The 144179-nt window shown below is 32.3% G+C and overlaps 5 protein-coding genes across 5 annotated transcripts; 1 reads left to right on the forward strand and 4 right to left on the reverse strand.

The window, feature by feature from the left end:
* The first annotated feature begins 5176 nt into the window (after positions 1-5176).
* Positions 5177-28316, forward strand: LOC134711440 (P2Y purinoceptor 4-like). The gene is made up of 2 exons (XM_063572034.1): positions 5177-5420; positions 26689-28316. The coding sequence occupies exon 2, from the start codon at positions 26877-26879 to the stop codon at positions 27990-27992; it is 1116 nt and encodes a 371-aa protein (XP_063428104.1). The 5' UTR covers positions 5177-5420; positions 26689-26876; the 3' UTR covers positions 27993-28316.
* Positions 24593-25324, reverse strand: LOC134705398 (craniofacial development protein 2-like). Its single transcript, XM_063564140.1, has one exon. The coding sequence runs from the start codon at positions 25322-25324 to the stop codon at positions 24593-24595; it is 732 nt and encodes a 243-aa protein (XP_063420210.1).
* Positions 28317-34942: 6626 nt separating the features above from the next.
* LOC134694091 (xylose isomerase-like) lies at positions 34943-67974 on the reverse strand. Its single transcript, XM_063555089.1, has 15 exons — positions 67781-67974; positions 64532-64608; positions 59934-60006; positions 57804-57945; positions 57004-57141; positions 56383-56492; positions 55196-55291; positions 50557-50640; positions 48781-48836; positions 47735-47805; positions 42361-42466; positions 41871-41973; positions 39375-39454; positions 38995-39069; positions 34943-35223 (listed from the first exon to the last, which is right to left on the reverse strand). The coding sequence occupies exons 1-15, from the start codon at positions 67866-67868 to the stop codon at positions 35140-35142; spliced, it is 1383 nt and encodes a 460-aa protein (XP_063411159.1). The 5' UTR covers positions 67869-67974; the 3' UTR covers positions 34943-35139.
* A 4482-nt stretch (positions 67975-72456) lies between these two features.
* LOC134711448 (receptor-type tyrosine-protein phosphatase T-like) lies at positions 72457-90446 on the reverse strand. The gene is made up of 16 exons (XM_063572045.1): positions 90235-90446; positions 89834-89921; positions 87289-87365; positions 84151-84187; positions 83596-83693; positions 82963-83088; positions 82196-82344; positions 78339-78474; positions 77630-77779; positions 76470-76569; positions 76147-76220; positions 75638-75769; positions 74816-74941; positions 73928-74070; positions 73365-73500; positions 72457-72627 (listed from the first exon to the last, which is right to left on the reverse strand). Exons 2-16 carry the CDS (start codon positions 89841-89843, stop codon positions 72553-72555), a joined length of 1569 nt encoding a protein of 522 aa, XP_063428115.1. The 5' UTR covers positions 89844-89921; positions 90235-90446; the 3' UTR covers positions 72457-72552.
* Positions 90447-125592: 35146 nt separating this feature from the next.
* Positions 125593-130732, reverse strand: LOC134711456 (perlucin-like protein). Its single transcript, XM_063572059.1, has 5 exons — positions 130515-130732; positions 130247-130320; positions 129533-129626; positions 127700-127924; positions 125593-125671 (listed from the first exon to the last, which is right to left on the reverse strand). The coding sequence occupies exons 1-5, from the start codon at positions 130540-130542 to the stop codon at positions 125661-125663; spliced, it is 432 nt and encodes a 143-aa protein (XP_063428129.1). The 5' UTR covers positions 130543-130732; the 3' UTR covers positions 125593-125660.
* Between the last annotated feature and the right edge of the window lie 13447 nt (positions 130733-144179).

Raw genomic sequence — 144179 nt, forward strand, 5'->3', positions numbered from 1 at the left:
GTGATGGATAGCAATGCAATGCTCCTTCAAATTTGTAAGTAAATATATATCGCGGTTTTTAAAAACTGTTTTTAACTCAATTCAAACGCAGATAACTAGAAACATTTTTTTTTAGGCGTTTTGAATTTCAACCTCATTGATGCGTAACCTGTTGCAAAACAAAATTTGTGTCCCTATTAAAGATATATTTTGCTAAGTTGTTTATATTATTTCAACAATAAGTCATCGTATGTCTATCAACAATAAGTTAAAACCATACCGCATAGTTAGTTATAAAAGGCCACACAGTGACAACAAACGAAAAAAACTTGATTTTTTTTTACAAAATAATGAATGAAAAACACAAGAACATGATTTAAAGCATCAAACGGCAAACACTAAATTACAGGCTCTTGACTTGGGAAAGGCACGTAAAGAAAAGTGGCGAGGTTTGGCTAGGTTGAAGGCGCTACAAACCTTCCTCTATTCTTGCACTGTGGTGTAGCAGTACAACATAAGAACAAACTAAAAAAATAAGTTGAAAAGGGCTTAATTTGTCAGATCGATACAAAGACTATCCAGGATCTGCAATCAACCCTGAAATTCCCGAATTCAGGAACGTTAATAAGAAAACCCCACATACAACCCATGATATATCGCCATTAATACAAACGAAACATTTGCAATTAGATATTCAGTACACAACAATCATAACTCGATCCCTTGTGATGATTTTACTTATTGTCATATATATCAATTCTGACCGCTTAAAATTCGAAGTTTTTCTTATTTTATAGAACATTCAAAATGTACAGCCATATGTTTTGTATTCCTTTTTGAAAGGGTAAACTTACAATGGACATGATTGTATATGTTTCAATGACAATATTCAGTGATAAATTGATAGTGGAGAGATAAAGCTGATAAACAATGTCATGAATGATTTAGTTTGGTTTAATTACAAATAAAGAGATTTGTCATTTTGATCGTCTTCATTTCAGTAGATTACGCGATAAGACAACTGCGTCAACCGTAGATATGCTAATTCTGACGTAACTAGAACGAACTAATACAATCATAAAATATCAAATACAGAAATATGGAACTACAATGTACATTAAGCTTAGGGATTTGTCTGATTACCGGAATGACGTAATATATTTAACTTGCCATTGTTGTTTTAACACTTCGCAGGTGACATTTTAAGTTATTAATTAGTTTCATATCCTCTGTGTAAAATACAAACTATCATTTTATTCATATAGAGACAATTGTAACTAAATCCCTAGCTTTAATTTCTATGTTAGCATAGGAAAATTATTGAATAATGGAATACTAGATAGATTAATATTTAGTTTACGATTATTTTAATAGTCTGTGTTCACGAAGATAATATACTAATGTACGTTTCTATCATGAACATTATATCTATTCACTCATGAAAATCGATTGATCTTGTTATATATATTTATATGTAACAACGTCGGGCTAAATACCTGCCCTTGTTTCAAATCTCTGAGAATCTAGGAGTTTTGTTAACTAACAAAAACGTTCATGAACTGATAATATTCCTCATTTTGTTTTAAAAAAAAATAGAAATCATTACAGATTCTATCATATAAATAAGGAAATTTATTAAAAAATAAATAATTTCTTTAAATAACATAGTTCTCCACTATGGTGTCCATTCAATTGGACTTTAAATTGGAATCCGCTTGTATTAATCAATATTCAAAGTGATGTAGTCAGACGAGAAATAAAGGCAACAGTAGTTAACCGCTGTTCGAAAGTATGAATCGATTGAGAGAAAAAAAATCCGGGTTATAAACTAAAACTGAGGGAAACACATCAACTATAAGATTTCGGGAAAAAGAACAGAAACACTGAAGTGTAAACAATACAATAGAACATTTAGACATGGTAACAGATATTAAGGGTACCAAGCTTATAATTTAGTACGTAAGACACGTGTCGTCTACATAAAAATCATCAGTGACGTTCAGTTCAAAATAGTAAAGAAAGTCAAACAAGTACAAAGTTGAAGAGCATTGATGACCCAAAACTCCAAAAAAACAGAAACATTTGCTCTTACAAGTTTCGTTAAGCACTACATTAAACTTGTGATACATTGCGTAAATTAAATAATATGCCAAGCATGATCTTCTTAGCATTGTAAATAATTGTTAATAGATTTGGATTTTGCTCAGGTCTTTTTAAATTTGGCAAAGACATTAAAGTTTTAAAGTCTTTAACCACAGACTGTACATAAATGATCACTGGATTTTTTTCTTCTGCAGATGCCATTAATCTTCAAGAAAATTCTGTCCAAAATTTGTAATATTCAATGAGGTTTAACAAAATTACTGATGATCATTACAACATCATCTAAGATTTTATAAATTGTGAACCGCAAAAATACTATGACCATCTATTATTGATAACTAATATGATAATTGAATATATTCTTATATAAAATCTTCTTAAATTCAAAAGATTGTCCCACATCTTATCTCTTGACCATAAAGTAATTTCTGTAACTATTGAACAGTGGTATACTACGATTGCCTTCATTTATAAGGTTTGAAAATATTAAAGGTGACGTACATGTAGACGGAATCTTTGAATATCATGTTCCATCTTTGCAACTTTCGTCGCTGACGACTTAATTAAGTAACAAATCAAAAGGATAAAAACATTTAGTTTTAGAAGTTTATTTTATAGACTGGTTATCAGCAGATTGTTGTGTGTTGCATAATCCAGGCCGTTCCTTTTAGAATTGTGAAAAAGTTTTCATCCTGGGACTTTTTATAGGTTACAGTACGGCATATGTTTGCTAAGTTCGAATATTTGAAGGCGGTCTGATGTGTTTTACATCATTTGGTGGTTTTTTTTGTGGTTATATATCTCATAAGCAATACTACCACACGATATATTAGGATTTATATATCAAAAGAAGAGAGAACAACTACATGTTGGAACAAATGATATCTTCGTGTTTTGTTAAAGAAAGTGAAAATAAATCATGAATAGCATTTAGACTAGATACCTTACATACTAAAGGAAATGTTAAATTGAAAAAGCCATGCAATTGAATCAATTTTCTAAGTATGAAATATGAAAAAACAATCATCTTGTTTTCCTATTTATTTATACATAGTTTTGTTTAATCAAGGCAGAAATATATATAATAATGAGAATTTTGTGCTCTATGACTATAATAAAGATGAAAGTCCAGTATAAAAAGCATTATGATTCAAAAACATAGATTATAGAAAAATCTCATGTTTGGAAAGATACGAGTTTTCTTCTTTACATATTCAAGATATGCAACATTTTAAAAGTGTAATCATTGATTAGAGATATGATGAATACCTAGAATTCTAATAATGTATGAAAGAAGAGGATATAGACTGACAGCCAATGTTATGTATGCAATCTTTTCTTTTTCTAAAACAATCACTGACTTCTGACAGGCAAATCAGAACAAAATTTCACGCGTTGTCGTGCTAAGCATACCTCTCATTTTTATACAAAGTTTCTGGAAACAGAGAGAACACATTTCTGACGGACCCTAAACGCGCTCTAACGTTACACCTCATCACTTTTAATGATAAGGTACAGTACACGTTTAATGTGGTAGCTTTTGGTATAATTTTGCATATAACTTGGGCTCCTTGAATTATATAAAAAAAAAATCGGATATGCAATTCATTTATCGCTTTTTTTTTTTTTTTTTTTTTTAAATATTACTGATTGCATTCTTTCAAAACAGGCGAATATTTGTATAGGAAGAACATGAAATCGACCAAAACATTCAGGATTTTACTTTAAAAACATATTTTCTAAATGTTTTACCTCGTAGATCTTTCTAAACTAATATGATATGAAATAATCATATGGTCGCCAACTCTGTTTTTTTTGTATATTAAAACCAAAGCAATCCGTTACCTTGTAGGTGGGAAACCCGTTAAAAATTTTACGGTATATATATAACTCGATGACGTTGATTTTGACATGCTTTGGTATATGTTAACCGAGTTCACAACTTTGATAGACGTATACCGTAATAACGCAGTCGGTGACCATATTATAATTTTACATCATAGAAAAAATGTATAAAGTTAAAACATCAAAGGACTACTGAAAGAAGAAATTAAAGGACTGCAACAAATTTACTATAAGCTTTGATAAAAAGAATTCAATAGGAAATTATGCATTAATCTATAAACATTCCGTACTCTTTTCTGACACGAGGGAATTACAAACCAGTTAATGAAGATTATCCTAAACTATTTCCGAATGAACTTTTATCCTAAACTATTTCCGAATGAACTTTTTGTTGTTGAATCTTTTTAAGTAAATTCGTCTGATCATTTCATTTATTATTTGGACCCATATGAAGCCAGTATTGTTTTGTTAATAAGCTTATACGTAGGCGACTTAACAAACTGTCCGAACAGATAAGACAGATGATAGGAAAACACAAAAGACATATAACAGGATTTTCTTCTGTTAAGAAACCAATTTCTCCATTAACAATGCTGGTGCAGTTTAAACAGGTACACTCGCGCATTTTTAACAAAGAACTCTAGACTATATCTTATAAAGTTTGACGCCCTATAACAATTTTATCCATCGCGATTACTTTCCATTTAAGTTGGTTTTTCATATATTGATTGATTGTACAGTTTTCTCGATATTGTCATTCTTTAGGTATATTTCTTTTTCATACTTCTTATATCAAATAAAAAAAGAAACAACAACTTTTCGTATTCTTCCTACGCAAGCAAACGTATTACCGCCTTCAGAATGCCTTCATGGTCAAAAACAATTTAAATCACTTTTAACTAATAGACATGCCATTCAATATAACTCGACATTTATGTTTCCATCTTTTAAATTAACTGTATTTTCTCAAAATAGTTGTTGTATTTAAGAGAATGTGCATTTACTTTATTATTCCAAAGTTATAAAAGATAGCAAAAAAATAAAATGAATAAAGACAAAGAAAGTTTAAATAACTTAGCATCCCTTTGCATGTTATTATTACTATAAAAGCAAACTCGACAGAAAGAGAACTTTGTAGCGAATAATGTACGATCGATTATTGATGGATCATTGTTGACAATATCTTGATCAGTTGCTTATTTGTTTACTGTTTAAACAGGTATACATACTATCGTATAGCAAATATGTGCTTGTTGCTATTCAGTGCTCATTTCTCTACTGTACAAACAGGTATAAATACTATCGGAGATCTGTACACATTACTATTCAGTAGAGGCTTTAATATGAGTGACTAATTAATAAAGATTTCTATAAAATTTTCAGACACTTGTTTGTATTAGAGGAATGTACAGCTGATGGTGTGCTATTGTATTCTACAGGTTGGAAGAATATTAAAAGTAATATTCTACGGATTTTGAGCAAAATTATCATGGGTAAGTTGACAAATTATATATGTAGAAAACAGCTGCGTTTTATTTTGTATAATTAAAATGCCTGATTGAATAAAGTGGTTGTACACGAACAAAAAGTTCTTCTCTATGTATTAAAAAGCTAATTTTTGTAAATATACATTTTAGAAATATCCTAGGACACATTCAAAAGTTAAAATAATAAAATTTTCTTTTACGATTATTTAAACCAATAATTATTTTTACTTCATAATAAGACTAGTATTACCAGCATACCAGACATCTCTTTGTTTAATATATGAACATTATTTAATTCGTATAGAGATACATGAGAATCATTATTTTCGTACATGCATAGTCTGAAATTTTGAAGTATATCAAATATATAAAACAATATGTTAATTCATATAATATTTATATATTGTACAGTCTATAGAACTTTTTACAGAAAGTATGTTACAATATCTTTACATCTTTCAAATTAGAATCACAAATGTTTGTTCATTTAATTCTGTGAGACAGACATCATTTAATTCTGTAATACAAATATTCCTCTACAAAGAGGGAAGTCATGTCGGCTTTCGAAGATACTTTTTATTTTGTATTGTCTGACAGTTACTGATGCTTATGTATAATTTAACATTACATATGCCCATTTACATCAAGGTTTACTTTGAAACACCCTTGGTTAAGAAACAACATTGTAAGGAAATATCCACCAAAAATCAACCTGTATGAAATAAAACATAAGCTCTATAATTTCGTATCGAATCTTAAGTTGATGAAAGTGGGTGAAGATAACAAGCGAAAAAAATAATAAAAAAACCCAAAACCCATAGTAAATAGAAAAGAGATAAATGTGTTTTATCACACCCTTAGACTAAACGAATTTCAGAAACAGTTTGTAATGTTAATTCACTTACCTTACACCTATCGCGATGCGAAAGTAAGAAATGAAAACAAGTTTTCCACGGCAAGGTTGAGAAAAATGTTGAAATGGTCAGATATCAGTAAATATATTTTAAAATTTGGTTAAGATTACAACAGACAATGTGCAATTTTATAACACTAGTTGTGTATAACTGCTAGCTGACATGTTCTTAAACTTGCATTTTTTAAAACTTTACACTACGACTTCTGTGACTTTGTAAGTTTTCCTGTTATCAACTACCCATACACTTGTGTATTTAAGTTATTTAGATATAACTGGACCTCTTCTTGTTATAGAGATTTTACTTACGTATTTTTATTCTTGATTGCAACTACTCAAAGACATGTCATTAAGTTGCGTTTTTTTAACATTTCAACCCTATCATATGGTCCGAGACCACCATTGTCGTCCATTGATTTTACAAATTTAGTCCCTAGTGTTGACAGTGGGTTACTTGCCATTAATTTTTATACCCCTTCCAAATTTATTTCTCCATGTTCAATGCCTCAAATCGCAAGTAGGGGGATGAAATTACACTGTAAAAAAATTTGGGTCCAGAATTTTAAAGGAAAGTAGTGATTTGGTCCAGCTGAAAAAGGTTGAAAATGAGCACTTCGGAAGCTGTCAAAAGATTTCAAGACGCCCTAAACATAAAATTGTCCATATTTTGAGTTAGAGGCGATGAAGTTTTCTATAAATTTGATATAATTTGTCCCAAAAGTACACACAACACACTGTAAAAGTTTCTTTGAGAAAGCGCAGGTGGGATTTTTTTTATTTTCATTTATGTTCTAAAAGAAATGCACTACGAATTAATTGTGTTCTCGGACCTATCAAAATCAATGTATATCCAAATGAGCTGATCAGTTTATCATGGTCCCAGCATTAATACCTTCTGCTGTGTGCGTCTAAAAAATCAATTCAGGTGAGGCATACATAGCAGAGATGCTCGCTACGTCGACACAACTATTCTCCCTTTGTCTAGAGTTCATTTGATTCCGATTGCTTTGGCTCTGATTTAAATAGAAAGAGCTAGCTCATAATTAATATACTCTTCTGCTAAACCTACGCAGAGTGAAAATATAATTTTTGTATCAGCAAATTTAGCTAACTTTTATTTTTTGCTACGGTATATACTCATAACTGTGTCGTGTGATATTACTGAGTTAATTGTGTTTCTGAAATGATTGTGTACTCTTCTCTGTATACTCATTAATGATTTCATTTGTCGACAGAAAACGGGGAAACTTTATTTCAACTTTATCATAGCATAGTTACATAAAGCTGTATGATTTTATTCCGTCTACATTTCAAATTTCTATTTTGAGTGAATCATTTCGTACAGCCGCTGTCTGTGAGCTCCAACTGTCAAATGCATACAATTTCAGATTTGCTATTGCTACTTTATATACATTGTATATGGTTCGTCTTTATTTATGATACATGGACGACTTTGATGTACTTGCTATGGTTAAAGTGTAATAGCATATACAATCAAACTATCTCAACATCATTGTTTTTATAAAATAGGGAATGTGTCATAGTTGCCATCATGAGACAACTACTTATCAACTGACATGGGTGCAAGCAACTATCTGCCACCTTCAGTTATTTACAATGCATAAAAGTCATACTTCAATTCGGCTATGAAAGGCCTCGACACGACAAAATGTTAACGAATTCAAAATGATAAAACAGCTAAAAGCTAACTGTCAGTTTGAGCCCCGCTTGCATCTTTATGCAAATGTTCACAGGTTGACAATTTATATCAATTTTAACACTGCAGTTTGTTCAGGAAGTATAAACAAAGATTGTTCTTAAAATCTAAGCACTTTATATTTTGTTGGGCATTTTCAAAAATGGTCGGGTACAGAGAATTATTGAAATTATATCCTTTTCATTTAAATCGTTGGACGGACATGCATACATACGAAAGCATAAATTAAAGAATATAGGGCATCGGTATTTTTGATGTGTGACTCTTATAAACGTATAACAGGAATCAGTTTTATTTATTTGAATGAATTTGTAATTGATCATGATGAAGATACCTTATAGTTTTGATGTGTTATTAAGTAACCAAGTTTTGCATCGTCTGTACTGGGATCTAAATATTGGTAGAATCATAACGTGTAAAGCACAAGTATTCACACCTTCCTTGACTAACTGTTGCATTTGTATCTTAATCGTTCAGAGTGAATGAAGTTTTACTTGAAAAAAAACTACATGATGTCAATGAACTCTTGCTCTGGAAATTTCATCAAACGTATGAATAATGTGATCATCATAAACGCAACATTACGTAATGATTGTAAAAAGTCGTTTTTCGAACATTGTTAATGACATGTAGATTATAACGAATATATGTAAATTTGATTATCATATTAATTTGTGGTAATGAAGAACAGTTTTCAATATTATTAAGATACATGATACCTTCATTTTAAATTTGCAAACTTTGAAAGCACATATTTATTTCTAAATGGTTGGAGGAGAAACGGCAAAAACCAATTTTAAAGTTTTTGGTTTCAACATGCCTAGAATTATAACCTTGACCTTCTGCACGTGAGACAAGCGACCAACTCAGGTGACCATCAAGACGATGGTATCCAGACAGTAAGATATGATGTTTGTACTTTATGAGCCATATGTATAATTCACGAACCTGCCTCAAGACGTTTCGTTGAAAGTCAGTCCTAGAGCTTTTCTCTGAATTTCGATAACGACGTTTTAATGCTAGTTATGTGTTATTATATCTTTAGGGATGTGTCGTGTATATAGCACAATTTCAAATAAATGTTCATTTTAAAGTTATGCTTACAGGTGCTTATTTATTGCGTAAAATAAATACCATTTGATATTTATACAAAGTATAAAACTTCCGATAGAAAAATACAACCGAAAGGTAGATATTTCCTATCAAAAGCAGGTGCATATGTAGACTCAGGTGTTTAATGAAAAGTTGTTGTTTTCCCTCAGTTTAATCTATTTACAAGAAGTTTTTTAGTATGGCGAAACGACAAACATACAGTGCTAGTTAATTGCATAAGAGTTAAATTTTAAGACAACAGAATAACGTTCTAAATATATCACGTGGACAGACTGTGGAAATATAAACTTTGAACTTGATTTTGAAACTGGCTTCGTTCGCTATTCTTTATTTCTATTATTAACTGTTTTCGATTAGTATCTTTAATGTGTTTATTAAGTATTCCTACATATCTACAATGTAGTAATATGAAATTAAATAATATGCGATGGCGTACGTCATTATGATACGCAAAGGCAATTTATTATTCATTTTGCTTTGCCCATTTTGACTTTAATGTCTTGATTGATTAACTTTTAAGCTCAAGACGGTTCCTAGCGTTGAAATAAACTGAAATCCTCAAAGGAACAAATGCTAAAGGTATCAATAAATTGCATATATCACTGGTAAGGTTTTCTAACAAATGATATAATGCATTACCCGATGGAAAAATATGTCATAGTTAGAAACAGAACGACATTAATCTGAGCAACATAGAGCCAATATAAATATTAAAAAAAGTCACAGAGAATCACGAATACCCTTTAAAGAGAACTTCACAATAAAATAATAGTATGAGGTTGAAGTTGGCTATTTTAAAATACGGATTGGCTGCATGAATAATATATTTACCATAACTCTTTAAAATTCATCAATAAAGAATAAATTCAGTCCACTGAAACTAAACTGTTTATGTCTTTGTCATTTGGTCTCTTGCGAAGAGTAGTTTCAATGGCAATCATATCAAATCCTCTTTTTTATAATGTCTTTAACAGTAAAATAAGCATATTTCTCATGGATTTCTCCAAATATAATATATTTAAAAAAAACCAACCCATGAATATATCAGCCATAGCCTGACGTCATCAAAAATGCTTGATACTCTAAAGATTGTATCTTGATACACGTAGTTTCTTACATATCTGATACTGTATACATGTATTCCTTTTATATATACATTGATGCATATTGTTACTTGTATCAATTTTTCGAGAGAAAAAAAAATGCTATCGTTCTCCCTTTGCTCACTTGAGTTTTAAAATATGTATTTGTAACTAAGATCTCGACAATGTACTAATGATCGTCAATGCATTAAGTACATTATCTGTCCCTTTTCGCGAATCAATATTTCATAGAAAATACTTGGACTTACTGTTTTAGTCATTAAAAAGGTCGTCAGAGAGTAATAAAGTCAGAAAACTGTGATAGTTACGAACAAGAGCAATTAAGATGTGACTATTTAAATGGTTAGAATTCAATTAATTTAAGACAATTGTTAAAAAAGAATTCTAACGTGTTCATTCAGATGTTTTACGGAAATTTCCTTCGAATTACGGTTTGGCAGATGGAAACACTCAAACAGTTACCTGTTTTAGTAATGAATGTAATTTAAAAGTTAATTTACCATCATAGATATATTTTATTTACGTATTGTGATTAAAAAAAATATAGATAAGGAATATAAATCGCATATTGTAATTTTTAATGTCACCCTACATGTGTTTATCTCCAATAATTGAAACTCGTCTCCAGGGTAAGAAATAAACGAGAATAAATAACTGAATTTTACATCATAAGGATTATCTCAACAGCAAAAAACTATTCCCCTCCGTACGAATCGTTATTGGTGGACTGCACTAGCAAGAAAGAAAAAGTCACGAGAAGAAATATTGGTTATTATCAGCTAATTTTGTAATTTGTTCCAAATTTTTGTGAATATCATAAAAGTTGCAGCAATGTTTGTTATCATATGTTATAAAGACCTATAGAATCCGTACTTCATTACTTTATTCAGACGATTCTTAGTGTTGACTTAAATAGAAGTAGTTGGTACTCACTGAAAGTCACTTAGAATGAAAATAACAGTTTATAAAATTTAGCACGTCCAAATCGCTTTTAAGGATTAACCATCATCAGGATCGCTCACAAACCAAACAATGATCGTCGGGAATGTATACGAACGTAGAAACATCATAAGATACATTACTAAATGGGAACTAAAAAGAAATGTCAAATAAATATAAGATGAACTTTACATGAGGGAGTTGAATTTGTGAATTATCAACAAAATATTTAGGAGGATATATTACAAATCATGTATCCGGTACAAATATCGGGATTACTAATTACTATAACATATTACAGCTATATCAGTTCCTCATAATTTCAATAACTTAATTAAAAGCGAATATAACAAAACGCGCATTTCATTGGAAAAGCATAAATATGGTTTTCAAAATGATCTGTTTGTTTTCAAAATTCCCAAAGAGATTGCCGTTTTACGTAAAACTTATCTATATGATAAGCAACATAGTTTTTGCTAATATTAATAGATATAAAAACCTATTTTCATAGATACAACACAGACAAAAAAAAAAATACGTTTATGGAAAACACATCTTGTAATTCTGCTCTGTTTATTTTGCATCAAAATGACTGCATCAAAGTGAGTAAAACGACATACGTGATGAAATTAACCCATTTTATTTTTTTGGTTTCACCTCCCTTTTAGGTTTTGATCCTTATAGCAATTAATTAAGTAACAAGAGTATGCCATTCTGTGCACTGATAAGCCGGTGTAATATCTTTTATAATTTCTGTTCAATATTTATTTGACAATGATCTGCACCGGATATGGTTTTAATCTTATCGATTACTTCGTTGATGAACGAAATACAAAAATAAACTAAGACATGTAATATTAGGTTAAAATGTCTGATAAAAAGATTACTAAAAAGCAGATATTGCTCCTTGAAACGCGTTAATAAATGATTATTGTAGGAAAATCATCACGTGCAAATATTTCATTTCCGGACGGACACATTCAAAGCAAGATATTTCATTTCTTGCAATTAATAACATCATGCTTGTTCAAACATTAACTGTATATTAGTGTTTAACCTCTTCATACTATGCAATTGATAATCTATATTTGCTGTTTTTGATGATAACTATAACAGGCCGATACAGTATGGTTAAATGTTATTTCTGCATTATTGGTCGATCAATGTTATCGACCACAAAATGAGCCCCATCCCCAATCAAACTCAGAGGACATAACAATAGTTTGAATGCAAACTGAACGCATACAAGAGAAGAGAACCATTAAGACAATGAAATAAAAAAAAATCAAAGTACACAGACCGTCATAACTGACAAGAGAAGGCTATTTCCCAATAAATACCCAGTGAAAGACATTAACGTATCCTACCGATCCCATAACCTGTTAAGTCAAAGATAGGAGTATAAATAAATAAAAAGGGCAAGTATCTATTAAATGACAAGATCAGTACAATAATAGACGATTATTTAATAAATAAAGACTACCAGTACTTTTTCAAAATCAAAACCAGTGCAGTTGAATACGTGTTTCCAATAGATATAAGGACGGGCATCAATTCAAATGCAAAACAAGTAGAGTCCAATAATTAAATAAGATCCGTAACTATGTCAAGGCAAGACAAGAATCCATGCAAAAAACAAAATGTGTACCTAAAATATGAACACATATCCTCAGAGAAGTTCCGATAACAATTATATTATACTGGAGTGTCTATATTTCAGTATGATTAATTTATTATCCTTCAGATGGAGTATGGGCTCATATCCACTGTATTTATGTAACACAATCAACAGAATTAATTTAACAGGGATAAATCACTCCAGTAGTATAATGTTATACATGACTTTGAATTGTTTGACATTGTCTTATCGGGGCCTTTTATAGCTGACTATGCGGTATGGGCTGTGCTCATTGTTGAAGGCCGTACGGTGACCTATAGTTGTTAATGTTTCTGTCCTTTTGGTCTTTTGTGGATAGTTGTCTCATTGGCAATCATACCACATCTTCTTTTTTATAAGTATTCATATTCATGACTAAAACCATTTAGTATGCTTGTAACGTGTAACCAGGCGTTTATATCCCAAACGTCCGTTCCAGTCAATACTTGGATCCAAGTTGTCCACAAACAATACGGTAATGCTAAAAACTACAACTATCTAAATTATGCACAATCCACAATGAACCAAAATATATACACGGGCTCTTTGCCGATACAAAGTTACAACGAACAATTATATAATATACAAATATAATACAATAAACCAGCCTGTCCTCAAGATGGGACGATGTGTCACTTAGAGACAGTATAGCTGGTACAGCTTGTCCTCCGAATGGGACAGTCTGTCAATACAAAACAGAGAGGTATGATACAACTTGTCCTCCGAGTGGGACAACCTGTCACTATCAGACAGTGCGGGCTGGAACAACTTGTCCTCCGAGTGGGACAACCTGTCACTACCAGACAGTACGGGCTGGTACAGCCTGTCCTCCGAGTGGGACAGTCTGCTATGTCGATCCTGTCAACGTGTACGTCCACTCTGTACCCAGTACGAAGTGTCCTCTGAATATCAAGGCTCTTCTAGCACTTAATATATCCGACGTACACTCAGTTGGAGGATGACAGCTCATCGACAGCCAACTGACAGCCTCGAGTGCCGTTTCTCACTCTCTTATATACCCCAGGGCGAATATACTATTTTACGGATAGGGGTGTTCTCTAACTGTCTCCGATACCGAACATAGAGAGTCCCTTACGATCACCCCTATAACTTTCGACCCTGCCGCTAATTTCCCCGCCAAACGTCTAAATCTGCCTAACTCTTCCTCTAGCGTAAACCATGCATTTATACACCAAGATTCTACTAGATTCATAACCATAACGACCAATAAACATTACATAACCCACGCCTCAATCTACATGCGTCCCGCATGATACATTCAAAATCACTAAATATAATTCAACAAAATTTATACACAATAGGAATTTTACTTATTTACATAATAAGTTATACAGGCTGGTCTCTTACTCTGGTGACGACCACTGTCCTCCTCTAATCTTAATGAGACACGCTTCCTTTTCATTTGGCGTTTTCTCCTAGTACACTGATTGCAACCAGCAACATACATCCTAACGTCGGATTGCAAACCAGGCCAATAGAAGGACTGATGTATTTTCTCTATAGTTTTATGTATACCTAGGTGACCTGCACACTTTGTCTCATGACAGCATTGTAAAACTTGCTTACGCTCAGACATTGGAATTACCGGATGTAATTTCACAACGTTCAGTTCACGGTCCATGTGGCGTCTAACTATTAAATCACGATGGACTTCTAAACAACCAAACTGACTCCATAATGACCTTAGAGAATATCCCTTACTTGATACCTCATTGTACTGTGGCCTTTGACCCTCTGTCAACCACCGCTTAACAAGTTTAAGGTCCGAGTCATTTGACTGTAACTCATTTAAAGTCAAGTTTTTACCCATGTCTGGCATCTGACTTGTAACTAGGTTTACCTGACTTTGTTCTCTCTTAGAACAATCACGGTCCGTCTTTGACTGGGTGTCTGATGTTAACCGACAAGATTTTCTACGAACATCAGTATTTCTAATTTTGGTACCTTGAACACATAGGGGGACCTTAACGTTATCGATGTGTAATACGGTAGCAGACACGTCAATCAGACACTTATTTTTCTTCATGAAGTCTAAACCTAGAATACCATCGACTTGTAGGTCAGTTACAACGGCCTCTAATATAAACTTCTCTTTACCAAAATCAATTTTAAAACTACCTTTACCTCGATGACTTAGATACTTGTCACTGACGGACTTAATCTGTGAACTAGTTTCACTCAAATGTGGCCTACACAAGTCAGACATTAAATCATACACTCTTGAAGAGACCAAAGTGAGTGTAGCCCCAGTATCAACCACAAACGTGGCTGGTACATCTTGAATGTTCAACTCGACAAACATTCCTGCATCCGCTGATGCTGAAACAACAGCGTCTTTGTCATTATTTGGAGACGTAAGTTCATACTTTAGTGTTTTAACCGTACCTTCCGTAATAAAATCATTCTTATTTGTTCCCTTCGTACTTGGTATCTGAATATTATGGAGACAATCTCTCGCGAAATGTCCTATTTCTCCACAATTAAAACAAGGGCCACCCCTTTTCCCTTTACTGTGTGTGTTATCTATCTTCCCCCGTTGGAACTTTCTTTGGGACTTTAAATCTTTAATCTCATTTGTTATGGCCAGTAAATTATTCTCAATCGTCTGCATCCATATCGCCATTTGTCCCATAGAAACAGTCGTGTCGGGACTATCAGGTGTGTCTGTCCGTTCGTCACTAGTAGTCTGTCGTAAATGACCTATACTGTTCAGTGTTTTGCTCTCAGCCGTGTTATACGCTTCAAGCTCAACTGCCAACCGTATAGCATCGTTTAGACCTTTTGGACGTGACTGTTTAATTCTCAGTCTCATTTCGGAGTCTACTAGTGCATCTATAAACTGTTCTTTGGCGAGCGTGTCCCTTAATTCTAACGGAGCAGTCGGGTAGGCCATATTAGACAGTCTTCGAACTGACTGACCTAACGCCGGCAAAGTCTCGCTTGCTTTTTGTCGACATTCCTTAAATTGTACACGATACAGTTCAGTTTGACAAGATGGAGCAAAGCGTTCCTCCAGTGCATATACTAGGTCTGAAAATATTTGTCTCTTTTCCTTTGGTAAATCACCAAGGACTGCTTGAGCCTGTCCAATCAGTGACACGGCCAAGTACAAACCTCTCTGGTGTTCAGACCACATATTAACTAGGCAACACATCTCAAAGTGTGCTAAGTAATCCATCCAAGAAGTACTGCCATCATATTTTGATGGTTTGATTTTAATTTCATTCGAACAAGAGCAAACAGTATGAGCAGTACTTTGATTTTTCGTTAATTCCTGCTTATGATTGAAATATCTAACTTTATCTTTAACAACCATTGGACGTACACCCTGCTCTTTAGGTGTAGATGATATTAAACCTTGTCCATGTTGTATTATGCTTTCACTAAGCGACTGTATTTGCCTACTTATTTCAGCAATCTGATCGTCAATATTTGACATATTTATTGCAGTACAGTGTAATCAAAATAAAACAATTTATATTAAATAATACACTCGTGTTACACTTAAGCCGTGACTTACAACTATGCCTTTCAGTTGATTCACTTTGATTTTTTAAATCAATACTGAAAACACATTAAATAACGATCAATCAATCAAATAATATATTTTGATAGACAACTTGAATCCCACCGCTGCCACCAAATATGTAACGTGTAACCAGGCGTTTATATCCCAAACGTCCGTTCCAGTCAATACTTGGATCCAAGTTGTCCACAAACAATACGGTAATGCTAAAAACTACAACTATCTAAATTATGCACAATCCACAATGAACCAAAATATATACACGGGCTCTTTGCCGATACAAAGTTACAACGAACAATTATATAATATACAAATATAATACAATAAACCAGCCTGTCCTCAAGATGGGACGATGTGTCACTTAGAGACAGTATAGCTGGTACAGCTTGTCCTCCGAATGGGACAGTCTGTCAATACAAAACAGAGAGGTATGATACAACTTGTCCTCCGAGTGGGACAACCTGTCACTATCAGACAGTGCGGGCTGGAACAACTTGTCCTCCGAGTGGGACAACCTGTCACTACCAGACAGTACGGGCTGGTACAGCCTGTCCTCCGAGTGGGACAGTCTGCTATGTCGATCCTGTCAACGTGTACGTCCACTCTGTACCCAGTACGAAGTGTCCTCTGAATATCAAGGCTCTTCTAGCACTTAATATATCCGACGTACACTCAGTTGGAGGATGACAGCTCATCGACAGCCAACTGACAGCCTCGAGTGCCGTTTCTCACTCTCTTATATACCCCAGGGCGAATATACTATTTTACGGATAGGGGTGTTCTCTAACTGTCTCCGATACCGAACATAGAGAGTCCCTTACGATCACCCCTATAACTTTCGACCCTGCCGCTAATTTCCCCGCCAAACGTCTAAATCTGCCTAACTCTTCCTCTAGCGTAAACCATGCATTTATACACCAAGATTCTACTAGATTCATAACCATAACGACCAATAAACATTACATGCTAACCGATGAGCCGAGTCCAAATTTTATGTGCGACATAACGATATTTAACCATCAGCATATGCATATCATTCTGACATCGAACTGACTAATAAATTTAAGTGTCTGTTTTAATAAGAGGCACGGACGCATTTTAAAGTCTTGTTTGATCCCAACTGGATCGAACCCATGACAGTAAGTTCTCGAGGCGATCACGCAATGACGTAACTACCTTTAATAATCGCAATCAAATGAACATATGCATAGTAGTGGTGACAGAAACGGATGTTTTCAATTATTGAAATTGCCATAAATCTGAGAGTGAGACATATTTCACTTCTTGTGATCACACATTTTTATTCTTTAGTCTGTGTGCATCCCCCAATAAATGATAATAAATAAAGGAAGGAAAGAGAAATCATTATAAATGAAATCAATGAAAAAGAGAAAATATATCTGATGAAGACAGATCATTCAAATGAAAAGTAATCGAAAGGTTTTGAGTTCAAACAAGTGGTTATCGATTTGATGAATTAGTTTCCCACAATCTGATAACTACGTACGTTGTCATACTTATATTCAATAGACATTGGCGAGACATCTGGTATGACAATTTGACTACAGACGATATTGAAAGAGAAATAAGAATTCCAGAACGCTTCGTTATGAGAACAGTTAGCAAGACGTATCGCATCCTCGCTAGCCAAGGCTTTCGATCCACTCCGTTACAGAGAACGGGAATGGATTGTAACCCTTGGCTAGCAAAGATGGATGTCTTAGTTTTCTCATGATATTTGTTGTAATCTACATATACTCCTACAAACTTTTAAATAAGTTATCAATTTTAAAACTATAACAATGCGTCTTTACAAACAAAATAGTTTAGTAAATTATTTCAAGTGGTTCGTGTGCTCGTTTTGACTACTCTTGGTTAAACCTTTGTTCCTACAAAATTATAGCTTTATTTCTATTAATCCTTTCTAGATATCTTAAATAGAAAAAGCAAACAAAAGCTTTAGTTTTACGTCAAAGCGATTAATAACTTGACGTGCAATGCAATCGTAGGATTACTTGTCTTGAGTAACAATCTGTTTTACGTAAGGAAGTTTGTTATTATTCATTAAAGTTTACCATATGTGGTTAGTAATGACATGAATCATTCCTTATTACAGAAAAAAATCTTCAATTAAACATTTAAGTCTGATTATGAACTACTAGTATTTGTGCATTATGAATTTAGTTATTGATATTTATGCAGAATTCTATTTGAGATGTAGCATAACGCAGTTTCGGTCAATCGGAAATACGATAGCGTCGCATTTGGAACACGACATGCCCATCCTTCCACAGTACCTAAGATCACCTCGTGTTTCGTTTGGTTTGTGTTGCAAAGTTTTAAGATTGGTTTAAACTGTTCGGTTTCAGGATGGGTTTGTGTTGCTCAGTTTAAGGTTGGGTTTAAATGCCCGGTTTTGCACGAACAGTTGATACAAATCACGTCCAACTCACAATTGATGTTCAAATGTCTTGCTGTAATGTTAAATTGATAACCTTCACAATATGCAAATGATGTTTAAGTTCACAGGGATCGTTTATAAATTTACGAGCTTTTTAAACAACAGAACTATAAAAATAAGGCTGTGATATCCTGTTAGTAATAATGTGTCTACTTCTTTCTTTAACTGAGGGGAGCAAGTGCAATTCACATCGTGGTCCGTTGACAGATAATTACTTCAATAAGTGTTTTTTAATATAACGTGAAATACAAAGATTGTTCAGGCTTATTGGAATAGGGATATTAGGGAAGGATCATCTCATCAATTTAATGGCCTTCCCTCGTAATTACTAAATAACTATCTAGACAAAAAGAACAAGAATTATGTCAAGACGAGTGGGTTTATCTTAGTAAAAGTAAGGGTATTTATTGTACAGTTTTCGTATACAAAAACAAAGTACCAATAACAAAACTTTTAAAGTATCTATGTAGATAAACAAACAGTCAACATGTAGATAAGATTTCAATATTTTTTTTCAAAGATGCATGAAACTAATGACTTGTATCACTTGATCGTCATTGTTTGGATTTCTAATCTACTAGTTTTTTTTCTAATAACTTCAAAAGTCAGGATCAGCGTCAACTTTAGTTGATTTTGTATCTTACTGTTTTGTCATAAGATTTTTTGTTGTTGATAGTCTCGGCTAAATTTAATAACATTGTTTTTTCAGACTCAGGCCAAGGCTTATCAGAACTCTGATTATTATATAGGCTACAGGCCGTACTTTAACCTATAATGGTTTAATTTTTAAATTGTTATTTGGATGGAGAGTTGTCTCATTGGCACTCACACCACATCTTCCTATATCTATATACAATCTATTGTTGAAAATCATACTCTGAACTCTCGATGTCTGTAAAGTGTTTGTGTCGTCAGGTTGCTGTCTCATTGACATATACCCGTCTTCTATAATGCATATTGTATCAATATTCTAATGAAACGTTATGATTTAAAGCATTACCAATAGACAAAAATGAAAAGATAAAAAATACTATCTGATTTCTTTTTGGTGTAAAATAATAATAAAGGTCCTATGGTCATATATATTTTTTGTAAATTATAATTAGTTCAGTGGTTATAATTTATTTACGATTCAATTAAAACTTTATTGTTCTCGTGAGCAAGATAAAAAATAGTATATGCTGTCATAGGCCAATCTCTTAAGGACTATCAAATGATGTTGTCAAAGGAAATCAATCCAGTAAAGACAGTCTTACTAAATTTATCCCTCATTAATTGAACATAATCTTATACCGAATGTTCAATCACAACCTATAGATCACTGTTTATTTGAGAACCATTATTATAATAGGAATATTGCTTGTCATTCTTATCAACCGATGGCCAAAAGACGGATACAAATAAACAGCGAGGTTACGAATTTAGTTGTGTGTTTTATGACGGGACAACAATAATCATGGATCATGGATCATCAGAAACAAACTGGCCACACTTCTTGACAAAATTCTTAAAACGATTCAATTATGCAATTTGGATGTAAAATAAACGACATTCTATAGATATAAAGTAAAATTACTCCAAATTCAAAACAGAAAATCCACAACAAATGGCAAAATCAAAAGTGCAAACGCATCAAATAATACATTCTTAATAATTTTTAGGATGTGCTTTAGTTCTGATCAAGTTAAATTGGTAAAAAATGCAAGAGGTTGTCCTCAGTTCAGTATCTTTTACTTTCCTTTTATTTTTCCGTTTGTTAACAATTGGTCAAATACTTTTGGTGTCTGGCTAGTTATGACAAAGCTTTATTTTTAGCTTGTTAAGTTGGATACCTTTCTAGTGTTATGAATTTCTATAGTGTCTCGTTTAAAATTGTACACGTTTCTTATGTTTGCTATTGTAACAAAAAACAGCAGTGTTCTTTTTTTTTTTATCGATATGTTTATATAAAAATCAGTACATTCTGGACAGTAAATAGAAATTAAATACTGTACAAAATAAACGTCTGCAAAATAACCCAATCAAACTATATCGGATAAACAGCAATGATATCAGATGAAATAATAAGGTCAAGTGATGAACTGATCTGAAACAATAAGCTTTTCATGCTAATACTGCAGTATAATTCTAATGAGGTAAACCCTTAATCTGACATGATGAGACACAAGGAGACAAGCAATCACCACAGTACACCGATCAATGACCAAAATCAACGAATCATTAAAACAACATGACATCCTAGAAAAACTGTCGGATTATTTTCTCCTCATTATTACTATAGCTGTATATTGTAATTATTGAAGTTCTATTTTACGCTTTTTTCTTTGTTTCAAGAAATCGTCTAGCTGTTTCCGGGTTGAATTAAAACTATTAACGATAGTAATCTCTAACAAAAAAGGTAAATACCTGAAAGCTTATTACTACCGAGAAAATAATGAACAAATGATGAAATTTCCATCGCGTTCGAGTGCATTTGTGTCATTTGTTACTTCAATTAAATATTTTCTTTTCAATTTACTTGATGACTTAAATGCAGCCATGGATCTTTAATAAGAATGAAAACTGCTTAATAACGGAAATAAGTATAAGCAGACCTGAGATAGGTATTTTACCTGATACCTACCATTTTGTAATGTAAATACTGATATGTTAAAGTATTAAGAAATATAGCAGTGTTCTATGAATAAAGGTAACTGTAGTATACCGCTATTCAAAATTCATAAATTCGAAGGAAAAAAAAACCAAATCCAGATTACAAAATAAAGAAACACATCAAATATAAGAAGAGAATTACGCCACTAAAATGTAACACCCACAGAAACAAATATAATTCGATGACCATTTTCCTGACCTTGTACAGGATAGTTAAAGAAAAATGATGCGTCGAACCTGGTATTTGTGGGTAGCCAAACCTCCCGCTTTGATGACAATGTTAAATATAACATGAAAATGACAACATTACATGACAGGACTACAATACAAATAAATCAGAAAAACATATAAGACAGAGAAACACACGCATAATAGCTATCAAAAGGTACCAGGTTTATAATTTAATACGCTGGATGCGCGTCTTGTCTACACACGTCAAGACTAACTAGTGACGTTCAGATACAAAAAGTTCGAAAGCCAAAACACAAGTTGAAGAGCAATGAGGACCAAAAGTTCCAATATAGTTGTGCCCGTTCGCTGTCATTTTCCCCCCTTGTACACGACTCACATTCTGGTAGTTGTGCAGAATCATCACTGAACTCAAACATGTTTTAAAGTTAAAGAGGTGAATCAATTTGTGACGCAGACTTTGATAACTGTAGGTCTTCGACCGATTGGGCCCTATACATAATTAGAGATAAAAGGTTAACACAAATTACGAAGGCATTTGACAGGACAATAGATCACACACAAAAATAAAGAGATGAATTAAATTTTTACTTACTTACTTACTTAATCCTCTTCGTGCTTTGATGCACATAAGGCCGACACTAGCTCTCTCCATAACACTCTGTCTTGTGCTTTCTTCTCTACTTCTCGCCAAGACATCCCAACCTCCTTCATCTCGCTTTCCACTGTTCTTCTCCATGTTTCTTTAGGTCTCCCCCTTTTCCTCTTACCAGTTGGAGTCCACCTCAGTGACACTTTAGCGATGTTTGCTGGTTCCTTTCTTAGGACATGGCCTATCCATTTCCATCTTCTTGTTTTTATTTCGTCCCTTATGTCTCTTTGTGCTGTCAGTTTGAATAGTTCCTGGTTGGATATTTTGTTTGGCCAAAAGATTTTGCATATTCTTGTTAAGCAGGTATTGTGGAATGCGGCCAGTTTGTTGAAGTCAGTTTGTATAATTCTCCAACATTCTGATCCATAAAGCAGTACAGATTTGACATTGCTGTTGTATATTTTGAGTTTTGTGTTTCTTGCAAGGGATGACGATTTCCAGATTGGCCTGAGTAGACAAAAGGATGTTCTAGCCTTACTCAGTCTTGCTTTGATGTCTTTGGTGGTCCCATTATCACTGCTTATTACACTGCCTAGGTATGTAAAGTCTTCTATTTCCTCGATGTTTACGGCTCCAATCTTTATTGGGATTTTATTTGATTGGTCGTTGACAGACATGACTTTCGTTTTCTCTATGTTTATTTTGAGCCCCAGTTTGTTTGACATAGTGTTCAGTTTTGATGTTTTCTTTTGCATTTGTACTCTGTTGCTGGATAGTAAGCAAATGTCATCTGCAAAGTCTAAATCTTCAAGAAAGGAGTTGAGTGTCCATCTTATCCCAGTGTTTCCATTTCCTAAGGTTGATCTCATACACCAATCAACAACTATTAAGAAGAGAAGTGGAGAGATTACGCATCCTTGTCTGACGCCTGTATCCACCGAGAACCAATCAGAAAGCTGTCCATTGTGTAATACACTACATTCATACTTGTCGTAGAATATCTTTATCAGCTTGATTATTTTCGGTGGTACTCCATATGCTCTTAGTATGTCCCAAATATATTCTCTTATAACACTATCAAATGCTCTTTGGAAGTCAATGAAGTTTAGAACTATTTTGTTCTGCCACTCTATGGATTGTTCTATGATGTTTCGGAGGGTAAATAGATGGTCTATGCAGCCTCTGTTATTTCTAAAACCTGCCTGTTCTTCACGCAGCTTACTGTTAATGGAATCAGTTATTCTATTCTTGATGACTCTAAGGAATACTTTACTAGGAATTGAAAGTAGTGATATTCCTCGCCAGTTGTTGCAGAGTTTCAGATCTCCTTTCTTTTGCAGTTTTATAATGATTCCTTTGTCCCATTCAGTTGGTATTTCTTCATCTATCCATATGCTCGTAAATAGATAATGAAGTATCTCACTTGTTGATTGTATGTCTGATTTTAGTAGTTCTGCACTGATGTTATCTATGCCTGGTGCTTTACCATTTTTCAGTTGTCTTATTGCCTTTTGGATCTCATCTTTGCATACAGCTTCTGTGTCTATTTCAAGTGCATCTCCAAACGGTTGAATGTCTGGTATATCATTGTTGGTTTCCGCCCTATTTAGGATAGTTTTAAAGTGTTCTGCCCAACGATCTAACTTTTCCTTGTCTGTAGTTAGTAGCTTCCCCTCTTTGGATAGTACTGGTGCATCATTATTCCTGGACTTTCCACAGAGCTGTCTGGTGATTTTATAAACTACACTGAGCTCTCCACGCTTTGACGCTTCTTCAGCTTCATTTGCAAGTTCTTCCACATAGTTTCTCCTATCATTCTTTGCCCCTTTTTTTAACTTCTTTGTCTTTATCTCTATAATCTGATTGCAATTTGGTTTTCAATCTGTTAGATTTAGATGCATTAAGTTTCATTTTTATGGCTTTCCTTTCCTTGATGTTTTCCCAAGTCTTGTCTGACAGCCACTGTTTTCTTTTTCTGTTCTTTAACCCCAATACTTTCTCAGCTGTTTTAGTATAAATGTCCTTGATGTTATCCCAAATTTCAGTTATGTTTTCACCCATGTTTTCATTATTGTCATCAATTTCACGGAGTACTTGGTATCTGTTTTTTATTTCAGTATTAAATTTTTGTCTTATTTTGTTGTCCTTCAGTCTCTGCAGATCAAATGTTTTCCTGCTCAGCTCGTTTATCTTCGGAGCTTTCTTGAGTTTCAATTTAATTTTGCCAATCACCAGGAAGTGGTCACTTCCACAGTCTGCCCCTCTTTTTACAGATACATCATTCAGTGAGTGCCGCTATCTGCCATTTATCATTAGATGGTCAATTTGATTTTTGTCTCTCCTGTTTGGCGATGTCCATGTAAGTTTATGTATCTCTTTGTGCTGGAACAGTGTACCACCAATAACCAGATCATTTAGTCCACAAAATTCAATCAGCAGGTTTCCGTTTTCATTACAAGTTCCACATCCGTTGTTACCCATTATTCTCTCCACTCCGATATTGTCATTACCTACTTTGGCATTTAAGTCTCCATTAACCAGTACAACATCATGGGCATGTACTCCTTCCATTACACTTCTGAGCTTTTCATAGAAGTCGGTTTTAGTTTCAATGTCTGCTTCATTAGTTGGTGCATAGCATTGACTCAGAGTAAGTTTAACATATTTTGAGTGGAATCTAGCTGTTATTATTCTCTCATCTATAGGTTTCCATTCTATAAGAGCTTTACTTGCTTGCTTATTCATTATGATGGCTACACCTTCTCTATGGATATTATCTTTTCTCCCAGAGTAAACTATCTTCTGTCCATTTGTTGTTATAACTGACCCATAACCTGTCCACCTGCATTCACTTATGCCCAGTATATCGATGTTATAGTTCAACATTTCTTTTTCAATTTGCGCAGTTTTTCCTACTTCGTACATGGTGCGGACATTCCATCCACCCACTCTAAGTAGGGATTTTGGCCTCAGAAGTCCATTTCTCGTGTTATTAGCTTCATCTCTGCTTTCACTAATAACAGTCATTCCATCAATAGTCTGATGAATGTCTCCTTGAGTACCGGTGAAGTTATTTTGATTTACTAGTGTGGTTTCCGTAGCGTAGGTTTTTTTTTACATGATAGGGGTGCTGGCCCTATGCATAACTCTCCTCCCTTTCTCATCCGTGCTTGAGACCGGCAATGGCGGAGGACCTGTGGCTTTTCTGTAGGGGATTCCATCCCTTAGACGATTGCTGTTGCTAACGAGTTCCATCTACCTGGATTTTCTGTCTGGATTTACTTCCATAGCCTTTGATTCAAAAATCAAATCACAAGGCAGTGATGCTATTTAACTCATAGCTGGGGCAAGGTTAATGAGTGCTAGGGCATGTCCACACGCCGGTGGGCCTACACACTGCATTTCTAGGGCCCTTGCTGCTCCGAGATCCTCTACAGATAATGCCTAGGTCATGTACCTAGTTACCGTGTGCTGTCGCGGGGAGGCACTGTAGAAGTCTTGAACAGTGTAGAGGCTTTGTACTGGCAGGAGAGATTTACGCACTCGACTCTCTTTTCACCCACAAGTGAGTTAGCCAGCGGCAATGTTTGAGTATTAAACCCCCACTGCACTAGACGCATACACAATCCCTGTGGCAGAGCCACCAACACACAATTAAATTTTGAGGTACAAATTTATTACTATGAATAAAACCGATCCCCCCTTAAAATAGACAGACTTTCAAAGACAATTCACAATAAATCAACAAATGATCCACATCTCCTGTAGAACATGTAGACGTAAACCTGTAAATCATCCAGAGTCTATAGAAAGTGTGAATAAAAAAACCCAGAGAGTTTAATGACTTTAAAAAAAATGACATAAAAACGACTAATATGTGATAAGAGGCAGCCACTGACGAGACTTCTTACTTGAGACCAAACGTAATTTAGTGATGGAATATAATTCGATTGAACATCATGCATAGTAATGATAAAAATATTCGTACTTTTGCAAGACAAAAAAATAAATAAAATAAAACAAACAAAGCAAAGCAATAAAACCAATCCTGAAGCTTTGTTTAAAAGTAATACAAGTTGATAATTTTTATACACTAAAGATTCAGTTTCTCCAAATTGTTTTAATCCAACTTTTTGCATCCAATCCTCTCTTTTATCACCGAATTTGGATGTGTGTATTACATCCGGGTCATCATCCGTCTGTTTCAATGATGAACTACCTAGTTTCTATGGATGAACACATTGCTACAAAGATAAATGGCAATGTGATAAAAAGATTCTGGTCATCAAAGTCTGTGCTTCTAATTATTCCTGTCTATTAAGAAGAATAGTGAATATCTTGATGAGTCTGACCTAAAACCATTCATCATGTTTTATCTTCTTTTTTTTCAGAGAGAACGTTCTTCTGAGAGTTTCTACTTAGAAGAAAAAGCCAATTAAACAAGTACGATGGTTGCACAAAATCTCTGATGAGAATAATATATAAGTGAACTATTAAAGAGGAAAACAGTTATATTGAATTCTATGCGACGATCTCTTCACTCAAAATACTGTGACAATTAAGTCGTATATACACTACAATGCATTACGAGGATTTAGTTGTACTGCAAAACAGCAGTCATAGTTCAGATTTATACAGCAGTGTAAGTGATACCAACCTCACATGTGAATATGGGTATTTTTCCCGTGACGTCAGCATACTTTGGGAAGTTGTTCTAAGTCCGATTGTCACATTGATGACAGTTTGTACCAATCTATTTGTGATATGTATATTTACCAGTAAAGTCCTACGGTCGCCAACAACAATCATTTTGATTGGTTTAGCTGTATCGGACTCGATGTCGTCACTATTTGCTAACGTTTTACATCCGTATTTTTACTTTACAAGTGATAATGTCAATAAAGTACTTCCATATCCTTTATGCTCGGTATATATGCTGCTTCAGAACCTGGGAGTTTCCTTTCATACAGTGTCCGTATATCTGACCGCATTTCTAGGCATACAAAAGTTTAGCATTGTGGCTTTTCCTTTCCGGTCTAGGAGAATTTTTACAAAAACAATGTCGTACTGGGCTACAGTTATTATATACATAGTTGGATTTGCAATATTCTCTCCGAATTATGTAGTCTTCGAGTTTTCCCGCGCCGCAGATGTCGATTCATCGAGCTGTAAAGACTATACAAAAGACCCAGACTACTGCTTGTTTCGCCATGCCTCTTGGTTGAGCGGTGGAACATTGAAACATTATCATATGTACTATTATATGACAAGATGTATTGTTATCCAGATTATACCATGTTTTGTTATAACATTTTCTACTATATATTTAGTTCGAAGTTTAGTAAGTAATAAAGTGTCTATGGCAACAGCAGAACAACATCGGCGGAAGCGTCGGTTGACAATAATGATAACATTAATTGTTGGAATATTCCTAATTGTCGAGTTACCTGGGGCCATATTTTTCGCCTTCGACTTTCACAGATTTCTGACCGACCAGATTGTTATTCCGGAGGATATTGATCATTTATCCGTCCGTATTCACAACTTCCTGTTGTGTCTTGGTTATGCCTGTAATTTTTGGATATATTTTGCCTTAAGTGATCAGTTCAGGACACAGATAAGGAAAAGTCTACGACGTTTACATATAACAAAGACAACAAATACGACAAGAGTTATAGTAACAAGATCGTATTAAATTTATGACACTGGAAGCAAACATAGTTACGTGTATGCCACTAATGAAAAGCCATGCTTTATCGTCAAACCTTAAACTACATTTGAAATGGAAAATTTACTTTATGTTGTCAAACAATAAGGGTTGTAAGGACGTCAATAAAGGCCAACTTTAAGAAAATAAAACATCTTCACTATCTGAGCTTTAGCTTATAATAACGAACAGCATTTACTTTTGTAGATACAGACATAACTTTTACTTAGATTAAACTACGTCATTTAGACTTTGTTGGCTTAGGGTCCTATCATGCAATATGGGATACGTGGTTGCATGGGTGTTTCATAATGACAATACATTGGCAATCATACATGTTTTTAATATAACTGAACAGTAGTCCTTGCCCTCCCCCAATAAAAATAAGAAAAGCTATATTCCAACGAAACAAAACCAATAGAAAACAACTAAAATACCAACTCATATGTTTATATAGCAACTTCTTTTACAAAAAAAACATTAAACCCAAACTGAAAGAAAGAAATGTTACAAAGAAACATTTTTACTAATATGCTTTTTTACTAAATAGACAAATACGTAAATTTCTTAGACCTTATGATAGGAATTTACTCATTCAAAAAATCGAAAAAATAAGAGCTTTTAGAACAAATTTTTATATAAACTATTGATTATTATGATCCATTTTTGGTACAGACCGACGAAACACTATAATACGTCGATGTTAGACATGTTTTTAATTGGCCAACCCCTTTACCCATGACAGCAGTGTAACTGCACAACATAAAAACAAACTTTAAATAATTTGGAAAGGTCTCATCAGATTTCACGAAAGACTAAAACAACTAAGAAACAAAAGACAGGCGACACAAAGCACCAACCTAAGAAATGTATTACTTTCAGATACTAAACAAATACAATAAAAAGTCAAAAAATAATGTTTTCCCGGACTAAAATATCAATAACATGTGGAACACTGACAGGGAGCACACCGCACCAAACTCAGAATACTCTCATATACTCAAACAAGTTAAAAGTCAACAACAACATATTAAAACACAATAAATCATGTTTTCCGAAACTAAAATATCAATAACATGTAGAACACTGACAGGGAGCACACAGCACCAAACTCAGAATACTCTCATATACTCAAACAAGTTAAAAGTCAACAACAACATATTAAAACACAATAAATCATGTTTTCCGAAACTAAAATATCAATAACATGTAGAACACTGACAGGGAGCACACAGCACCAAACTCAGAATACTCTCATATACTCAAACAAATTAAAAGTCAACAACAACATATTAAAACACAATAAATCATGTTTTCCGAAACTAAAATATCAATAACATGTAGAACACTGACAGGGGGCACACAGCACCAAACTCAGAATACTCTCATATACTCAAACAAGTTAAAAGTCAACAACAACATATGAAACATACAATAAACAATGTTTTCACAAACTAAAATATCAATTAATACATTGACCTGGACGAGACACATTAAGCCTATGGCGGGTTTAAAATGTTTGTGGGTGCTAATTTATTAACGACAGAAAGGTCTTGAATCCTAGAGAGCCTGATTTGCTTACTACAGTGTCAGTGAAAAAATTACCAGGAAGACTTCGTGACAATGATTCTGGTCGAATTTGAGTTGAATATGAACAGGATTCTGAAAGGGGAAATGGAAATAGTTTGTCTATATTATTTTAATACTAAAAAAAACTTTCGAGATAAACATATGTTTCTAAATTCAAACGTTATTTGATACAACAGGAAATAAGTTTTAAAACCTCATTCAGAAGAAATCAAAGTGATGTTCGTTCTACCCGGTGTAACCAGCAGTCAGATGTCAACACGAGACGTATGTTACGTATGCACGAGTTCTGACGTAGCTACAAACTATCAATAAGTCCTTATCCACGATACTGTTACAGTTTCCTTGCGCTAGAGCTATCTTTGTATACCCTTCTAAAGTCGATTTATAAAAACAATAATATTTTTAATATGAATATTAGGTGACATTTTGTGATTTGCCTCAAGTTTTGTATTCACTGCATGACAGCAATAAAGTCTAATGATAGACTAGTTATTATAAATTTATCAAATATATTTTTGAATATCATTATGGAAGTACTGAAGTTGATTTTGAGTGAATGTTAAAACGGAAGTTATCACTAGGGCCGATTAAATACTCATGTCAGTGAGGAGACATATGTTCGTAAATTTTATTCGAGTTTTGTGAAGCGATGTGTACAGGATAAAAACCTATTTACAAATTGGATAACTGTGTCAAATGTTCCACCATGTCAATGCCTTTTTTTACTTTTTGAACTTTCGTTTTGTTTTCAAAAATATATTTATGGATTCAAACCAATTAGTTGTTTCTGAGTGATCGAACAGTTTGACGCTTACTTGAGAGGAACAATCATATAAGATATTAAACAACACGAGCGCTAACAGCCCTTTGTTTATTTTTTCTATGCATAAATAAGTTTGCATCAATTGCTTACAATCACTAATGTTGCAAAGAATAAACTTAGATTGATAGTGCAAGCTCACTGATGCTATAACACAAACAGACAATTGTGATGGAGGACGTATTGTACTTTTCACTTCTGCAAAATAACAGCATTATCTATAGGTCGTAAATATTGATGCTGTGTTAACAGTGAGAAAAACAAACTCGTTATACAAAATCATCACCGTGTACCCTTTATATAAATTGCAGATTCCTAAAGTCAGATAAAAATTTCGTTTATTAATTTATATAACACCTCAACATACAATCCATCGTGTGATACGGAAAGAAAACAAATATATATTGACAAAACTCAATTATCGTATTATTTATAAATTATGCACGTTTTTGTTCCCTCAGACCATTAAACTAATGTGTTTTGAACAACCACCAGTGCTCTATTATATATAAATATTCACTTATAATTAGTAGAAGGGAAAATTGTCTTTTTATCGTATATCAACATGAAAACAATTAACAAGGAATTCAACGAATGATAAGCCATAGATATTTAAAACATAAAAAGAGCACTGCTTAGTGGTACCAATTGATCAAAATTTGTTAATGGAATCTTCCTGGATTTCAGGGGGGGGCAAGAAGTTCAGTGAAAGACCATTTTCATTGTAACACCTATACAAACCAGAACATATTTTAGTAGAAGCTACTTGAATTTCAATAACCAACAGTTTCAAACGAAAGATGATTTTTGCTGTATAACAACAATAATTGTTTGAGTAGAAACTACAAGAATGTTCGAGGAACTAATGTGTCAGTGAGTAGATGATATTGGATGTGATGTCTATCGATCAGAACTTTTTTGATTACTAAAAAATCAAAATTTTGGAATGAAAGCTACCTATAATTCAGACGAGCAATAGTTGCTGAAAAAGACCATTTTGTGAATAATTAATAAACCAGATATTTTTAAAGTAGACGCTATATTAATTTCAGATTAACTAAAGTTTTAGAAGGAGGATGATCTTGTGGTAGCTAATAACCAGACCTTTTGAATGAAAATTATATGATTTTTTAGAGCGACAGAATAAAAAATAAAAAGACTTTTTAACTCAAGTGTATCCATTACATTTCATTAAATAAATTTGACTATTTTTTTATAAGATCACCACAATGAAATAGAAAGAAGGGCATTGTATATTTTTATGGTATAACCTCAGGTATTGACCATATTATTTTTGATTTGTTTTATTTCTTATTTGTTTCATGTCTGCAGCAGTATTGATACATGTGTGTGCCTACTGTGATGACTTAATCTTATAAAGTTTTGCATTACTCAATAGCAACACGACTTAACCAGATCTTATATTATCGCTCTACTTAATGATTTTCATACCGTATATTGACCTGTAATTGCCTTGTCTGTTTTTTGTGTGTTGCTACTTTGTGGTATCAGTAAACATTTTGATTAGGAAATCTAAACAAACTGAACAATTGCATCAGACACAATGATAAAACAATGTGTTGATGCCAGATAATCCCACATGATAACCATGCTTAAAAATAAATGTGAATACTGCAAATTCTTTAAACATAAGATAAAGCTCTATCAGATTTAGTTACCTTGAAAATAAATATTTAGATAATAAATCTAGTACACTCTTTTGTTCTGTTTACAAACTGTCTTGTCTGAACGTTCAAAGTTGTCTTACATAAAGATCTGGCATACTGTCGTGTAGATCTCTGATATAGTAGGCGAATTAATGATAAGATTTGCTTATTTTTCATCTTTGGAATCTATCAAACAGAGTTTTTCTGACCTATGAAATGTCCATAATTGGATGGATCTTATTCTCGATTTTATGTACATATTTATAAATCTAAAGGCAATTACATATCAGTAATGCTAAGTTAAACATGTTCTTTATCTAAAATCAGTAGAAAGCTCGCGCAATATTCCAGGATACATGGTATGAACGAAAAGTGTGAAGATGCCAAAGGGTAATCAGGAACTTGAAACAAATGCAACACGAACTCCTATTAACCTGGAGGTAAGTGACGTGTTCTGTTGCTGTTTGTATGAATCAAATTATGCAAAATATATTTTAAAAAGTCACCAATGCCGGTATGCACATACACACCAAAGAAAAATGCAAACTGCTTGAACTAACGACAATTTTCAGCACGATGTATCAATATTAAATTGTCCCTGTCTTTTCACTAAAATAGCAATTTATGAATTTGGATAAAGTTGGACAATAATATCACAGCCTGGTAGCATGACGTATGCCGTTTGGATTTCTTTTTTTTGTCATGCTGGAGCCTTTAATAGTGTACCACACTTATGGGTTTTATTCAGTGTTTATGTGTCCGTTTCTGTGTGTGTTGCATTTCGGTGTTGTGTCGTTGTTCTCCTCTTATATTTAATGCGTTTCCCTCGGTTTTAGTTTGTTACCCCGATTTTGTTTTTTGTCCATGGATTTATGAGTTTTGAACAGCGGTATACTACTGTTGCCTTTATTTATGTGTCCCAGACAAATATAACCTTAACCGCGTATTTACGCGTTTCCACTACATAAAGACTCATCAGTGACGCTCATATAAAAAAGTTGTAAAGCCAAACAAATACAAAGTTGAAGAGCATTGGAATCCGAAATTCCAAAAAAATATGCCAAATACGGCATAGGTAGTCTACTCCTAGGATAAGAATATCCTTAGTTTTTTAAAAAAATCAAAGTTTTGTAAACAGGAAATTTATAATGATAGATATAGGAAGATTTGGTGTGAGTGCCAATGAGACAACTCTCCATCCAAATAACAATTCCAAAAAAAGTAAACCATTAAAGGTCAATGTACGGACTTCAACACGGAGCCTTGGCTCACACCGACCAACAAGCTATAAAGGGCCCCAAAATTACTAGTGTAAAACCATTCAAACGGGAAAACCAACGGTCTAATCTATATAAAAAAACGAGAAACGAGAAACACGTATAAATTACATCAACAAACGACAACTACTGCTCATTAGATTCCTGACTTAGGACAGGTGAAAACATTTGCATAATGACCACATAATTAATATTCATGTCAACACTGGTATTGACGACACGATGGGTACCACATGGAATGAACATTAATTGCTTACTCTTCCAGAAACTTCAGTTGAGGTCATATAGTTTTAATTGATTTCGCGCTGCTCGATCTGTGTTTTTGTTGTTTGTCTTTTTGTCGGTTTTATTTCTTTGTATTGGCGTTTTGCTTTAATTGGACGCTTGCCTGGTTATTGACTTCTTACCCTTCTCATTTAGGTATTGCCAATTTACTGCCTCTAATGTATCGCCTGTGATTTGAAATTTTAAAAGGCAACACTTAAACATGTCAACTATGGAACGTTTCCAAATTCAATGAACCATGACTGAGGGAACGGGTTAAACTTATGTCATTGAACACGAGACATGTCAAATCTCTTTTGATAACTTATTATCAAATATAATTAAATTACAATGCGCTTAATCTGACCTCAAAATGAACTTCCAAATATACACTTTGCAATAGACAGTCATAATTGAAATGTAATTTGACATTGCAAATATACTTGAGTGTCAAATATTATTAACCTACCATTATTGGTTCGCCTTAAGCTGACACACAGTAATGTCTAAACAAAACTGATACAGTTACCAAATCATGGACGTATGATATCAAATTGATATCATATCTTTTTTTTGGTGTGTGATATTAAATAATGGCAGCAGTAGTATACCGCTATTCGAAATTCAAAAATCGATAGCGAAAAAACAAATCCGGGTTACAAACTAAAACTGAGGGAAACGTATCAAATATAGGAGAACAATGAAACAACAGAAATACAACATTAAAATATAACACACACAGAAACGAACTACAATATAACAATTTTCCTGACTTGATACAGGGTATTTCAAAAACAAATTGTGGGTTAAACTCAGTTGTGTATATAAATAAACCTTTGGATAAAGTAAACGAATAATTAAAATCGGGATCCGTAGATTGAAAAAAAGCAAGTAAGCCGAATATTTAAGAACTGGAGCAGTAGGTGTGGTGTTTTTTATTTACCAAAGCGATACATACCACTCGACCAACTGGTTCTCGATTCACAATGCATACTGTTTACTCGTATTTTCATTGGAGTTTTAGAATTTAAGCGTACCCACAGCTGGTGCTGTTTACAAGAACATTTAACCCATTTTTATTTTTATTTCTTGATTTTAGTCATTTAAGACATTAAAATCCGATATAAAATGAGTAAATCATAACACTGACCTAAAATTGTAATGACAAACGTCATTTTGAGTAGATACTAATGTAGATTGGTTTTACTGCCAGACAAATAAGAGGAAATTAAAAAGAATCTCAGATAAAGAACACAATGAATTTTGATTTACTTGGCATAAATGACTAAATTGTCCATTTTCAAAAATAAATGAAACCTCTGAACTGCAATATAATTCATTAAACACTATACATCGAATGGGAACATATTAAGTAACTACAAAACCGATATAATGAATTTTACATTTTGATAAAAATAATCCTATAATGAATAATATACTACAGAATTAAGTACTAGTATCTAAATCAATCTCTACTTCAGATATCTACAAACATCGGCTAAATTAAACAATTATCTTCACATGTAAGAATTGAGCATTGATTCATAATGTTCTTGTCGGCCTGATGCAACTTCTGGTTCTCCTTTCTTCATTATATATTCCTAAATAGAAAACAATATAAAGTTGTTATAAAAATAATACACTAAACAGTCATGTTTGAAAGTCACAAATTAAACAGCAGCGTTATCTATTATGATACATAGTTTTTTTATAATAATTTACAATGAAAACAAACGCCTTAAACGGCGGCTATTTTATTGCACATAAGTATATTTACTGTAGTAATACAAGCATTAAACATACACCTATAATGTTCACCTCATTAAAAAAGGGATTAAATCATATTTTACTGTGGTATAAATGTTATTTATCAAAGAGGTTAGGATATTTTACCATCGAAACATACATTTTATCAAAAGGAGTTAATTAAATTATATCGCTTAAAAGAAATTGTCCTAATATAGCATAAGTAAGCATATTACTTAGAAGTCAAGATAATACATTTTGTTTCAACCGTATTGTTCTAGTGATTCATAAAACTGGATAAGTGTGTTAATTAATCCAGGAAACACAATTATAGGTATTTCCTATATATTTCCCCTGAGTGATAACTTTCTGACCTTGCAGGTTGCTGCCTTTACAAACATTGTTGTAATTAGCAAATGGAAACCAATGACCGACTTTAAAAGAGGGACGAAAGATACCAAAGGCACAGTCAAACTCATAAATCTAAAACAAACTGACAACGTCATGTCTAAAAATGAAAAAGACGAACAGACAAACAACAGTACACATGACACAACATAGAAAACTAAAGAATACACAACATAGAAAACTAAAGAATACACAACACGAACCCCATCAAAAACTAGGGGTGATCTCAGGTGCTCCGGCAGGGTAAGCAGATTCTGCTCCACATGTGGCACCCGTCGTGTTGCGTATGTGATAACAAATCCGGTAAATAGTCTAATTCGGTAGGTCACATTCATGAAAGGGAAGGGGATTGTAGTTACGACGTAAGGAATATATCCGATATAATTTGTGAAACGGTTATTCCATAACGGTCAACCAACTCGTGATGGCGTCCGTAAAATTTACGAAGGGATGATTTCAACTTCACCATTTGGCACTCTTGGTTTAATAGCTTCCTTGTGAGCAGCAACTGTCATTTCCAAGAAGCAATACGTATAATAAAACATAGTAAATTCAGTAAGAAAAAAATATATAAACATACAAATCGTGTGCATAATTCAATTTTGTATACAATTAATTATAAATAATGGTAGCTTGTATAATGGCGGCATTATAACATAAAACTAAGTAGTACAAAAGGATTAGGCGATATGACATAACTGTTTATTTGTCTACTTTATTTCATTTTGTAAAGTCTGCCTCATTAGACGAGATCAAAGAATAATTGAATATGTCATAAATTGTTTGAGTAACAACAAACGGTATCAATTTTACTGCCCCAGATGCATATTTCGACATGTAATGTCTTTTCAGGGATGCCAGAGGCCATAAATATTTGAAACTCCAAAATCATTTGAACTCCAAAATCATATACAAATGGCGAACAGCTGATTAAACAAAATGATTACAACTTCCGCATAGTGGCCATGATCTAGAAATTTTATGCTTTTCTTTACTTCGAGGTAATATTGAATTCATATTGATGCCTAGAATTGATGCAAATATTTTGTAAAACGTTGAATTAGATATCAAATTATCGGGATATATTCAAAAAACATTTGTGTCACTTTCTTGGTAATAAAAATTGAAACAACAATGACAAAATAACCTGTCATCAAATCTTGAATTGCAACATCTGAGAAGCAACGCATACATATCTAAAGCCTCGGTCACACCATACCGGATAGCTCGAACGGACGCCTAACGGATAACTATTTTCAATCTGTTCATGTCCATTCGTTTCCGTTAGACTTCCGTCCATATCCGTTGCATGTTCGTTAAGCGTACGTTTTATCCGTCGACGTCCGTTCTGTCCGGTGAAAATTTTTTAGCATGTTCAAAACTTTGAACGGACGTCCAACGGATTAAATGTCCGTTAAAAGTCCGTTAGTCGTCCGTTTTGTACGGTACTCGTCCGTTTCGTTTCCGTTTTCTATCCGTTACGTGTCCGTTATACATCCGTTGGAGGTCTGGAAGATAAATTCACCAACGGACTTCTACCGGACGTTTAAGGATAAAACGGATGTTGAACGGATGAGAAACGGACTTCTACCTGACGTATAACGGATCAAACGGATGATGAACGGATCTGAAACGGATAAATGCCAATTGAAAATTTCGAGTCATAAATGCCAATTATTGGTATGTCAGATTTCTTAATGTTCATGAATTCTTATTATTCATAATCAATCTTAGAGTATAGGCACGTCTTCACAATCAGGCAGTTCTTAGTCAGGCCAGACACTGCCCTTTGGCGTAATTTTAAAGAACAATCCAAAACCAGTTACACCGAAAAAATTTGAATATCTATGCGATTTGACTTTTCCGTATATCTTGTTCATCCGTTTATCCGGTACGCGTTCGTTATGTGTCCGTTTTATGCGGTACTCGTCCGTTGGATGTACGTTCTAAATCCGTTCTGTCCGGTACGTGTCCGTTTCTCGTACGTTGCATATCCGATGTGTGTCCATTATGCATCCGTAAGACGTCCGTTTTATTCGGTCAGTACATCAACGGACTCCCAACGGATAACATTTTTGTCAATGGACAACTTTTATTTTCATCCGTTAGTCGTCCGTTCGTGCTAACCGGTAAGTTGTGACCGATGCTTAACATTTTAACCGACGGTTGCGACTTTTGGAGCAGGATCGGTATACACTTTTAGAGCGTCTTTGGTGTCTCACAATTTTTCGATGGTTATAATTTTCAGCAGCAGTGCTAACTGATGTTTGTCTTTTTTTTTTATCGTTTTCCTTAAGTGTCATGGCGTCGTCTAGGATTCGGGAGTGTATTAAGTATCTCCTGGATCGTTGTTTTAAAAGTTACACTAGTAAAATGATGGATACAAAGTGCTGGCACATTATAATGATATATGACGTTTGACGTTTTTCAACAGTTACTTATTCAAAGGCTAGACAACTCAAATTATTAGGTCAGTCAACACTTGTGACAATAATATAAAAAAAAATTGAAATTTTAATGTAGTATTCGAAAAATTCACCTATCAAAACAATGACATAAATTAAGTGTGAATCATATATATATATAGTTAACATATCTCGATAGCCTACTTGAAAAACAAGGGTAATCACAAAGTGTAGTATGAAATATTTGGCTATGGAAAAATGATAAAGTTATATGTTTGAATTAAAAAATATCAAGCACCGATAATTATCTTGCACTTAGGCTTATGCATTGTACTTTACCTATAATTTACAAGACTAAAGAGATAGCTATCAAAATTGTAGCTATCACTCTTAAATTGATGTTTGTAAATTTATTAGTAAACAAAAACATATTTTACACTTTTATAAAAGTTGAAGTTACTTTCTTAGACGACATTATTAAAGTGTTGCAAATGAGTTGTCCTAAACAAAATTTGATTTCACATTACATGGCATATCAGCGATACTAAAAACAATTATCAAACGGGCGAATTATGTAGCAATCATTACTTAATTTTTACAAATTTCTTTTATCATTAACAATCATATGTTCAACAGTGTTGGAATACTATAGATCCAAATTCTACCATCCAAGGCCGAGAAACATCGCGCTATATGAAAGTTTTAATATCTATATTGTGCGAATAGTTTATGGTGATATATTCTATCCGTTCTATTTCCCCTGATATGAAATTAACCACGTTACTCTATATCCAATAAACATATCTTAATTACCTCTAATTCTTCGAACGAAGTTTGAACTTTATTAATTTTCTGTCCAACACCTGTGTCATAGCTACTGTATCTTTCCTGCAACATAAATTGAGGAGGAGTATTACTTTTCTAATACTAATACTAATAAGTCATATTATACTAAATATAACACATGAATTGTGGATAAATCGGAAATAATTGAACACAAGTAGAAAGGAATAGTACATAACTTTTTATAGCGTATCATATACATAGTTAAGAAAATAAATCATTCGTAGGGTTAAGGCAGTTCATAGTTGTAGGAATGATGGTCTAACTTCGATATAAATTGTATTTCTTATATCATAAAAGGAATATGTTTCCTATCCGTTTGAGGATAAATGATTAAAATAAACGATTACCTTGACTTGTTTAGGGATCACTCCGTCAGTTAAGATTTTAGCAGCTATGTCCAGTCCCCTTGCAAATGTATCCATCGCACCTTCAATGAAGTAATAATATAATTTTCTTTTATTTAAATGACAGCTTAAAAGTAAAAGCCCAGTTCACTATATAATTAAAGACACACAAGAACAGCTGAATCTGAGAATTTTCGGGAAGAAGAGTCAAATATGAATTAAAATCGCGAGTTATTCACAAGTATAACCAAGGAATACAATGAACAATCAGCAAAATTAATTCATAAAGTTTAATTGCAATCAGATATCTTTTGCAACCAAAACAAATGTAGTTTTTAGTGTGCGCACAAGGACAAAAAGCATTAGTAAAAATTCAACATTTATTGTCTTTTTTTAAAACAATTTGAATGAAATTTGTTACAAATAATGTTTTCAACTCAAAATTAATTATGCTTATCTGAAATGAAAGTGCAACACTCTATACTTAGTTATCAAACACCAAACATGGTTTTGGTTTTCCTAAACAATTTAGATTTATAAATGATTGAAGATGAACATAATGTTATATGAATTAGATGCGGTTTAAATTCTTTTTCTGTATTATCCACCATCAGGATAAAAGAAGATGTTAAAAAGATGGCAATAAAAGATTATAATTTGTAATACATCATCATGATCAGAAGCAAAACCACAAAACCACAAACAATAAGACAATACACAGTAAATACAGGAATCTAAAGATTGAGCAAACACGATTACCCTCCTATAAAAGTTTATTTAAAGTGTTCTACAATGTTGAAATATACTGATATGTACAATCCATAGTTATGGCTGATAATGGTTAAAATATCTAGGTGTCAGAAAAATACGACATGGATTGGTGTATTCTAGAATAGATTGTATTGAAAATCAAAATTTGTCTTTGATTAATATTTTCTATTCTAATAAAGCAGTTTATCAAAAAGACATGCTTTAATTGAACCATTATTATAAGACATATTGTATGTAACATACATGTAAATGTACTTAAATGTTTAACCTGCAAGAAGGAATGAAATACTAAACAAAAAAATGGAATATTCGAACATTGACAATGACATCATTTTCGCTAATTAAGAAAACAGATTGGTGACAATGGCACCAACAGTTGATCGCCAAGAACAAACTACTAGATCGATAACTTGCAACAATTATACATTACTAAACTAGCACATATACCTGAATAAGATAAACCTCAGGCAATGTTTACATGGAATCTTCCAAGTGCTATACATTGTAATTCCGTGAAAAGTACGCAATATAGTACCAGACAATAATTATACAGTAGTATATAATTCACCATATATACAGTACACATTTAAAACAAAAATATATTCAATACATAAAAGTACAACTATAAAAAGCCACTGATTGGCAAGACATACAAAAAGTAAATGTCTAATTCAAACATGCAAAGCATGGCTGGATGACGTAACGACGTCAAATGCAGTAATAAAGCTGGTTTTAGATAATAAGTGTTAAATGAAAACAGTCTGTCTCAATCATGGAACGTCAACTCTGATCGCATTTCCATTAAACACAGAGACGAGACACATTTTTCAAGTCTAATTTAGAATAATAGAACGGAATTTGTCAACCAGGCAATGAAATGATCTCAGTGGTTAAAAGGCCATACACAATTCATTTGATAATTGGGTAACATGATATGACGGAGTCAGGCAATCAACATTCTACCTCAAAGACAAAAGTGTGAAATTGATCTGTCAATTCAATGTCGTTTTCGCAGTATGATTTACATTTGGACAGAATTGACAAATTACCTCACAGAGTTTACCATTGGCACTTTACTCGTACAATAAAAATAGTTTACATTAAGATATGGTTTCACTTATAGCCTTGAGATTTATAAAAATGTACCATTGCAATAATGATATGGGTTTGTTTTATGCTTGTTGAAAAACTTCTAGAAAAAATACTCGAATTGTTGTTTGATTGTTATAGCGCTAGCAGTTTCAACACAACTGATTTTAACAATTACTAGGTTTATGAGATATAAAATGAAGGTGAGAGTTCCATTTAAGGGGAGGCTGTTATTCTCTGGGACTAACAGTCCAACACCAGCCATTAGTAAAGAGGCTAGTAATTCAGTATGGAGATTCACTGACCTTATCGTTTTTTATTTAGTCCGTATTCATTTAAGATTTGTGAAATTTGTAGTTGTAAAACACTATGAAAAGGTGTTCTCGTATCAGTTTGATCACGTTTAAGGAACACTTCTGGCTTTGAATCTATTTCTTTTAAAAATTGTTCCTTACACGTTCTTTGTTACTCATTACAGTTACTTGCACTGTGTATTTCATGTAATAAGTCTATATAGTTGATAATACAGCAACTACTACTTTATCGCTACCTAAGTGTTTATAGAACAAAAAATAGAAATGAAAAATAAAGTGAGTAGAATAAATAGGAATGCTGATTTTCTTATCATATATTCCATACCTATATGCGAAATAAACATGTCTTTTAAGTCCGTAGATTCTCGTCGAACTTTACAATCAAAGTTCAAACCTCCAGGCTGTATGCCATTCTGTTCCAATACTGTCTGGAATAGAGAGACAATTAACATGTTAACCTTATCAATATTCATATATTGGTCATGTTTAGAAAATGATAACAGACTGTAAAGACAGTCGATACGCACTTGTCAGATTCTTTACAAAAGTGCATATTTAAATCTGACCACATGTCTTCCGACACGTTTATATTCCATAACATCTTGCATTCATAAATATTAGAAGAATAGGAATGTTTGCATCTCATTTTGTAAATGATTCACAGTAGATAAATATATTCATTACAATTATACTATACCATGTAGTTATTAATATATGTGTTTGGATTCATCTGTCATGTTTGATATAAATAGGAAAATATAGACTATATATGCACACATTTTTCTTTATCATCTTCACTAGGAACTAAATCTTACCTTCATCACCATCGTAGCATTTTTAGTATCCATTGGGAACTGATCTGTATCCCATCCTAAATCAGGAGAACCTGTATTAGAATCTATTGAACCTAACATTCCAAACCTGAAATGTATAAAAAAAAGGTTTCGAATCTATTGAACCTAGCATTTCAAACTTATAATGATTTAAAAAGGAGTTTTAAATGTTTTCATTACTTGATCCGTATTCATGTAGGATTCTCAGTTTTATATGTTATGTAATTTGAAAGAAAAATAAACGAGAAACGTGTTCATGGGACTCAGATAAAGCCCCTACTTGCATATAACATCATAAAGAGACATAACTCAAAAACGATGCACGTGTCTCTAACCGAATTCGTTCTTTATCGGAGCTTTGTGGTAATACGCATTGTATACAGTCGGAAACCAGGTTGAAATAGAACAAAAGAATCGAAGCTCTCTATTAGAGAAGGCGATAAATGTTTACTGTATTGTTTACTATAGTGACATTTTTTTTTAAAGTTAATAGAAACAAACAAAACTGCAATTTTCTTCTCAATTACGAGGTATTTTTTTTCAAAAACACCATTTGCATAAGTTTTCAATTTATCTAGTACATAGTTAAGCAGAACAACTAGATATCAAGTCGACGACATGGGTATCTTTCAAGTTGGATGACAAAAATGCATAACCTCCGATTTTTTTGAAAAAATTACCACGGACGGAAAAGATATCAATCTATTAGTTCAGTAATTTTCGTGTCTGCCCTTCCATTATGTGACTGAAGAAAAAATTCCAAAAATAGGTAATAATTGTATCGAAAAGAGAAAATCGAGTGAACCTTTTTATGTTAGGGCGTGTTTGAGTTGAGTATTTTGTCTTGATATCGTTCAAAGTAAGAATATTTCATACATCGTCTCGCTTCAGATTCTCTCATCGTTATATATTAAAGCTACAGGTTGACTTTATAACACAAAAACATAACAGTACTAAAAGATGAAATATAAGGGTCAAGTGAAATACCTATCTAATGAGTCACAAAAACAGGGAAGGTGTGTCCGAATAGCTATTTTTTTACTGAAAGTACTTGACGACAGTCTTACAAGTTGGATGATGAAAATGCATATCTTCGAAAAATTATAATTTTTTGTGTGTGATAACTTGGGTTTATAGTCTTCAACCACTAAAAAAATCTAGTCTGCCCTTCCACGAAATATTTAATTAGATTTTTTTTAAATGTTTATGATTTTTCGAAAATTCTACCTGACAACCGATCAGATAATAGTTTTAAGTTGAATCAATGCAGACAAGATCATTAACTGATGCTCATTAGCTAGTTGATACATTTGTCTTTTAAAATATAACTGACATATAAGGATCGTATTGGTGCAATGTGGATAAATTTATCGGTTTCCAAGAGCAAAATTGGTAGCGCGTCATCGCTACAATGGTTTCCATTTTTACGATTGTGAAAATGAACTGGCGTAATTGGGAGATAGTTTTGACGAAGTAGGATCCTGACTGTATATAAGTTTCATAACATTTTATTAGGGCAAACTTAAAGTAGAGAACGGAAACGAAAAATTCAGCAATTGTAAAAGTGACGCCACACAACTTAGAAGCATTGTGTATTAGATTCATAATATTTGGTAAATGAAAACTTAAATTAGAGAACCTCCACGAGAACAAACAATTCTGAACTTTTTCCATTTATAAAGAGACATAACCTTAGAAAGTTAAAAGTAAAGACAGGAAAATTCCCTGTTTTTTGTGGTTATAAGCTTAACGTTTCCTAACATTTTCTAGAGGCATACAAAAGTTAGAGATCGGAAAACAATTTCAGGAAGTACAGCAGTCTAAGAGTAAAATGCCTATTCCTCTACGGACATAAAAAGCCTATTCCTCTACGGACATAAAAAGCCGTATAACATGATTTCATGTCTATTGGAAACATTGGACGAAAGATATCAGAGGGACAGTCAAACTCATAAATCAAAAATAAACTGACAACGTTATGGCTAAAAATGAAAAGGACGAACAGACAAACAATAGAACACATGACACAACATAGAAAACACGAACCCCACCAAAAACTAGGGGTGATCTCAGGTGCTCCGGAAGGGTAAGCAGATAACTAATTTTACCAAAAACGTTCGAAGCCATATAACAATCTCGTTTTATTCAGACACTTAACAAAACAGAAGAACACAACCGTGGAAAATGCAATGAAGGATGTACGTAAACTCATCATAGATGCATTTTTACACAATTGGAAAATTTATGGACTAAAAACAAATGTATCCTATCAGTCATGCAAATTCCGAAGAATGTCTATTTTGTTGAATTTTCCTTTGAGTGCAGTATTTTTAGGATTTTACTTTCTATATTGGTGGTACCCTAAAGTGACTGATGATCTGCAAGTAGATGTATCGACCACATATTACTAAATCATGATATATAAGTTGCTGTGCAATTCAACAGAATGTCAATTGGTTTAAACGATGCAAGTGTTAAATTTGATTAAAGACTATAAAATACATATAAGCTTATATTATATATGTAACAACAACACTATTGTCCGAAACATAAATTAAGCAAATATCATAATTATGTAACTCAATTTAAAAATATTTAACTACCTTCTGTAAGACAATCCTTAACCTTGAAAATTGCTTGTAAAATACCTACTATAAGGATAATGTTGGTTGATAGATAGCTTCATGTTTTAAATGATATCTATAAGTCAATGATTCTACTATATTGTGTAAAATAACTAACAGAATCGTGAAATGATTTTAAAAGCATTTGCCAATGTACAGTTTACATGCAACAGATTTATGGGACAACCAATTTAACAAAATAAAGTTAATGCATTGCCATGTATGTTCGATAAACCAATTTTACTATTCAATCGTCTCTTGTCATAAACAAAACTCTTTACTATTTAGATCTTAAAAAAGTTTTAATTAAAATTGATAGCAATGCATTTTACGATAACAAAAACATAAGAAATTATATTTAGCTACATAAATTGGCACTGACGCTTTCTACATTTTATATTTTATTAGTAAATGCAATTTGAAACGCAAAAATTAAGAATTTATATCGAATACAGTGAAAGTGTCATTTACAAAACAACTGTACAAACTCTCCATTAAAGGTGCATTGTACGGTTAATGAATGTCTATTTCTGTAGATGAACACTAAGTTTTAAGTTTCATGCTAGTTTGATACAATTAAAAAAACTTAAAAGTTTATGTTTTAATCAATAATACTGATATTTATACAAGACATATGCATATGATCATTAACCTTCCATTCAAAGAACAGAATATATGTGACGGAGTTGAATTCATCCACATCCTCCTTAAAATTTATACAAGAGAATCTACCACCATTTATTTAATAGGACAATCAGTGACAATTTTTCAATAAAAAGGGTACGACAATAGATTTTTGCTAAGTAGGATATAATTTTTAAAAAAGTATCTTAAGAATATCATGGATTTTGAATATTCGTGATATGATACAGTTAATCTTTTTACCTCTCGTTTCCTATATCTCAGATGGTTGTTTTCTATTCGTCTGATTAGGGCTTTTAATTTTGACCTTTGTTAAAGGACAGAACAGATTTTCCGTTTTGAATTGTCCTTGGAGTTTGGTATTTAATAATATTATTACTATTTATGTTTTTTTCTGTAAACATTTGAATTCCCGAAACATCTTGTATTCAACAAGCAAGAATAATTGTATGCCGGTCATTTGAAAGTCTTTGGAATTTCAAATTTCGTATGTATTCGATGCTTATTTTAAGAAAGATTTGTGTTGTGCAAAAACTCAAGTTTCCTATAATCGCATCGTTTCTGTAATTTGATTCATGACTAGACGACGATACTGTATTCCTGTCATGTAATGTTATCATTTTAATGTTATATTTAACATTTCCATAGAAGCGGGAGGTTTTGCACAGGTTCAACCCACAATTTTTGTTTTCTTAAAATGTCCTGTACAAAGTCAGGAAAATGGCCATTGTTATATTATAGTTAGTTTCTAGGTCTGTGACATTTTAATGTTTGTTTTCTGTCGGTTCGTAGTTCTCCTCTTAAATTTGATGTAATTCACTCAGTTTTAGTTTGCACACCGGATTTTTTTTCTCAATCGATTTATGAATTTCGAACAGCGGTATACTACTGTTGCCTTTAATTTGGACCTTTCTCTGATTATGACACAATTCCATTTTCCGTAGATATTGATTTCTGAGAATATTAGAAGGTTTGTTATTATTTGATTTTGAAGCAGCATGTTGACTTTTGCATTATATGCGAGCGTCTTGATTTCGAACTGAGATTCATAAAAATCATTTTAATAACTGTACACGTCTAAATCATTTCACTTGCTTGCCATGATGAACAATAGAACAAAACCATATTGTCGTTAAGTATTTAAATTGTTTCAATTGTCCATTTTCATACACGAAAAGTAATTCAAAAACTAGATTGATATATGATCTACATTTCAATTCCTTTTTGTGACGAATTTTCATGTCGATTTTTAGAATTGAATTTGATTGTATATTTATGTCATGTATAGTAGTTTCATAGCAACTTCTCGCAGTATGAGTCTTCAAAACTTCGCCTGCTTCTCAAATAGAATATATATGTGTAAAGAAAATTAGCATGTTTCTTTATGTAGAGTTTTATTGGTTTGAGGAACGCTTCGTAATGGTTCTTTTTAGAATATCGCTTGGAAATAGAACAAAAATAAAAAGGTTTTAAAATGCTTTATATCAGACACAAAATATACCAAGGGAACATTTAAATCTCATAAGTCAAGAGAAAGTCACGTGGAGAAAGTGACAACCCTATTGTAAAGGGAGATAAAAGTACGACAAGATGAACAAGAACACAAACACACTTCATAGAAAACAAAAAAGAACTAACGCCAATTCACGCAAATCTGATCCAAAAGTGACCCCAACGTCGTATTTATGGATGTATCTTATACGGAAGGACTTTTTACTTCTTTTTTATTTTATGGACTGGGTTGTGATGTAGAAATTGTATCAAGTAACATTTGTAAACAGTATATTGTGCTTTACCTAAATGTCTGATTGAATTACTAACGTGAAGTAATACATCGATGTGCATAACGAATAGTTTTCAAGCTAAAGATTTTGTTTCCGCTTTATTTGAATCAGTTCTATATTCCTCGTAATTTTAAAGGTGTGCTCTGTTATTCTGTTATATAACTTTTTTAACCAATCTTGCCAATGGATGCATTTGAAAAAAAAAATCAAACAACAACAGAGACACTAATATGCAGATACCCGGAAATTAGATTAAAATAAAATGGTAAGAATTAATAGGATGTGTGAAATAATTATAAATCTTACGCTGATGACATCACTATGTCATGTTCGTAACAGTGTCCAGCTAGGGTCGTGTGATTAGGTTCTATGTTTAGCTGAAATAATATTAAAAAAAAAATACAATCCAATCAAATGAAATATGAAAAATCAACAGGAGTTAATAGAAATGTTTTGTTGGTCATAATATTGAAATCAATCACACTTGACACTTAGTTTTCTAACCTCTGTTATATCCACTAATTTTTACATGGATTAAACATTCTAGACCATATTTCAATATAAGCCAGATACTGATAACTGTTGATTACTGGATCACTGAAATCAATAGATTAATTAATATTGTAAATACAATCCAGTAAACTGTAATTTACCAATTCTCTGATAATTCTCTTATCAATCATATGCATTAACCATGTGGAAATTATTGGCTTTCTGCGTTTTTCTCGGTCAGTTTGAAATTGTAATTTGTCTTAAATAAACCTATCACCAGGACTGATTTTAATCAAAACAGTTTAAAATTGAAATTTGCCTTACTTGTTGCGTATACAAGAAATTGTATATTCAAATATACAATTTCTTGGTCTAAAATATATCTTTTTATAAACATGTCTATCTGCTCAAATAGCTAAAATTTAATACAAGAGTACAAATGTTTTATATTTAATAGAAATGCTTTGACATCACTGATGAAAACCAGTCTGATTGGTAAATTTAATCAAAAATTGTTTGTTAACTGATAATGTTAGGATATTCATATCTTTGCTCAAGTTAAAGAATCAAAACAGCATAATTATCTTGTATGTTTTTTATACTTTCAATTGGAACTGACATTATACAATGACTGTAAAGTTTATATGATTGATGCTGTCTGAAGGTAGGCATTGATACTACACTAATGTTCTATACATGTAAAAAAACAGCCACTGAAAGACTTGATATTTTTGTTTCATTTGATGGACACATGACTGAATTAAAACAGTAGACAATTAACAATTAGATGATGATTTGAAACGATCGTGTACAAATTTGCAATGCATTTTTGAAAGAAGAAAAAACATCATTATCCTTACTTTGTAGTCATTTTCTAATCCAAAATGTTTCAGGAACCCAATAACTGTCATGGCATCTGTAATAAAAACATTCAACGTTTAAATGATATCTCATGGCATCTCAACTTAATTTTTTTCTGTAAGTTATCAAATAAGAGTAGAGGTTCCTGTAAATATATGTAAATATATGTATATATCTTTGAAAGAATGATTAATTGTGTTGCCTTCATCTAAATTTTCTCGTTTTTTTTATATAGATTAGACCGTTGGTTTCCCGTTTGAATGTTTTAACACTAGTAATTTTGGGGCCCTTTATAGCGTGTTGAAGGCCGTACTTTAACCTACAAATGTATAATGGTTTACTTTTTAAATTGTTATTTGGATGGAGAGTTGTCTCATTGGCACTCACACCACATCTTCCTATATCTAGTATCTAAAAATAAATAAAAATGCTCTAGAAATGTTGAAGGGTTAAATAATTTTTTACCTGAACCCAGTTTAGGTATCTTTATCATGTATTTATTGTTTGTCTACTTTTAACATGAACACAGTTTGGGTATCTTTATCATATATTTATTGTTTGTCTACTTTTAACATGAACTCAGTTTGGGTATCTTTATCATATATTTATTGTTTGTCTACTTTTAACATGAACCCTGTTTGGGTATCTTTATCATATATTTATTGTTTGTCTACTTTTAACATGAACCCAGTTTTGGTATCTTTATCAAATATTTATTGTTTGTCTATTTTTAACATGAACACAGTTTGGGTATCTTTATCATATAATTATTGTTTGTCTACTTTTAACATGAACTCAGTTTGGGTATCTTTATCATATATCTATTGTTTGTGTACTTTTAACATGAACCCTGTTTGGGTATCTTTATCATATATTTATTGTTTGTCTACTTTTAACATGAACCCAGTTTTGGTATCTTTATCATATATTTATTGTTTGTCTACTTTTAACATGAACCCAGTTTAGGTATCTTTATCATGTATTTATTGTTTGTCTACTTTTAACATGAACCCAGTTTTGGTATCTTTATCATATATTTATTGTTTGTCTACTTTTAACATGAACCCAGTTTATGTATCTTTATCATATATTTATTGTTTGTCTACTTTTAACATGAACCCAGTTTAGGTATCTTTATCATATATTTATTGTTTGTCTACTTTTAACATGAACCTAGTTTTGGTATCTTTATCATATATTTATTGTTTGTCTACTTTTAACATGAACCCAGTTTTGGTATCTTTATCATGTATTTATTGTTTGTCTACTTTTAACATGAACTCAGTTTGGGTATCTTTATCATATATTTATTGTTTGTCTACTTTTAACATATGTTGTACAAGAAAAATCGAAATAGTTCCGAATATTTGTTTAACAATGTAAAAAGTATTTTATTACTTTGAAAAGATCTTTTTTGTTTTAAAAGTAACATTTAACACTTTTAGGAATTTTGGTCCTCAATGCTCTTCAACTTTGTACTATATTTGGCCTTTTTTTTTTTTTTTTTTTTTAACTTTTGTGGATTCGAGCGTCACTGATGAGTCTTTTCTAGACGAAACGCGCGTCTAGCGGTATTTATGATGAGTTTATTTACAAGTTACCGTATTGTGTTTAATATCCTGGATTCACAATGTTTCGTATTGTTCCTGTGAAGGTTGCAGCACATGTTTTTTTATTATGTTTTATTTTATCTTTTTTACAATAAATATATTTTGAAGTTATAGCATCGTCATATTATTAAATAGATTTTTTAAAATTGTGTTTCCAGTTCTTACCATAATCATACTGATGTTTTGATGGTTCTTTTGGTTTAGGCTCTATCAATAAAGGTCCAGTAAAACCAATCTTCTTTTTGTAGGCTGAAAATAGCAAGATAATTTGTAGACAAGTATATTTATTAATTTCCAATTGAACCATAATGTTAAATTAGGTATAACAGCTCAACGCATGTAAATATGGACAGAATGTTTAATATAACCGAAAGTTTACTACGGTTTGGTTGACATTTAATAACAATACTAGTTTACCTAAAAAACGACCCAATGATTAAGTTTAAAAGACAATTATCTATCTATAATTGAAGGGAACAAATATCAACATTAATATGAACTTTGCTAATGCTATTACAACTCTATACCATGTATCATTGACACATCATTAGTGTTTTTAGCAACTCGACCTGATAACAGACGTTAGAAATTATTGACGCCGCAACCTGGTTTAGACCCGACATCCTAGGAAATTTTACTTTTGTGTCTATGGGTTTTCCGCCAATAAGATCGGTTAAAAAAAGTCTTTCCTTGCAATGTTTTAAAAAATATTTAACAATAATTCATAAAAAAAGCTCTTCAAAGTGATGAGAATATATCATGTCAATCAGATACAAAGCTTGACGAACCCTGACATGACTTTAATAATACTATATAGCAGATCTGTTTCACTACCAAATGATATAAGAAGTTTACATCATCCACGAAAGGAGTTGTAGAGATAAGGTGCACTTAAATCTTATATATTATATATTATATAAGATAAAATCAATTTCAATTTATCACATGGCTGTATAATATCTATTAAATGAAATTAAATAGCTAACCCAATGTACATAATGGTGATCTGAAAAACATATTTGTTTATGCCTTATAGAATCAAGACTAATGACCTAATCAAAAGTGATCAAATTGTTACCGAATACAGAATACAGTTTCCCAATATTAGAGTATTATACATATTATGCTGTAACATTCCCACGCTACTATTGCTCAATCTTCAGATTTCTGTGTATTATATTTTATGGAATATTGCTTTGTCTTTTCCATTTTTGTCTGTAAATAAAAGTGAGTTTCTTCGTCTTATGGTTCCAACCCTGATAGGTATCTTGTTACTTAGACCATCAGCAAAAATCATTATAGCATGCTATCTCACAATGCAGTTTTAAAGGAGTTTGATGTTGGTTGTCTTTTATACTGCTCAATAGTTTTGATAACGCAAGTATCTCTGTATATATTGTGCAACAACACACTTTTCTACATTGGTTAGAGGTATAGGGGGAGGGTTGAGATCTCACAAACATGTTTAACCCCGCCGCATTTTTGCGCCTGTCCCAAGTTAGGAGCTTCTGGCCTTTGTTAGTCTTGCATTATTTTAATTTTAGTTTCTTGTGTACAATTTGGAAATTAGTATGGCGTTCATTATCACTGAACTAGTATATATTTGTTTAGGGGCCAGCTGAAGGACGCCTCCGGATGCGGGAATTTCTCGCTACATTGAAAACCTGTAGTTGACCTTCTGCTATTGTGTTTTTTTATTTGGTCGGGTTGTTGTCTCTTTGACACATGCTCCATTTCTATTCTCAATTTTAAGGTTAAATTCTTCTAGTCTGATGCCAAAGCATCCATTATTTTTATACCCGACGCCAATAGGCCAACTCCAGGTTACCTAATAATTATTGTCTTAATTCAGAGATCTTACTAATATATTTGGTATTTTAGTTTAAAATTCAGACATGGCAATAAAAACAATTGCTTCTTAATTCGTGATTTAGAGATCGTGTACGTTTTTGGTATACGTCTATATCAATTTTGTAGATGTTGACAAACAATTTTTTTAAACCTATAATGGAGGTATATATCCTTGCAAACAAAGCTGCGTATTATAGTCTGCTTGTCATATTCATAGAAATGCAGGAAACTTACCGAGGCTTTTAATAGTTTAGTACAGAGACTGTTATACAGTTTACGTATGTTTTGTAAGCATACTTTTGTTTGCTTCAGAATAATTAAAAGTGCTTGAAAACAAATTTCCGATGACATTTATTCGATGATAAAAATTGCCGTTGATTGCGTTACTGTCATTTATTACATTTTACGACTTCATGTTGAATCGGATAAATAAGATTCGCTATATTTTCTGTCATTTAGAACTTGACTTCTTTTATGAAAGAAAAATAAGACATCTTTATTCGTACATTTGTACGGGTGATAACCTTTTTGGATTAAAGAAATGCGGTTAGTTTTACACATAAAGTTTTGTATGATTTCAAGGTTGAATTCTCGCATATGGATTGCCATAATAGAATAAACTTTCATCAAGAAGATGGTCATAATAAAACAATTATTTCAAATTTTCTAATTTGGTAACCAGTATGTAATTCAAATTCTTTTGACTTTTACTTTATCAATATTTAGATACTGATTTATGACGTTATGAATAAAGTGATTCCCAATCGCAATATTTAGTATGTTACACAAATACCAATATAGCGTACGGCTATCAGCTGATACCTGGAACGTATTACCCCGAGAGCCAAGATACGTTAAACATAAAATATTATCCTTTAAAACATTGTGATGGCATTTTTAATGAACATTCGACATTTGGTTTATAAAAACTACCACTGAAGAGTCTTATGCATGAAAAAAAACATTGGTTCCAACAAGTTCGTTTCACAAATCGTTGCAAGTGGATTTCGACGGAATTTCCAACTTTAATTAAATGTAATGCTTTTCATTTGTGACCAATGTTTTGTTTTATTTTTTATTGCTGGTAGTACTTTAGAGTTCTATTTATATGATACGTCCTCTTTCAACTCGTCACATGAATTATAATTATCCCAAGGCTAATGAAAAACATTGGGTCTTTTATTCTCAATTGAATTAACAATAAAGTGATTTAATTGACCAGTCAAGGTTTGAGAGCATACGAAAGCTTAGAGTTATTGGTTTGTTTTGTTTCGAATTTAATTAAAACAGAAGCAGGGTATAGTTTAGGTTGTGCTCAAACTATGGACTGGTTCCCAGTGTACTTTAAAAGGATAAAGTATTATTGACGTAAACCAATATAACAGTTTAATTCACTTCACAATGCAGAATTACTATCTAGCCTAAAAGGGTTAAAATAAAATCGGTCGTGTGAGATTAAATGGAGTAATGTCCATTACGAGATTCCAATCAACATTAATTTTAAGTACGTAAAAGTCCAGTTAGTTTTAAGTTGATATAATTGTTCTGACATATTGCATTCATTCTATAGCACGTCAGCACTAGATAAACTAAAAACACTAAAAAATAATTGAGGATAGAATTATAATATCCTACATAGATTCTACTGACTTCATACAGAAGAGATGTGCTAGTTGGAGAAGTCACAGGATCTGATTAAGGGAAATTACCTTTCGAAACTACAGGTGCAGGTAGTAGTAAGAACTAATGCACTTAAAACGAAAGTATTTAATTGGGGAACAAAGTAATGACATTAAACTTGGATTGAAGTTTATTCTTTGCTCTCTTTCTTTTTATATATAACTTTATTATCTTGTTGAAAATAAATTGAGCACGCATGTGCCAGTTATTGATCATCTTTATTCAGATGGACGACAGAAAAATATTTTTTTGGAAACTCCCTTTTCCAGGGGTAACATCCTTAGCCGTAAAATGTAATGTTCGAAACACGAATTTAAATTTATCATTAAAATTAGAAAGATAATAGTATATAGAACATATGTACGAAGGTTTAAGTTGATTGGACTTCAACTTCATCAACAAAAGAGGGACGAAAGATACTAAAGGGACAGTCAAACTCATAAATCTAAAACAAACTGACAACGACATGGCTAAAAATGAAAAAAAGACAAACAGACAAACAATAGTAAACATGACACAACATAAAAAAACAAAGAATAAACAACACAAATCCCACCAAAAACTAGGGGTGATCTCAGGTGCTCCAGAAGGGTAAGTAGATCCTGCTCCACATGTGGCACCTGTCGTGTTGCTTAATATGTGATATCAAATCCGGTAAATAGTCTTATTTGGTAAGTCACATTCATGAAAGGGAACTGTCTTGACAAAAACTTTAACTTGAAGCGTGACAGACGGACGACCGGACAGGCGGACGAACGAATTGACGAACGGAAGAACGAACGCCCAGATCGAAAAACATAATGACCCTAGGAGGGGCATATAAATTATAAGCAATTTCAAGATATATTAAAACTTTGGCTTAAAAAAACAAAATATAGCTTATATAAACCCTCAATGATACTGATTTTCAATTTGTTGACAAGGGTAGTTCTTAAACCCGGACCAAACGTCTGAACCAAACCATTCTATTAATAAAATTTCTTCAAACACAAAAAACTGACAACATTTTTGAAACTGCGAAGAACTACGTACCTTTTTAGATAGATTACTCTTGAATACTGTAACTTTACATATTGTTGATCATTAGCTTCAACGTTACTGCAGAAACTCAATCTTAAAATTTTACATATATATGAAACAAATAATCCTTTTGACTATCGGCTATAATTCAAAGGATAGCAGTGAAGTTGTTAAGTATACACATGATACATGAAGAGAAATATTAGTTATTATATCTATAAGGACAGCATGAACTAGTCGATAAATAACTTACCGGCCGCCATCTTGAAAAAAGAGGCCATATTTGTCATTTCAGTAAGAACGTTGGTATTCAATAAGGTATGGTATCCTTCTCGGCCTCCCCAGAACACTGAAGGTACAAAATATATGAACTGAATAACGCAAATGGCATATGAAATAATCAATCAAGCGTATATTCAGCTTATATTGAAATAGTTTAGAGGTAAGTAATTTATTTGAGATTTAAATGAGATATTGTCTTCTGATATCGTATGAGAAAGATGATAGATACCAAAGGGATATTCAACCTTATGAGTCTGCTAAAACAACTTCAGATATTGTTAAAAAATCAAATACGAGCATTGTATAATTTATTAACTGTTAGAAAAGTATTCTAATTACTGTATTTTAACTTGGTTATCTTATTTTTGTCAAGTCTCCACTCCATCCACAGCGACTAATAATTTTAGCATGTCTGTTCCAACATGATTACAAAATATATGAGACATACATGTACAACCGCAATATTTGTATAAGTTGCAAAGTAAAAAAGAATGGTGAAACATGTATATCCTTCATATATAACATTAGGCCGATAGGCTTTACAAAAAGTCAATAGCAGAATTTGGCTGTCTCTGTTAAATTTATTCTCGGTATGTTTAGCCAGATTGTTCGATTTTAGATCGTCTTATAGGGTAAAGACACTTTTATGTCTAAATTATATTTTATAGAGGTTTATATATGTATACAAACATTATGAGTACCCCGCCACGTCCACTTTTATTTTTTGTCTATCTGATGAGTTTTTCAACTGATTTTTATAGTTCGTTCTTATGTCGTACTGTTATACCACTGTCCCAGGTTAGGGGGAGGGTTGGGATCCCGCTAACATGTTTAACCTCGCCACATTATTTATGTATGTGCCTGTCCCTGTCAGGAGCCTGTAATTCAGTGGTTGTCGTTTGTTTATGTGTTACATATTTGTTTTTCGTTCATTTTTTTACTTAAATAAGGCCGTTAGTTTTCTCGCTTGAATTGCTTTACATTGTCTTATCGGGGCCTTTTATAGCTGACTATATGCGGTATGGGCTTTGCTCATTGTTGAAGGCCGTACGGTGACCTATAATTGTTAAAGTTTGTGTCATTTTGGTCTTTTGTGGATAGTTGTCTCATTGGCAATCATACCACATCTTCTTTTTTATAATATCTGCTGAAATTTACCAAAATTTTCAGCTCCAAGTTTCTTGGCTACTTCCAGTCCTTTCTTGACCTGCGCGGCTGCATACGCTAAGATATCAGCATTTGGATTACTTCCGGCACCATTCATATACCTTAAACATACACGATGCATATTGTTATAACTAAAGAAAGCAAATGTTGTCATTTCGGGACCTTTAATAGCTGACTATGCGGTATGGGCTTTGCTCATTGTTGAAGGCCATATGGTGACCTATAGTTGTTAATTTCTGTGTCATGTTGGTCTCTTGTGGAGAGTTGTCTCATTGACAATCATCTTCTTTCTTATATATGATACAATTGCTAAATCAAATACTTCCTGAAGAACAGAAATTCAAACATATCGCGTTGTAAAAAATACGATTTTGTAGAAATTTCTATGGTTACATGAGTGCAGCATGCTGCAATCAATTATATTGGAATATTATTATATTGTTTGCATATTTCTTTAAAATGTTACGCAAATACTATTTTTTTTATGTTTGCAAGGAGGACTTTAAAATCTAGACATTATCAACCATATTTGCATGATACTTAATGCTTCACACAAAGGAGATTTACAATTTCATCATGTAAAAAACTTATTATTGTAAAAATTCAACAAACCTGCTGTGTGCAAACAAATTACAAGTGGCCCATAATAACTTGACACCTGTCTTTTTCTGCAGTTCAAGAGCTAGGTCTGTAATTTCATCTACATTTTTATTCGATTCTGCTAGAGTGGCTCCCTCAGGGGCTACATCTCTGGAATTAAATTGTAATATGGTTATATAAGGTACAGTGGCAATGGCATATGTTTAATTAAGGAATCTAAAATTTTATATAAATGCACTAGAGATACAGTTTGTTGTACACTTTGCTATATTGAGGACAGATGATTAGAATTACCAAATTCAAATAAAATGATTTACCCTAAATGTACTGATAATGTATAAGACAACCTTACTGTTTAACCAAGGATTTGTATAGTAAGACAAATCCTTGATATAACGTATTCCAAAACTTAACCTAAATATGTCATAACCACATGTCCATACAATAATTATTTATTTAAGAAGCAGAAACGAATTGACTGTTTTTGCTATAAAAACGGAACTTGTTATAATTGAATCTTTACTACACAAGGATTTTGATAAACCCAGCACTGTTATTTTTCTAATGAAATACATGACTTTGATTTGGAGTTGTTGTGCTCTTTCAAAACGTTTAGTTGGTGATTTTTAAAACATGCATTAATTATCTCAAATCCTACGTGTAATACTATAGGGTGATTGTTCAACTTACAAAAATGTATGCTTTGTGGTAGAGTAATCAATTATTACAAATGTACGTAAAAAAAACATATGTCAACAGTGTTATTTTTGTAATTTACAGCAGTGAAAATGTACTATAACATAGCAATTTACCTGTCATGAAAAGTGTAATACTTCACTCCAAGTTTTGTAAAGAACTCAAAAGCTGCCCTTAGTCTACGTTTGGCGTTTGCCATAGAGTCTGAACCATCATCCCAGGGACGGAACAAGGTAGGGAAACCAAAAGGATCAGCACCTGCATAAGAATTAAAAAGTAAACGCATGAAATTATATTTAAGGAACGCAATCAATGAATATATATGCGCTTTATACCAATCATCATCATTTAGTCGAAAATGGTTAGATACTAATAAAAAAAGTATGTGTTAAGTTAAGTTGGTCCCTTGTGGAGAGTTGTCTCATTGACAATCATACCACATCTTCTCTTTATATTTGATTTTAAAGTTGACTAATTTAAAATATTATTATAACAACTGCATGAACACGATAATGTAACGAATTACGGTATTTGGTGGTACATGTATGTGTGATGTTTACTCTTTAATATTCTATATTATGTTCTGTGTCCAGTTGTTTTTCTTTTTAATCCATGGCGATGTCAGTTTGTATTCTATGTTGTGTTTTGTGTCAAGATGTTTTTCTTTTTAATCCATGGCGATGTCAGTTTGTATTCTATGTTGTGTTCTGTGTCCAGTTGTTTTTTTCTTTTTAATCCATGGCGATGTCAGTTTGTATTCTATGTTGTGTTCTGTGTCCAGTTGTTTTTCTTTTTAATCCATGGCGATGTCAGTTTGTATTCCATGTTGTGTTCTGTGTCCAGTTGTTTTTCTTTTTAATCCATGGCGATGTCAGTTTGTATTCTATGTTGTGTTTTGTGTCAAGTTGTTTTTCTTTTTAATCCATGGCGATGTCAGTTTGTATTCTATGTTGTGTTCTGTGTCCAGTTGTTTTTCTTTTTAATCCATGGCGATGTCAGTTTGTATTCTATGTTGTGTTCTGTGTCCAGTTGTTTTTCTTTTTAATCCATGGCGATGTCAGTTTGTATTCTATGTTGTGTTCTGTGTCAAGTTGTTTTTTCTTTTTAATCCAAGGCGATGTCAGTTTGTATTCTATGTTGTGTTCTGTGTCCAGTTGTTTTTCTTTTTAATCCATGGCGATGTCAGTTTGTATTCTATGTTGTGTTTTGTGTCAAGTTGTTTTTCTTTTTAATCCATGGCGATGTCAGTTTGTATTCTATGTTGTGTTCTGTGTCAAGTTTTTTTTTCCTTTTTAATCCATGGCGATGTCAGTTTGTATTCTATGTTGTGTTCTGTGTCCAGTTGTTTTTTTCTTTTTAATCCATGGCGATGTCAGTTTGTATTCTATGTTGTGTTTTTTTCTTTTTAATCCATGGCGATGTCAGTTTGTATTTTATGTTGTGTTTTGTGTCAAGTTGTTTTTCTTTTTAATCCATGGCGATGTCAGTTTGTATTCTATGTTGTGTTCTGTGTACAATTGTTTTTCTTTTTAATCCATGGCGATGTCAGTTTGTATTCTATGTTGTGTTTTGTGTCAAGTTGTTTTTCTTTTTAATCCATGGCGATGTCAGTTTGTATTCTATGTTGTGTTCTGTGTCAAGTTGTTTTTTCTTTTTAATCCATGGCGATGTCAGTTTGTATTCTATGTTGTGTTTTGTGTCAAGTTGTTTTTCTTTTTAATCCAAGGCGATGTCAGTTTGTATTCTATGTTGTGTTCTGTGTACAATTGTTTTTCTTTTTAATCCATGGCGATGTCAGTTTGTATTTTATGTTGTGTTTTGTGTCAAGTTGTTTTTCTTTTTAATCCATGGCGATGTCAGTTTGTATTCTATGTTGTGTTCTGTGTACAATTGTTTTTCTTTTTAATCCATGGCGATGTCAGTTTGTATTCTATGTTGTGTTCTGTGTACAATTGTTTTTCTTTTTAATCCATGGCGATGTCAGTTTGTATTCTATGTTGTGTTCTGTGTCCAGTTGTTTTTCTTTTTAATCCATGGCGATGTCAGTTTGTATTCTATGTTGTGTTCTGTGTACAATTGTTTTTCTTTTTAATCCATGGCGATGTCAGTTTGTATTCGACGTACGAGTTTAATATTCCTTTTGGTATCTTTCGCCTCCTTTTTACATTTTTTGTCTTGTGAATAAAATATTAGGTTTGTTTTATCCGCTCCTTAAACTGTCGAAGAAAAACATAATATATATTTACCTGTTCCTCTAAACGTATGCCAGAAACACACAGAGAATCTAAGCCACTCTTCCATTGTTTTTCCCATAACAACCTACATATTGAAGAGGAAACTGAGTAAAGCACTATATACATTTGTTTCTCTTCCATAAACACAAAAATAAAGAACGTGTACGTATTTTAGAAACTAGAAACTGTCATTCTAAATACTTTTAATCTATTAAAGCCACACTACTTTAATGCTGCGTACACACATAATTCGAATTCGAATAGTTGTTATTCGCATTGGAAACGTTTTGCGTCCAAACGTAAATTCTAATTCGATTTGCAATGCGCGTCAAATTCGCTTAAAATTCTAATTCGTAATAACAAAGACGCCTTTCTCATGCGAACTGAATAATGCGATTTAGACAATTCGAATTAAAAAAGAAGAGTGTGTGAATGCGATTAGCGACTTCGATTCGCATTCGATTCGAATTCAATACGAATTAAATGTTCGTGTGAACGAAGCAATAGTTACCTAGTGTTAGCAATTGTAAATTTCTTTTTTAACTATAGTATGAGGGAACGACCATTTCTTTTTTTAAATTATAAAGTATTGTGTTTGTTCCAGGCAAGCATCAAATCATTTATTTTTGTTGTTGCGAGAAGCGCAAACACGTTTTTAAAACTTAGCATTAAAGTAAATGGCAAAACCTTTTAATTAGATTATTTCCCCTTCACCTTGATCAAAATATTCATTTCTTCAAAGTTCGGAATACTTTTTTAAAGACAAAAGCCGCAAATAAACCCACGCCCTCAAAACTTCTTCAGTAAATATAGGAATACAAATGTATAATTAAAAAAAAAATGTGTCTGTAGCACACGGATGAAACCCCTCCCCCCAAACCACGCACAATCATTTTCTATTTTCAGTGGACCATGTAATTGGGGAAAACATATCACAGGAAACATGTTTTAAGTTAATTGGGCTTCAACTTTCTCAAAAACAACATTGAACAAACACTTTAACCCGAAGTAGACAGACAGACGAACGGATGAACGAACGGATGCATCAACCAAAAAACATAATGCCCCTAAGTGGGACATTAAAAAAAAAACGTAACCGGACATTTTTAGTGGTCATTCACTGATATAACTATTCTTGATTAGACGATTTTTGTCTGTGCCTTTAAGCCACATACAAGTAAAAGGTACGTGGTAGTGCTTTGTCGTTTACCATTTAAATTCAAGGCCGTAGGGCACGTCCAATTAAAGTGAGGCAATTCGCCGAGCCGAGCAAGGCGAAAAATTTTTGGGCTTTTTTTTAGGGTGGTTCGGGTGCCTGAAACGGGAGAAGCTTTTTCCAGCATTACCATCTATAATAAAAAATAAAAATATATAACAGACATTTCGGTTTTTTAGTATTAACTAGTCTAGTAAGTAACAAATCAAGTTTCAATATTAAAGTTAATCTCTGCTTGTCAACTAAAACTTTCCGATTCTCCTGTGTCAGACCTGAACTATCGAAAAGCTTCAACACACGTTCTTATGTATATATATATATATATATATATATATATACAACTCGTCTAAACATCAACCCAACAATGTTAGATCTGTAAATTTGCTTTCGCAAATTTTTGGTTTTTCCCTCGCCGGGATTCGAACCCATGCTACTGTGATATCGTGACACCAAATCGCCTGCACTGCAGCCGTCCCGCTAGACCACACGAGCACCTGGGCTCTCAAAAAAAGAGCTTTCGGTGGCCATATGTTACCTTTCCACGTCAGTTTTAATCTAGCGGCGTACTACAGTACATGATATATAAGGCATGAAGATGTTATTGTTACAGATCAGCTATATATATATAAACGCCTAAAAAAGTGTACACAACAACTCCAAATACAAAAAAAGATAACTATAAATGTAATTATTTATAAATATTTCGGATAACAGATATCCTTCGTCAGTCAGATTCTGATGTGAAATGAATCATCTTTGAGTCTCGTTAGATTAAACTTTTACTAAATCTTGAATTTTATACAATAAAAAAAGTCAAACCGAACATCAGTAAAGACGCTTGCACCATTCTAAAAAAATATAACCTATGTCATGTTAACATTTTTTTAGAATGGTGCAAGCGTCTTTACTGATGTTCGGTTTGACTTTTTTTATTGTATAAAATTCAAGATTTAGTAAAAGTTTAATCTAACGAGACTCAAAGATGATTCATTTCACATCAGAATCTGACTGACGAAGGATATCTGTTATCCGAAATATTTATAAATAATTACATTTATAGTTACCTTTTTTTGTATTTGGAGTTGTTGTGTACACTTTTTTAGGCGTTTATATAATTTATTTATTGTGTACATGTATCGTTACTCGTAACGATCCAGCGCCCTCGTGGGGAAAATCGTTGACTACTATACAGACGTTTTATATATATATATATATATATATATATATATAAACGAGTCTAAATTGAAAACTACGTTCAAACCTATGACTGCGTTGGATAAAAACCGCAATTTTTATACGTGTGCATGTCAAACAAATTTCGTTGTAGAAGGGTCTAAAAACAGCACAAACAACATTTTCCAAAAGACCAAAAGAGTGAAAAAGTATATTTAAACAAAACGCATTTGACTAACAGGTCGAACAACTGATGTTCTTTAACCCTGCTGACTGCCATTGACGATTGCCAAATAAAATTGATCACAAGATGTAACAAACTGGATCTCAATATAAATTTAATACGTCACAGAAAAAAAAAAAGTTGTTAACTTGTGGACAGGATGTTGTGCCACAAACATTCGGTGTCAATATATATATATATATATATATTTATGTCCAACAGCAAGTTATAAGCTTCTAAAAGACGAGCATCAATCAGAATATATTTATTATACATAATCATTAAGCATAAGAATAGGTACCGAGAAAAATAGACCAACATTGTTACTTAACCGGATTTTTGACGTTCTAATGTCACAAGTGATCACAAGTTATCTGTAAACATTCCGCTGGAAGAACTACCTGGACACATTATTCTGCTGGAAGACCTATACCTGGACACATTATTCTATCAACTTTTAAGTCATTGGCTTGACATATCGGAGTTCAAACCAACGACCTACCCCACTAGAACCAATGGAACACGCTTGCATACAACCAGACAATGCTGATCATTAACAGAAAAAGAAACACGAAAAAAAATATTTTCAAACAATACCAAAAATATATTTCATACTTTTATTAAAGATAAATAAAAATCAAAAATTGTCTTATATATATAAATACATTAAAGACTTCCATAGAAAAGGCGCTTCATGATTTTGTTTATATTAATTATGAAAAATTATTATATTTTTGGCCAATGAATTATTTAAGGGTAAAGACTAATAACTTTAGCGTTTTCGATTTAAAAAGAAACCAAGGAAAGTAATAAGCCAGCATACTTATAGGGGGGTGTTTATACTGATGAGTTACCTTTTTCATATTTTTTCTCTTTAAAGAACCCAGCTTCAACCAGTTTTGTAACGATACTAAGATTTGTTTCATTTTCTTTATTTTTATTTGTAATCGGAACACTGATTTTTTTTTACCGTCATCGCTATGGTAAAAGCTGGAATCGCTGCTGCAGATTGAACATATTGTATGTAGTAGTGTGCTGGTAGATAATTTGAAATGCGAAACTCGCATATTGATAATGTAAAATATATGATTAAAAAAAATGACACTTTAAAAGTTTGGTCGTCTTTTTAAAAGTGAGGCATTTGCCTCATTTGCCTCCATTACGCTACGGCCCTGAAATTTAGTTTTAGGTATGTCTTGCATGTAAAGTTTTTTTTTATTATTGACACGGTCGCTAAATGCAATGGGGAACGTCAGTTTACAGAAAACTAACTAGTCTACACCACTGTCTAATGTTAGGGGGAGGGTTGGGATCCCTCTAACATGTGTAACCGTAGGCCGCCACATTATGTATGTATGTGCCTGTCCCAAGTCAGGAGCCTGTAATTCTGCGGTTGTCGTTTGTTGATGAGTTGTATATTTGTTTCTCGTTCAATTTTTGTTAGTTTACTCATTTAAATTGCTTTTAATTTGTCATTTCGGGGCTTCTCATAGCTGACTAAGCGGTATGTTGTTGGTAATTTCTTTGTCATTTGGTCTCTTGTGGAGAGTTGTCTCATTGGCAATCATACCACATCTTCTTTATAATATATAGTATTTAGATAATTGATATTATTCCAAAACGTGACGTATTTATAGTTAAACACCATCTTCGCCCAAAGAAAGTAGCTCCTTCTTTTCGTCTTTTTGTAACTTCGTTTACGTCTGTTGACGTGCTTTGATGATAATTATAAAAAAGATGTGGTTTGATTGTTTATTTCATTTAGTACTTTGTGTTTCATTAGTGAATAAATTCATAATGAAGTTATTATGTATTCTCCTATCGCGTCCTTGGGTTGTGAGAAGATTTGTAGCAGTTGGTCTAAGCCTATATTTCCCTCAAAACTCTTTGTTATATAGTAATTTTAAGTTTCAATTCCGAACATTACAGACATTGTTGTTCACTTGGAAGATTTTACACGACCAGGAATAAGAAGAGTAACTCAAACATATTAAATACCTTTTTAGCATCATAATGTTTGTAGACAAGAGAATTATCAACTGCAGCATCCTTATTCAAGGATATCTTTGGAATACCTACAAAAATAACCAGAAATAAAAAAACAAACAAATAGTATTCAATCATCAAACTAAATTCCCTCCCAGGAAGTAAAATAACTAAATTATTTTCCATAAAGTAATGAATTTAATTTTGTTTCTCAGCGCTTCCTTTAGTGAGCTGGTTTTATAACTAGCTTAATCACACTTCAACCGCAGTGTCACACGTACTGGTAGACACATATGTTTTTATACCAAAGACTTAAGTTTCTATTCAAAAGACATTCCACTTTTATTTTTGTCTATCATATGAGTTAAGCCTTTTTCAACTGATTTTTATAGTTCGTTTCTTATGTTGTACTATTATACCACTGTCCCAGTTAGGGGGAGGGTTGGGATCCCGCTAACATGTTTAACCCCGCCACATAATTGATGTGTGTGCCTGTCCTAAGTCAGGAGCCTGTAATTCAGTGGTTGCAGTTTGTTTATGTGTTACATATTTGTTTTTCTTTCACTTTTTTACCTAAAATAAGGCCGTTAGTTTTCTCGTTTGAATTGTTTTACATTGTCTTATTGGGGCCCTTTTTAGCTGACTATGCGGTATGGGCTTTGCTCATTGTTGAAGGCCGTACGGTGACCTATAGTTGTTAATGTTTGTGTCATTTTGGTCTTTTGTGGATAGTTGTCTCATTGGCAATCATACCATATCTTCTTTTTTATACCGTAAATGTACACTGTAATACCCTTAATAGATACTTTTAGGATAAACTAATATTCTCATACTTTGTTACTTAATGTTCTTTGTATGAAAAAATCTGGAACAGAGAGTCGTCTGTAGTTGTTCTTGAAAAAACATCCAGTTTAAAAAATTGAAGTAAATGAAAGCTTCATTTGCATTTTTTATTGTTCGTAGTATTAAAGATCATTAAACTATGTTACAACATTTTACATCAATTTCATGATTTGTTTTTACTGGTGTAATCTTGATTTAGATAACCACGAATATGCTCCACTTTTCCTAGCAACAATCCCTTCTTCCTTTCCAATAAAATGACATAGTGCAACTCTTTCCAGAATTTTACACGCAATGAGTAACACGGCGGGAGCCATTAAAAGATTTGTTGCTTAAATGCTAAGTTTTTATTTTATCTGATTTCTGCCGATTTTTTAACCATGATGTCCATCTTAATTTGACATTTGGTTTTGCATAGTCTGCTTTGTATTTTCTCTCCCTCCTCATGTAAAATACAAGTTTTTCATTTCAGCGTCACTTACGGAAGTTATCATTTTTGAAAGTATGTCATCATATTGAATCGATTAACAATTTCGTGCTGACGTTCCATAATAGCATTTATGTGTAATAATACATTTAGATTGGTTTGAAGAGGATACTTGTCTGATTGATGAGGTTTTACTGTCAACTATAAAACAACAATAAAAACGCTTTTCCTTTAATTGATCTATTTATATTGTTGAGCTATTGTTGACTCCTCGGATCTTAAGAAATTTATGTTGTATCTTCATCTTTGTTCATAAAGTGATACTTTATTCCAAACTAGCACTACATTTGTACACGCTGTGTCTTGTTATTACGCTTAACAACGAACAATAAGCAAATAACTGCAAAATGCGGTAAATCGGTTGCCATTTTTCGTGCTTTGCAATTTGATGCCCGTAGATCAATCGTTGATAAATTGTTGGTAAACGTCCGATGGCAAATATTTTATGTACATTCATGACTAAAACAAACTGATACATTTTCAAGTAGGTTCTACAAGGAAGTACGATCAGGACAATGTAGGGAGTATGACTGTCAAAGTAAAAACAATTTGGAAACGAATAGCACTTTATTCTTGCATTAAGCCAAACCTAAATAGAGATGCTGTCAAAATTTTTTGATGTGTAGAAAGTTCTATCTTAATACGAAGTATTGGATTTATCTCTTCATTCTTACAGATACTGACTTCTTAGTTCTACCTCAATAGATATAGGAAGATGTGGTGTGAGTGCCAATGAGACAACTCTCCATCCAAATAACAATTTAAAAATTAAACCATTATAGGTTAAAGTACGGCCTTCAACACGGAGCCTTGGCTCACACCGAACAACAAGCTATAAAGGGCCCCAAAATTACTAGTGTAAAACCATTCAAACGGGAAAACCAACGGTCTAATCTATATAAACAAAACGAGAAACGAGAAACACGTATATATTACATAAACAAACGACAACTACTGTACATCAGATTCCTGACTTAGGACAGGTGCAAACATTTGCAGCGGGATTAAACGTTTTAATGGGCCCAAACCTTCTCCCTTTTTCTGAAACAATAGCATAACATCACAACATATAAAAACATACGATAAAATATCAATTAGCAGACTTAACTCAATCAAAAAACGTATGATTACACAAAGAACGAATAAATTTGATCTGCGATATCTGAATACAAATGCACAGTTAATTAAATATTAGAGACAAACAGTCATGACCAAAAGGCTATCAAACAAATTCAAACACACTGAGAAATATTTAACCAATCAATGTTCACTTTAGAAAAAAAGCATTTTTAAAAGACGCACATTCAAGTAGTATTAGATGGGGAGTCGTTCAGATGACTATAGAACTATTTTTGAAAACGTTAATTTGTATAAGTTAAGAGTTAGCTGCTCTTAGACAGTGTCTAAAACAATGTGCAGTTAGAAATCATATGTAATGTATACACAGCGGTTCTTAAACATCAACATGCCAAAAAAATGCCTCCGGTGAAAGTTTGCAAACATCCCATGCATAGAGCAATGTACACGGATGATTAATATTGAGATGGTCATGATAATGAAATACCTGTTTTGTTTCGAGCGTCACCGATACGAGGTGTCTTTTGCATTCGAAACGCACATCCGGCGTAACAATTTTAAGCCTTGTATTAATATCTATCATGAATTTATTGACTGTTGAAGATCTTTCAAAAATGATATGTTAACACATTTTATGTTTATGGTGTCAATATCTTTCAAAGTCTAGAATACGTGATTAATCATTTCTATCTGGTTAGAAGCTTACATTAGCATTTGCCTTGAATGAGGTATTTGCTTATAACTTATGTATATTATATCGATTACATGTACTTTACAGCAAATTGCATTTTACGTATATCAATGAATTTGAAAGAGCTTCCACGGTTAGACTGGTTAATCATGCAGACACATACCTGCAAAGAATTCTGCATCTGGAGCGTCGTATTTAGCGACGTCTGGCTTGGAACTGTCGCTACTGGATGTTGGAGCAAAGGAAGACATCTTGCTATACGTGTGTATACACTTTAAGTGAATTTGCTTATCACAGATTTACCAAACTTCTCTGTTATCAGATACTTGACTATCTTTGTTTATCTTATGTATAACGTTCAAATGTAAATGCATTTAACGGTGAGAAGTTTTAATCATGTTATCATGTACATGATGTATGCTGTCCTAATTATTGACTTCTGATTTTATATAAAACTGTAGGCTAAAATATTCTACTTTTAGTACACTAACGTTGAAAGTATTTCAAATATCTTTTATTTTTTTCTCATTTTATATTTTCATGTTTTAGAAATATTAACTACTAGTATCATTGATTAACCATGGAATTTAATGTAATTATTTATTACAGCATTTTGTCTGATGAAAAGATGTTGAAAGTTTTCTTGCTGGCAAATCGGTTTGTTTTAGTATCTTTTGTTTGCTTGCAATATATATTTATTCGACATATTTCTTCTTCAAAACAAACTAGCACGGAAGAACCGAGAAGCTTTCCAAAATCATAACCTCTATTTTTTTTAATCGAGACTTTATGATGTTTACAAATATTCTTCTAACAATTTGTTTCAACAGGTTTTTTTTTTCATTTACGGAAAAACATCTCAAGCTAGTTACTAAGAAATTTAATAGGAAAACAGGAAATTATAAAATAAACTGACTTACCACTAGCGCGAATTCGTGGAACATTTGGCGAGAAAGAAAAAAACAACAGTTAACGACTTGATGAAAAATTATTGGAAAGACTATTACATGAAATAAAACGTGAGTTCATTATGCCCGCGTCACACTGTCCCGAATTTTACGCCGATGGCAACACGATTATGGAAATTTTCAAAATCGGGACTGGTCGTATTCATATCGGGCTATTCGTAGTGCCATCTTTAACCATCGTAGAACCATCGGCGATTTTTTTCTAGCCTTCGGGGACAACTTCGGGAAGGGTTCTGAATTTTTTCACATGTTAAAAAATCCCCGAAGGTGCGTCCGTTGTTGAGGGTTCGTATTGAGTTCGAATCACCATCCTCACCGTCATGTCACCGGGAATGCATCTTTGAACATCGTATTGCATTCGTGTTTCCATCGTTTCCATCGGGCAGTTTTGACATTACGATGTTAACACGAATGAATCACGAAGCTACCCGAAGGTCTTACGATTGCAACACGACTACGTGAAGACCTCGTGATCCCGTCGTGTTGCCATCGAATAAAAGTACGAAGGCGACAAGATGGAACTACGACGGCAATGAATCCAGCTAAATGTAAGTTAATTTTCGCACTAAAATACATTTGACGTGCCATGAGCGTTATAGCACTTGTCTGGTCGGTCTAATACGACAGTTAAGAAAGACGTTCACAAAACATGGAGCTCATAGCATATGATTCTATGAGATCAAGAAAGGCGATAGCGTTGTTTTTATTAATTCAAAAGGAACAAGAAGGGCAGCTATTACAGGCTCAGGATTTACTTTTACAGGTCAAATATTATTTTTTGTCAATTTTTCATATCAAGTAACATAATGAAAATCCTAAACCCGCCTCGTATACCAACAGTGCAGGTACACGTATATAGGGAAACCAACTTTTTCTTCACTATTCTGATTTTTTTATGTATCGTCTGAGTTGTTGTCACACGAATGTTTAAACCATAACCATTTTGTTTTTATATGTCATATTTTGCTGCATTTGTTGCTTTCTCCATATCCTTCCTTTTGTCTATCTTATCATGATTTTCTCCTTGAAAGAGCTCTTTTTGAATAAAATTGATCATGGACCCATTATCTTACTTTTAAGATAGATCAGTAAACATGGGCATAATTATGGGTGATTATTCAGACTAGTCCACACATTTTACAGTTCAAACAAGGCAATGCCGAGCGTGGCATCCCATCGTATGTAACATATTGGGGACAAATATGGACACTATGTTTGTATATGACACATGTAGAAAATGGTAAATTGAATATGCATATTTGATACATAAACTATTTGTTTAGAAATCAACCAAAACATTTAGTAATACCTTTGATATTGTCTTTTGAACCAGCAGGTAAAAAATTGAGCAACCAATTTTCTGTGTATTATGCTGTTTCAAGGAGAAAAAACAAGTCCATCTGCATGACCTTGACCTTTGGCCTTGAACGTAAAAAATGTCAGATCATTACAAGGAGGAACAATATACCAAAATATGGTGAAATATTTTGAAGCATATTGGTTTTAGAGTGTCCACTAGGGGATATTGTCTTGTATTACAATTTGCCACTGTGACCTTGACCTTTGAACTTTAAAGTCAATAGCGCTCAAGATATTCTTAACGAGTAACACCATACGAAGTTTTGAGCATTTTGGTTCTTGAGTGTCCATAACAATTTTATCTTCACGCAACTTACATGGAGTAGGCGATGGGGATAATAAACTAGTTTTTATAAGAAATAGACAAAAAGATCGATTTCCCGTCATGCATGGCAGATTGTACAGAAACGATATGTTGTCGAAATTCTGTTCGTATCATGAAAAGGTTCAAAACAGGTAAAACGCATTCCAAACATCGTATGGCCATCGAGCAATCATCGTAATCTATCGTGTAGCCTTCGTAATCCATCGTGTAGATTTCGTGATCCATCGTGTAGGCATCGGCTGAGATATGAAGCTTAAATACCCGTCTTCGGTTAACCTTCGTATGTCCATCTTTTGCTATCGTATATAATTTCGGCACCATCGTATAGACTTCGTTATTCATCGTACTTGCTTCGGTCACTTTTTGGTATTTTAACGAGATCGGGACCAACTTCGCACGAACCTACAATTTTCGCATTCGGGTGTCCATCTTATATCAGAATCGGGACAGTGTGACGCGGGCATAACAATTTGCACGTTTAAAAAATAACGTTTACTTATACAGCTATTCCAGGTAAGAAATAAAATAAGCAAACCAACATAGGTATGGCAATTTTTGATTTTTAAGAAAAAAAAATGGAAAAAAGATCGTTACAAATTCTTTATTGACTTTGAGATATATTGATGATGTCTTTTCATTCGATAACCCACATCTCAGTCGGTGCTTGCTTGGCGTACACCCCAGTGCACTTTTTAAAACAATTTGACTGAAAGTCGAAAGCCTGCTAGCTGCTTCATATCTGCATTGTTTTCTTGATTTTTACATTTACGGACCAACTAGGATCTAAGAGAATGATTTTAGATTCTTCTTCGTCAACGTCATCAGTTACCTGTTTACGCTGTCTTATCGTTGTGATGTTTTAATTTAATATTTGTCTACATTAAGCGTGCGGAAGTTCATATAAACGATATTCATTTAGTACATGAAAATTTAACAGACGGAAAACCCTGCTCCTTTCGGGGAATGCGTAATATCGACTATAATCGGAACAACTAAATTTTTTACGGTCACTATAACAAAATCAGTGAATCAAATAATATGTTTGTATTTTAATTAAAAAGAGACACGCATTTGCTGTGATTCATCTTTAGATACCAAAAAATAGTCGGTTGAGATAAATACATATTCTAGTATGACGTCCATTATCACTGAACTAGTATACATATTTTTTTAGGGGCCAGCTGAAGGACGCCTCCGTGTGCGGAAGTTTCTCGCTACATTGAAGACCCATTGGTGGCCTTCGGTTGTTGTCTACTCTATGGTCAGGTTATTGTCGCTTTGACACATTCCCCATTTCCATTCTCAATTTTATTTGTCCCCTCCTCTGACATTTTGACTAAGTGTGGATAATCAGGACTAGTAATGTATGCAGTTTGATATTTGTTTCTTTATTCTGCATTGGATAGGTTTTGGGGAATGTTGAGATCACACAAAACATGTTTAACTCCGCCTCATTTTGCGCCTGTTCTAAATCAGGAGCCTCTGGCCTTTGTTAGTCTTATATGTTTTAAATTTTAGAAGATTCATATGTTTTGGAGTTTGGTGTTGCATCCATTTTCACTGAACTAGTACACGAATTTGTTTAGAGGCCAGCTGAGGACCACGTCCGCGTGTAGGATTTTCTCGTGGCGTTGAAGACCCTTAGATTGGTGGCCTTCCTCTGTTATCTGCACTTTGGTTGGGTTGTTGTCTCTTTGAGATCTTCCTCATTTCCATTCTCAATTTTATATTGCAGAAAATTGTTTTCTTTTGTTTTTAAAAAAAATCTTTTCTGTATATTCTAAGCGAATTGTCTTGATTTCAACTAATTTTATATGCAATTACCTCTGAATAAGTGTTTGATTGTTAAGGGTTGATACAATTAAAGAAATATCGCACATTTTCCAATTTTAGAAAGCGTTACTTGCTGTTCAAAGATATTAAAGTCCAGCCAACAAACATATCAATATGTTCGTAAGCCGTACTATAGAGTTTGAAAGTATCGTATACTGCTGTCATGTTTGTTTATTTACAAAATACAAGTACACATGTACACGATAACAACGTTTTACTTATCTAAATATATTCTCGAAAATTGCGTCATATAATTGATGTAAATAAGATAATACAAAAAAAATATAAATAAGGTATTCATATACTATTGCAGACTTCTTCGCGTTAGTCAACAAGTCAATATTTGCAAACTGTATTTATCTGTAACCGTAGCTTAAAGTCGCTTCTCAAATTGAAGACAACGTTTTCAGATCTATTAAAAAACCAACGGACATTCATAGAGGAAACGATTCACTGGAAATTAGAATACGTTTCAAAATCTTGTAGATATTCAATTACAGCTTCATATATAAACTGGAATTGTTCCTGAAAAAAAATATTCAACAAATTTACAACTACAAATTAATAAATAAATTTTATACAACTTTAGTACATAAAAATTGATAAAAGAAAATTTTGTTATTGGAAACAACCAGGGTTTAATTAATGACACCGACTCTCTGATTTGTATAATATAGATGGTACTTGGAACATGTATGTTGAACTTTCAAACCAGTTTCATAATGTATTTAGAAAAAAATAACATTTTCAACCATTGTATTTTTTTAAAATGCCAATATTTAAGTGTTTATTTGTTCTCAATTGTAAGAAATACAGTGTGGCTTTCAGATCTTAAATTGCCTTTATAAAACATTTAAAATTTTTAAAAACGTTGCGTTATTCATATCATGCAAGTTTATGTTGAATTCCCAAAGGTAGCAACTGTGTTTAAAGTATAGATATACGCCTTTCAACAGTTGCATTCCCGAGGTAACTACAGTGTTTAGCGTTTATTCTTGTTTGTGCACAAACCTGTCAGTCGTGAGATCCCCTAATTTCCTAGTGGTGACCAAATTGTATACTTTTGTAATTAGGTTTGATGTCTTTTTCAAACTTTATTTATTTTATAATGTACACCACATTGATGACATGCACCATGTACTACAGGCTCTGTTATACACATTGATTCGAGGACAGAGGATGTATGTGCTTAGGTAAGGAATTCAACGTTTCAGTTGCATTTATTTTAAGTACTACAATTTTAAAGTTTAAATATATCGTACATAATTTGGTATAATCTGTGGCCTCATGTTTCTCATTTGTTTAATGATGTGTTGTATGTCGACATCTTGTTCTATTCTCAGTCGTTCTATAACAGTCGCCAACACACAGTACAGCCCACTCTTGTCACAACCATTTCTAATCGTATAAAATTAGAATAAAACTTATGATGATATCAAAAGTATGGTATTTTACGTACAAAAAAGAAAACAGAAATAATACTTGTTATGTTGTTCGTAAATAGAAAAAAAAAACACATTCAGTTGTCTTGAGATGTTGAGTGAAATAACTTAAAGGATATAATAAAAGTATAAAGCAATTCTGATTAAAAGTTGCAGTTGATTAAATTTGCCAAAAAAACCTATTTTTCACAAAAATCTTTCTTTAAATTAGAGGTCTATAGAGTAAGAGATGTTGATACAGTAAACTCACTCTGAGACACCTTACAAAGCAGTTATAGCTATAGTGAACATTTGATAAAAAAAAATACAGGAAAAACAATGTCCTTAATTAGTTTCCTAGTGTATTAAAACAAAGCATAACCTTATTTGTTAATAACACATACAGGCAATGGACAAGTACTGGTCCGCTATTATTACAGTCATTTTCGACAACGTCAATGAAGCTGAAAATATCACTAGAGTCCTTGGGAACAACATCGTTGTCACTCCAAAATTTGGCTTGGAAAATCTTGAGATTTCTTTGGTCCTTCAAAAGTATTCATTTACCTTTTATACTGTACCATGTGCACGTAAATAATATCAATTAATAAAAATAAAATCATGTGTTTGAAATCGCCATAATACCAATATTAAGTACCTTCGTTTGATGTGTGTGAACATTTGATTTTGCCATTTGATTAGGGAATTTCAGTTTTGAAATTTACCCATAGTTCAGTATTTTTGTGATTCTACTTTTTTCCAATATTATTCCTTACAAAGCTCATTTTATCAAAATTGCTACATTATAGTCAATTGAAATATAACACAGTGTTCATATATCATGAGAATGCAATACCTCTCAAAAAGATTTAAAAGGGTTTCAGTTTACGTTTACAGAGAAAAATTAGATCAACATGTGGTATGTGACTATTTTTTTTTTTTTATTAAAAAAGAAATGGATTTGATTTAAAGTCGAGGGAAAAAACCCATCAAAACACATATTCCCATTTAAGACAATGTGATAACATTTCCAGGAACTTCAAGAATTCAGATTTAGATTCAATATTTATATAAATTGATAAGTATATTAATTTTCCCCAGAAGTCCCAATTTCTGTAATTTTAATGGATATAAATAGCACATTTGACTATTCTACTGCATTGAGATTTGATTGCAGTTAAAATTAGTAGAATTTAATAGAATAAAATTGTCTTTCTTTGTTGAAGTGTCAGGAATCCATAGATACTATAACTGATTTCGGATAACTCTGATGAATATCTGGATACACTAACCTTATTATTATACCCAATCTTCAGTTTAAGGAGTTGATAAAGCCGACTGGTCTCTATGTTTGTTTGTTCAATGATAAACGGACCTGATGTTACTGATAATTCCCCTGTTTCCGGCCAGTAAACATCCTGCAGTAGAAAATAATCTCTTTTATCAATGAAACCTTTTTTCACTTTTGATATAGGTACATTGTCTACGATTTAAATAGATGAGGAGAAAAGAAGATTCGAAGCACTTTCTCTTTCTCTAAAATCTATTACCCGACATGTGTTATTACTCTTATACAAAGAAAATAATAGCAATCCATTTAAATTTTAAGAATTTCACTGCTTCTGAAAAGGCAGATAACGCAAAGGAAATAAAATAGTAGTATGACATTTGTAATAAGATCGCAAAAAGCAGGACGTATAAAATTAGGAAAAATTTTCGTTCACCAATGATACTGATGTCACGATAAAAATGTTTAAGTTGAACGTGAATTTAAAACCTAAAACTTGACAATTTATTTAATCGGGATGTTCACATGCAGGAGTATAAATAGTTATCTACTTTCATAGCCGTTAATACTTGCATTTTAACCCCCTTATCCGAAGTACACTCTGATACGAAGGTAGATGACAAATTCATATCCGGTCTTATTCTTAATCGGGCGGTTTCTTTTGAGCAGTTCGGATACAAAGAGAAAAGTAAAAACAACGTTTTTTTCAGTATTTAAAAAAGTTTGATTGCAATTGCAATGTTTGATCACTGTTTATTATGTTTATAACAATTATGATAAAGTTAAAGATGCACATTTTTCTATAAACTATAATATTTAAACTGACCTTGCTATCGTAGCTTTGATTCAGCATAACAATAGATGATATGTTATAGTCATACACCAATCTCCACAGATCTACCTTGGTATCCTCGAGTGGCATCTGTGTCACAATGAACGCTTTACTGTTTTTATACCCCTGGGTTTAAAAAAAACAAATTTTAAGTACACATTTTGCAACATTTATATCTTACATGTCTTATTTGTTAAAAAAAATCCGGCCACATTATCATGATTAGCAGCAGGAAGGAATGGTATATTGATTTGTCGGATTTTCAGGCTCCTGTGTTTTAATTATGTTATAATATGTTTGACTTCTTAATGTTTTTTCTTTAAAATTTTCTATTCTTAATAATAAAGGCAAGTAATTAAATGGTTTAAGATTTAAGTTAAATTTGATCGTATATTTTCTCTAAGTGTAACACAAATACACCTTTTGCATGGTATGTACATATTCACCGTTTTCTTTGACATGGTTTCCAAAAAATATTTAAAAGACAATCAAAATAAACTTACAGGTAAGAAAACAGCGTTAATGTAATCATTATGTCCATCAACAGCAGTAGATAGAAGTGGTATTTCAGATCCAACTATAATGGAGAAAAAACATTTGATTGAACTTAGTTTTTCAAACAACCCAAAAGGTTCCACAAAAAAATAGAAAGGATATCAAAACAAAAATGAAATCATAGAAAAGAGGGACAAAATAAAGAAAAAAATCCGCGCCGATGAAATGCAAATGCAAAACGCTAATTATTGTATTTTTTTTCACATTAGTTGATGCCAATTTAGATTTCCTTTTTTCATCTTATCTTGAACGATTCAGATCATATACATACCTGGCATTATATTGCTGTATCTATTTTTCGTTTTATTTTCTAAGGATTTGCCCTTATCAAACTCTTCTTCTTCGTGCCTTCGAGAAATTTTGTTCATTGCCTAAAATAAAGACCAAATATGGACATTATAATGATAATTATAATTCACTAGCCATAGCTATAGGAAGATGTGGTGTGAGTGCCAATGAGACAACTCTTCATCCAAGTAACAATTTAAAAAGTAAACCATTATAGGTTAAAGTACGGCCTTCAACACGGAGCCTTGGCTCACACCGAACAACAAGCTATAAAGGGCCCCAAAATTACTAGTGTAAAACCATTCAAACGGGAAAACCAACGGTCTAATCTATATCAACAAATGTTTGCATGGACCCATGTTTGCATTGATATAACATGATCCCCATTTGAAGAATGTTCTGTGAAAGTTAGATGAAGGACAGCAACAATAGATATTCAGTAGCTTTTGATTATTCCATGTTGGTGTAGTTGTTTTGTGTAACATGATATAGCATTTCTTTTCAATTACTATCTAAAAGCAGATTTGTATAATTCAATAATGCGAATTATCATATTCATAAGAAAAATCATTTAGGTTAATTTGAAGGAAACTTTCCAATGAACATTATCATCAATTCCGACAGCCGAAAATTGTTAACGTTATAGCAATGCAAGACCAAATCAGGTGAATATAAACTTTAAAATGCATACGATAAACAGTACGAATCAAAAGTTAACTATTATAGTCTTTTTGTTTCAAGGTCTTTATAGCTGAATATACGGTATGGACTTTGCTCATTGTTAAAGGCTTTACTGTGATCTATAGTTATTAATTTCTGTGTCATTTTGGTCTCTTGTGGAGAGTTGTCTCATTGGCAATCATACCGCATCTTCTTTTTTTATATTAACGTCTGAAATCATTTGAACACGATAATGATGTTTGCTATCGCTATTCAGGCAAAAGAATTTCAAAACGGAATGTGCATAAACCGCATGTAACGTCAGACGATGTAATCGCGACATTTCAGAGGGGAATATAAAGATTTGTTTAATGAAACGCAGGCTAGTTTCAACCAGTCGAATATTGATTAAACTAAATATATGTATTAACAGTGGAATAGAATAATAAACACAGTCAACGATAAATTGAAAAAAGAATCTACCTCATATTGGACACGTAATTTTACTTTCTTTTTAATGCTATCAAATTCTAACAGTTTGTTGTAGTCTTCCTGAAAATCCTTAGACGGTATTCCTGCATTTGGGCACATAAGTGCCTCTAAAACTGCATCATGGAGAAAAACATACTGCCGCTGAAAAAAAATATCCGCATATGTTGTTACATTTTTCGAATCGAATTAAATCATTTATTTTTTATTTTTCTCTTTTCAGAACAAAAAGAAGCTACATCATCACAATCATGCAACATATATAAATACACCAAATTTGATATATAAAATGAAATGAAAAAAATAAATGAATATTAATGACTTTAACTAAATTGTCAAGATGACTTTTAACTCATTTATCCACTTTATGTTCGCCTATCTGTTTATTTGATTAAATGTTTAGATTGTGACAATGTCAATTCACGGAAAAACCTGTAGCACCAGTTGTACGTATACTACTGAGATATCTTCTGGTATAAATCTATGAAATATCATTTGAAATGCTTTTAAATGATAATGAGCATAGTGCATGGTTGAATTTAAACACGTAAATGTTTAAACCTAGATCACAATGCATAAGTTCAAATAGACTTAATTATTAATGTAATGAATTTAAATTAAAAATATGAATTGTTGCCTCAACAACTAACTTATTATATAAACTGTGATATTGATATTAAGGCATGCATTACAATATTCATACTTGTGTCTGCACCATATTAACCCTCTGACATCGCAAACCTTCGACACACCCAAACACGTCCACATAGTCGACTTCTTTTGCCTGAATAACCACATAATCTAAACCAATAAATGTTCCTGTCCGTCCTATACCTGCACTGTTAATGAATAACAAAAGAGAAATCAAGACATGCAGTTATGGGCAGTTTAATGATTGATATGATAATATGCAGAAAACATGCGTATTTTGGAGCGGGAAGCTGTAAGCTTTTCTGATGTTGACCATACAAATGATAGGAGATCCTCTGGAATTTTCTCATTTGTTAACCCGTGTCTGTAGTGACGTCTTTGTATCAGTTTACATACATGTAATGTATTTATGATTGTCAGGTATTCGGATAAGGATTTTCTTATCCCAGGCATAGATTACCTAAGCCGTATTTGGCACAACTTTTTGGAATTTTGGATCCTCAATGCTCTTCAACTTTGTACTTGTTTGGCTTTATAAATATTTTGATATGAGCGTCACTGATGAGTCTTATGTAGACGAAACGCGCGTCTGGCGTACTAAATTATAATCCTGGTACCTTTGATAACTATATATTCGTCGGTTTTCGTTTTAAGAAAGACAAATCCAATCTAAATTATTTCTCAAATATTAGTTCCATATAAAGAATTGTTTGAAGGTTTGGGTTAATAGGAAATTGAACATAAAACATAAATATATATATATGGTATTATTGTTCTCAAAGCTTGTCGATTAAACGAAAGAAAACAAAGTTCTTTGAAAATCTCATCAGAAATATTAAGTTCGCCATGCATACACACCAGTGACGCTCAAATTAAAAAAAATATATATGGCATGAACAACTTCTAACAGAGATACTCATTAGATAGCATTAATTTCTAAAACATTGAACACTACAACAGACAACCTACGGAAAAAAATCAAGTCTGAAGATGTACAAACAAATAATCAGCAACAACAAATAAACATCATTCGGAAATCCTGGCTGGGTACTGACACATAGTTTCGTGTGTTAATACTAGTTTTGATTGAGCACAAAACTCTGACTTTACCTAGCTAGACCATATGACGTTAGAGTTAACAACACAATAAAAATCCGGCATATTTCAAGTACAAACAGTGTAACCACCAACTTAAAGAAGGATTTAAAGACACACAAATGTTAATCATGCTATAAATGATCCCGCTACTACAAGATGAGAGATAAGGTAGTTCAACATAAACCCTTGCGTAAAAAAACTGATTATTCGTTTCACCTTTTTTGTCATATTCAGGTAAATTAAATCATTTTTCTTTTATTATATTGCCTCCCAGCAAAAGAGTTCACATTCTACAAGAATATTACTACAATTACATTTTCAAAGCTTTCTTACGTAAGTAACATTTCATTGCTGTGATAATTAAAAGCCATTCAATATATTTATGATGAGCAACTTGACTATTTGTAAATTTTATAAATCATTTACAATTCTTGATATAATCTTGCTGAATTGTGTATATTTTCCAACTTGAGTTTGATTCATACTTACCTACAATGAACAACCATAGGACCCGTACATGACACTTCTGTATTGTTGACTTACCTACAATGAACAACCATAGGACCCGAACATGACACTTCTGTATTGTTGACTTACCTACAATGAACAACCATAGGACCCGTACATGACACTTCTGAATTGTTGACTTACCTACAATGAACAACCATAGGACCAGTACAAGACACTTCTGTATTGTTGACTTACCTACAATGAACAACCATAGGACCAGTACAAGACACTTCTGTATTGTTGACTTACCTACAATGAACAACCATAGGACCAGTACATGACACTTCTGTATTGTTGACTTACCTACAATGAACAACCATAGGACCCGTACATGACACTTCTGTATTGTTGACTTACCTACAATGAACAACCATAGGACCAGTACATGCCACTTCTGTATTGTTGACTTACCTACAATGAACAACCATAGGACCCGTACATGACACTTCTGTATTGTTGACTTACCTACAATGAACAACCATAGGACCCGTACATGACACTTCTGTATTGTTGACTTACCTACAATGAACAACCATAGGACCAGTACATGCTACTTCTGTATTGTTGACTTACCTACAATGAACAACCATAGGACCCGTACATGACACTTCTGTATTGTTGACTTACCTACAATGAACAACCATAGGACCCGTACATGACACTTCTGTATTGTTGACTTACCTACAATGAACAACCATAGGACCCGTACATGACACTTCTGTATTGTTGACTTACCTACAATGAACAACCATAGGACCAGTACAAGACACTTCTGTATTGTTGACTTACCTACAATGAACAACCATAGGACCAGTACATGACACTTCTGTATTGTTGACTTACCTACAATGAACAACCATAGGACCAGTACATGACACTTCTGTATTGTTGACTTACCTACAATGAACAACCATAGGACCCGTACATGACACTTCTGTATTGTTGATTTACCTACAATGAACAACCATAGGACCCGTACATGCTACTTCTGTATTGTTGACTTACCTACAATGAACAACCATAGGACCAGTACATGACACTTCTGTATTGTTGACTTACCTACAATGAACAACCATGGGACCAGTACATGACACTTCTGTGTTGTTGACTTACCTACAATGAACAACCATAGGACCAGTACAAGACACTTCTGTATTGTTGACTTACCTACAATGAACAACCATAGGACCAGTACATGACACTTCTGTATTGTTGACTTACCTACAATGAACAACCATAGGACCAGTACATGACACTTCTGTATTGTTGACTTACCTACAATGAACAACCATAGGACCAGTACATGACACTTCTGTATTGTTGACTTACCTACAATGAACAACCATAGGACCAGTACAAGACACTTCTGTATTGTTGACTTACCTACAATGAACAACCATAGGACCCGTACATGACACTTCTGTATTGTTGACTTACCTACAATGAACAACCATAGGACCAGTACATGACACTTCTGTATTGTTGACTTACCTACAATGAACAACCATAGGACCCGTACATGACACTTCTGTATTGTTGACTTACCTACAATGAACAACCATAGGACCCGTACATGACACTTCTGTATTGTTGACTTACCTACAATGAACAACCATAGGACCAGTACATGACACTTCTGTATTGTTGACTTACCTACAATGAACAACCATAGGACCAGTACATGACACTTCTGTATTGTTGACTTACCTACAATGAACAACCATAGGACCAGTACATGCTACTTCTGTATTGTTGACTTACCTACAATGAACAACCATAGGACCCGTACATGACACTTCTGTATTGTTGACTTACCTACAATGAACAACCATAGGACCAGTACATGACACTTCTGTATTGTTGACTTACCTACAATGAACAACCATAGGACCCGTACATGACACTTCTGTATTGTTGACTTACCTACAATGAACAACCATAGGACCAGTACATGACACTTCTGTTTTGTTGACTTACCTACAATGAACAACCATAGGACCAGTGCATGACACTTCTGTATTGTTGACTTACCTACAATGAACAACCATAGGACCAGTACATGCTACTTCTGTGTTGTTGACTTACCTACAATGAACAACCATAGGACCAGTACATGACACTTCTGTATTGTTGACTTACCTACAATGAACAACCATAGGACCAGTGCATGACACTTCTGTATTGTTGACTTACCTACAATGAACAACCATAGGACCCGTACATGACACTTCTGTTTTGTTGACTTACCTACAATGAACAACCATAGGACCAGTGCATGACACTTCTGTATTGTTGACTTACCTACAATGAACAACCATAGGACCCGTACATGACACTTCTGTGTTGTTGACTTTGTGTCTAAAGTGAACTAACGATGACGAGTATTTTGGAACATTTTTATCTGGCCATACAGTAAAATGGAATTGTTTTACCACCTTGCTTTCACTTCCCTAAAATCGTTATATAAAGTGTATACGTGCACGTATGATGATATATTTGGTCTACAAATGACACAAGACTATTTTCATTGTACTTGCATCAGTTCTGTGGTACTAGTATAGGTACTTATCTTATTCTTAAATACATAATGTATGTGCCTCATAATGGTTTGCTATGATGTATAGGTTGTGCTTGAAGGTCGTACGATGACCTATAGTTGCTAACGTCTGTGTTATTTTGTATTTAGTGAAAATTTGTCTCCTTAGCAACCCTACCATATCATGTTATGATATAAATATCATAGACATAGAGTATTGCATAGATTTCACAGATGCTAGAGAGCTACTGACAGCCAATCGAATTTTTAGAAGTAAACTTTTTTTTCAGAAAATGCATAAAAAACCTTTTTCGGATACAAGTATACCAAACATATACTTTCGGAAAATTATCAACGATTTTGAATGATTGAAAATAGACTTCTTCTGAGTGTCTAATGGTTAACTCGTTACATATAATTTAAAATAACGCATCAATAATTTATCAATCTTTAGATTATTTTAAAGAATATAGTTGAATAGGAAAAACATTATCCATGTACCTATGATAATATAAAAACAAAATTTTCCTACCTTTTGCATCTTTATAATTCTAACGACAAAGTCAGAGTAAATCTCTTCTTTAATCAAGAAGATATCAATGGCTCCATATGCTAGTTTGTGACTTTCTTCTTCTGGCCAATATTGTATACATTTGTGCTGTAAATAGATTTTTAAGTCTTTGATTTGACTCTGAAACATACTATTAATTGCTCAACTCTGATATATATTATTTTACATATTTATCATATGACATGTCTTTTTGGTACCTTTTTGTTATTGATATGACCTTTCAATGGTTTTAGTTCTGCAGCAAGAAGCAAACAAAAGTGTAATACAGATATACGTTGTACATGGATTTACGTAAATTGGATTTAAATTTTAAAGATTGTAATTTCAATGTTCATAAATGATCCGCTGACATTTTTGTGTAATAATCAATATAGTTTGTATTTCTTCTGACCACTTTCTCCACAATAGTTATCATGTAGTTTGATTGTAAATATGTCGTATTTGTTATTCTTACAGTTTTATACATCAATTTAATTCAGTTTACCTATGCCAGATATGTTTGTGCATGTTTCATTTATTTTTTCGCTATTTAAATCACTTGTGCAAGGTTTGTTTTGTCGAATAGTATATTTATTTTAAACAGTTGAAATTTACCTTGCCTTCCTCGAAAACATTTGTCAGCATAACAATTTTACCACAATCACACTGCCAAACCATTCTCCAGAAGTCATTGACGGTATGGTCCAGTGGTCCTTAGTATAACATAAAGAATAAATACAAATGTTTAAAAATTAACTTCATATATAGTTAACATCTAGAAATGCGTTTCTTTTTGATTCTATATTAACCAATGTTCCAACGTATTGTATATGCTATTCAAAGTCAAATTGAATTTGTATGAAAAAATATCAAAATTTTACAAGAAATATCATAAGTGCAACACTTTAATACTATGAAACGCATGCATCAAAAAGTGTTAAAACTTTATTACTGTTAAAAACATCGAAGCAAAGTGTAAAAAAAAAACCAATAGAAAGCCGTAGTTTTATCAAGAAGTCGTTATATAATTCCTTTTTTTACGTTTTATGAGAATAGAACAACACTTGTTTCATGGAAATTCCTTAGAATAAACATATAGAAACACAAATCTTTTTAAAAGGCAAAAAAAATATGTTAACTAGTTCTCATGCTTTATCTTAATATCCCTACCTTGTGAAGCTATATACTTTCTGACTTGTCCATAACCCTGTAAAATGTGTGCTTGTTATACATTAACGTTTACTTAGTTTTATGTTCTTAGATACTACAGAAGTAATCGATAATACATTTTTCATATAACATAATTATATCCTTAAATACATTTTTTACTTGTAAGATAAAAGTATATAGTTGCGGAAAAAATCTATTCTGTTATAAACTAAACATATCTATAACTGAACAACGCCACTCCTAAAAAGCGGAAAATTCGCAGTTACCGTTAGACTAAATATATTTATAATTGAATAACACGACCCCTAAAAAAAATTAAACGATAAAAAAAAAACCTAAGGCAAACAATACAAAAATTCCCCAAAACAAAAACAAGACTTAGGGTGAGCATATTCGGCTCTTTATATGGACATGTGCATACTCGAACTAAAATAAGATACCTGGTTACAGGCGGACAACATTTTTGGAACACACAATTCTAGGATTTTTGCACTTTGTTAGAAGGATATTATTGTGAAGATGGAAACAAGTTTTGATTGACGAAACCATGTGTCACGTGCGACTATAAGACGTTATTGTTCGAAACGGTTAATATGCAATTGCCATTTTTCATTCATCCCCCCCCCCCCCCCCCCCCCAAAAAAAAACCCCATCCTGCTTGCGTTTTTATTATATGTAAAACTTTCCACCATTTTTCAATATTTCAAAGAAAATCTAATTAGTTATTAAAGGTACCAGAATTATAAATTATACACCAGACGCGCGTTTCTTCTATAAGACTCACCAGTGACGCTCATATTTATATATTTAAAAAGCCAAACAATTACTAAGTTGAAGAGCATTGAGGATTCAAAATTCCAAAAAGTTGTACCAAATACGGCTAAGGTAATCTTTGCCTGGGATAAGAACATCCTTAGTTTTTCGAAAAATACAAAGTTTTGTGAACAGAAAATTTATTAAAATGACCACATTATTTATATTCGAAGTGTTGACTACTGGGCTGGTGATACCCTCCGGGACGAAACGTCCACCAACAGTGGCATCGACCCAATGGTGTAAATAGTTATCAAAGGTACCAGGATGATTATTTATACGCCATTCGCGCGTTTCGTCTCAGTAATTTGGAATTACTTGATTAAAAAAAATCTTACCAAAGAAATAAGTTAAAAGTATTGTAGAGACTTTTGACCATAGCAAAGTATAGAGCGTTTTAGAATAGAAATAATATTAAAGTTTTTTTTCGAGTATTTAAGGATTTGTAATCTGTAATTTGCATCTTTGATATCGTATTATAAGCTATCGTATCAAAACGTTTTTCTAAACTGGAGGCTCTTAAGAGCTTGTGTTGCTCACCTTGGTCTATGTGCATTAAACAAAGGACACAGATGGCTTCATGACAACATTTTACTGAACGTTCTTGCTACTTACAATTATCTCTATCTATAATGAACTTTGCCCATTAGTAACAGAGGAAAGTATTTTGTAAATATTTACAAAAATTTACCAAATTAATGAAAATTGTTAAAAATTGACATTGAAGGGCAAAAACTCCTGAAGGGGTCAACTGATTATTGTGGTCATGTGACTTATTTGTAGATCTTACTTTGCTGAACATTATTGCTGTTTACAGTTGATCTCTATCTATAACAGTATTCAAGATAATAACCAAAAACGACAAAAATTACCAATTGGGGAACCCAACAACCGGTTGTCCAATTCATCTGAAAATTTCAGGGCGGATAGATATTAACTTGATTAACAATTTTACCCCACGTCAGATTTTCTCTAAATACTTTTGTTTTAGAGTTATAAGCCAAAATGTTCATTTTACCCCTATGTTCTATATTTAGCCATGGCAGCCATTTTGATTGGTTGGCTGGGTCACCGGACACGTTTTTGAAACTAGATACCTCAATGAAGATTGTGGCCAAGTTTGGTAAAAATATGCCCAGTAGTTTCAGAGGAAAAGATTTTTGTAAAAGTTAACGACGAAGGACGAAGTGTATTCCTTTGTTGCATTACTTATTGGGAAAACACATGTTCCTTCAGTAATGACACTTTTTTGTTGAAAATCGTCGCTTTTTAAGCAATATAATTAAAGGAACACATAAAGAACTAAAAAAAAGTAGAAAAAGAAATCTTTTCAAAATCGGCGTTCAACTATATCAACAAGGAAGGATATGAAATACCACGACCTAAAAATAAACCTCGCAAAGACAAACTACTGTCAACATTGTACACAGTAACTACAAAACAGCATAACACATACACATATATAATAGAGGATATCAGATGTCATAGGAAAGATAGTCACAGTCAAACTGGTGGCACCTATCGTATAATTGCTAATAACATTTCAGTATATTTCGTTTGAAAGTCAAAAGGAGGCTTTGACAAATAAAAATTATACATGGTTATAAATAACAGTAATATTTTATTTGATTGTCAAATCATAATGGCTTAAACTGCTTATAAGCCAACATTTTCAATGCAGCTTCTTTGAAAGCGGCAGCTTAAATGTAAAAAAAAATTCATACGTAGGTACTGTTGAGTGTAGCTTCATATTGAAAGGAACGCTGATGTCTTTCAGTTCTTCTTTCATAAAATTTAGTTTCCACTGGTTCTCGGTGTGGGATTTTTGCTACGATACAAAGTATACCTATATTTTGGTTGTACCTGTTTGTTGTAGTCTTTAATGATGTGATACATGCGATGATAATAATAATTAAACGGACATAATGACTGGACATCATTTTAAAATTATCTGAACAGATCGTGACGTAAAAGTATGTTTCCGTCTCTTTTCATTCGTTTGACAAACATCCGTTGGTATAGATATGCTACTGAACAGATCGCAAAGAAAAGATATGTAATGTTTTAATGCTATCTTTTTGCAAACAGATGCATATTTCTTGAACACATCATTATGTCTATAAATTTTAATGTTCAACAGAGCATTGTAGAAATAATTATACATAACTGCATACACATATGAGTATTGCATATGATAATTAAAAAATAAATAATTGGCATGGTACATTGCATAACTGTATTTTCAAAAAGTCAGATTTATAAATGAAAACTTGATTGATTTTCGGTTTTAAAAAAATATATGAAGGTATAGGACATACAACTCACATGTATGAACGAGGCGTTGATATAATCAGAAAATGGGGATCCTTCAAGTACATCAATGACTACACGTGTTTCGTCATCTAAAGTGAAACAAAGAAACTGTTGGTATTATTTATGTACATAAAACATCAATCAGTTGATGTAGTAACGTCTATATATTACAGTATAAACCACCATTCATCTCTAAATATACTAAAGAAGATATGGTATGATTGCCAAATAGGGATAACTCTTAACCAGAAAGCAAATGACACAGAAATTAGCAATTATAGGTAACCATACGGTCTTCCACAATGAATTAAACCCATATTGCATAGTCAGTTGTAACACTCCCGAAACGAACTTGAGAATCTAATGAGCATGTGTCGCTCTCCTTGGTATGTGGGAGTTTCAAACAGAGCACACTTTGCAACATTGTAGACGAGAATAGACCATGAAAAAATCTATAATTTTGATCTTGTATTATAGATTCTTTAGTTTAGTTTCTTTGGCTTATTAATAGACTTGCTGATCATTTCTGTGATATAAAGTGTATTTTCATCTTTCATAATGAGGCATAATAGAAAAAAAATGTTTCTCTCTAAATATCATAGTTTTCATTATAAACGGCAAAAACGTAAAAGAAGTTATCGTAACAAATGGCATTTATGGGCAATAACTCACATAAGAATTTGTCTAAAAGTTTTGACATATATTTGGACAATTGCCGAATTGGTAGAGTGCATTACTCTGAAGTATTTTTTCCTTTCATATTTTCTTTATTTTTAACGGTTAAAAAAATACTTTCAGTGATGTTAGACCTGTTGGTTGGTAGGCAGTGTTATCTGACAGTTTTAGCTAAACAACTAAATGATGAGAGTGGCCAGGTTTGATTACATAATTTCCAGAAGTTTCAGAGGAGAAGGTTTTTGTAAAAGATCATAAAAATGTACAAAAATTGTGAAAACTCAACTTCGAAGGACAATAATTACTACAGGATTAATTCACCTTTTTGGTCATGTTGACTTATTTGTAGGTCTTGATTTTGCTGAAGAATTTTAATGTTTACAGTTTATCTCTATCTATTATAATATTCAAGATAATTACCCCAAAATGCTTTAAATGCTTTACTTTTAGAAATATAAGCCAAAAAATGCATGTTCTATTTTGAGCCTTGTGACCATCTTGGTTGATAGGCGGGGTCATCTGATACATTTTTTAAACTAAAAACCCTAAAGATGATTTAGCCCAAGTTTAGTTTCATTAGGCCCAGTAGTTTTAGAGGATAAGACATTTCTAAAAGTTAACGGACGACGAACGACTACGACCATCGACGGTCAATGGACGACGGAGGCCAAGTGATGAGAAAATCTCAAATGGCCCTTTTTGACCCGGTGAGTTAAAAATATAAAGTTTTTCAAAAGAGAAAACTAACGGCCTAAATTTATAGTATGAACAGAAACATGAACAAAAAAAAATGTCCAACAGCAGCAAACGACTACCACTGAAGTACAGGCTCTTGACTTTGGACAGGTAAATATAAGGCAGTTTCAGATACGCTATCAACAATCGACGGATAAGATAAACGGGAAAGTGAACGTTTTTATCTGTACCATAGACATTCCTTAACGATGAGCTGAACGATGATATCGATCCTAAAATATCAATAAAATCATTTCAAATTTACCACAAAGATCTCATGGTCTGAACTCCCTCAGACAAAGTTGGCTTTAGAAGAATTAGTATTTTTTATATACAGCTCTTCAACGATTTTCGGTACTTATACATCTTCGGATTTCAAATGTTTGGCTTTTAGCGTTCCTGATAAAGGTAAATCCAAAAAAAGAGCTTCAGACGCAATAAATTATTAAACGTGTTGTTTCCATTTTTTACATGACTGGGTCGATATCTCTGCTGGTGGGCTATCAGTCCCTTAGGGTATCATCAGCCCAGTAGTCAGTGCCTCGGTACTGACATGATTTAACAATCTTCACTTAAATTGTCCGTTTATAAATTTGGAAATTATTATAAAACTAAGGTTTCAACTCCCTCAGGCAAAGTTGGTTATAGAGGAATTTGGCTATTTAATTTAGGTATTTTTGACATATAGCTCTTCAACGATTTTCGGTACTTATAATTCTTCGGAATTTCAAAGTTTGGCTTTGAGCGTTCCTGATGAAGGTAAATCCAGAAAAGCGCTTCGGACGCAATAAACTATTAAATGTGTTGTTTCCATTTTTTTAATGTATGTTGTTAAGAACAACCCAAGACTACTGTTGAAATATCGTACTGTTAATTGCTTTTATGCGTGCATTTATAATTGCGAATTTGTCATTTTAGACTTAAATGCGATTAGATTTTTTTCAATTTTGAGAAAATGCTATTTAATTCAAATGAAATATTTCAAAATGCGAGTTTATATTTTTGCGTTTGTCACACACTTTTCGCTATAACAAATTCCTCGCAATAATTAACAGTACTTATAATAGTGTAATATACTGATTTTTTTCAGGTGATATTAGGAAGATGCTTAAACATGTCCATTTCATATTAGAAAGCTGGTACTTACATGCATACATGTTTTTGTATTTATTTTTTAATTTATTTCCAGGCTTCAGAGCTGAATGCGTTGGTTTCTGTAGACCAGTCTTTAATTTCTGAAAAAAATATTTTGAACAATGATTTAAAAATGGTTCAATCATGGTATCTTTGATGAGTTTAATCTAGTCAAAATAAAAAAAAAAGTTTTACGAACTTATTTTGTTAAATAAGAACGAATTCATACATTTAAGTAATCAATTATTTAGGGAATGTAATTTTTAAACACGAACTCAAGCTGGCAGAAAATATATAACTGAAAGTGTTAATGCTTATTAAACTATAAATATGTATTAAACGACTTGTCAGCTCAATTTCTACTGAAATGATCTGTTACATTTGAAACTTGTTACTATTCAATAAATTACTGACTGCAAATTCCAATTCGAGCTTTCCTCCTACTTCTCGTCCCTTTTCAACGTAATCATAAAATTCTTTCTTAAGAACAGCACTTCTAGGGATCTGTTTATCTAGGGTAAAGCTGTAATACCCCTCTCCTTCTTCTTCATTGCTGTAATGTTCATCTACTTCTACTTTGTTATAATAAGTGTTGTCATTATTTACTGATAAAATGATACCTCTGTCGTTTTTTTCTGGAATTTTCGTCAAATCTAAATTGCAATTTATTACAAATAATATTTTATAAATAACAGTTGAATATACAATAAAATACCACCATACTAGACTACATTTTAACCAAATATATAATAAAAAAAACTACCGAACACTAACAGTAATTCTAAAACGTAATATGATACTGCTAGTCGGATTATTTGATTTACATTGTCAAAATGTTCAATTGACACTTGACACACGTTTTAATATTTATCATATCTTTGACTATTTCACGCTTTTAAAACAACATTGGCGAGGGTGTATCAATGCTTATAAAAAAAAATCAAATTGATAATTTTAACAAATGTCTCTTTCTTTATGCAATCAAACTAAACCGAAGGTATTGAGCCCTAAGTTTTCCTAGGTGTTCTTGTTTTTTAGTCTTTAGTTCTCTATGGTGTTTTTTGTTTTTCGTAGTTTTTGTGTCGTTTTGCCATGCCATCGTCAGTTTGATTTCGACTATGAGCTTAAATGTCCCTTTGGTATCTATCGCACTTTCCTCTTCGACAGAAAATGAAAGATTTTAACTTCTAAAATTGAGTACAAAATACATCATCTAAAAGCAAATATACACAAAGGCGTAAGGTTTATTGCCAATATGAAAAATGAAAGTGTGAGTCTTTGTGATAAATATCAAGTTAAGTAAAATACTGTCCTGCTGATTAACTTTCAAAGAGAAAATAATGTGTTCGTTTTGTTTTACCGTTTACTTCTTTACACCTCTTTCATCAGATGTTTCATGCAACACAGTTATGATGATGATCCCTTCTAAGGGTAGATACAGTTTTTTTTTATAATTGCAAAAAGAACGTTATATTAGTAGTTACCTCCTTTTATTGCTGCTTCTTCAGAAACGGTTGATTCAAATGGAGTTTCCTTATAAATTGTGCTCTTTTGAGGTCTATGTTTGAGTGTTCTTCTAGAAGAAAAACGACCATTTTATATATGAGGTATCATGTAACATTCTTATATTATACAACAAATCAAATCAAATGAATGACAGACAGAGAATAAACGAACTGTCCACAAACCCGTGATTGAAGTCATGTCTTTCGGAAGGGTTTGTAATGTTAAAACTTCTTGTTTCCACCAAGAAAAAACACAGTAATTTGACAGATATAAAGTGTTTAGAGAGATATATTTTATGAAGTGATTTTGTTTTCGTTGTTGTCGATTGTTTGCATACATTCAGTTTTAAGATTATTTCAATGCGTTTATAAATTTGTCGTAGATAGTTTTCTGCAGTATCATGTAAAATTTATTTGACTCTTCCGTTTTAGATAAAACTGCATTAAAGTCTTCAACATATTAATAACATTTTCTGGTAGTTGATGATGGTCAATGCAAATTACCTGTAATAGGAGCGTTATACCATACACTGTCCGCCACCAGCGATATACTAGTAATAACATTCAATAATACTATAGTATATTTGTTGTGTTCAATACACTTTTTTCAGTTTAACCTCTCTCAACAAATGATTCTAATATGACGTCCTTATTACGCTTTGTAAACAAAGCCGTGTTCTAATGAGCACAAAAAATATGTTTGACACATGCGCACGGACTTACTGTTTATATTAACGTTAGTTCCATCGTTATCCTTTTAAATATTTATATTTAAGCAGCTTACATAAACTTTTATTATATATATTTATCAAACAACATATATTTGCACTGCTCGTAGTTTTTAAACTTATCAAATACGAAATGTATTATACAGACTCCTCGGGGAGAACACGGGAACAGCCAAACATTCTTACTGTAATTTCGTACGCTTCGACCTATAAATATATTGTATTTGTCATCGCTAACGCTCAGTGTAAATTTCGAGAAATATAATGCCTACCCATGTTGAAATGAGCATAGAGCATGACATGTAGGAATTATTTTAAATCGTATATATAAAAAGAAGATGTGGTATGATTTCTAATGAGACAACTCACTACAAGAGATCAAAATGACGCAGATATTAACAACTATAGGTCAGCGTACGGCCTTCAACAATGAGCAAAGCCCATACCGCATAGTCAGCTTTAAAAGGCCCCGAAATGACAATGTAAAATAATTCAACCGAGAAAACTGACGGCCTTATTTATGCATCTCCATATGAAGTAATTAACCCTAACCTATCAAATACAAATCTTACAGTTACAGACCAGTATTCAGATATCTTATTTCAACTACTCATGTCAAGCTTGCTCAAATCATTACAGATAATTTTTCTAATAATAATAAATTGGTATATTTCTTGTCAACACAATGATGAAGTTAAAGAAAAAGCATATTAGTTTTAAATCCTAGATATATCTTATATTTGACTGTACCTTGTTTTCTATAGATTCAGAACAACAAATTTCGGGCAGATCAGATAGAAAATTCAATATAGTAGTACATCTTGCTTTGTTATCGAACAGTCCTTTTCTATGTTTGTTCGATCTTATTCAAGCAGCAGTTCAGTGTTTCTGTAATTCGTTGTGTGTCTCTTATTACTTATAGTTGATGTTTAACCTTCGGTTTTTGTTTGTGACCAAAGTGAAATCAATTTATGACTTCTAAACAGCGGTATACTACTATTAGCTTTATCAAACAAAATATACCCGGTATTCTACGAATAGCTGTAGGTTTGTCAATAGTTTTGGTATCAAATGATGAGAACTTTGAGACGATGATCATTGTAGAACCTTTATGAAAGTTGCTTTTGAATAATAAAAATGTATATACAATAAAACGCAACCAAGTTAACCTACATGTCCTTTACGTTGGCTTAGATAGGGAAAATGTTCCAATATTTAGTTAAATCGTACCTTCGTTTGACCAGAAAAACAATAAATACCACAATTAGTATAATTGCTATTGCAGATCCGACACCAGCACCAACCGCAGCAGCAGGAAACACATTAGAAGCGGGGACTACATAAAAAGAACAATCTTATATATTACAAATAATAACTTCATACATAATATGTTGTGTTTTAATTTATGTAAAAGGTAAAATAATTTTTTTATTGAACTCCGAGGAAAACTTTTTAGCATTTACATTCCGAAAACATATAAGGTAAAATTTCACCCGCCGTTTGTGTGTGCCTTATTCGAGGCATGGACGTCTTTTGGTAATATCATAATGCTTTGTCCTTTAAAGGAATATGGTGCTAATAGGCATTTAACAGAGCTTTTTCAACACTTGTTGCCATTTATCTGCTTACACATTGCAAAGCGATATCTTTCTACTGCATAATACCTTTAGATGTGTTTTTTTATATTTTGTTTTTTTGCTTTCTTGTCACATCACCGAAATATTAATTCAACTTATACATTATTTATTTGTATTCATTGGTAATTTTAAACTTATGCTTGGCTTTAGATTGCATATCAAATTACTTTTATTTTCACTCAAATTACTTACCTATACATATAGGTTGAACACTACTCCATTTTCCAACTGGATGTGAGTTGTTAGCCAAACAAGTTAGTGTAGTATTTCCTGATAATATGTATCCTGATCTACATTTGAAAATAGCAACATCATGAAGATGATATTTCGTCAGCTTTGTAGAGAGCTCGATATTCTCTATTATATTAAAGTCAGGACAAGGAACAGCTTAAAAGAAAACAAGATATAATTTTAGAAAACAAGGACACTTAAATCAAATGATTCTACAATTTATTTCTTCAGACAAACAAATTAATGCGCTTCCCTCGGCCTTAGATTTAACCAGGATTGGTTTCCTTTTAACTGATTTGTGACTTTGAACGGCGGTATACTACTGTTGCATTTACCTACTATCTCCTTATTTGGGAGAGCCACATCCATATATCGAAAATAAACTAATAACACCTGACTAAAAATGAAAGAAGATAAACAGACAAACAATAGAAAACATTACACAATGTTCTGAATTATGTTCAATAACATCACAAAACAATGAACACTTTGCATCGGTCAAATTAAGAAATGATGCTGGTAAACTTATCAATCCTTTAAATAAACATTTTCTAAAAGTTACCATTTCAACACTGATATTAGATCATTGACTATTGTTTTTATTGGCTATAATTTCATTAGAACTTGATACGACTGTCATACAATTGATAGGTTATGCTAGCTTTAAACCAGGTTTAATTCACCATTTATTTCTACATAAGGGAATGCCTGTTCCAAGTATTTTTGTGATTTTACTTTTTTTGTATCATACGCAATGACATTAAAATTTATTATTTGAAATTATTGTAAAAATGAATTAGGACTAAAATGGTATCACAGTACACGTCAGAAAACTTAAGACCGATAGAATATTTTTTCAGAATTTGTTTATTATCTCGTTCTATATGTTTATGACAAGTCTCATGTAACCTTGTCATTGGTTAGGTTTTTTAGATGAAAATACGTCTGGCGTATCAAATTATAAGCTTGGTATATTTTTTGGAATTATTTTACCATACCTTGACAGACTGGTCGGTTAGCATTCCACTTGTTCATTTTGACACACTTTAATAGCTTAGATTCTCCAATAAAGCCATGTTTACAAGAAATGTTTACTGCAACTCCATAGGAAAACTTTTCTAGTTTCGTATACGCGATTTCATTAGCAGAAAGATTAATGGAACTTTTGCTGCATTCAATATCTAAAGAGAAATATTTGACTATAATTTTAATTTCCTTTTTGTTTTGTTGTATGCTGAGTATAACATATATTATAAACATGAATTCAAGTGCTTATTTCTTATTTTCATTGTTTCCAGTCACAATATATAAAAATAAACTAAAATTAGACTGTAGATTTATAGATTATCGTTGATCATCTCAACGAAATTGATCTTTTCGCTTGAGCAATTACGGCGAAAGCAAGAAAAGCAATCAAGTTTTGATGACCAATGATAATCTGTTTATCGCTATTTTACCTATGACGAAGTTGTCAATTTCATGTCAATTTCAACAATGCCACATGCCTCCTTAGTTTCTAGCGATAATTTTCCATCTCAAGCGAGTACCATGATATGAGAAATTATCACAAAAAAAGATTAGAGGAAATGCACAAAATAGAGATAATGTACTTTAATCAATTTTATTGGGTACGTCGTCGGTGGAATCGTCGATGTGATGATATGTTTTCAGTTTTATTTATAAACCACCTCTCACTACTTCAAAACCACTGATTAAGACGAGTACATTCACTTCCTAAGTGAACCCATTCTTCTAAATATTGACAAGCTACTACATATTTTCGAACCGATAAATCTGCTTTGAGCGTTTCTGATGAGCCACCTCTCACTACTTCAAAACCACTGATTAAGACGAGTACATTCACTTTCTAAATGAACACATTCTTCTAAATATTGACAAGATACTACTTATTTTCGAACCGATATATCTGCTTTGAGCGTTTCTGATGAGCCACCTCTCACTACTTCAAAACCACTGATTAAGACGAGTACATTCACTTTCTAAGTGAACACATTCTTCTAAATATTGACAAGATACTACTTATTTTCGAACCGATATATCTGCTTTGAGCGTTCCTGATGAGGGTAAATCTTGAAAAGCGCTTCGGACGCATGGAATGTATAACTCTTGTTTTCATTTATTCTAAACATATGTCAATATAATCCTGCCAATAAAATAGTACAATAAGATTTAAATGAGACACAAATAAGCTAGTAGAGGAGACAAATGACAAGAGCTCAGAAATATAACTATTACTGCAACGCTTAATGTGACGGATTACGCTTGTCTTTGAGAGCTCAAACTTTTTCTTGTGTAACTGCATGGCACTAGAAAAAGATATAATTTTTTTTTAAAAACGGCTTCAAGATAAATCTTATTTTTTGTTAATTGAGTGATACAACGAAGAATATAACGAAGTTTATGTTGTTACCTTGAAGTGGGAGGTTTGGCTTGCCACAAAACTAGTTCAACCTACTATTTTTCTTTAAAAAATCACATGTCCCAAGTCAGGAAAATGGCCATTGTTAAATTATAGTTCGTTTCTGTGTGTATTACATTTTAACGTTGTGTTTCTATCGTTTGTTTCTTCTTATATTTGAGTGTGAATTTGCATTGCTATCAGACACTTTTCTATCCCTAATTCATGCATTTATTTTTGATGTTGTATATTTGTTATTCTCATCGGATTACGTCTTTTGCTCTTAGTTCATTTCTATGTATGTTACATTGAAATGCTGTGTCGTTGTTTTCCTCTTATATTTAAATCGTTTCCCTCAGTTAAAGTTTGTAACCCGGATTTTTTTTTTCTCTATCGATTTATGAGATTCGAATAGCGGTATACTTGTGTTCCCTTTATTTAGCCATAACTATCCTCCATGCATGTTTTGGCCAAAACAACTTTCAGTTTAGGCCAAAAACAATACAATTGCTAATCATTCTCTGCAATTCAAATAAGATTTCAACAATATTCCCATTATCCCAAAGACAAAACAATCCATATAAACCAAGACAAACAAAAAGATATAAACCAATAAACCAAAAAGACACTTGGGCATTATCGTCTGTTTTCAATCCATAAAAACCAAGACAAACAAAAAGAAATAAACCGTTAAACCAAAAAGACAATAGGGAATTATCGTCTGTTTTGAACAAAGACAACAGTCTACATTAGATTAATGCATAATAAGAAAGGTATTCTTTACCCTTCTTATTACGCAATAACTCTTTCTAATGAAACAACAAATCGCGAAAAACATCAAGACTGTTGAAAAAGAACACACTGTTTTCAACATTTGCGGAACAAGTATGTTTTAATTTAGAATAGCCCCGATAACAGTAAAAAAGTAAATCAAACTGTTTATATTTCTCATTATTTTTCATCAAGACAGCAATTTATAATAAATGAAAAATAGCTAACAGTAAATACGTGATCAGTTCATATAAAAGGCATAAAATGATCCATAATCTCTGTTTATTTGACTTACATTGACATAAAGATTGGTTATTGTTCCATTTTCCTCCGGTATGACTGTCATTGACTATACAGAGTAATGAGTCTGGGCCTGATAATGAATAACCAACGTCACAACTAAACGTAACTGTGTCATTGATATGGTATCCAGTTCCAATTGTCGGTGTTAACTGACCAGATGAATTTATATGTAGATCTGGGCATGTAAAAACTGAAAACAGAACGCAGAGTGTATTTGGGGTGTTCGACTGCTGTTTTATAAAATGTACTGTCTTTCATTGTATGTATGTCAGTGAGAAAAATGAACACTATTTTCGTTGAATTTGCTTTACTTGAAAGACAGATTAATCCGGCCAAAGAACGATCTCAAAGACGTATTCTTCCAAAGCAATGCAATAATTTTCTATGGTAATGATGACTTTCCAACGAAAGTTGTGTCTTTTGTACAATTGTTGTCTCTTTTGTTTAAGCCATGGCATTGTCTGTTTATTTTCCATCTATGAGTTTGACTGTCCCTCTAGTAGCTTCGTCTTTCTTTCAAAACTATTTGTGCAATCATATTGTAACGACCTTTCTCTGAGGTAAAATGTTATTTATAGTTGTATTTTACAAAAATGATTTTATAATCAAACAAATGTGTTTATAAATTAACGATAAATTTAACAAAAAAATAAAAGTAATGAAATCTGCCTAACAAATTGGAAATTAAAAAAAAAACATTACATGTTGCACAATTTCTTCCTGTCCAAGGAACTTTACAACCAGCTGTTCGATTGTTACATTCCCCAGTAGTAATGTCACAACCATCAACAACACAGTGGCATTCACTCTGGCAATTCTCTCCATAAAAGCCGGGTTGACATACTGTAAAACAATGATATGAAAAGTTACAGATAACGAAGTATATACTGTACGATTGTATGTACGTGTAATCAATTGTCTAGATTAAGTAAATAGCAATAACTATTCTAAACATGTAAATCTGACTTAAATGGTTGTCTTTATATTTAAAATATTTTAAAAATGCGTAAAACTATATTGTCAAATTACTACTTAGATATGTTTGATCAGCTGACCAACACAATGTATCGTTTTTACATATTAGACATATTTTTAAAAATCGTACACCATGTTATTGTGCTTTCCGGTCAAGTAGAAAAATCTTGAATAGAAAACATATGTTGATGTTCATTTTGTTTCAGCTAAACTTCATCTCATATCGTTACTCCATACATACTTGCTATTCATATGATGAAAATATAATCTTTCAATCATTTTTTTTGTGACCTATTCTGACATCGGATTCAATCTTTTTTAAACCTAATTTTACTGTGCGTATTGCTGTATGTTTGTTTTTCTGCATTAACTAGAAGGGGGGTTGAGTTCTCACAAAACATTGAGTTTAATTTAGTTTTTTTCAACCAAAGTGTACTGTAATATTCAACGTAAATGCATAATATAATATCTTCAGAGTAGGTGACCATTAGTATGCGGCGACCAGCTCTTGCTACTAATCGTCGGTGTATTGTCACAAAATTTCCATGTTATACAAATATATAAAAAAAAAATGTGAACTTGTCTCCGCAAGGATTGTCTCTCATGTAAAAGCTTTTAAAAATAATCAATAATGATTTGTGAACAGGTGTGTTAAATAGTGCGAGAGTTAACCACATTTATATTTACTTTTATTTCGTTTTCAGCTTATATCTTAAATGAACATGCATGTATATTCTGATTCTTAAAAAGCGTTATTTTCAGTTGTGTAATCTTCAGCGTTGATACTTAGTTTAAGTACGTGGTTTGGATCACAAAATTCAAGTCAGAATTAGGCACATCAAATTTACTTTCATTTTTTATATACTGTTATTCTCGTTTTTTGATGGCGCATCGTTCCCCTATGCATCAATATCTAATCGAAATATGAACTAAATAATGTCATATCATTTTGATAGTGATACTGGAGAAAGAGACTTATTTTATTTAAATGTAAGTTTATCAGACACATTTGTGATGACAATCTAAATATCATGCATAATGTCAATTGATCCATTGGTTTCATAGTATTATATTTGGTCTATAATTATACATACTACATTTCCTAGCATTACATACATAAGTTATAGATATTTCATATCTTTTGGACAGTTTTGTGGTGTTTCGTAAATTATACCATAGCTTTTGTTGCTATGGTATAATTTACGAAACACCACAAAACTGTCCAAAAAATATGAAATATCTGTTTTAACCTATTTCATTCTTCGCTGTTAAAAATTGTGTATTTCACATATTTTTGTTTGTTTACATCGAAATTACTTTAATAAGAATCTGTAAAATAACCCATTTCGGACCTTTCACTTAAGGATCCGCCTACTTTTTAAAACTAGCACGGGCTTCAGAAACGGCGGGTATTCAGTTTGAAAAGATTTTTCGACAGCGGTGGATGCATCTTTACATTGGTGATGAAAAAAACTGTTAAAGATGTTCTGGATAAGGACACAAGAACTTTCTAGTACAGATTTCTGATATTTTGGAAGATTGCTGCAATCCGCCCAAACTTACATACAATTGAATTGCAAAGGGTAGGTTTTTTAATTTTATTATTTATTTTCAAAATGCTCGAAATGTTTTAATTTTTTTATATTAACTAATGATGTTAAGGAAATTAATTTCACAAGAATCTGTCTGAGAGTTTGTATGAATTATTCCACTTTTAACTTTAAACTAAAAGTCCATGAGGTATAGGGTAGGAGTAGGAGGGGTCCTGATTCCGCAATCCCGGGTTTAAAAACACGAAATCACGTAATGCCGGGTTTTAAAACACGAAAATCGAAGAAAAAAAATAAATTTCCGGAACCCGAAAGAGTCAATTTCGAAATCCCGAGCTTAAAACACCCGATCCCGGAGTCCCATCCTCTCTTGCCAATAGCGTACATTAATTAAATAGGATTTCAAAATGTTCTCGATAAAATTCATTGACATGGGACGATATAATTAAAAAAAAAAGAAGTCGCTCATTTAGAGCTCGGAAGTATATCTAACATATATAAATTCCTGTTTAGTTAAACTTGACAAACGCTGTCTAATTTTAAAGGCCAACATAGAGTAGCCTCATTAAAAGTCTAGATGTCAGCAGTGTTTGATAAAAGAAATCAATCTGCAATTTTTTAGATAATAAAAGAGGTAAATGTATTATTTTTTCGATTTTCAGTTGTATTTCAACGAGCCAAGGTTGTATGCAAATTTTTAGCAAAATCTGCGACATAGCCCTTTTACTGTTCCTTGACCTTAAAGTGGGGGAGGGGGTAAAGCAAGCAAACTTTTGGAAGTACTAATTAAAAGATTATTTGTTCATAATATTTAAAGTTCTTCAAAAGGAGCGTGCTGTGCTCCCTGTCGCCTCCATCTCCAAAAAACTTGCCTTGCCAAAAAACGGTTAGATGTGATTCATGTAAATGTAGCTGTACTATGGAACCTATAGAAAGTTTGCCATTTAATAACCGAAAATCAACATATTTTTAAACCTTTTTTGTTTGTTCTGGGAGCGAATCTTGATTCATTTAAAATATAGGACAACAGAGTTGGTGTATGTGGGTTCGATTCCCACCCTAAGCAATCATTTATTTCAGCTGGTGCAAAGCGGGCAGTTTAGCTTAGTGGCCCCACACTAACTTTGTTGTTTCTATCAAAAAATTCAGGCGGCCGCGGCCAGGTCTCGACATTTTTTTTCTTTTGAATTCCTTATACACCAAACCATGGTATAATTGTGAAAATTATACCATGGATAGCTATGGTATAATTTTCGGTTATTGGGATTTATACTCGGGTTGCACTTCCATAGGTTACATTGTACAGCTATAGGTTAACATATAATTATTGAAGTATGGATTTGATAAATTATATATTAGTGTTCTCATTTATAAGTAGCATATTGTTTTATAATATTAGATTTATATTATGACGATAATTATATGATAGTAATATATCAACAAAAACATACCACACAGTGGAATGGCGCACATTTCGTATTTAGGACTGCCACTTTTCGTATAACACCATGGGTAATCAAGAAGATCAAATGAAGGGTTACGACAAAAGTTTTCTTCCAATGTATGGTAAACAGAATACGCAGCGTTTATCCATCGTTGACATTGAAAATTAGATTTAGTTATGTTAACTGTTCCGTTGTAAGTCGTATCTCTTATCTTCAATACACAGTCAGTAGCTGAAAAACAAATCTATAACTGAACATGTGGGAAATGTTTGCATGATTCCAATACTAAACAGTTGGTAGGTAAACATTGAAATTCAGTTTCCAAAAAAAAAACAAAAAAACCTACAAAATCTGTTGTATTTGCATATGTCTATAATATAAAGTTCGTACTTTTAAACGAAATAACAGCTTGACAGAAGTAGCTGAAATTATCAAATATCCCTTTTTAAATATATAAACAATAAAACAAATGCATACAACATCTCCAAATGTTAGTTTAAAATATCAAAGTGATTATTAAACTGATGTTAAACTCTTCTTTAAAAATCTTCAATTGGCAATAGCTTTTTATCTGTTGTTAATTCGGACTTGTTTATAACTAGTTTCACAGTGTATTTTTTTATTCCACATTGGATAGAGGTGTAGGGGAGGGTTGATATATCACAAAACACGTTTATCTTTTTTTATATTATTATTGCCATGTTTCGGCTTTGTGGTGCCCATTTCGAAGAACTAGTATACATCATTTGTTTGACCGTCTCAGTCTTAGTTTCCTCCAGTTGCTGGATTTTTCCTTTCTGCGTCACAGACTCATTGGTGGCATTGTGCGACTTCTGTGAAAGAGACAACAACCAGACTGTTTTATGGGTCGGGTTGTTGTCTCTTTCACACATTTCCCGTTTCTATTCTCTATCTATTAAAATTAATATATGAGTACAACTCTATATTATTAAATCATTTTAACTAGATTGAAAATAATGATAAAATGAAATTAGAAAAAAAACCACAACAAAGTCAGAAATATTGGTAAAACGTAAATACTAAATATGCTGAGATATTTAATGCCATCGCAATAAGGTGTCCTTGAGTGACATTTCGGTAATTCATTTGTCGGTTTACATATTCATGAGTGAAACACTAAAACGTTTAAGAAAAACGACAAAGGAGTAGGTCCGGTAAGGACTGATTTTGGCCTCAAATTTCAGGTTCATCTCACAAAAGATTTTGACAACTTTTTAAAGACTTAAGTGTTTATTTCATTTGAATCAACTAGTGTATGTGAAAGATTTGAACTGATTTAGTCACTAAAAACGATCCGATTCAAACTCAAATATGACAAATCAACCAAATATGCCGAATAATGTCATTTTTCGGATGGTTTTTGTCGAAAATGAAAGTGGCCGCATCCGGGTTTATCCTCAACCTTTATATATGTTATGTATTATCATAAAATACAACTTCCATTTCAATATTAAGGATGAACACGAATGTGGCCACTTTCGTTTTACACGAAAACCGTCTACAATTTAACTAAAATGCTAGAATTTTGAAGAATTTAGTAATTTAGCATGACTCTAAGGTGCCAGTACCCGTTATGTGTTCATTGTATAGTCAAAAATAGCCCACATTTATGTAGCAGAAGCACTCTACTGTTCAATAAATAACTAAAAGTTTAAATTAAAATTTTTATCAATTTTGTAAAACTGCTATATTTTGAGGCCAAAAAGGGCTTTTACTGGACCTACTCCTTTAAGATAAAGCGACAGTAGTTTACCAATGTTGAAATTCCGTAAATCATCTAAGGAGACACAAAAAAAAACAAAAAAAACATAAAAAAAAAAATTTTGAACGAAATAAAATTAGCTACCAAAGTTTTTTTTTCATATCCCTAAATTTAAAATATGTGAGTAAACCTAAAAAGAAATGTAATTTTTACTGAATATCGTTTAAAAACAAATTTAAATGAAACATACTATACTCTTATATCGCAATTGGTATCATATGATTCAGATATATTAATTCCATTTATTTAACTATTATTTTAGGGGTGGGGGAGGGGGCACTATATTTATAATAGAACTTTAGATAAAGATCATACGTCTTGTTATAAATGATACTGCTATTATGTTTGTGCTTACTGTAATTACAACTATGACCAGTCCAACCCTTCATACAGCCAGGTTTATAACAAACGCCTGTTATGTTGTCACATTCTCCATGCTGACAATGACAAGCTCTGTTACAGTTTTGTCCAAATCTGTGTGGCGAACATTCTGTGAAGGAGAGGTAAAATAGAAATTAGTAATCATTCTACACTATTCCAGTTCATACAAATTATATAGGTAAAGATCTTTACGCTTTTTCGTGTGGATATTCATGAGTTATAAACTTGGTTTGTTTCCTCATTTTGAAAGAAGGTGAGATGGGTAGACAGTGGTGTCCAACTCCCTCTTCTCTCCCACTTCCCTCTCCGTAACTTCCGGATAAAAATCGGTGAATAAGATTTTCGTAGAAGACCTCTTTTTATACCCTCCTCTTCTCCCAGCTACCACCAACTGACTACCTCTTCCATCCGTACTAATTACAGCTTCCTGTCCCTCATTTTGAAAGTTCTTTACCCCTATCGTCCATCCCTCATTTAAACAACAATTGAACGTATCTAATGTTGTAATAAGGTGACGGTTAATTACAAAACAAATGGTGTTTTTTTTTATGTCAAGTAACAAAATGAATCTATACGTTTATCATAGAAAAGCAACTACACCGTTTATTTTCTCGTCAAACGATTTAATACTGCAAATCAAAATACGTTACTTCAACCGTCTAAGATTCTCAGTTATCTATATAGAAGCACAGTCTTATTAATAACAGAGGTATACTATTTTGTCTATGATTCTCGAGTTATTTTGCACGTGTGAAGTGTGATATTCATCTATGATTCATCAGCATATATAACGTTTTATTAGCAGTGATATATATTTCACTATACTTTATTTCGCTGTGAAAAACTGTCCATGAAAATATTTCTTAATCAAATTATTTCAAAATTAAAATAAGTAAACGTGAAGCATTGACATTTTAGATTTATAACTGAAATTAATATGTTATGTTGTATTGTTGGTATTATATTCTATATATCAAACAAAATATATTAAAAAAAAACTAGTTTAAGATTTGCAATGATACATTATAAATGGTAAATAGATTAAAGAATTGCCTGACAAATATTCCATTTTACTAAATGATACTGGATTAAAATAAGTTTTCAATAATACGGGTGGAGGGGATGGGCTTGTAATAACAGACACTACGTATATTGGCCTGTATTTTATAGATCTCAATCTTGTGTATAGTCCTCAACCACAGATCGGGGATGGAACATGAAATGATACACCTGCTAAGCATCTCATTCCCCCTGATTTGGAGTTGGTCACGTTCAATGTTATTGACAAGGAGCCTTTTCAGAAGGTCATATGTAAAACCGGGACATATAAAGGCCAGTAATGAATTTATAAGAATAGTTGTAACGCTTAAGAAGAGAACAAACATTTAGCATAATAGTCGAACTAGGTCATCAGTTTGCAAATTTAAAATAAATATGATATTTTGCCTTTAATTGTTATCATAGAAACTCTGTATATTGGACTGTATATGTTTTAAAATATAGTACTCACATTAATAATAAAATTGAGAGTGGAAATGGGGAATTTGCCAAAGAGACAACAACCCGACCATAGAGCAGACAACAACAGAAGGTCACCAACAGGTCTTCAATGAAACGAGAAATTCACGGATTTGATCGAAGCGTAATAATTTTTAAGAGTCATAAACAACTTACATTTTGGTAGTGTCGATTTTGAACAAATAAAATACCCTCAAAAGTAGAAAATAAATAGGAAAAATGTAGAGAAAGTGAAAACAAATTGAAACAGAAAACGTCGATATCATCAGATTTGTATCTATTTAGATTACTGTTTAATATGAAATTAATATTTATATGAATTATTTCAGTAAAACATTTGCAAAAGGCAACATGTTCCTCGACATTTCATAAAATTAAATATGTAAACAAACAAGATTTTTTTCATGATTCGAATGACTAAACAACTTTCTTTGAAAATGTAATTTCTGTGTCCCCAGAACACGGATGCCCCATTCGCACTATCATTTTATATGGTAATTGGACCGTGAAAATGAGGTAAAACCTCTAATTTGGCATTCGAAATAGAAAGATCATGTCATAGGGAACATGTGTTCTAAGTTTCAAGTTGATCGGACGTCAACTGCATCAAAAACTACCTTGACCTAAAACTTTAACCTTACCTCGACCAAACACTTAAACCTGAATTGAGACAGACTGACTAACGGACGAACAGATAAACGAACGAACGGGCGGACGGACCAGAAAACATAACGCCTATAAATGGGCGTTTGACATTTGCGCCGATTTTGAAATTTTTCATTCTTTCATTTGCGCCGATTTTATTTTTTCATTTGCGCCGATATTATATTTTTTCCTTAATTGGATTTACAGGTAAGTTACAGGTAAGTTTATACTTTTACATTGGCTGAGCAGAGAGTATAAAAACAAATCAAGTGACATTGCAATTGGTAAATGGCTATTCCAATGTTCCGGGTTACCATTCCTTTCCCTAAATGAAATCGATGACTGCTTCACGTTTGACATTGCCTGACATTCTGCTCCTTCTGATGACAAATGTCATACATTCTAAGACACCATACAAGTACACATTCGGCATAACGGTCAACCAATTACCGATGGCGTCCATAAAATTAATGAAGGGATGAATTCAACTTCACCATTTGGAACTCTTAGTTTTATAGCTTCCTTGTGTCTCGGAGAAAATGCGATCTCTAGAAATGCCCCCACCAGTACGTATGCCAGACAAAGAAAAGGTGGCCTTCGTTATCGACAATTACGTCAAATATAGAAGAGACGAAATCATAAGAAAGGAATATATTAGATGTGTTGCCTATACATACTCGGAAATAATAGATTTATGATTTGAATATATTCCGTTTTTATGGATTTGAAAGCTGTACATTTTTTTTAATTCGTCATTTTAGTATAAACAAAGTGCTTTTATCTTCTTGATTTTAAGCAGGAGACAACAGTTATATACATGTTATGATTGACAAAGTGTATTATAAAATATGTACAACTGGCTAACGGAATAGGTCTTTAATGATAAATGGAAATAACATTACTGGGATGGAGAGGTGTCTCATTGGCACACATACCACATCTTCTTATATCATTTCACCAGTAACTTACCTGTTATTTACCTGTAAACAAATCGGCGAAAATGGAAAAAAAATCGGCGCAAATGAACAAAAAATCGGCGCAAATGAAATGCAGATCTGCGCAAATGAAATGCAGATCTGCGCAAATGCAAAACGCCGCTATAAATGGGGCATAAAAAAGTAAGGAAGTCCATTTAGGACCTTCCAAATATATTCACGAATCCGTTATAACCAATTATACAATTCGTTATAGCAAATTTAATTCCGTTATGACAAATTCAAATTTAAAAAAAAAATGATAACGAATTTTATTCGTAATTACAAAATCTGCTTTAAGTTAACAATTTCCACCCATTCGTTATCACAAATTTAATCTGTTAAATCAAATTACACAATTCATGATAACGATTTAAATTCGTGATTTTGAATTCAAATTATATTTTTGGTCGCAGCCAAAAATAAACAATAATTAAGCAAATATTGTCAAACGTTATACGGACGAACGACACTTTATATAACTGAATGGCGGGACGTTTGCGATTTTTTAATAGGCCACGGGCGCTTACATTATTGAAACAGCTAAGAACATCAAACTTTCCCTATCATGCTTGAGCTAGATAAAAACGACAACGTTCCAAGAGGATCGATGGGGAAATTCATTACTTACCGTGACTATTTCATAAAAGTACAGTAGGTGCTTTAAAATAAAGTTTCGGTCTTCACAAATTGAAACAAGCTAAGATAAACCATGATGATACAGTTCTTCGTACTTTTTATGCAACAGAATAACCACAAGAAGTGTTTCCAATTTTAATCCACTCTAAGAAGCTGAATCAATTTTGATGAAAAATCAACAAAATTCAATGTTTTCAAAGACAAAATGAACGGTTTAAAGGGCAAACATATGTGATTTTACTGTACTATCTGACACACCAAAGTTTCAGTTTCAATATAATCATTATATATTTGACTGTGACCATTATAGGTACAAAACTTGTTTTGTTTAATGAATTTCATAGACTTGTGTTGTGCCTTTCTGTTTTCTCATACAGTGCTGCATATTTGATTTATCTTATTGCACAGTATAAAAAAGAAAAGTTGAATCGTTTTGACAGATATGATTTTTTATTCGCATTTGTTTCCACGGTTTGAAAATATTACAGATTTTGAAGTAGAATAAACATGTTTTACTTTCACGATCCTATACCAGATCTAGCATCATTCGATTAAATCTTTGACCACCGTTAGGTATTCTTTCACGATATTTTTTCTCAATAGACTGAATGGCAACCGTGATCATGATAAGTAACAGAGACTGTGTTTTCGGGTGTAAAAGTAGGGGTTCATAGAAACCCCACTCATCACACCCTGTGGTAAAAATCTATTGTTATTCTTAGCAATAATTTATAGATTTATTCAAGTTACACTTGTTTCAAAAGTAGAAACTGCGAAATTATAATAACAAAACTGGAGTGTAATTATAAAAAAGTAGATGTGGTATAATTGCTAATGGGAACTCTTCACAAGAGACAAAAAGAAACAAAAGTTAACAACTATAGGTCACCGCTATGCTTAGTTAGACTACGGCATGGATTTTTCAACTGTACGTACCATTAGTGACCTCTGCTTAAAAGACTCTGTATTTGCCAATTATAGAAAATCGTTAAAAAAATGGAGTTACATTTGATTACAGTTGTCGCATCTTTTTTATTTTTATTTACTATGTAATAGGGGATTATATCATTTATCATTAACGACAAAAAGCTGGTTAACAGATATTTTGTTGTTGTTTTAAATTTTGCAGTTAATGTACGATCAAAATGTTATTATTTTAGGAACGCTTTTTTAATGTAATCGGTTGATCATTACTCTTACCATTGCAACTTGGTCCTGTCCATTTTTCTTCACATCCTGAAATTTTACAATGACCAGTTATATCATCACAGCCTGGTTGTTTGCAGTGACAACTTTGCTCACATTTGTTACCAAATCTACTAGGCTTACAAACTGAAAACAAAATAACTTTAAACTGAACATCTTGGATTTACATTTATATTTCTTTTCCAAACCATACAACATTTTAACCAGTATATTTTTAATCTTTAGATCTTTAAAAATAATTCATCTCAACTTTTCCAAATCGAGTTTTCTGTTTTATTTCGCATACGTTCTCTATAATATCCAGTGAACAACTTTTAAAACTATTTTGCTTCTTAAGAAAATATTAAGACTATTAGCAAACATATCTTGCTTGAATATATTAAGTCAAGATTGGACACTGATTTTCAAACCAATAATGTTCACTTTACATATATTTTAAATCAATTTTCATCGTTTTGCATAGTGTTTTGACTAAAACAATAAACTGAAAGGGGTAACTCCACCGTATGCTACGTAAAATATTTGAATCAGCAGCTATGAGAACATGTGTGTCTGAATATCTAAAAGTGCAGAAAGAAAAAGTTAACTACGTTAGTTTAATCATCAGGAAAAAATGCACGGGAATAATCGTCTTTTTTGTATGTTGTTTGTTATGAAAAACAAATATTTATTACTCCTTCTGACAAAAATAGATAAATAGAAAGTTACTCGAAGACAGCACGGACAATATTTAGATGGTATGGTGTACATCGTATAGTGTATGTCGTTCTCGGTTGCTTGTCATATTTGGAAATTGCATGTTTTAATTGCCGAAAGACAGAAGAAACTACGTAAAATGACAATGATACATACATTAACAAAGGACTTCCCGCATTTACTGGTATGCCAGCCCCAGACATCAATTTAACTGATCAAAAGATGATGTCATCTTCATAAAAAAATCAAGAGCAATCCCTCCCGTTAGTGGTTTATTATCCTACCATCCTTAATTTACGAGAAGAACAAAAGCCGTGTCATGCAAAACAACGTATTTTATTTAGTTTTAGTTCTTGTAATTGCATCGGGGGTAAATATAGCACTTACCACAAGTAGGAACGTTGCATAGTCCATATGTGTAGACTTTATATTTAGTATCAGTATAACACCAAGGTTGTTTAAAGTGATTTTTTTCAGGTGTATCCAACCGCGGATTTCTACAGTAGTTATGGTCTTGAAAATATGGTGTGTACATAGAGTGAAATTTTTTCCAGTTTATGCAAGCCTCTCCTTTAACTGTTGTGTTGACTGTTCCATTGTAAGCTTCTCCTTTGTCAAAATGAAAATAGCAAGTAACATCTACAAATATAAAAAGGGTAGAAACACAATGAAGAATACGGGAACTAGCTATATTTATATTTGTAACAATTCCATCTGCATGCATAATATATCATGTACTATAATTACGACGCTAGCTAAAAAATGACGAGGAAAGGTAACATCCGGCCACCGAAAGCTTTGTCAAAGTGAAGTCAAGGTGGTCAAGTGGTCTAGCGCGCTGGATACAGTACAGGCGATTTGGTGTCACGATATCTAAAGTTCGAATTCCGGCGAGTGAAGAACAAATAATTTGCGAAAGCATATTTCAAATCTTACACTGTTATGTTGATTTTTAGACGGGTTGTATATATATATATGTATTTTCTGTGAAAGTGGCCAATGTGTTAACGCCATCTTTCAGCTCGCTAGTTGGGGTAAGACAAGGGGACGTTCTAAGTCTAAACTTATTTAAGCTTTTCATTAACGATCTACCTCCAAGATTTGAGCCAAGTCCAGATGCTGTTGATACCAATGGGCGTAAAATTGATTTTCTTATGTACGCCGATGACATCAAATTTGTATTATAAAACACTAAAAAGGGTCTTCAAAACCGACTTGATATACTGCATACTTCATATTGAATTGATTGGTGTCTAAATGTAAATTTGTCAAGAACAAAAGTTGTAATTTTCAACAAGCCTGTGAAATATTTGAAGGAATCTCTATATTCAAATAAAGAGACTAAAGAATGTGTTAATAGATATATTAACGTTAATATAAATATTTAGGGATAGTCTTTACTTATAGTGGTCTTTTTCAACAAGGCAATGAAGAGCTAATAGAAATCCTTAAAGGCAAAATTAAAATTACAAAAATTCATGTCAGTATGTAATCCAAGTATTGATACTACAATTCATTTTATATATGACCACACAATAAAACCAATTTTATTATAGTGTAGTGAAACTTGGGGTTCATTTAAGGGGCGCACTACGTTTGCGCGCATTTGGGGATTACAATGTTTTACGTTTGCGCGATTTCATTTTAGAGGTAAACTCATGTAAAAATATAATTTTAAAGCAAATCATAATTAGATAATAAATTTTCATTCAGTCACTGTCCAAAATGTTTTGAACAGCTTTACACTTTTCATATATTTTAAGATTCATCATAACAAATGAACAAATATGGTCGTATTTTCACCTCAAAAACTACTCTGTGTACAGACTTCAATGTACCTGTGCTGTTTGGAAAGTTTTAATGCCTAGCATCCACTAGATATATAAAAATTAAATGCATTTTGTGTTTAAGAAAGATAAAATCTTTGTTGGTATTTGATGGGCATTTTTTTCCTTTCTTCACCTGAATTACTTTGATACTGTCCACTCACTGACTCAGATAAACTCTTTAACTCACCTATAGTTGTGAAGATACCTGGTGTCCATGTCAATTAAGGAAAATGAAAACTTTACAAACCAGTTTTTTACCTGAGGGAGCGTTTCATAGTTGTACCACAACTTAGTCAGTTTTCACACCTTATGCATGAAGGAAAAAAATGTCCATCAAAATCCAAAAGAGATTTTATCTTTCTGAAACACAAAATGCATTTAACTTTATTATAATAATCTAGCGGATGCTAGGCATTAAAACTTTTCCAACTTTACAGGTAAGTCTGTACTCATAGTAAATTTTGGCATGTAAATACAGCCATATTTGTCCGTTTGTTTTGATGAACCTTAAATTGGGACATTATTTAAAACCACTAGTATTTGCTCTCTTACCATCCAAATCAGAGTAAATTTACACTGTTTTGTTCAACATGATATCTTCGTTGTGTACAGACAGAAACATTATAGTTGTGTTATTAAAATTATTTCAATGATCCTACCGTAAATGTTTTGACCAGCTAGACCAGAAACTTCTTTGTTAAAGAAAAATAAATAAAGCAACAGAAACATAGTCCGACATTAAATAACAAGGAAGTCTATATCCGCTAAAATAAGAGCTGTTATCTATGTTTGGATTACGACGAAAGTCATATAGATATACATTTTTGAGTTGTAAAGCAATTGTACCCTTATCACATCAAAGAAAAATATCAAAGATTTGTAATTTATCAGATATTCACACCAGAATACCTACACGAATGACGAAAACAGTTTTTGAAAGAAAAATCCCTAATAATCGTAAATTTATCATTTATTTTAGAATTATATGCTCTCTAAAATGTGTGTCCTAAATTTTTGCCGACTTTCTCTAAATTGAATTGAACTTATAAACCATAAACATGATTAACATTTCTAATTGTTTATCACACAGATAACATTCAGTTTAATTTTTTGTTGTTATTTAAATTGTCATTAGTTTCATAAGTAGTCAAATGTACGGAAGCGTATAATTAGCGCCACATATTTTTGTTTTAAATTTTTTTCCTATCTTTGCGAAATATGCAAACATTTGCGTAACAACGCAAACCTGTGCGTAATAACGCAAATATTTGCTTTATACCTCAAACATATGTTTTATCTTATTTCTTACTTAAGATTCAAAGGAAACAGCACTTATTAATGGAGGAGGCTGTATATATTAAAATATATCACATTTGTAGTCATTGCAAAGTAAAAAGCTTAAATAATTAGAACATATCATTGACTAATAATGATCAGAATAATATAAGAAGATGTGGCATGAGTGCCAATAAGAAAACTCTTCATCTAAGTCACTACTCGTAAAAGTAAATCATCATAGGCCAAAGTACAATATTCAACACGGAGCATTGGCTCACATCGAACAGCAAACTATAGAGCCCCCCAAAACGATATCCATGTTACTACTAGTACATATATGACATAGAAAATTGAGTAAATTGATGTTATAACGAAGAAAAAAACCCTGCTGATATAGCTATTTTAACCAAATATAAATATACTTCCAAAGTACTGTAAGCTCTCGTTTGAGTACTGCGTAAAGTTGGTTAGATTCAAACAAGTTACCCTTTGGCAATAAAAGTATAGAATGAATATGTTTTATTGATACAATGATGTTCCCTCCATTCAAATTGCTACCAAATTATCTTCAAAATACTTGTTAAGTTTTGTATTATTTTTAATTTTAGTTTCTTTGTACAATTTGGAGTTTAGTATGGCGTTCATTATCACTGGACTAGTATATATTTGTTTAAGGACCAGCTGAAGGACGCCTCCGGGTGCGGGAATTTCTCGCTACATTGAAGACCTGATGGTGACCTTCTGCTGTTGTCTTTTCTATTGTCGGGTTGTTGTCTTTTAGACACCTTCCCCATTTCCATTCTCAATTTTATTCACTATATTGAAATGAACATTCCGTGACTTTCTATCAAAGAATCTTAGTCATATTGTGAATCGTAAAAACGATCTCTTGCATCAAAATTAAAAGAAAATGTTTCCTTATTAATAATTCATTTAAAAGCAGGAAGATTATGTTATCTATTTGACTTAGAAGTTTCACAATTGTATGACTTTAATTTTAATCTTTCAATTTAAATATGCCTATATACTATACGAGACTATGCGGTATTGGTTTTGCTCATTGTTGAAGGTGGTACGGTGACCTAAAGTTGTTAATTTCTGTGTTATTTTTGGTCTCTTGCGGAGAGTTGTCTCATTGGCAATCATACCACATCTTCTTTTATATATGTATCTATGATCTTGTTAAATTATATTTTATTTTTCTGATGCACAAATCAGTCTTAATTTATGTTTAAAAGCACTTCAAGTATTCTATTATTCCTATGCATATTTATCATGATGATTTGGCCTTTTATGTATGTTTCTTTTTTTTTTAATCTACTAGTAAACCACAACCGAAATGAATGACAGACGTGTATATGCAAAACTTAATGAATTATAATTAAAATCAAGATGTTTGCGTTATTTCGCAAAGGAACCTGTTATTATTAAATATTCGAAAGAAACCAACAGAAGTAAATTTAGGAATTCGATATACCAGATAAAAGATAGTCCAAATTCATTGAAATTACTCGTAATATTTCCAACGACTTCAGATTACCTTTATTATACAAATGTAGACAAATTGTAAGACAATGGTGCTTTGATTTTTATTTTTGGGTCAATAACTCATTGTTCATTGTTGCTCTTTAAAAAAATGATTGGGAAAATATTGTTTCTGACTGATATTTACCTCTTTGTCTTAATACCAATGCTTTTCTACCTCATGAGGGGAGTACCTTAGCTGCATTTGGCAAAACTATTAGGGAGTTTTAGTCCTAAATGCTAAACTATGTAGTTTTTTGGCCTTTGTTTTTTTATTCAGGTGTCACTGATATGTCGTCTGTAGACACGATTTCAAACCTGATACATGTATCTATGATGAATTTAATTAAAACCACTGGGTCGATGGCACTGCCGGTGGAGTTTTAATTTCCCATTGTATCACCAGTCGAGTAGTCAGCACTTTTGTGTTGACATGAATTATCATAGATCTGAACATCATTATAAATTAAATGTTAACAAAACTTTGTATCTTTTAAATAATAAGGCTTAACTACCCCAGAATTACCTTATTTATATTTGGCAAAAGTTTTAGGAATATTTTGGTCCTCAATTCTCTTCAACTTTGTACTTTAATAGACTTAACCTTTTAAAGTTTTTTTAATCCAGCAATATTGATGAGTCTTTTGTTGACTGATGTATTTTCGACATATTTTCTGTTATGTTTATGCAATTGTCAATATCATGGAATTTGATGCGACTGTCATACAAGGGAGAGGTTTAGCTAGCTATAAAACAAGGTTCAATCCACCATTTTCTACATAAGAAAATGCATGTACCAAGTCAGGTTTATGACAGTTGCTGTCCATTACTTTTATATTTGTTTTGAATTTTCCTCGGAGCTCAGTATTTTTGTGTTTTTCCTTCTTTTGTAGACAAACAGACCCCACCTCTGTCTGGAACAAATTCAAAATTTCAATCCTGGTATCAATGATGAGTTTATTTGTAGGTTAAAACTTTTATTTTATGGAAGAACACTAAAATATGTCAAATGTATAAATTTCTTTTAATTCTAAGTTCCTTGGTAAAAATATCAATAAAGTTTTAACTTTTTAATTAATATACATATTAGTGGCAAATGCCCAATAGACCTGCAGACCCGGCATGTTAAGCCACATCAATAGCACCCCTGACGAATAGTTCTATGTAGCTTCCTCAAAAAGGTTTCTGTCCAGGTTCTAATCAGGCATTGTTGTCATGGCTCATGACACCTATATTAGTCCAGTCAATCTAGCATAAATTTGACCCTTATCTTGAAGTAATTGCAACCGGTGCTTTGCTTTTGCGCCAATTGGCATTTCATTTGCGCCAAAAAAGCTTTCATTTGCACCACAAACCATATTTCATTTGCGCCCAAAAAAACTTTCATTTGGGCCATTATTACAGGTAAATACTGGTAAATACAGGTAAATAAATTGACCTATAATGGTTTACTTTTTAAAATTGTTATTTGGATGGAAAGTTGTCTCATTGGCACTAGGTATAATTCTTAACTTTAGTGACTCTGTTTAGTATAAGAATGAATATGAACTAACTCAATTATCCAGGGGATACTGTAGTGACACACCCTTTACTTAAGAGCAATGAATATTTAATTTGTCAGTTAGATTTTACCTGAAATACCTGTAAAATGGCGCAAATGAAGTTTTTACTTTTTTGGCGCAAATGAAATATAACCTTGTAGCACATGAAAGATACGATTTTTTAAAAATTGGCACAAATGCAATGCGCCGATTGCAACAGAAGATTTTTAAGTTTTAATCTTAAGCATTATACTCTAAATATACACAGAAAAAAGTCAAACAAAATTCAACTTCGGGAAAACTAAAAACATGATTTTAAAATTCCTATGGAGAAGTGCATTTAAATGGAAGATAACTCTGCAAAAAAAAAGGCAGACACATCAATAAAAATTAATACAAAATTATAACTTTTATGCTTCTATTAACAGAATATATTGTTTCTTGATATTATAACAAACAACTGTTAATTTGGTGTTTTCATATCTTTTATCAAGCTACAACATAGATTTCATAATTCATTAGTTGACCATTTATTAGATGTATCAGCATTTCCAGGTAAGAATCTCAAATTAAATTAAACTAAATTAAATAATTAAACTTTTATGTTTTTTTGTTACCGAAGTTTCTAGTATTGAATACCGCAGCTGGCTAAGTTATTTCAAACAAACTTAGCTTGTGTAATGTAAACGGCTGTATATGCTTCTTAAAAAGGATGGAATACTCGTTCTTATACATGTATCATGGAATCTTACATTCTGACAAATATATCATTCGAACAAGATATATTAAGATTTTTTTTTAAATATGCAGTTAGTTATTAAATCTGTCAATAGATTATTGCAATCAAATTCCAGAACTTTTGAACTATCCAGACGGATTTTGGTGTAAAAAGTAAAAACACAGAAATACTAAACTCCGAGGAAAGTTCAAAAAGGAAAATCCAAAATCAAAAGGCAAAATCAAAAGTCCAAACACATCAAACGAATGGATAGCAACTGTCATATTCCTGATTTGGAACAGGCATTTTCTAATGTAGAAAATGGTGGATTGAACCTGGTTTTATAGCTAGCTAAACCTCTCACTTGTTTGACAGTCGCATCAAATTCCATTACATTGTCAACGATGCATGAACAAAACAAACATACTCAAAGAGTAAAAATGTCAAAAATAGGGGTACAGCAGTCAATATTGTGTTATCACCTTAATATCACTATAAAGACAACAAATGTAACGAAGAAGCACAAAAAGGCACACATCAAATTTAATATAAGAAAGTAAGACAAAGTAAACAGCTTATGTGCATATGTCAACGAGACAGCAATAAAACAATACAAAACAACTAATGTCGTCCAGAGTAAAACGTATTGTCTTCAACAATATACCGGTAAAATGTTGTCCGTTTCATATATAAATTATTTATTTCTCTATTGGTGCATGAAATACATAATGTGTTGATTAATATTCATTAATACTTGTTTTGCACAAAATGTAGACACTAAACATTTTTAACGTTCTTTTGCTACTTTTATTTATTTGCTGTTGTATCCAACTATTTTTTGAGGAATCACCAATCTTCGCTAAATATCCACCAATTTCTATACATCTTCTCTACAAAATTAATATACTTTGAAAAATGCGAATTTTTAGTTTTCTGATACATTTCAAATGATAAATAAAAGCATTTGATGAAATATACTTTCAGTAATGATCGTATGCCCCAGCGAAACAGACTGGTTTTTTTTTTATGCTAGAAATAAAAACATAAAAAAAATCTAGATTCACCTCTGCTTCAGTCTATATAACACTGTCATCTCCAATATAATAACAGTGATTGTTGTACTTTATCGACATATAGCTCTTCAACGATTTTCGGTACTTAGACATCTTCGGATTTCAAATGTTTGGCTTTGAGCGTTCCTGATGAAGGTAAATCCAGAAAAGCGCTTCGGACGCAATAAATTTTAAAACGTGTTGTTTTCCATTTTTTTATCCACTGTCTCCCCGAATAAAATGATAAAAAATATATCACAAACATACAACAGTAAAAAAAAATTGACAAGCATTTCAATGTCAAGTGTTTAAATGAAACTTTAGTAAACACACTCATCACAGATAACAGGATTGAAATAGGCGCCAAACGCGCTTTTCTTCTACAAACAGTAAAATAGTAAATAGTAAAATGCTATAGGTTGGAAAGAGAAAGACTAACATAAGTTACATGCAAGACATACCTAAATCGAAATATAAATGATAAACGACAAAGCACTACCACGTGCCTTTTACTTGTATGTGGCTTAACGCCCCACTTAGGGGCATTATGTTTTTCGGTCGATGCGTCCGTTCGTTCATCCGTTCGTCAGTCTGTCCACTTCGGGTTAAAGTGTTTGGTCAATAGATATAGGAAGATGTGGTGTTAGTGCTAATGAGACAACTCTTCTTCCAAATAACAATTTAAAAAGTAAACCATTATAGTTTAAAGTACGGCCATTATAGGTTAAAGTGACTATTATGAAGGTATTATCTTTTCGTTCTCTTAATGTAAACATTAAATAATCTTCTATAAAAAAAAAGGGGACGAAAGATACCAAAGGGACAGTCAAACTCATAAATCTAAAACAAAGTGACAACGCCATGGCTAAAAACGAAAAAGACAAACAGAAAAACAATAGTACTCATGACACAACATAGAAAACTAAAGAATATACAACACGAACCCCACCAAAAACTAGGGCTGATCTCAGGTGCTCCGGAAGGGTAAGCAGATCCTGCTCCATATGTAGCACCCGTCGTGTTGCTTATGTGATTACACATGTGACACCCGTCGTGTTGCTAATGTGATGTATAAATTAGCTGTCTCATTTGCAAAAAGTTACAAAACAGAAAAAACCCCACCACGTTTGAAATCCTCTTCCATCGATGTCGTCATATCTTTGTCTAATGTCTGTATTGTTGAGTTGAAAGAAGTTTCTTGGCTTTACGTGAAATCTTTAAGACTTTTTACTGCTTCTCTGGCTTTGTCAAAATCTTTCTTTGATTTGAACGTTAGACACGGTAACAAACAAACAGTCCTACATACCACACAGATCACAAAGCAGGCGAACCTTAAGTTAGAAGTCATTCTTTAAAAATTAAAAAGAAAATGGTACATTAAGTATGAATAAAAACAAAACAAAATAGTGGACCGATTGATAAAGCAATAACATCAGGATCAGCAACAAAACACCTCAAACATTATAATTATCATTCGCATACCACACATATCACAAAGAAGGTAAACATTAAATCAGAGATCATTCTGTAAAAAGTAAAATAAAGATTTTTGTATTGTATTTATTGAAATACAACAGCTAAAATCTTATCTGGGCCTTTTATAGCTGACTATGCGGTGTGGGCTTTGCTCATTGTTGAAGGCCGTACGGTGACCTATAGTTGTAAATGTTGTGTCATTTTGGTCTTTTGTGGATAGTTGTCTCATTGGCAATCATACCACATCTTCTTTTTTATAAGTAATAAAACCATTACAAAACAACCTGAATTTTACAATTTTATTCGAATATTAAACGAGATATATTCTTTACTCACTTTTATTCCATGCAACAAAATCAAATGATAAAGTTATGTAAACCTCTTCCCTATCAACATCGAGGACTAAGATAACATAAGGATGAACATCTGTTTTTATTATAATGTTGCTATAATGATATTTTCTGATTTTTACGCTGTGTCGGAAATCAATATTACCTACAAAATTCATAAGTCCGACTGTTTTGTTTCAAAGAGGGTTATTGTCGTTAAATCTTCTCATTCGCAAATCTTTATTACAAGTCATATCAAAATGAAAGTATTGATGACTGATGCATTCAGCTTAAGAACGTTGCTTACCAGGTTCACAAAATTAACGAAGACACATGGTAGTACAACAAATCACAGCAACAATAAACATTCAACTTCTCCGAAATAGAGATAAAAACAAAGGAAACAACAAACAGTCTAGATAGTGAAGTACAGCTTGACTTGTAGTGATATGTTTTTTGGTTAATTGAACGATGCTTGCAGCAAAATTTTACCTATAAAAAGAAAGACTGAAAATTCATGTAACAATTTGATGAATTTGGATAAAAGAGCCTGATTACTTTGGCTTGAATCCCTATGTGGTTATGTTTAAAAGGATATGTTGTAAAAATAAACCACAAAAATACTGCACTCCGAGGAAGTCAGCAACAAAATGACTCAACTATCATAACCACTAGAACACACCCGTGATATCGCGGGTCCGTGACTGAATTAAAGTATATAACAATGCGTAAGCCTTATTTTAGTATTGGTATTATCATCTGATAAAGTCATACCGATTATAAGATACACATTTTTCTCTGCTTTCAAGATATTTCTGTTTTAACCCGTCGACCTGGAACTTGTGAATTATTGGTATTTATTAATTATTTGGAAATCAAAAGGTCCTGGAATGGAGTATTTTTTAATCAACAGCATTGTAAATAAAGTGGAATTCTTGTATTCGCTGTTTACGTCATGCCCGCTAACAAATTGAAAACTGTACCTATACGCTTTATTTTTAAGTTCAGATTTTTCGTATTCGTATTGTTATCTTAGAAAGTCGTACTGATTAAAATACTACAATAGGGAACAATTTGACAATGATTGAATTTAGGAGTGTCAACCCTGTGATTATGACCCGTTTGCCTTATACATCTTTTGGTGGTGCGCCTGTCAAATGCCGAACGTACAGATAAGGTAATAGGTAACAGCCAGGTGAATATACTATTGGTATCGGTATCGGATTCGACCCGGAACTTGTTATTTATTGGCAATTGTAATTATGTGGAAAACAAAAGGGTCTGGCGTGGTGTAATTTTTAATCTACGCCATTGCCCTATATTTGTTATATATAAAGTTGAATTCTTTGATTTGTCGTTTTTACCCGATGACGGCTGACAAATTGGACCTCGTAATTTTAGTATTATAGATATAACAGAGGTTAAATAACAATAGATTTGTATTTATACAACAACAACAACAATAACAACAACAACAACAACAACACATATATACCATACGATAACTACTTACAAGATCACATAAACAACATGTGGTGGCGTAAATAAGTATATAATGTGTAGGATATTTTAGCCTAAGGGACTCTAGTATATAAGAACAATTATTATGTGATCAGTCTTTAATGGTTACCAATAGTTTTTTTTGTCTCTGGTAGAAAGGTGTCTCATCGGCATTTATGCCAGTCTTGGGCAATGCAAATATGTGAAAGATTATATTTTCAATCAGTTAATATTGGATGCTAAAAAATGTATTACAACAAAATGCATTGAGTGTGTAGGTAAAGTTATTTTTTTTGGCTAGCTTGCTTGTTAGCTGAACTTTGAAGTCATTATAAGGTTAACTATACTACCCTCCTTTTGTAGTTTAGTCCTACACACAGATTTGATAAGAAAAAATGGTTATCTGTCGGACTATACTGAGCCAAAAATCATAGCAACATTCAATTTCAATAAAACAAAATGGAATTATGACATGTCAGAAGCCACATGCATGTTTATCACTCATTTCATGAGAATTTTCTATGTATGAAGCACGGGAGGGTCAAAATACGGAAATGAGTAAAGCGTTATTAAAAATCTTTTCTCAGCCATGCCATAAGTGTACCAATGAAGGATTAGTAGACACAACAACAGCTTCCCTTCGTCTATTCACTACTTTTGTGGCCGGAAAAAAAAATTGTCACGTGTTGACGTAAAGCGAAGGTAGCGCTCCTCCCTTGACAAACGTTTTTTGGTCTACGAGATATCGACCTATCCTGTGCAATTGCAATTTGTAGATATCTGTTTGTTAGTCTCTAAACTGTTGCCTTATGCACATTAAATCGAGCCATGATGTCAACAACACTCATTCCGGCCTCAACCATTCGAAGAGGTTTCTGGCGATCATTTTCGGGGAGGCCTGGTTGACGCCCATGCAATTTTTTCAAGAGTGTATGTGTTTTTCTTACCAATGGTGAGTTTCTGAACGTTATTGAAAAAGAAATTTTTAATATCGTTTTAAAAGTACAGGTACAGAAGGTATAAGATCAAATACACATGCAAAGCTGAAATGGCGCGAAATCAACCACAAATAAAAAAGTTCGACTGTTTTAAATTACAGGTAAAACTAAGGATAATATCAATGATGTTTAAATAAAAATTTTCATGAAAAAACAAAATAAATAATTAAAAAAAATTGTTGCAAAACTTTTTTGGCTCAGTATAGTTTACCCTTATAGGAGGGTAGTATACCAAACCTAATAATGACTTCACGGGTTAGCTAGCGAGCAAGTTAACCAAAGATACTACCTTTACCTACGCACTCAAGGCATTTAACTGCAATGTGATACTAAATAAGTGTAAGCGATGAGTTATATGGACTGCCTACATAGAGGATGTAGGAAAATTTTAATATAAAATGTAAAGCCGAGAGAAGTTTCAAAATTAAATAAGTTTCTTAATTTAAAACTTTTTCTTACCTCTAATGTTGTCAATCTTTAGAAAAGATCCCAGAAAATTGCCACTGAATTTTAGAAACCCTTTTTGTGACAACTTTATACATATTAGGTCAAAGTTTTGAAGTAAAAGACTTTATATAGGCTTGTTCTTTCTTTTGAGAAAGAGGAAGAGGATAACTTTCAAAGAAAGGAGGATGTAGCAATAACAGAAAGTTAAAGTAGATAAACACTTTAAAACTAAAACTAAAACCCCCTACATGTTTTTTTTTTTTATATTTCGCGGTATAAGAACCGACATTGTTACTTTAAGGTGGTATGGGAGTCTAAAATAAAAATGATAGAATTTGTTCATACTTTGCCAAAAACGTAGTATCTATTGATATATGTTGAAAAATATAATAAAAATGATAGGTCACCGCACATTTTTTCGAGCTAAAGGACGAGACAAAATGACAAATTTTGTATGGATTATACAGGAAAAAACACCATTTTGTGATTAGAAACTAAACAAAATGATAGAATTCTTAAATACTTAAGGAAAAGATAGCTTTCAGACAATGCTTTGAGAATATCAAAAGAAAAGATAGGGTCACCGTACGTTTTTTCCGGCTAAAATACAAAATAGGAAAATTCCAAACAGAATCTTTCAGAAAATGCACTTTTTTTTTTAGAGTTACCTCCCCTTAAAATGGCAAATTTAAAAAAACAAAAACAAACAACCAAAAATAATCAACATTTGCAAAAATATTTATATTTATAAGTTATATTCTTATAAATTAGTTCTTTAAATGAAAATTTACATTAAATATCGGCATTCCTGCATCAAATTTTGCTAACTTGATAGAAAATATGGACCTTTGGTTCTCTGTTTTTTCCAATACAAGATGGAGGAAGACACCCATACCACCTTAATTATCTATTTTGTTTGAAACGTTCATTTATCTTTCTATGAAATCTTTATGAACATTGAAGTGCAATGATACTACGTGGGCACTTCAAATAAGTTTTTAGTTTCAGTTTCATCCGCCTCACGTGTTTTGTGTTTATAATGGGTTTTGAAAAGAGTAAAAATAATAGAAATATTTTTAATTCTTTATATGTTATACAGTGTGAACTATAATCTTCTGCAACTGTTTGCCTCAATACTTTTATATTTCTTTTGAATGTTAATCATTACTTGTTACAGTCTGGCTTTCATTTGACAAAATTTAACTTGTGGAACTTTGAACTTTTATGCCAAGTACGAATAACATGTCTAAGCGAGCGTTTTTGATAAATTAGAGCAAATATTCTCAGTATGTCGGAAATTAAAACATTTTTATACAGTTAATTTATTATAGTACTATTGTTTGTCTGTTTGTCCTTTTCATTTTTAGCCATGATGTTTTCAGTTTATTCTCGAAACATGCATAGGAAAAAAACATATAGTTCCTTACATTTTCTACATTAATTTCATAAAAAAAAAGCAATTTGACAATGTAATAAAAAGTATAACTAATCGCCGTATTTGAATATAAAGAAAAAGACAACTTGTGACTGAACGCCGCTATGGATTAAACTCGTGCGCACGAGTTTAATCCATGCGTCGTTCGGTCACGCGTTGTCTTATTTTTTGATATTCAAATACGGCGATTAGTTATACTATTATAATTTCAGTTGACGTGATAAAAAAAATGTATTGAAATTTATTAGGACAATATCAGCCAATCAAATTGCAAGAAATTAGTAGAAGAACTTTAAGATATTTTCTATTGAATTTGCAGGCTTATCTACAATGAATGTTTAGTTTGGTGTTCACCACCCTACTAGCATTTTAAAATTGCGCTTTTATTAATTGTATACAGTGTTTTTTTTAAATAGGAGAAATAGGAGATATATTTAATCAGATCTTTTCCTTATTAGTAGAAGCTAAAATAACAAAAAACTCCGAACTCAGAGGAATCTTTCAAGCGGACAGTCAATTAACAAATGATTAAATTGAATGCACAAACATATCAAACGAATGGTAGACAACCGTTATATTTCTGACATTTTACTGGCATTTTGTTATGCAGAAAATGTTGGATAAATTTGGCTTTATTGCTAGCTTAGCCTCTTAATTGGACGACAGTCAAATAAAATCATATTTAAGGAATGACTGTAATATTTTTTTTGTCTATGACGAAATAACATAAAAAAATTGATGCACACTAAATAACGCGCGTAGCGGGTTATTTAACAGTGTGCACCACATTTTTTTTAATGTTATTTCGAATAGACAGAAAAAATATTACAGTCATTTCTTATAATTTAATTCTAAATTCCATTTTAAACCGTAGAAAAACATGAAAAAACGGTGATGACGTCATGGTCACATGACTAAATAATGTCTATGGGCTAATAACAAAATAACGTCAGCCAATCAGAAGAAGCGTTACTTCCAAAATTAAATTATCATATTACATTGACAACACTTTACCATTTAAATTCCTATACAATTTCTCAGAGAAATGTTTTTTTTTTGTTTCTCAGCCATATATTGCTTTCCAAAAGACCTGTTGGACAAATCATTGTCACTCTGAGTAAATATGTTAAAGCTATACACATAAATCCTGCCTTTTCATGAATATACTCATATACAAATATTAACGTTTTATGTTAGCCTCCAAATAATTCCAAACAAATACATTTCATTCTCAAAATTTGACAAATTAAATCATTATAAGAAAAATACCAAAATAGATTTATGTGGACATAAACGGTTCAAATGTGTGACATAAATATATGTTTTCTTTCAATGTATCCTTTCTTTTCAAATGTGATTCTATAACTAGGTATAAGGCAGCATAACAAACATTTTGCAATATGTACAAAGACAACGTTGTCTGGCATAGTTCTTGATAAATACTTGACAACACGAAACTGAAAACACTAAACCTGTCTTGGAAAACATGAAACAATAAATAAACTGTACTAGGATCACTAACATAAGTACAGGAATTGACACAACCAATAGTGAATACATGCTTATGTTCCAAATATCATGTTTATTTTTTTCTCCAAAATTCTAAAACAAAGCAAAGTTCAGAAGGAAAGTGAACTGACTATGACTGAAACTAGTTTGTTCAGAGCAAACATTACTTAAAAAAATGCAACAAACATAAAAATGAAAGTCTTGTATTGAATGTTACAAAAAAAAAAACGTGACAGTTTGTTATAATTCATTAAAGTCGATAAAATGTCTTGTTCTTGAAAAAAATGGCATACCATACAGTGGTGCCTTAAAAGGTGACATTTACTTTCGTTCACCTACAATCGTTCCATTCCTTACGTTACTTATTTCTGTTTTGAATGTGTAGGGCTTAAATCATCAAATACATAATATTGAAAATTATAGAATGGGCTATTAGTATTAAAGATCGGCTTGAGCATGTATTTAATATTTGCAATTACACCAATTAAGCAATCATATATTTTGACCTATTATCAAGACATTACGGAATATCTATACTATAAGTCTTCTATACCAAAGGACTCTTGTATTACTAAAACTTGTAATTTTGAAAGTTGGACCAGCAAATTTTAAGCGGCATTTCGTTTATAAACTATATGACACCTGGTTATTAATGTTATATTTTAGTATACATGTTTTTTTTTGTACAAGGGGAGTTCTTATTATTCATTAACACATCAACATCAGTATGTACAGTAACTATTCTTTATTGAAATATATTGAATCTGTCATCTGCTGTTAGCGTAAACATCTGCATTACTATTGGAAACCTGAAATAAAAATAAGGTGGACAAATAAAAACTAAAGTCAAGATACTTAATGAATGGCTATTATTTATTTTGAATTTATTGAACCATAAAACTAATTTTTGACTCTTCACATTGAATAATCCGCGATGCGGATTATGTAAAATGTGAAGAGTCAAAAATTAGTTTTATGGTTCAATAAAATCAAAATAAATTATTGCCATTTATTATAAATAAATTTCTATCAAAAAAAAGGCTCAAAGAACTTTTTATATTATTTATATTAACAATAACAACGTACACACAAGTTGGCGTATTAATATACAACGTCAGAGTGGGCGTGTCGCCATAAAAATTGACAACACTGAAAATAAAACTAATAATTTTAACCAATCAGAAGACGGTAAATACACCAAATTTATTTATATAACAATAGTGGCAATTCTTATGACAAGTATTAAATAGTTATCATAATGTGATAACTTTTTTGCCATAAGCTGTAATTACTGCACAAACATATTCAATGTACCTGTTACATAAAGAGAGGGAAATCCAAAACGTTTGAAGAAAAATACATGAAGAATTTGTTGTCGGAAGTATTCTGATTTTTCATGAAGGTTAAACAAAGTTATTGATTGTTTTACCCAAAACTGAATGTAAATGTTAACCACAAAACAATGCGTACATCTATTAGTTTAAAAGGGAGAATGAAAAAAGAATAACATACTATTTGATCATTTTTTGATTTGCCACGTAGAACCATCTATCGAAGTTTCGCAAATAGTCATGATAAAAGCTATGACCTTAGACTGCATCTAAACGTAAAAATGCAAACATAGCTCATTTATCAGTAAACTTGGCATAGTAATTTGGAAATAAATAGCAGTCTTCATTATTGAAATACAGTATCCAGATTCAAATATCTATCCAAGTTTCGAAAAATATCATGAATATGTTTAACAAAGTTATTATTGTCTGAAAACTCGAACCTTAAATAAGTTTGCATTTTAAAAATGTAAACAGCCATAAAAGTCACTTATCAGTGAAACACAAAAAATAAATGAGAGAAATTCAATTTTTGCTCCGAATACTATCTTGATTATTAAAAAGTTCATGTGCAAGCTTCATAGAATTCGATACAGGTACGACATATATTGATGTTACCACAAACTTAACCTAAAGATGACAAATCCAACGACAGGGAATGTACGATCTATATAATGATTCGCTCCCGCGACTTTCATTGCATGCAGGCTCGAAAACGTTGGATAAAATTAATTCTTGAGAAGGGTTTCAACAGTCAAGTAGTCATGGCTTTTGTGTTGACATCATTTATCATTGATATTGCCATACAAATTAATAACGGTTTCAAGGATTAACGAAAAAAACCTAAGGATTTTAGACCCTAGGAACTGATTACTTTAGCTATATTATGCAAAATCTTTCGGAATTCTTAATCATCAGTTCTCATCAACTAAGAACCTTAATTGACCTTTTAAACTTTCTAGATTCAAGCGTCACTGATGAGTCTTTTGAAAACCAAACGTTCATCTGTCGTATAAATCTTAATTCTCGTATCTTTGATGAGTTTATTTATATTAAAGTGGCCAAATAAATCGCAACGGCATATCTGCTGAGTTTTCAAAACAACAGATGATAACAATGTTGCCTATAGCTATATTTCGAGGGAAGTATACGATGTAAATATTTCTGTTAACTTGCAGGTCTCCTTATGAATCTCTGGGAACATATTTTTCTAAACTTTAGAAAAAATATTTTCAATGGTTTACATAATTCAAGAAATTATTTAACATGAATTTATGAACATATGCTTAACATTTCTTTTTCATCCTTACATCGGCATCAATAAAATAATAAAATAAATCAACAACAAAGATATAAACACTAACGAATAACAAAACAATTAACACTTAACGTTGTTCACACCGCATTTTTCAAAGAACTTTAAAGTATGGCAAAACACAAAGAATACACACTAGAACATTACTTTGACCTGTTAGTTACTAGTATAACCAGCTGTATACAACTTACAGAAATTACTTTCACAGACATAAGGAATGGTATAAGTACATGGGTAGTCGTACCAGTAACCATTGCTGTAGTGCATCATAATACAGTTAAATGTGTAGGAGTTTGAATTACTGGTCGGAAAAGGTCTTCCTGAATCAAAGTTCTTATAACTTATCTGAGTTTGATCATATATCCATCTCCAGTCACCATTGACGACATCTGTAGATCCAAGCCAGTAATATGTTTCTGAAATTACATAAAAGGAAACATAACTATCAAGATCAACGATATTTATAAACTCTTTAGTATTTTGGTTACCCAAGTTTTGGTTTTCGAGCGTACCTAATTAAGTTTCTCCAAACAATTGTAACTGTATTCTCTTACACTTTACATTGTTCCAAGAGACAGATATACATAATATACAGCATCTTAGAAGTGGTTAATTACATACAGGAATTAAAATAAACATACGTTAAGGTTCGTGGGGACCCTTTGCCTAAAATGGCCGTATTTTCATCTCGAAATTTACTCTGAGTACAGACAAACCTGCGCTGTTTACAAAGTTATAGGGCATAGCATGCCATAGATACATAGAATTCAAATGCGTTGTATGATTTAGAAAATTCATAATATAATTAGATTTTGCCATACACTATTTTTTGTCCCTGCAGAAGATGATGAAATTAACATTTACAGTTGAGTTTCCCTTGATAGTGTCCACTCCGGTACACATACACATAATATACAGCATGCATGTTAGAAGTGGTTAATAACATACAGACATTAAAATAAACATACGTTAAGGTTCGTGGGGACCATTTGCCTAAAATGGCCGTATTTTCACCTCGAAATTTACTCTGAGTAACGACAATAGTGTCCACTCCGGTACACAGTTTAAATCACCAATTATTGTCAGGTATCTATTTTCCATGTCAATTAATACAACCTGTTTCCCAACTTAGTTTATTTTTGGACCTTCTGGAGAAATAATAAAAGGTAACTGCAAAATCCTGGTAAGTTTTTATTTTTTCAAAACTGTGATGCATACAATGATGCATGAAACAAAATAAATTAATATAAACCAGTAATATAGCAAGGTGAATTTATAACTTGTAGCAAGTTTAATAAAATATATTTTTTCTAACGCTCGGGGCAAGAACATCTACTTGGGACGTACAGGTTGTATACGGTTAATTGTATTATAATTCAAAATATAAATAAGATTAGTTATAAATTATTTCTTATGCAAACAATACTTCATATTTTTTTCAAAAGCAAAACGATATTATTGGGTACTTTTATATTATAATAATATAGTACACCGAATAATTTTTCCTCTGTCTGGTTAAACAAATAATGATAACAAACGGCATAGCTTGTTCAAAGTAAACAGTAATACATGCCCCTTAAAAAGGACGGAATACTCGTTTATGTTCATGTATTATAGAGTCTAAAACTCTGACTTATATATCATTTATAACCTCAGAATCTCAGAATTACAGTTTTAATGTAGTAAGATACATAAGCTGATTGCCGTAAATAGTACAACCATTGCACCAATCCAAAGTTTATTTTATGGTTATGATTTTTAGATAAGCAGTTGGTTATCAAATCTGTTATTAGATCATTACAATCAAATTCCAGATTGAGTTTGGTATACAGAAAGTAAGACAAGTTAAAGAGCAAGGGTTCATATGTGACCGAGACATCAAAAAACCAAGTTAACCAATAATGGCATCATGTATTTTTCAACAATATACAGGTAAAATATTGCCTGTTTAATATAGAATGTATTCATTCAATTCATATATTTATTTTTTTAAAAATTAAATACACTAGAAACTTTTAACTTACTTTTGCTACTTTTACTTAATTGCTGTTTAATCCAACTATTTTCTGAGGAATCACCAATTTTCGCTAGATATCCACCAATCTCTCTGCATTTTCTCTACAAAATTGACAAATTTTAAATATTAAACATCCGCATTTTTTTACACATCATTAACATGAATAAATAAAACCACTATGTTAATCCGGAATAAGTAACACAATGACAAAATGGTTGGATGAAATATACGTTCAGTGATGATCATATGCCACAAGCGAAACAGACTGCGTTAAGTGGAAACATGATAGATGTAAAAAAAAAAATGAAAACAACACGTTCAATAATTTCATGCGGTAGAAGCGCTTTTCTGGATTCACATTCATCAGAAACGCTCAAAGTCAAACATTCGAAATCCGAGGATGTATGTAACCGAAACACTTGAAGCTATATGTCAAATATATCTTTAAAAATAGCCAAATTCATCTAAGGTCAACTTTGCCTGAGGGAGTTAAAACCTTTATAATTTCAAATTTATAAACGGACAATTTTATAAAGTTTTGTTATAAATCATGTCAGTACTGACTTCTAAGCTGATAATATCCTCGGGAATAGTCCACCAGCAGATGTATCGACCTAGAGATGTAAATAACTAAAAACAACACGTTTAATACTTTCATGCGTCCGAAGCGCTTTTCTAGATTTACCTTCATCAGGGGCTCTTAAAGCTCTTGTAAGCTTACCTCAGCATCAGTCCATCTAACACTGTCATCTCCAATATAATAACAGTGCTTGTTGTATTTTATCCATTGTCGTCCTAAATGATATATATAAAATTCCTATTATCATGTAGAATAAGAATAAGAATTGCATATAGCAGTTAAGAAAATTGACAAGAATTGCAATGTAAGGAAATTTTGTTCAAGTATCTGGTAAAGTATATACAAATATTTGTTATTAATTTTTATTTTCGGAGAATTATCTGATTGAAGAAAAAAATAGTAAACTTACGTTTGAAGTCTTCTTCCATCGAGGTCATGTCCTTGTCTAAAGCTTGTACCTTTGAGTTGATAGAACTAGCTTGATTTTTCAGGAAATTTTCAAGGTTTTTTAATGCATTTCTGGCTTTGTTAAAATCTTGCTTGGATTTGGTTGTTAAACATGGTACCGAATATACAGTCGTGAACACCACACAAACCACAAAGACGATAATCGGGAAGACAGATGACATTATGTAAGAAATAAAAAAAATCTGCAATTTGTATTTATTTAAATTAAATAAGGTATTGCATTAATTTAAAATAGAAATAAAATTAAGATAAAAACACGAACAACGACCCATAAAAGTTATGAATATAGCTTTGTTTTGTTTCCCATATTTAAGAAAAATGCTTTATGTTTACTTACTTGCTACAATCAGTTCATGAAACAAAACACAAAAGTTAAAACAATTCAAACCACTTTTATACCAACATCACTGGATCATTGTGATTACATGAGGATACAGATCAATTTTGATTATAATGTAATGATATACCTGGCCGGCCTTTTGTGCTGTGTCAGCATTCGATATCATCAACAAAATATAGTATGTCGCACATGCCTTACCAGGTAAACAGAAATTACAAATATCCTGAACAGTATAATAGACCCGAAACAACAATAAACAGCAAACTCTTCCGCAAAAAAGTCTACACAAAAACTGCAAAAAAAACCCTATTGAAATGAAATGGAAACGAGGAATGGGCCAAAGAGACATTAACCCAACCAACGAGCAGAACACAGCCCAGACAACCTATTGGTATTCAACGCAGCAATTTTATTCATATGAAGTGGATATAAGCAATTATAAGCAACCGTACTGCCTTCGACAATGACAACAAACATACCATTTAAACTTTTTAATTTTTATATTGCACAAGGTGTCAACAGCACACATGAGAAAAACTGCTTATGCTGTGTTTAAAAATCTTAGTTTCGCAGTGAAAAAAAATTGTTCAAAGAGGATATATCAAATTAATTAGATGTATTATAACATGGCACATGATGTGAAAAAAAAATTATTTCCGCTTTTTTCTCTCACCATTACATGCTATTATTGAATAACATTCCTGCTTTTTCATGAGGGCTTTTCGCCTTTCTTTGGAACATTTATTTCTGTTGTCCTTTGTTTGCATGGGTATACTGGCATGAAGCGTAGGTTTTCATCGAAAAAAAGCTGATATATACATGACATAATCTCATCATAGGTACCAGGATTGAATTTTATATTTACACCAGACGAGCGTTTCTTCTACAAAAGACTTCTCCGTGACGCTCATATCCAAAAGGTTAAAAAGGCCAAAAAAAAGTACGAAGTTGAAGAGCATTGAGGACCAAAATTCCACAAAGTGTTGCTTAATACTAAAACAAAGTCTTAATTGGTTTAAGCAGCAGATGCAGCAGTTGGTCTGTTTAACAAAAGCACATATCCTTCACAATTTATACATATCATCTAGTTTTGAGTATATTTATCCCATGATAATAATATGCGTCCTTGTATGTAGCTGGTCCTAACACGCTGATACATTTTTAATTTATCTTTAGATATATACATTTATGAGTCTTTTTGTTATTTTTAATCGAAATATTTATCTTACATTATTTCGGTAACCTACAATTCATAATATGATATATTATTATAAGGTTATGAAACGTTTCAGTTACAAAATGAATTAGTTACTAACGAAACGATCAGGTTACGAACTGAAACAACATGCACACATAATGAATAACTGGTATCAACTTGTCAAATGTATTTATCTGACCCATAAAGGCAATATAAAATACACGTTCAAGTGTAGTAGGGTCTAAATCATACAGTAATTTTATTTAGAGTTTGATTGACGCGTTGAGGACACCAAGTGACAAAACAATAATTAGGACTTCCCCAATTTTATAAACGTCTTGATTCGGAATTTTCACAGTACAGACTGATGTTGTTTTTTTTAATGTCAAAACCACACATTGAAAATTAATAAAGGAAAGTTGTAATCAAATGCTCATAGGAAATTCAATACGCAGTATGATTAGTATAAAATAATTCATTACAATTTAGATTTTTTTTAAATTCTCAAAAATATAATAAACATAGCAACAAACAAGTAAGAAAGCTCGGCTACATGACTGATGATTCCCTCAGGATTCCGAACCACCCTTTGAGGCAAAAACACAATCCCACAAGATTCAGAAACTCATTTAGAAAAATTGTTTTTCCACAAAAGCAATTAATTCTACAACGTATTAAATTTATTTAAACAAAATGCAAAGTTAATCCCTGTATCGTCACAGTTGTAGCAATTAAGGAATGACTGTTACATGGAATACTACAACACAGCCATCAGAAACTCGCAAAAGGTAGTCTTTGATCAGAAATCTCAATATGTGGCACTGAGAAATAGTAATATAAGTACTCAAAACTTCCACCCAAATGATACTTGTGGATTGCCGTCAAATTGGAAATAAAGCATTATACACTATGTATATAAAATAAATACTACCATCACGATACACAAAAAATATATCAAGGGAATAAAACACTCATTAATAAAGTATAAACCAAATATTGCAGCTACTGAATGCAAGCCAATTATGAGAGAAATTGCCACGCTTTGAAAAGTGATTGGCAATCTCTTGTAATGTTTTTGAGTAGATAGGTTGCTGTTTCATTTAACGATTACCATACAACTCCTTTAATTCATATCACTTGACAACATTCTCGAAACCTTTTTTAGTGATCATAGACCAAACATAATTTCAGTAAAAATCTGGATTCAAAATATATTACACGAACATTCAGTTATTTTACATTAAATACTAAATAATACCGAAATGAAACGTTTTGGTTCAGTTCTCGCGTACCCGTCGTGTTAATTGTGTGAAAATATATATCTCTTTGTAAACTAGTACCAAATAAAGCGCCTCTTTTTTTTTAAATTAACAAGGAAAATTAATTAAAGGAACAACAACTTTTAATATTTACAACTTACCACAATCAACAGTTCCATTTGCATCCTGAAAATCAATTCTCAGATTGACATTCAATACAACTGGTTCTATTTATAAAAAAGGTTGATAACTTTTTTACTCTATGGGTTCATAGTTTAAATTATCAATGACATCAATCAGATGTTAAGGGCATACGATACAGTTTTATCCCCTATTCATCCTCTGTTGTATTTTTAACGAATGTTTCACAAAATCCGTTTGTGTTTATTGAGTAAATGTCTAAAATTTTAACCCCTTTTATCTCTTAGAGTAAAACGTAGTGGTATATTTGTATTACAATTGTGATTTGCTTAGGTGAAAAATAACTTGTTTGCAAATTTTCGTAAAAAAATCATCATAGGATCAAAACTGTATCCTATGGTTTCCTCTATTTCAGACGTATCCAGTTAATTACTGCTAAACACTTCTGTGAGATTTAAGAGAACATAAAGCACCCAAAAACTAAGGGAATTTCATGAAATCGTTTAAGTTCGATAAAAATATAGCACAAATGAATTCATGAATATTGGCGAAAATTAGTTATTTCTAAAATTAAAAGGCACAAATTTATAGAATAAACCCAGTGATGCTCCATTGCTTACTTATTGATAAGTAAATGGGTGATGAATCATTATTATCTATCTCATCCGGATAACATTATATTTACCTTATATGATAACATTGGACACACTTGTATGTCTATGATAATAATCAAAGGTACCAGGGTTATATTTAAGAACGCCAGATAACTATTTACTCCACTGGGTCGATGCCACTGCTGGTGGATGTTTCGTTCCCAAGTTTTAAAGACACATCAGTGACGCTCAGATCAAAATAATTATAAAGCCAAACAAGTACAAAGCTAAAGAGAATTGATGACTCAAAATTCCAAAACTTTGTGCAAAATACGGCTAAGGTAATCTATTCCTGGGAAAAGAAAATCCTTCGTTTTTCGAAAATAATAGTAATAGGAAATTGATATAAATGATCATATAATTAATATTCATGTCAACATCGAAGTCCTGACTACTGGACTGGTAATACCCACAGGAACGAAACGTCAACTATAAATGTCATCGACCCAGTGGCGTAAATATTATCAAAGGTACCAGGATTATATTTTACAACGCCGGACGCAGTTTTGGTCTTTATAAAACTTATCGGTGACGGGATTATATTTTACATCGCCGGACGCAGTTTTGGTCTTTATAAAACTTATCAGTGACGCTCCGATCAAAATAGCTATAAAGCCAAACAAGTACAAAGCTGAAGAGCATTGAGGACTCAAATTTCCAAAACGTTGTGCCAAATACGGCTAAGACAATCTATTTCTATTTGAGAAAATCTTTATTTATCGAAAAATTCATAGTTTGGCAATTTGGTTATTGCAAAAAAACATATTTTGCACACAACATACAATCACATTAACATTTAAATCACTGTCTGTTTTAAATAAAAATTTTATGCTAATACTAATTGTCAAGTCAACATTATATAAACTTAAATACAAAAACATGAAAATAATGGCGAGTGGAATAATGTCTGCTTGGATAAATGATTTCTGGACAGCGGTTTGATGGACAAGAAATATAAAAATCATTGTGTGATTTCAAGTGATATGATTATACGAGAAATAAAATAGAGAATGGAAATGGTGAATGTGTCAAAGAGACAACAACTCGACCAAATAAAAAACAACAGCAGAAGGTTACCAACAGGTCTTCAATGTAGCGAGAAATTCCCGCACCCGGAGGCGTCCTTCAGTTGGCGCCTAAACAAATATATACTAGTTCAGTGATAATGAACGCCATACTAATTTCCAAATTTTACACAAGAAACTAAAATTAAAATAATACAAGACTAACAAAGGCCAGAGGCTCCTGACTTGAGACAGGCGCAAACATGCGGCGGGGTTAAACATGTTTGTGAGATCTCAACCCTCCCCTATACCTCTAACCAATGTAGAAAAATTAATGCATAACAATACGCACATTAAAATTCAGTTCAAGAGAAGTCCGAGTCTGATGTCAGAAGATGAAACCAAAGAAAATAAACAAAATGACAAAAATACATAAATAACAACAGACTACTAGCAGTTAACTGACATGCCAGCTCCGGACTTCAAAATAATTACAATAATACAAGACTAACAAAGGCCAGAGGCTCCTGACTTGGGACAGGCGCAAACATGCGGCGGGGTTAAACATGTTTGTGAGATCTCAACCCTCCCCTATACCTGTAACCAATGTAGAAAAATTAAAGCATAACAATACGCACATTAAAATTCAGTTCAAGAGATGTCCGAGTCTGATGTGAGAAGATGTAACCAAAGAAAATAAACAAAATGACAAAAATACATAAATAACCCCAGACTACTAGCAGTTAACTGACATGCCAGCTCCAGACTTCAAATGAACTGACTGAAAGATTATGATTTCATCATATGAACATCGGGCACAATCCTTCCCGTTAGGGGTTTAGTATCATACCATCATAAAATATATGAGAAGAACATAACCCGTGTCATGCTAAAAACTGTTTTTAGAATAAATGTGTTTAGTTCCGATGCAAAGATCTTATCAGTGACTCAATATTAACGCCAAAATATGCAATCTTCAATGACTTGACAACAGTATCGTAATTATATCCCTTCTTAATAAGTCTATTCAAAGGTTTTGTTAGTTTCTGAGGTGAATACTGACACCTTTGTGCTTAGAAAGAATATTTCCGTAAAAAATTCGATGTGAAATACCTGAACGTATAAGAAGTCTGCATGTTGAGCTATATTTACGAATGAGTTCCCTAACCGATGATAAAATTTAGTGAATGTTTTGAATAGTTTGTGATATCGAAAACCCTGGTGTAATAATTTTTCAGTAATACGTAAATTTCTCTCGTTAAAATCTAAAACATTGTTACATACACGAGCGAATCGTACAAGTTGAGATATATAAACACCATAAGATGGTGACAAGGGAACGTCACCATCTAAAAATGGATAATTAACGATAGGAAATGAAAAATCGTCCCTTTTATCATAAATTTTAGTATTCAGCTTTCCGTTAGTGATATAGATATCAAGATCGAGGAAAGGGCAGTGATCATTGTTAGTATTAGCTTTATTTAAAGTAAGTTCAACAGGATAAATTTCATTAATATGCATACTGAAGTCGTCATTATTGAGAGCCAAAATATCATCCAAATATCTAAAAGTATTATTAAATTCGTTTATTAGATGTTGTTTCGATGGGTCTTTGCTTATTTTTGTTATAAATTGTAACTCATAACAATACAAAAGCAGGTCCGCAAAAAGTGACGCACAGTTAGTCCCCATTGGAATTTGTGGTTATTGTTAATAGTAGAATGTTCTTTAAAATAAAGCTTATGAAAATAATGGTATTAATTATTTTTGGAGTGTTAAAAATTCTTTAGAGGTTTTAGATAAAATACATGCTTTCAATGGTCCTTACAATTCTGTTGACAGTTATGATTTTTCTACTCTGTACACTACACTTCCACACAATCTTATAAAGAAAAAGTTTTTGTATTTGATAAAATGGTCTTTCGAAAAATCTCATTGTAATTTTATTTGCTGTAACTCGTTTAAGGCCTTTTTCTGTAACGAAAAAGGAAAGTATGCTAGATACACTTACTGGAAATGTGAGGATATGATTGAAGCTTTAAACTTTCTGCTTGATAACATTTATGTACGTTTCGGCGATAAAGTGTATCGTCAGGTAGTAGGTATTCCTATGGGCACTAACTGTGCCCCTTTAATAGCAGATTTATTTCTATATTGCTATGAATCTCAGTTTATGACCAAACTCAGTAAAGACCCATCATTGTTACATTTGGTTGATACATTCAAAAATACCTACCGTTATCTGGATGATATTTTTTCGTTGAATAATCCAGAGTTCTCTAAATATACTTCAGAAATTTACCCAAACGAACTTACTTTAACTAAATCTAACATAAACAGCAGCAGTTGTCCTTTTCTAGATTTAGACATTTCAATTTCAAACGGGAAACTTCACACTAAAATTTACGACAAAAGAGACGATTTTTCATTTCCTATTGTTAATTTTCCTTTTTTAGACGGCGATGTGCCTTTGGCTCCATCATACGGTGTTTATATATCGCAACTCGTTCGGTTTGCCCGTGTGTGTTCTGATGTCATAGATTTTAACGAACGTAATCAATGCATCACTGGTAAATTGTTGTGTCAGGGATTTCGATACCATAAATTACTTAAAACTTTTACTAAATTCTTTCATAGATACAAAGATTTGATTAGTAAATTTGGCTATACCTGTAGAAAGCTTATTAAAAATGGTATTTCTCATCCTAAATTTTATGGTAATATTGTACTTAAAGCGAGGAAATCACTATGTGATCCTTGTAAACTCATCGAACCTTTAAACAAACTTATAAGTAAGGGTTATCGTACCAATATTGTAATTAGATCTCTGAATATAGTTCACATTGGCACTAATATTGATTTTGTCATTAGCAAATTAAAACATAACTAAATTTCATTATCTTTTGAGGCGAGATGTATAGGGGACACAGCCACGTTAACTTTTATTTCTATAGAAGTCGCTCTTCATTATACTACTACCTGTTGATACATTTATTTTTGGCATTGCACAAGTCATGTCTTCTTTGACTATTAATGACGTTAAAATACTAAATCCCTGTGATGTGTTTTAGTCGATTTTAGTCTCTGATGCATGATTTTTTACTATTAATTGGTTTTGGCTTTTAACTAGCTGTCAGTAACTGCGAGTACTCTCAAATCGTATTTTCTTGTTAATTCGACCTGTTGATACTGTTTATAATGCTTTTTTGTCATTTTTTATTTATATGGATCTTGGCTGTATACCAGCTTTGATTATTTGTAATATCTTCAATTTTTCACTTATTCTTACAACATTTGTATAAACTTCAAGATTACAAAAAACCGGTTTTTTTCTAAAGTGAACATTGATTGGTTAAATATTTCTCAGTGTGTTTGAATTTGTTTGATAGCCTGTTTGTCTCTAATATTTAATCAACTGTGCATTTGTATTCAGATATCGCAGATTAAATTTATTCGTTCTTTGTGTAATCATACGTTTTTTGATTGAGTTAAGTCTGCTAATTGATATTTTATCGTATGTTTTTATATGTTGTGATGTTATGCTATTGTTTCAGAAAAAGGGAGAAGGTTTGGGCCCATTAAAACGTTTAATCCCGCTGCAAATGTTTGCACCTGTCCTAAGTCAGGAATCTGATGTACAGTAGTTGTCGTTTGTTTATGTAATATATACGTGTTTCTCGTTTCTCGTTTTGTTTATATAGATTAGACCGTTGGTTTTCCCGTTTGAATGGTTTTACACTAGTAATTTTGGGGCCCTTTATAGCTTGTTGTTCGGTGTGAGCCAAGGCTCCGTGTTGAAGGCCGTACTTTAACCTATAATGGTTTAATTTTTAAATTGTTATTTGGATGGAGAGTTGTCTCATTGGCACTCACACCACATCTTCCTATATCTATGAATACGTATATCAACTATCTTCATTACTGAATTATAAAAAGAGTTCAAAGATTTTTTGTCATCTTTTTCCCGTGTTATCCATTTTATACAGTAAGTATGTGGATGATATTACGACACTCATTCCAATTAATAATTGACGGGGGACGATATTTAGGTCCTTTACAGAGCAATGATTTTAACTCTCGGTCTTGAACGATGTTAAGATCTTCTGTTATAACATGGGAAATGGGTCCATAAATATATTCGGAATTACTGCAATTACATGAAGTAGGTGTATGTTCACTGATATTAACATCTTTACACAATTGACTATAATTAAACACAAATTTCCGGGTAGATTTCTTGTAAATATAACAAATAAAAGGTAGCTCAGTATTGTCAAGATATCCAGGAATTTGTTCTTTAACAGAATGGTTGTTAAATATACCGGCAATATTTACAAAATCAAAGCCTTTATTGCAGACTTAATTTTAATAAAATGTTTTTTTATGATCTTCAGGGCGATCAATTTTGGAAAATAATTTAAAATAACAATATGCCATAATAATTTGAACAATTTCATACTTAGGACTGTTATATAAAATTGTGTTACAATCCTCCATAATTTTATTTAACCTATTAACCGGTAACGAACAGAGTTTTGTTAACAGATAATGTCTGCCGTTGTTTTTTTAAATAGAAATTAGGTCCGAAATATTGGTATGATTGGCCCGAAATTTTCTTTCATGGCGATTTGTTCTACAACCGTGAGAACGGTTTTTACGAACAGTTTTAGAAACTATATCTAAAATGTTAACGGAATTGGTTCTAGATATATTACCAATTCCCATGATATAATCATTAAGACCGAGAGGGTAAACTGTCTGTAATTTTTAATCCAATTTAATTCAATTATTTTTCGTGATCGTACAAACTTTGAATGCGATTCACCAGGTTGCTTATTTACTACTTCTAAAGGTTGAACTGCTAAATATTTAAAAGCATGGTTGTGCTTTTTAATGTGTTGGTAAATGATACTTTTGAATGTATTGGGTCTTTTAAAACGATACAGATGTTCTTGAGTGCGTTTAGATAAATATCGTCCAGTTTGTCCTACGTACTGAATACCACAACCCGGTTTGTTTCATGTGAGTAAATAAATAATACTGTTTGTTTTTAAAGTTACATCAGTTTCAAAATTTAAAGAAAAAGTGCGACCATTAAACGTGGACCTTACCGTATTATTGGTGGAAAGACGGGGACATGTATTATTTTATTTTAACAAGATAGAAATAGCATTTGTACTAAAAAGGGTCGTTTGCTAAATTTAAGTGTCTTCTTTAGATTTTTCAAATGTATTGAAACGTTTTAAACATTTATAAGTTATTATCAATTTAGTTATTAATTTATCATTTTGATAAAAAGATATACAATACTTAGAACATGTGTTTTTCATTGATTTTTTTTAAAATTTAACATGCAAATATATTGATGAAAAATACTACTTGATACTTTAATGTAAGATACTATTACCCAAAACACACAACAATCTACATGTTTTACTTCAAGTTGAATAACAATGTTTTCCCAAAGTCTTGTCATAATGAAAACGGGCCCAGACCTTAAACGAAGCAACATGAACAAATTAGGCAAATGACCCAATTCTTCGTCCACATATATACTATAACATTGAGTATTTCAGTTTTTTTCTATTTGTATATTGTTACCCGTTATAAATAACATATTAGTTATTAACTTTGGACCATGAAACACGATACTTACAATGTATTGATTAATTACCGCATTAAAGATAACATCAAAATCATGTATTGATTTAAAAAAAATTACTTGCTTATGCCATTTTTATCATCAAATTTTCATCATGATGAATTTGAAACGGTTTGCGTGTACACATTTTTACCATTTATTTCATGTCATCAAGTTTTGTTAGAAGTCATACTATAGGCATCTTGCAAATATGTCTTGATACATCTCAAATGTTTGCGATTATACATTGTATGTTTGATGCAGAACAAAACGGTTCATTATTGGACATAACGCATTGTATTTGGTTCTATGTTCTCCTCAAAATATAAGTTTTACCAGAACAAGAGCATTTTTATTGTAAAACAACGCATTAATGTAGTGTGTATAAACTAAGGATAATAAAACAAGTACATTCATTCATAAAACTAAAACAGGTATTTTTTGATTTTCTATGTTGTGTTGTTATGCTATTGTTTCAGAAGTAGGGAGAAGGTTTGGTACTATTAAAACGTTTAATACCGCTGCAAATGTTTGCACCTGTCAGGAATCTGGTGAATAGTAGTTGTCGTTTGTTTATGTAATTTATACGTGTTTCTCGTTTCTTGGTTTTTTTTATATAGATACGACCGTTAGTTTTCCCGTTTAGATGGTTTTGCACTAGTACTTTGTCGGTCCGGTATAGCTGTTTGTTCGGTGTGAGCCAAGGCTCCGTGTTGAAGGCCGTACATTGACCTGTAATGGTTTACTTTTATAAATTGTTATTTGGATTGAGAGTTGTTTCATTGGCACTCACACCACATCTTCCTATATCTATTCATCAAACTTGAAATATAGCTATTTATGCCTTTTTGCATATAGCACCGTACTGAATTAAGGTGTGCAGCTCTGTATTGTTTTGATGCACTGCATTAGAAGTAAGGTGAAGATTTCATGCCATTATATATTGCCAGAAGCTATACCAATCGTAGCAGAGTTAATGGAAGGTAAATACACTGACCGTCACAATCATTTATACTTGAAAAAATGGAAGGTAAATACTCTTACACTAGTAAATCTCATTTGTTATTCTAAATAGTTGTTACTATAGAATGACGTCATTTAGTGTAATAAACTTAATGCATTATAATCATACAAGTAATTGGTGTTTTTACTCTAAAATATATATTAAAATGTGAATGTTCATAATGGGGCTGGGCTTTAACCAATTGAATTGTAAAAGACTACAGTGAACTTATCATATTATATTAAAACATAATATACATTTAAGTTGAGTTAAACATCAATATTTGCTTACGTATTACAATGTTTTGTTTGAACAACACATGCTGGTTAACATGTTGAAAATGTTATTAGTTAGTCAAGATTACTTGTTTGTAAACGTCAAATTGTCAAAAATAAGCAAATTGTGAACCTAAACTTAATGAAATGCTTAAATGTTTTACTAACAATTGGTTTTTGTCAAATGCATGCTATTTAGAACAAAGATATATTACCATGTGAATAAAAAAGATTCATTGAGGGACATGTCTTTAATCAATTTAGTAATAAAAGATTGCAGTGTGCCTATTTAATATTAATAGATAATTTAGTACATTGAAGTCAAAACTGTATCCTCATTGCTGACAATATTATTTGCGAAGCAAGTGTACTTGTCTGTTAACATAAAATTGTCACACATCAAGAAATCATTAAACTAAATTTAATGCCTATGTAGCAAGGCCTGGAATATTCTGATGTAACTTCCTAAATTTTTACACTTTTAAATAACTGACCAGAAATACAATACACCAAAGCTACCTGTAGATAATGAATGCTATAATAAATTATGTTTGTTTTACAGATGACAGTGAAGAGGTAGAAAAGAAATGTCAGTCTGTGATAGCTGAAATGGAAAAGACATTGGGAGAACCTCTCAAGAAGTATTTTTAAATGAAGATTTTTATCTAGTTTTGCCTGTTTTCAGTTGAATAATTATATAAAATATACCTAAATATTTGACTTCACATGAACAAATCCAATCTGCAACGTAGCTGAGTAATTGGACTTGCTTTTTGTGACCTGGTATCTTCTTTGGAAAAAAACCCTGATCTTCAAAAAGTAATTTAAAGTGTATTGCTGTTCTTTTTTATTTGCTCTAAAGTTGCCTGTTGTCCTTATTGTGGTTGTGTGTTCTATGGAGGATACCCTACTGGAGCATCAAATGTTCATTAATCATATTCCTGCACATGAATATGGTAATCTGACGGTAATATTACATGACCCTCTGAAGAAAAATATTCCTATGAATAATGTAGTCCGAAGTAATATGAAATAATATCTAAAGTTAAACATTACAATTATCAGTTGTCAGAGACAAATGAATGTCGTATTCAAACAACCAAGAGCTGTTACAGTATTGAATTTGTCTAGCTGTGGCTTAAATTCATATTTTTAAAGACAAAAGTTTGAACTGATTACTGTATTGAAATGGGTTCTAGGATATAATCTATGCAACCCTTAAAAAACTGTTCTCCATCACCAAAGGTCAGCGCTGATACAATCACATAAATAGCAGTTTCTTGGCGGTTCAAATGATGACCTAAGTGAACATCAAACTGTCTGTGATTTCACACTGCCAGTCAATAAATTTCTTGTAGTATATAATGTTATTACATATGAGACCCATTGGGGAAAAAGATGACACTGTATAACATTTTTTTGAATGAGATATAGTAATGCTGATGTGCTTGCATAGATTAAAGATATGGACATGTGTGTACATCAAGAAGTCAGTAAGGACACATGTTTTCATCCAGCAGCAAGAGGGATGAAGATTGTTGATGCATAGAGTCCTTCCTTTTTTGTCTTCCCTGAAAAGTTTCACGAGCATATATGCCTTTTCTATTTGTCCATCTGTGTGAATGAACTTGCACAGATAGAATATGTTTTGTATTAAGAAGCAACCTATTGATAATTAAGGTAACTGATTTTATCACACGTTAAATTGTAACACTTTTATACAGGTGAAAATTGACAATTATACTATATGTGTGTGATTCCCTCATAGTATACTAGTATCTTGAATCCTTGAAAACAGTTTGAGGGGCATATTTACTTGTTTATATGATAATCAAAAGTATTCTAAAGCCTTTATTTTTATTGGTAAATAGTAATAAGACATAACTTTGTGAATTTCCTGATATTTAAGGGAGTTCGCTTCTCAGTTTCAAAGTAATTAACTTTTCAAAACACTAGTTATATAGATAGGGGCTTAATAAAGGAATCCAAAGAGCCAAAAAAACTATTAAAAAGTAATTAAAATTTTATAAGACTTTTAAAGATGACTTATCATTACACATGTAAAAGATTTATAAAAAGAAAAATAGGG

Source organism: Mytilus trossulus, chromosome 1 (assembly GCF_036588685.1).
Source record: "Mytilus trossulus isolate FHL-02 chromosome 1, PNRI_Mtr1.1.1.hap1, whole genome shotgun sequence".
Lineage (NCBI taxonomy): Eukaryota > Metazoa > Mollusca > Bivalvia > Mytilida > Mytilidae > Mytilus > Mytilus trossulus.

What these genes read in the sequence shown, in the direction of transcription:
- LOC134705398 (XM_063564140.1), bottom strand. Translation starts at nt 25,324, where the DNA reads ATGACTGTTATTAGTGAAAGCAGAGATGAAGCTAATAACACGAGAAAT.
- LOC134694091 (XM_063555089.1), bottom strand. Translation starts at nt 67,868, where the DNA reads ATGTCTTCCTTTGCTCCAACATCCAGTAGCGACAGTTCCAAGCCAGAC. An exon ending in AGATGCAGAATTCTTTGCAG is followed by an intron (nt 64,609 to 67,780) that starts GTATGTGTCTGC and finishes TTATTTTTGTAG; the next exon opens with GTATTCCAAAGATATCCTTG. An exon ending in ACTTGGAGCTGAAAATTTTG is followed by an intron (nt 55,292 to 56,382) that starts GTAAATTTCAGC and finishes TTGTACCTTCAG; the next exon opens with TGTTCTGGGGAGGCCGAGAA.
- LOC134711448 (XM_063572045.1), bottom strand. An exon ending in ATACAGCAATATAATGCCAG is followed by an intron (nt 76,221 to 76,469) that starts GTATGTATATGA and finishes TCTCCATTATAG; the next exon opens with TTGGATCTGAAATACCACTT. An exon ending in TTAACGCTGTTTTCTTACCT is followed by an intron (nt 75,770 to 76,146) that starts GTAAGTTTATTT and finishes TTTTAAACCCAG; the next exon opens with GGGTATAAAAACAGTAAAGC.
- LOC134711440 (XM_063572034.1), top strand. Translation starts at nt 26,877, where the DNA reads ATGCATTACGAGGATTTAGTTGTACTGCAAAACAGCAGTCATAGTTCA.
- LOC134711456 (XM_063572059.1), bottom strand. Translation starts at nt 130,542, where the DNA reads ATGACCTCGATGGAAGAAGACTTCAAAC. An exon ending in GATGGAAGAAGACTTCAAAC is followed by an intron (nt 130,321 to 130,514) that starts GTAAGTTTACTA and finishes TATATCATTTAG; the next exon opens with GACGACAATGGATAAAATAC. An exon ending in ATTAAGTAAAAGTAGCAAAA is followed by an intron (nt 127,925 to 129,532) that starts GTAAGTTAAAAG and finishes ATGTAATTTCAG; the next exon opens with AAACATATTACTGGCTTGGA.